At 46.7% G+C, this 144,179-nt stretch overlaps 1 protein-coding gene across 1 annotated transcript; it reads right to left on the bottom strand.

The window, feature by feature from the left end:
* Positions 1-75,892: 75,892 nt before the first annotated feature.
* Positions 75,893-143,670, bottom strand: LOC308676253 (importin subunit beta-1-like; the record flags this gene model as incomplete). The annotated part of the gene is made up of 13 exons (XM_081342067.1): positions 75,893-77,051; positions 77,450-77,611; positions 98,740-98,854; positions 105,743-105,848; positions 106,458-106,601; positions 107,543-107,650; positions 119,807-119,889; positions 121,974-122,118; positions 122,793-122,864; positions 123,682-123,829; positions 139,059-139,186; positions 140,283-140,474; positions 143,323-143,670. Coding segments are annotated over 13 exons (1,752 nt in total). The 3' UTR covers positions 75,893-77,050.
* Between the last annotated feature and the right edge of the window lie 509 nt (positions 143,671-144,179).

Raw genomic sequence — 144,179 nt, 5'->3', positions numbered from 1 at the left:
GTGCCTATCTGAAAAAAATGTAAATGTAAGATGGTCTCACGAGGTCGATGATTCGTTAAGGTGCTTCCAAGCAAAAGGCATCACGCAGGAATGCTTTATTTAACAATAAAGTAAATAGAAAGAGTTCCCTGGCATGGAGGCATCCATGCCTGGGTTGAGCTCATGGATTAGCAAGCAAGCAAGCAGAAGAAAGAACAAAGAGAACAGAGAGAGAGCAGCCCCTGAGCAGAGGTTTTTATGGGGGGTCTCAGCCCCTCCCTTACCATAAAACTCTCGCCAATGGGGCTGCAGGGGCCGGGGACCCCTGACCCACCAGTGGGAGCAAAGAAGCCTTTTTGCTCCCATCTGATGACCTTTTTGGGGAACTGCCATGGCTGGCACAAAACATCTAACAATTCCCCTTCTTGCCAGCCAATGACAGGGACCAGTGAATGTATGTGAGGGGGCGAGCAGGTGTCATAGACATGCATATACACGTTCAGAAGACCAAACACAAACGCTTACACAGAAGGTTGTGCTGGTCAATGGGAACAGGTTTGGTGAACAGATCAGCTATCTGGTCAGTTGTGTTACAATGCTCAACATGTATAAACCCCTCTTTGGTAAGCTGCCTGACATTTTTATAGCGTATGTCTATGTGGCGGGACCTAGAGCCCACTGCATATGCCCCTGAGATTGCAATTGCAGCCGTATTGTCCTCTTGAATTTGGATGGGCAGAGGGGGAGATGCCCAGATGCTCGTTATCAGAGCATCGAACCAAATCAAATCATTGGCCGTGTCCGACAGGCTGGCATATTCCGCCTCGGCCGTGGAGCAAGAAACAAATTTTTGCTGCCTAACATACCAATGGATAGGACAGCCATTTAGCAATATGAGGAAACCAGAGGTGCTCCGTCTACTCTTGGTGTCGCCAGCCCAGTCTGCGTCTGAGTAAGCGGAGAGCTGGGCCGTCTTCCCCTTCTCTGGTTCCAGCACAAGGAGAGCATCGGTCGTGCCCCTGAGGTACCTAAGTACCCTTTTAACGGCAGTCCAGTGGAATTCTTTTGGGTGTTCCACATGCCTGGACAGTAGATTCACGGCTAAAGCTATGTCAGGCCTGCTCCAATTGCTGATATATAGCAAGGAGCCGATCACAGATCTGTAAAGCGTATTATCTGTGAACTCAGGACCGTCCTTGTGAGTGTGATTGTAATAGTCACTTTGTATCGGGCTACGTGTTGGGTTAGATTCTGCCATTTTGCATTTGGCCAATAACTCCTCTATCTTTTCTTTCTGAGATAGGGCGAACCCCCCCCTTAGTGGCCAAGATGTGTACACCCAAGTACTTGTCAACCCGCCCCAAAGATTTCAGGGTAAACTTTTCCCCCAGGGCCTTGGCAAATTCGTCACACCCTTCCTTGTCAGGCCCTACATATAGGAGGTCGTCCACATAAACTAACACCCATTCTGTGGTACCCTTGGAGTTGCATGTGAAAACACATTCATCTGCATGGGATGCAGTGAAACCAACTCGTTCTAAACTTTTTCTAAGGCAGTCGTACCATAGTTTCCCCGACTGCTTAAGACCATATAACCCTTTGTGGAGCAACCATGTATATCCCCCTTCCTGCTGGTAGCCAGGAGGGGCCCTCACGTAGATCTGCCGGTCTAAGTTGGCGTGGAGGTAAGCCGTCTGGATGTCGAATTGGAAGACTTCCTCCAGCAGAGCAGCTGCAGTTACGAGGGCGGCCTTGATGCTCTCTGCCCGGACGGTTGGAGAGTAGGTCTCCCCGTAGTCCTCCATGTAGCGCTGAGCGAACCCCTGAGCTACCAAACGGGCCTTATACAGGTAGAGGCCATTGGCAAGTGGTTTGGCCTTGTAAACCCACCTTGTGCCAATGACTTTCCTCTCCTTTGGTGGCTGCTGGGGGGTGAAGACCTTGAGTTTCTTCAGGCTCTCCATTTCCTTCTCCATCGCGAGCTGCCATTTCTCCTGTTCTTCGATGGGCAGCTCCTGGATGTCAGAGAAGGATTTTGGTGTGACCACAACGCTGTTGACAGACGCGATGTGCCCAATGTCGATTCTCTTTGGCGGGATCCCTTTGTTGGACCGCTTTGATCTCCTGACCTTCTGCCACTCACCGCCCTTTTCTTCCGCGGGTCTCTGAGGCGTCGCTGGGGGTGAAGACGGTGTGTCTTCCCCCTTGGGACTGGACGGCTCATCCTCCCCATCTGATCCAGGTAGGATGACATCTTTGTCTTGTTCCTCACTTTCGTCGGTGGCAGGGTATGTGGTTGTCTCAGGTGATGTCGTGGTCGGTGTGTCCTTGCTGGGTCGGTTGACATATGGGCTCAGATCATTCGAGTGGATCTGGGTCCAATTGGAGTCCTCTTCGAAGGAGGCAGATTGGGAAGTCACAGTCCTGCCCCCTTCTCCCAGGAAACGGTAGGCCTTGGAGCCAGGAGCATAGCCCAAGAACCTCAGTCTCTGGGAGACAGATCTCCCCTTCTTCCGCAGCTGCTTGGGGATGTGCACCCAAGTGTAGGAGCCAAACACACGCAAGTGTCCCAGACTTGGTTTCCTACCGTGGACCAGGAAATATGGGGTCTGGTCCACAACACTGCTCCAGGTGCAGTTTAAGGTGTAATTGGCGTAGTGCACCGTCTCTACCCAGTATGATTCTGCGACCCCAGCGTCTGCAATCAGACTACGCATCATAGTTTGCAGGATTCCATTGTTCTGTACCACCCTGCTACCGGCCCTGCAGAAAAGGCAGGGACAACCCCTTTACAAACGGCAAGAGGCTGAAATTACGCCTGCCAAATTTATAGCTACAAAAACAAACAAGACACGAACCAAGAAACAGGAGCTTTAAGAAACACGAACTATCCAAGCGGTTGCCTTCAGCAAACCAGCCCTCCCCACACATTCCCCTTATATAGAGTTCAGGGCGTGGCTTCTCTCTGCCTCCTTCCGAGAAGCCCCATTGCCTTCCTCTGTTTACTCCTAATTGACTGCCTCCTGCATCGGGCGTCCTTGAACAGGGCCAGCTGTGGGTCATCTTCATCCACGCTGTAAGGTTCACACAGCTGGGTCTCCGTGGTGACCAAGTGGGAGGGGCCTGGCTGAGGGCTCTCATCAGCAAGATCTTCAACCCCCTGAGCAAGGTCTTCAACACCCCCCTCCTCCTCCTCTGAGTCGTCCGACCCAACTGCCGAACCCACAGGCTGACCCTAAATCACAACATCCATTTCTTTTCTCTGCCACGCCATTTTGAGAGGGAGTGAATGGCGCGGTAAGAAAATGGCAGATGCCCTTACGCCTTACCCAGTCCTGGAATTTTCGGGACATGAACTCAGCCCCGCGGTCGCTCTGCAGTTGTGCGATCTTGGTCTTATACTGGGTCTCTACAAAGTTGTACAGTGACTTTATGGCGTCAAAGGCTTCAGATTTTTCTGTGAGGGTATACACGTGGCCGTATCGTGAAAAATCGTCAACGGCAGTGAGAAAATACTGTCTTTTCCCTAGGGATGGTGTGAAAGGCCCAACCAAATCAACATGTACTAGTTGGTACGGGTATTGGGTCTTACGCAGTGACACCTTAGGGATGGGGGCAGCCTTCGTCTTTGTCCTCTTACAGATGGCACAGTCCAGGAACACCTCACAATCCTTGAGCTGGACTCCCTCAGCAAACTCTCCCATCTTTTTAACCACAGGGAAGCTCACATGACCTAATCTTCGGTGTAAGAGATGGGCACACTTATCGTGGAGCGGCTTCCCCACTGACACCCTCTTGGCTCTGGTTGCCTTGAGCGGTGCTGTAGGTGCCTGCTGAGATTCGGGTTTCTTGTCCACACTGCCCTTGGAAAGTTGTGGGGCTGGCTGAGGTGGCTTGGGTGCAACCACTTCGGCCTTGCGCTCCTTAGATAGCCTTGGGGCTGGCTGTGGGGGCTTTCTCTTTTTCCGTGTGCAGGCCCCTTCTGAGGTGGCACCCTGTGGACTGTCCTCTGTGGCTGAGTTCTCAGGGGAGAAGTATGGCAAACCATTTATGATGGCAATACTTCCAATGACCCTCTGGTTCCGGGTGACATGACCTCCCCCTTTGCGAAATAAAACTTCCACCCTGTCATCGTCACATAATTTGATAATGCTTAATAGGTTGTTGGCAATGGAGGGAGCATGCAATACCCCTTCAATTTTTCCTAGTCCGGGTACAGAGACAGTGCCCTCCCCAACAACCAAAGCCTTATCACCATTGGCCACCTTGACAGATGAGTTAATTTTCTTTAACCTTTTAAACCCTTGTTTCATATTGGTAATGTGAGATGAAGCTCCAGAGTCCAGTAACCATAAGTCAGTGGGGCTATCAGCCTTTGTGGTGGGGGTGAGAGGACAAGTATGCACAAAATTGCCCTTGGCACTACCTTTGCCCCCGCCACGCCCCCTACCTTGCCCCTTGCCCCTTCCTTGATTGGGACCACGCTTGGGGTCTTCTTGGTGATGGGGGCAGTCCTTCTTCAGATGCCCCTCAGAGCCACAGATGAAACACTTAAGTAGAGCATTAACCTGCTCTGAGTTGTGGTGCCTCCTGCTGGCTCGCTGGGTGGTGACTCTGGCGTATTCTCCTGCATCTCTTCGTCTCCTATCTTCCTCAATGAGCCTCCCTGTGAGGTAGGACAGAGTCATGGCTTCCTTCCTGGTCCCCTCCAGTGAAACAATGAAACTGCTCCAATTTTTGTCCAGGGAAGCCAGAATGACAGCGACCATGTTCGCCTCAGGTACAAGGTAGTCTCTGTACATCAGTTCTGCTCTGAGCGCCTTCAATTTTCCCAGGTGCTCGGCCATGTTAGCTCCAAATCTGAGTCTGGTGGTGTAAAACTCAGTTGTGAGTCTGGTGAGCGAACCGATGCTGTTGCTGTTGAATAAATTGTATAATAACCGCCAAACTTCACCAGCTGTGAGCCCATCTGGAATGCTGGAGTACAAGTTAGTATCCAGTGAACTCAGTAGAGTGGTATATGCTTTCCTATGATACCACTTTTCTTGGGGTCCCCAGGGAAGAGGTGGGGGATCCAGAACCATCTCTAGAGTCCCTTGCTCTAATAGATACATCTGCACTTCTTTACTCCATCTGCTGAAATTTCCCCCCCCCAAGTTGCAGTTTTTCAAATTTATTTAAGAATGCAGGAGCAGATGAAGAAGAATTCTTCTTGGCTCTATATGCATTTATATAGATCTGTGAATTTTCCATTGAGGTGAATGGAAGAGGGACCCCTCTGCTGGTAGATGGTGGTATTTTACTCTGATTTTTGGATGGCCCCGACTGGGCATGATCAGAGCTCATTTGGGCCTGGGAGGCGGAGAGAGTGGATGTCTGTCTCTCTGCCTCTGGACTAGGCCCAGTCCTGGGCCTGTAGGTCGGAATTTGGGCTTGAAGAGGGGCTGAAGGCCGCAGAAGCCACGAAGATTCCTCCTGAAACCCCCCCGGCACTGGAACACTCACCGGGGGGCGAAGGCCGCAGGATGGGGGCTGGATGGCACATGGATTGCCTGGATTGCTCGGATTGCCCGGAGGAGCCCATCGCTGGTCCTGAAGACCCTGGAGGCGGCTGAAGACGGCGCTGGAGGAGGGGGCCTCATCTGGAGCCCCCCCGAAGACCATCTGGCAAGCAGGGCGTCTGGGCGGCGGCACAAAGTAGGCTGGAGGGCCCGGGGGTTCACTGGGGGCCCTCTGGGGTTGCAAGACATAGTTGGGAGGCTCCAGGCCGGACGCCTCCTGGCAGTTAGGCCCCAGAGAGAGGGTTGGAGGCCTCTGGGGGTAGCAAGGGAGGCTGGCTACCCCCAATGTCAAGGCCGCGGTCCTTTTGGCTTCCAGGGCCGCAATCAGGGCCTGGATGGCTGCTTCAAGCCCTGCTGTAGCAGTCTCGGCTGGGCAGGCTTAGATGCTATCATAGGCCTTGAGGCTTTCCGGTGGGGAGGACCAGGGGGTTTCCATGCTGCTTTGGCTGGATGCCACCGATTGCTGGGCCTCGAGGCTTAGCTGAGGCCTATCAATATCAGGCCATGTGGGTGTCCTGGGGGCCGCCATCTTGCTTCCGGTTGGGGCCGGAAGTTGCAGATTAGAGTTTGGCGGGAGATTTCGCGCCAAAAGCTCCGGGGTCCCGGGGTCACTCAGGGTGGCCGGTGCCATGTTAGGGGGCCTCGTGGGCGCTGGGGAAGGACTTACCCAGTGTCCAGAGCCCCCCTGCGCTGGCATCCCCCGTGGAGAGGCTTGTGACGTCCTTTGTGCTGCAAGAAGCGTTAGGAGCAGCTCTTCGCGTTCCTGTTCAGTCATCTGGCCCACGCGGCGCTTGTCTTGGGCCCAGGCCGCTTCCGCTGTGTCTGGGCAGTCTTGGGTAGACTGTAAGCCTTCCATGCTTCCCTCTGTGGCTTGCAGCTGTAGGGAGGCATGCGAAGGGGTCCCTGGCGCTGAGCTTGCGTCAGGGGCTGGATGCAGGGCTGCCGTCCTGGATTGAAGACTCCTGGTCACAATCGGGGATCTCCTGCCATCCGTTTCAAATGGGTTCTTGCTGAAACCTCCAGGCATCTTGCAGTAGACGCTGGCTTGGAAGCATTGCCTTAAACCATCCTCTTGCTTCCAATTTGTAAGATGGTCTCACGAGGTCGATGATTCGTTAAGGTGCTTCCAAGCAAAAGGCATCACACAGGAATGCAATCATTCAAAGCTTTATTTAACGATAAAGTAAATAGAAAGAGTTCCCTGGCATGGAGGCATCCATGCCTGGGTTGAGCTCATGGATTAGCAAGCAAGCAAGCAGAAGAAAGAACAAAGAGAACAGAGAGAGAGCAGCCCCTGAGCAGAGGTTTTTATGGGGGGTCTCAGCCCCTCCCTTACCATAAAACTCTCGCCAATGGAGCTGCAGGGCCGGGGACCCCTGACCCACCAGTGGGAGCAAAGAAGCCTTTTTGCTCCCATCTGATGACCTTTTTGGGGAACTGCCATGGCTGGCACAAAACATCTAACAGTAAAATCCCTCTCTTCCATATTTCGCTCTCTCCAAATGTGTCTCAATTCCAGGTCATCCATAAGCTCAAAAAAAGATCTAGGCAGTTTCGCACGGTTTGATATTCCATTAGAAGACCTTTTTTTGTCTTTTCCTGTGTCCAGGACTCCATTCCAATCTCCCATTGGGTTATTCTGTCATGTAAAAGTTTATAAAATTTTTCTTGATGTTGATTTGGTGCGTATATTCCAACCAAAAGTATTATCTTTACTTCTAAGTTCAATTGCAATATATCGTCCTTGTGCATCTGCCTCAATTAATTTAGCAGTTAGATCTTTCTTTAAGTATATAACTACTCCATTCTTCTTATCCGGGGCAGATGCAACAAAATGTATTCCCAATCTGGAGTTTGTCAAATACTTTTGGTCTACTACTCTAATATGTGTCTCTTGCAAACAAATAACATCATTTTTATATTGTTTCAAATAATGAAATATTTTTTTCCTCTTTTGTGGTGAATTTAAGCCATTAACATTCCAAGTTAGAAACTTGGTCGCCATGTTTCGTGACTAGAAGCTTTTGGAACAATTCCTGCAGATTCATATGAACCTGTTGCTTTGGTCTTGCCCCTCCCACTGCTTCCGTTTTAGTAACTTCTTGAGTTTTAATTTGATCTTGCTGTTTCTGCTGTTCTTGCGCTTTTCGACTGGCTGCTGCTTGCGTCACTCTTTGACCTCTAGGTTCCTCTATTGATTTCAAAGGCTGGTCCATATCCACAACTAATTGTAGTTCTTCTTCAACCAACAAATTCGAACCTTCCGCATAAGTCTGCTTCTCTTCCATTTGAGCCTGTTTTTTCTCTCCTCCACTTCTTTTTTTTTCAGGAAATAGTGGCAAATCTGCTTTCAGTACATTAAAATAAAATTCTTTTGCTTTCCCTATTGTATTAAGACGATATCTAGTACCTAAGTAGTTAACCACTATTCCAGCCGGTATATCCCATCTGAACTGATGCTGCCTTTTTTTCAATTAATTTACCAGAAAAGCAAACTCTTTCCTTTTTCTTAAAATTTTTGGAGGAATTTCTTTCAATATCACAAGTTTGGGGGGGGGGGCATTAAAGCCTGTAAGTTTGATTGCTGTGCTGGCGAAGTCCCTGCACTCCTGGGGGCCCCAGGTTTTGACGATTTTAATGACATCTTAAATCAATTTTATTCTCTGTATTTAAAAAGATTAATCAAGCCAAAATGTTTGTAGTCTTGCTGTTCTCTTCTTAAAATTCTTTTAGGTTCTTATAATTTTCTTATAGTCTTTACAGTGTTCAATATCCAAACAGCCACTTTCACTTTCAAAACACTTTCGATTCTTTGTTACAAAGAATCATTCAGGCGCCATCTTCCCTTTCTTTTTAAAACGACAGAAAGAAAGTTGAGATTCCAGAGTTAAAGTCTTATACTCAGTGCTTTTTTGTAAAAGAAAAAGGTGCCGGAACTCACACATGTCATACAACCCACCTTGCCTACCCTACAAGGTTCCATCCAAAAAAGGTGCCAGAACTCCGTTCTGAGCGTTCCATGAGAAAAAAAGCCCTGCTTATACTTGCTGTTTATACTGCTCCCGCATCCGCTCTGCCTGCGTTAATTCCTCAAGATAACAATCAGATCAAGTCAAGTCCAGCAGGAGTGGATTCAGCATCTTGCTCTGCTTTAAAGCAGAGAAATCCTCCGCTCTGGAGTGTTTCCAGGTTTCGGGGGAGCTCTCACCCTCCAAGGCCCAGAATAAACACTCTGGGGCTCTAGGGGAGCTCTACCCCTACCTGGAATCTCCCCTTCCCCTCTTCGCCTGAGGGGAAGGGTTTTCAGCTGCGGAGCAGCTGATTGTCGGCTTCTCCGTGGCTTTTACGGAATCAGAGGGCTGGCGGTCGATTTCAACCATCCTCGCCACTCAAGCGCCACCCGGAAGATCTTCATGTGATCCAATGACCAGACGCAGGGGCTGAGTGGCAAATTTGATGGGTCCTGCCACCAGCTCCTGCCCATCGATGGTTTCCACCCTTAACAGGGGGTCTACTGGACACAAGGGGATGTTACACTGGGCCGCAAAGGCCTGGTCCATAATGTTTGTGGTGGCCCCTGAGTCCACCAGCGCATGCACCAGAATACCCCCTTGTCGGTTTGACATGAAAACCTGGGTAGCCAGGATCAAATGCCAAGGGGGGCCAGAGTCCACATCTGCCATGTCGGGTGGCAAACTGGTACGTGCCCGGCCTAGGGTTTCCCTTAGACTGGGCCTGCCCCATTTCCCGATTTGTTTATCCTAGTTCGGGGCTCGAGGCCAGGCTTTGATGCCCCACCTTTATTTTGTGGATAGGAGGCAGCGAAGTGTCCAGGTGTGCCACAATACAAGCACAACCCCCCCTGGCGTCTGCGAGTCTTTTCCTGGGCCGTCAAGCGAGGTCGAGCTGCTCCCAGCTCCATCGGTTCTTCTGCCATAGCTACAATGCTTGGGATGACTCAGGGTGCCACCAGTACAGGGCGAGAAGCAACATATACCCCATATGGTGCAGGCAGCAGCTCTGGGGCCATCCATCGACTTTTCTGACACTGCAGGCGTGTGTCAAGCCCCGCCGGTCCGCCGCCCGCTCGGGCCTCGACATTGCCACCGTCGGGCCCCGGAACCTGCCATAATGGGCGTGGCTTCCCCCAAGCACCGCGGAGCGCGCCGCAGCTCCGTCGATCAGCTGGCCGGCGCCCAGCTGATCGGCGCACCCCCTCCGGATCGTTGGGCCCCGGGCATTCGGTCGATGGGCGTGGCTTCATCTGCCGCCACAGCATGCCGCCGCAGCCCCGCTGAGCAGCCAGCCGCTCCCCAGCTGATCGGCGCGCCCGGCTCGCACCTTTCCGGACCCCAGCTGATCGGCGCGCCCGGGCAGCACCTTTCCCGGACCCCGGACGCTCATGTAGAGGGCGTGGCTTCGCCCGGACTTCGCGGAGCGCGCCGCCGCAATCCCGCCGAGCAGCTGGCCGGCGCTCAGCTGATCGGCGTGCCTGCTCCCAGACGGCCGGCGGGCGCGCGCTCGCCTCATCACCGGGGACAGCGCCGGGCGTCCACCGGTCTGGCGCTGACGTTTGTTTCCCGGTGGCTGGACTCTGGACTGCGGATGGCGCCCGGGCAGCAACGGGCTGAACCAAGCGGGCAGTTGGACACGCTCCAGCAAACTGTGGAGGGGGGGTGTGGCTGTGCCCATTTCGCCACCCTCTGTTACTGGACTCGGGGGGAGTTTAACGCCCGCAACACCAGCACGGACTGGGGCGCGCGAGGGAGCGAAAGGGCAAAACTCACCTGGGAGGGGCTTTGACGGGCTGCAGCAGTGCACACGATGGGTGGTGGCTATGCACGGTGATGGGTGGGGTGTTTATGGGGAGGCGGGCGGATGCCGGTTTGCTTTGAAGGGGTGGGGTTAGGGTGTGGTAACATGATAAAAGAGCGTTGATGCTAGGTGCCTCAACGCTGACTTTATCGCGGTTTGCTTTGTGGAAGAAATAAACCTGGTCACCCGTTCCTTTTGGAGTGCTTTTGTTTCCTGGCAGAGGACGTCGTGACAGTAAGTCAGCGTTGTTCCAGGATACCTACTGCTGTTACTCACGCTTTGGGCATGGCAGAGGATCCATCGGGGCTTGATTTGGCAGCCGAGGAGGAAGGGGCTGTTGGGGCTGCAGTTGCTACTCCACCTGATCCTGGCGTGACAGAGGGGCCAGCAGCGCGGCCGAAGACCAAGGGGGTTATGGCCTTGGCTGTGGCTGGTGATGGTTGGGAGGAAGGGTCTCTGGCTCAGAGTGGGGAGGGGTGGCAGAGCCCTCCCTTGGAGCGTCTGGACCAAGTTCGTGGAGAGGGCCGTTCACGGGCCTCAGTGTCGGCTTGGAGGGAGCGGCGGCTGACGGAGGAGGAGGGCGAGGAGTGGAGCTACTCTACGGCCCCAGGGGCCTATACAATGGATGTGTTGCGGGATCGTTTTGGGGAGTTTGGATATCAGGACGCTGCACCTTGGTCGCCTTCGGGACCGGCTCAGGAGACGCGGCGATGGTCGCTACAGAGGTTGACACCTGGCCAGTCGGGCCAGCCCGGTTTCCGCCTGGCAGGCCCAAGGTTTCGGGGCCCGTCATCACGGCTGACGGAGATGGGAGCTGCTCAGGCCGACCGACAACACCCCGGGGCGTCAGACCAGGCAGAGGCCACCAGGTGGGCAACAACGGCCGGGGCGTCCGCCAGGCCATGGAGCGGGCGGCACCAAGCACCAGGTATAAGGGAGCCCAGGGCCCAGGGGGGCCCCTGGGGCCCGGGATTTTTCTGGGGCCCTCCACCACTGCCAGTTACGTACGACGGCCACCCTGACCGGCTCGCCATGTTCCTAAGCCACACCATTCACCATCTGGATCAGTACGGTGCAGCCTATGCCTCCCAATGGGCCATGGTGGTGGCCATCACCGCAAGCTTGCAGGGAGAGGCTGCAGCCTGGGCAGCTGACCTGTACGGCGAGCATGCCCGGGAGTTGGCCGACGTCGGACTGTTCCTAGAGTCGCTGCGGACGCAGTTTGAGGACGTGGCCCGCACCCATAGGGCTGAGGCGGAGGTGGTGGGGCTTCGACAACAAGGCAGGCCCGCTGCGGAATACGTTGGTGAGTTCCGCAGGGTGGCTCGTAAGCTCCGCTCCTGGCCAGAACGCTTGCTGGTACACCATTTCCAGTCGGGGTTGGACGGTGCGCTACGCAGGGCATGCGTGGTGCGTGGAGTGCCTGAGCGACTACTGGAGTGGTACCGGGTCGCCGTAGAACTTGACGTTCGGCTGCGCGAGTGCAGGGGTAAGTCGGAGGGGGTGGTCGGGGCCCGCAGAACCCCTGAGAAGCCAAAGGAGGAGGAACGGAAGGCCGTGGCTCCAACGGCGAACCCACCTGTGACGCTTCCGCGATCAGCCATAAGATGTTTCCGGTGCGATCAGCCGGGGCACCGAGTGGCTACCTGCCCTTTGCCGGCACCCCGTGCCGCCGCAACAACTCCCGCTGGAAAGGGCCCCACAGCACGAAAGTCGGTGGAGCGTTCCAGAGCTGCTCACCAGTTGGCGACCCTGATGATGACACCAGCAATCGGCGCAGAAACATCCGAGGTCAACGACCCAGAGCCCTACGGGAGCCAGGAGGAGGAGGAGGATCCCATGGTGAGTGACCCAGTGGTACCCTTCACAGTTCCAGTCGTGCTCATCAACCTGCGAACGGGACGTAGGGAGGCCTGCCCAGCACTGATCGACACAGGCAGCACCCGGTGCCTTATCAGCCAAGCGGTGGTTGCCCGACTGGGATTGGAGGTGCGACGCCTGCCGACTCCTCTTCGTTTCCAGCAGGTGGATGGGTCCCTTTTGGGGGGGGCTCCGGTCACCCGGGTGACGAGACCTATTCGATTAGAAATGGGGACCCATTGGGAGACTTTGCGATTCCTTGTTGTTCCATCCATGACGGAGGCAGTGATTCTGGGGTTGACATGGCTCGACAAGTGGGGACCCACGATCTGGTGGGGGGAGGGCTGTCGGCACCTACGGTTGGGGACAGGGCCACAACCACCACCACACGCATATGTGGGACCTTCTGGACAGCTAGATGGCGAGCAAGCTCAAGGGGCTGAGGGGGTGGAGGAAGCCTGCTTTCCACAGGAGTACGCCGACCTGGCAGAGGTTTTCGACGAGAAAGAGTGTGATGCTCTACCTCCACACCGTGCGACGGACTGCGCCATCGAGCTCGAACCGGGAGTAAAGCTGCCGAAGCCACCGGGAGTAAAGCTGCCGATTGCGGACGCGGCAATCCGGGGAGAAGCCACGTCCAGGGTTGAAGCTGGCATGGACCACCACGTGTCAACAGGCGTTCGAGACCTTGAAAGCCTTGTTCGCTAGGGAGCCGGTGTTGGTACACCCCGATCCAAACCGTCCGTATGTGGTCCAGGTCGACGCCAGTGATGTCGCGGTAGGGGCTGTATTGCTGCAACGGAACACGAAGGGCGTGCTGCAACCGTGTGCCTACTCATCCAAAAAGCTGTCGCCGACAGAGCGCTCGTGGGCAATTTGGGAGAAGGAGGTGTTCGCCGTGCGTACAGCCTTGGAGACGTGGCGTCATCTACTGGAGGGGGCTGCCCATCCCTTCGAGGTCTGGACAGACCACAAAAACTTAGAGGTCCTGCAGTCCCCAAGGAAGCTGGCGCCCAAGCACGTCAGATGGGCTCTCTTTTTCCGGCGGTTTAACTTCGTCCTGAAGTACGTACCGGGGGGGCGGAACTTTCTTGCTGATGCACTCTCACGGCTGCCGCAATACAACACCAAACGAGAAGCAGTGGTGCAAGAGCTCATCCTGCCCGGCGTATCCCCGAGTGCGACCCAGGCAATTTGCAGTGTGGGGGACGATTTGTCCCGTGCCATGGGTTAAGCCTTAACTACAGACTCCTGGCTGAAGGAGCATCCTGGTCTTCTAACTATACGTGACGGCTTGGCCTGGCACGGGGATAGGCTGTATGTGCCCCAGGCGCTACGCCCCGCCATTCTGCACCGATGTCACGATGCCAAGCAGGCCGGTCACTTCGGCTTCCTGAAGACCTTACACTTAGTACGCCGCCAATTTTGGTGGCCGTGCATGAAGGCGGACGTAGAACAGCACGTCCGGGACTGCCACGTGTGTGCCACAGTAAAACCCCGCGTCGGGAAGCCATTAGGTCTGCTACAGACAGTTTCGGACCCCGTGCGGCCATGGCAAGACATTGCCATGGACTTCATCGTCGGGTTGCCGGAAAGCAGGGGTTACACGGTAATCTGGACAGTCATCGACCTTTTCTCCAGACAAGCACACTTCGTCCCCTGCAAGGGGTTGCTGTCCGCCAAACGGCTAGCACAACTGTTCCTGACTCACATCTATCGGCTGCACGGGGTCCCCCGACGGATTATTTCAGACCGTGGAGTCCAGTTTACAGCACAGTTTTGGCGGGAGTTCCTGCGGCACATTGGGTCTACCCAGGGACTCAGCTCCGGTTACCACCCGAGCACTAACGGGGCCGCAGAAAGGGCCAACGCCACGGTGGAAAGGCTCCTCAGGAGTTATGTGTCGTACCAGCAAATGGACTGGGTAGACCTCCTGGTATTTGCTGAAGTTGCTCACAACAACGCCGTGCATAGCAGCACGGGGTTGACACCGTTTCAGGTGGTGGCGGGGTATGATTTCGTCCCCGTCCCTGAGTGTGGACAGGGATCGACGATACCCACCGGGTTTGGGGAGTGGACACACCACTTAGGGGCCGCTTGGAAAACCGCTAGGGAGGCGATGGTGAAAGCCCAGGCACGGGTGAAGGAGCAGGCAGACAGAAAACGGGAACCCTTCGACACCCCCAAGGTCGGGGAGTGGGTGTACCTGTCGACCAAGTATTTGCAGTTACGGGTACCGAGCAGGAAGCTAGGACCCAAGTACCTTGGCCCGTTTCAAGTGGTCCAAGTAATCAACCCTGTGACTGTTCGTCTACGATTGCCAAAATTCCTGGGGAAGATCCACCCTGTCTTCCATAGTAGCCTACTAAAGCTCGCTAGAGGAGTTCCAGGGAAGGCGGGTGGGAATGCTCCGGGACCTGTTCACGGGGACCGGTACGAAATACAGGCAATCTTAGATTCTCGGGTACGGAGGGGGCAGATACAATACCTCGTGATGTGGAAGGGGTATCCACTGGCAGAGGCCTCATGGGTGGAGAAAGGGGATGTGCAGGCATCTCGCCTGATCACGGCTTTTCACCGTGCAGATCCGTCCAAACCGGGGGGTAGTGCTGGGGACTCAGCAGCCTGTCTTCGCAGAGGTCTATCCTGTTGTTCTTCTTTTGCAGGAGGGCAGGTGGTAGGGGAAGCCGACTGTCAAGCCCCGCCGGTCCGCCGCCCGCTCGGGCCTCGACATTGCCACCGTCGGGCCCCGGAACCTGCCATAATGGGCGTGGCTTCCCCCAAGCACCGCGGAACGCGCCGCAGCTCCGTCGATCAGCTGGCCGGCGCCCAGCTGATCGGCGCACCCCCTCCGGATCGTTGGGCCCCGGGCATTCGGTCGATGGGCGTGGCTTCGTCTGCCGCCACAGCATGCCGCCGCAGCCCCGCTGAGCAGCCAGCCGCTCCCCAGCTGATCGGCGCGCCCGGCTCGCACCTTTCCGGACCCCAGCTGATCGGCGCGCCCGGGCAGCACCTTTCCCGGACCCCGGACGCTCATGTAGAGGGCGTGGCTTCGCCCGGACTTCGCGGAGCGCGCCGCCGCAATCCCACCGAGCAGCTGGCCGGCGCTCAGCTAATCGGCGTGCCTGCTCCCAGACGGCCGGCGGGCGCGCGCTCGCCTCATCACCGGGGACGGCGCCGGGCGTCCACCGGTCTGGCGCTGACATTTGTTTCCCGGTGGCTGGACTCTGGACTGCGGATGGCGCCCGGGCAGCAACGGGCTGAACCAAGCGGGCAGTTGGACACGCTCCAGCAAACTGTGGAGGGGGGTGTGGCTGTGCCCATTTCGCCACCCTCTGTTACTGGACTCGGGGGGAGTTTAACGCCCGCAACACCAGCACGGACTGGGGCGCGCGAGGGAGCGGAAGGGCAAAACTCACCTGGGAGGGGCTTTGACGGGCTGCAGCAGTGCACACGATGGGTGGTGGCTATGCACGGTGATGGGTGGGGTGTTTATGGGGAGGCGGGCGGATGCCGGTTTGCTTTGAAGGGGTGGGGTTAGGGTGTGGTAACATGATAAAAGAGCGTTGAGGCTAGGTGCCTCAACGCTGACTTTATCGCGGTTTGCTTTGTGGAAGAAATAAACCTGGTCACCCGTTCCTTTTGGAGTGCTTTTGTTTCCTGGCAGAGGACGTCGTGACAGCGTGCATCAATCCAGAGACACTGAACCACCAAGGCATCGAAGGTTGGGGGGACCTCGACTCTGGCCAATTCATCCTGCAGTTCTTCCGACAGGCCATCTTGGAAGGCATCCATTAATGCCGCCGCATTCCAGGTGGAGTCTTGAGACAGCAGTCGGAATTCTGTGATGTAATCCTGCAGGGGGCGCCTCCCCTGTTTAATGTCCCTGAGGCGCCTCGCCATGGTCTGTGCCCTAATGGGGTCTTCGTACATTTGCTGCAGGTAGCGCAAGAACCCCTGGCAGTCTGGCAGAAGGGGACTATTCTGGGCTAAGAAGGGCATGGCCCATCGAGCAGCAGAGTCAGAAAGAAGACTGATGATGAACCCCACCCTAGTTCCATCATCTGGGAAGTCTTCTGCTCTTAGGGCCATATACAGTTGGCACTGCCCCATGAACGCTGAGAACATGTCCGGCTGCCCAGTGAACTTATCTGGCATGGCTACTGGACATTTCCGACGTGGCTGGTGAGGGGCAGGCACATTCAATTGAGCCACTTGACCAGCAAGCTGTGTGACTTGCTGGCGTAGCAGTTGGTTCTCAGCTAGCAACTGCTGTTGTTGTTGGGGGTCCATGTTGATTTAAAGGTGGCTTGTTATGGGGTGGTGGACAGGTTTGTTCTGTCCTCTCCCACTGAGTAGCCTCAAAGAGGCTCAAAAGTCCAACAGAAGCCAACCATAGGCTGAACAAATGAAAACTGGACGTCTAACGGTTAACTCTCTCCAAAGTTTATATCAGACAGCAATGTTGTAATTACCGGGCAATGTTCCCAGGTTCTTGGCAGAGGGCCAGCAGCTTCAGAGCCTAGATACGGACAAGCAGACACGCTACAAAACTCAAATGCCAACAAATTGTCCACCACGCCTCTCCTGCGCAGCCACACCCCTTTTATACTCTGTAGGGTGTGGCCCTACGTCTCCCGGCCACGCCTCTTGGGACGTTGCAATAATTGCTGCTGTTGTTGATGACGTATTCTACGTCTCTCCCTTGCATCCAAAAGGGGCTCTTCCTCGGTGCTGCCGGCCTCTGCCTGCTGTTCTGCCTCCCCCTCTGTTTGGCTGGGGTCCATAGGCACGTCAGCCACAGTCAGTTCTTGCTGACTCACCAGGGGAGTCAGCCCCTCTGGCATGCCGCTCGTGCCAGCTTCCTCCTCCTCCAACTCATCCTCCAAGTCGGAATGCCACGATAATGCACCCTCCGGGGCCGGGGTCACAACACCCACCAAGGGTCTTTCATCGAGGGGGATTTCAGCAACCTCAAGCCCAGTTGCCTGGTTTACTGCAGGCTCTCTGGGACCGACGACGTGCAGATCCACCCTGCCTCCTCAAGCCCACTTTTGATGGTGATCCCGAGAAGGTGACTATTTTCCTGAACCAGGTGTGGTCTCATGTGAATCGTTACGGCCATGCTTATTTAGATGATGCCGAAATGGTTGATTCTGTAGCCACAAATTTGGAAGGGGAAGCCATGGAGTGGATGGCTGCCCTACGTGAGGAGCAGGCACCAGAGCTATGGGATTTCGATCTATTCACGCGCAGGCTGAGAACCAGGTTTGAAGATGAATCCTAGGCTGTGCAAGCAAAAAGGACATCCACGATGTGAAGCAGAGGGGTCGGCCTGCAAGAGACTACGTAAGAGAATTTCAAAAGGTGGAGGGATGGATCAGGCAGTGGCCTGAACAATCATTGATCCACTACTTTAAAGCGGGGCTGGACCATGATCTGTTCCAGAAATGCTACAAATTTGGATATCGAACTGACCCGGTACCACAAGCCTGCAACTTCAGGAGCCTGACCAAGGCGAGATCCGGTGAGGCACCAACCGTCACAGCGTTCCCACCTGCCACAGCGACTGGATCCACTAGGGCTCCCACTGTATTCCAGATCAAGTGCTTCAGGTGTGGGCAACTTGGGCATCGAGCAGCGGACTGTCTGGTCCCTTTCCCTCCCCTGAAAAGTGCGACCACAGCTCCCACAAAGTCAAAGAAACAACCTCAACCAGCGCAAGAGAAGTCAAATTGAGTCAGCCAGGGGCAAGTTGTATAAGTCACCTCTCCTCCCCAGGAGAAGCAAGAGGATTCAGCTGAGCGACTGCCCGCACCTGATCCATACGACAGCGATGATGCAGGAGAAGACGACCCAATGGTGAGGCGGCCTATCCCACCTTTTGCCCTTTCTGCCAAATATTTGGTACCTAAGTCATGGGTTCAGATGGATCTGAATGTTTTAGTTGATTCAGGCTGCACCCGATGCTTGATCAACCTCCCCACAGTACTTGAACTACACATTAGGGCAAAACTGCTGTCTCTACCCATGAGATTTGAGCAGACCAATGGATCTCTCATAGGAAAAGCCCCAGCCACTCACTTGACTGAGCTAGTGTGCCTAGAGATAGGAGAGCATTGGGAGCTAATCCGTTTTGTGGCAGCAGCAGTAATTCTGGGGCTAGCTTGGCTTGACAAATGGCACCCAATGGTCTGGTGGGAGAATGGACTGAGGACTTTTAAGACTAGCAACTGGACCTTCACCTCCTACCCCAATCAGTAGCCCATGTGAGAGCCAAGGGCAACACCTGGAGACCTTGAAATCTGCTATGAGTTCCCCCGCCAGGAGAGCCACTCATCCCAAGTGAATATAGAGACCTAGCAGAAGCATTCAGCGAGACAGAATGCAATGTCCTGCCCCTCCACAGAACCACTGACTGCACTATTGAAATTTTACCAGGAGCCAAACTTAGCCAGAGGATTCATTCAGCCAGCAAAATCCCGAGTAGCCACCCCTGTGCTTTTCAAGGAATAAAAAGGATGGGTCAATGAGGCTGTGCATAGACTATAAAGGGTTAAATTGTGTCAGCATGGAGATTATATACCCCCTCCCCTTGATGAAAGACATGTTAGCCCATTTGGCAAAAGGAAAAGTTTTTACCAAATTAGATCTAAGAGAGGCATATTACCAAGTAAGGATCAAGGAAGGAGACAAGTGGAAAACGGCTTTTAACAGCCCCTTCGGGAGCTTCCAATTCAATGTTATGCCTTTTGGCCTGCAGGGGGCCCCTGCTGTGTTCATGCAACTGATAAATCAAGTGCTGCATAATCACCTGTATAAGGGGGTTTTAGTCTACCTTGACGACATCCTCATCTACACAGAGACCATGGTGGAGCATGTCAAATTAGTATGTGAAGTGCTCAGAAAACTGCTGAGCACTAAAGTTTACGCAACGCTCTCAAAATGTGAGTTCCATCAAACACGCCTGGATTACCTAGGATATAGCAGAGATCTCCAACCTTTTTGATTTGGCAGCCCAGAAAGGGAGGCAGGCACCGCTATGTGCACGCATGCATAAATGGGCTGCACGTGTGCACATGCAAAAATAAGCCCTGTGCATGCATGCACAAATGGGCCACGTATGAGCACATACACTCACACAAATGGCCGTGAGCACATGTGCACATGCAAATGGGCACACGTGAGCGCATACACACATGCAAACGGGGCTGCATGGGTGCAAGTGCTGCAAATGGGGTGGTGCTAGCATTGGCAGGACACTGGGCAGCACTAGTGCCAATGGGATACTCTGGAATGGGGTGGTGCTAGTGCTGGCAGGATGCTTGGGGCGGTGCTAGTGCCAATGGGACGCTTGGGGTGGGAGGTGGCGCTAGCACTGGCAGGATGCTCGGGGCAGCACTAGTGGGAGTGTGCGCATGCACTGTCCATCCCTTCACGCGGCCCAGTGGACAAGTGGCTGCGGCCTGGTAGTGGGCCACAGCCCACAGATTGGGGACCCCTGGAATATAGGATTTCCAGTGAAGGCATTGAGATGTATCCAGCTAAAGTGAAAGCTGTACTGGAATGGCAACCCCCATGGACCCATAAGCAACTCCAGAGTTTTTTGGGGTTCACGAACTTCTACTGGCAATTCATCCCCTCCTTTGCCGAGATTGCTTTGCCAATTACTGAACTGTTAAAAACAGGGAAAAACGGGGAGAAGCCGTGACCCTGCTAGCCAATGACTTGGTCCATAGAATCCGAATCCAAGCCAATGCCAGTGATGTGGCTGTGGGGGGCCATTCGTTTGCAAAGGAATGAGAAGGGGGATTTGCAGCCCTGTGCCTACACCTCCAAAAGGTTAACAGACACTGAACAAAGGTGGGCAATCTGGGAGAAAGAGGCTTTCATGGTGCAGTGGGCTCTGCTCACTTGGTGTCATTTCCTTGAAGGAGGCGACTTGCCTTTTGAAGTATGGACTGATCACAAAAATCTAGAGGCATTAAAAAAACCCCGTAAGTTACCTCCTAAACAAGTTCGACGGGTGCAGTATTTTAACCATTTCAATTTCACACTAAAATACATCCCGGGAGGAAAAAATTTCCTAGCTGACGCCCTATCCAGACTGCCCCAGTACAAAAGCCGTTGAGAGGAGATTGTGAACTCCATCATTCCGCAACCACAGTCAGTCTTTCAAGTAACTACAGGGGGGCAACCACGGGCAAAACCACATGAACCTGATAGCCTGTTGATGAAAAGACTAAAGGAGGAATTATTTATTTATTTTATTTATTTATTTATTGAATTTCTATACCGCCCTTCTCCCAAAGGACTCAGGGCGGTGTACAGAGCAATAAAATACATGTTCTGTACCAGCCTACTACCGGCCTTGCAGAAAGGCAACCCCTGTACAAACGGTAGAGACTGGAAAACAACTGAGGCTGGAAGGCGTCTGCCAAGTTTAATTCACAAGCAAAACAACAGAACAAGAAACAAAATACCGGAACTTTGATCCTCAAACGGAGCGGTTGCTTTCAGCAACCAGCCCTTCCCCAAACACTCCTTTTATTAGAGTTCAGGGCGTGGCCTCCCTGTGCCTCCTTCCGAGGAGTCCCACAGCCTTTCTCTGCTTGTTCCTGCTTGACTGCCTCCTGCGTCGGGCGTCCTTGAACAGGGCCAGCTGTGGGTCATCATCATCCGCACTGTCGGGCTCGCGCAGCTGAGAAGAGGGCCCTGGCTGGGGGCTCTGCGAAGCCTCCAAGCCATCATCAGCAAGTTCGTCTTCAACACCCTCCTCCTCCCCCTCGTCTGAGTCATCCGAGACATCCGAGCCGGCTGCCGGACCCACAGGCTGGCCCTGAATCACAACAATACAACATACACAAGTTAAAAGTAAAATTAAATTAATTTAGCCCTAACAATAAATAGTTAAAAATAAACCCAAACCCTTAGTCCAGGCTGGCCTGTTCAAACAACCAGGTCTTCAGATCACGGCGGAAAGAGCGAAGGTCGGGAGCCATCCGGAGCTCAACAGGCAATTGATTCCAAAGGGCTGGTGCGCCCACAGAGAATGCTCTCCCCCTGGGGTCTGCCAGCCGGCAGTCCCTGACTGACGGCACCCTGAGGAGGCCCTCTCTATGGGAGCGCACAGGACGAAGGGAAGTTGATGCCGGCCGCAGGTGCTCCCGTAAGTAATCTGGACCCGTGCCATTTAGGGCTTTATAGGTCATCACCAGCACCTTGAATCTCACCCAGAGGGCAACTGGAAGCCAATGCAGCTCACGGAGAAGAGGTGTTAAATGGGAGTATCGGGAAACCCCCATCACAACTCGCGCGGCCGCATTCTGCACCAGTTGAAGCCTCCGAGTGGTCCTCAAGGGCAGCCCCATGTAGAGAGCATAGCAGTAGTCTATCCGAGAGGTCACAAGCGCATGGGTGACTGTACGCAGGGCATCCTGGTCCAGATAGGGCCGCAACTGGTGCACCAGGCGAACCTGGGCAAAAGCCCCCCTGGCCACAGCTCCTACATGGTCTTCCAGACTGATCTGTGAGTCAAGGAGGATACCCAAGTTGCGAGCCCTATCTACGGGGGGGTAACACCTCACCCCCCATAATTAAAGATGGAATGAACTGAATTTCCCGAGATGCCGGTACGTACAACCACTCAGTCTTGTCGGGATTAAGCCGAAGCCTGTTCCTCCCCATCCAGACCCGAACCGCCTCCAAGCAATGGGACATCACATCGAGGGCATCACTGAGGTGGTTTGGGGTAGAGATGAAAAGCTGGGTATCATCAGCATACTGATGATACCCCACTCCAAAACCACGAATGATCTCGCCCAACGGCTTCATATAGATGTTGAACAAGAGAGGCGAGAGGACCGACCCCTGAGGGACTCCACAAACGAGAGGCCTCGAGGCCAACCTCTGCCCTCCTGCCAGCACCGACTGTGAACGACCCAGGAGGTAGGAGGAGAACCACTGCAAGACAGTGCCACCCACTCCCAACCCCCTGAGGCGCCGCAGTAAGATACCATGGTCGATGGTATCAAAAGCCGCTGAGAGGTCTAATAGGACTAGGACAGAGGAACAACCCCTGTCCCGAGCCCGCCAGAGATCATTCACCAGCGCGACCAATGTCGTCTCCGTGCTGTACCTGGACCTAAAGCCCGATTGGTACGGGTCTAGATAATCAGCTTCCTCCAGGAACAAAGGGAGCTGATGCGCCACCACGCTCTCAACAACCTTCGTAAGGTTGGAGACTGGACGATAATTGTTCAAAATAGCTGGGTCCAGGGCAGGCTTCTTGAGGAGGGGCCTCACCACCGCCTCCTTCAAGGCGGCGGGAAAGCTACCCTCACTCAAAGAAGCAGTTATCACTGCTTGGAGCCAGCCTCGTGTCCCCTCCTGAGCTGCATAAACCAGCCAGGAGGGTCACGGGTCCAATAAACACGTGGTGGAGCTCAGCCTTCCCATGATCCTGTTCACATCTTCTGGAGTCACAGGATCGAACTCTTCCCAGATAATATCACCAAGACCGCTCGTGTCACCTCTGTCAGACTCTGCCCAGTCGGAGTTAAGACCGGTCTGAATCCGAGCGATTTTGTCCACCAGATGTTGGCTAAACTCCTCGGCATGACCCTGCAAGGGCTCCTCCCTCACCTCCTGATTGAGGAGGGAGTGGGTCACCCTGAACAGGGTGGCCGGGCGATTATCTGCGGATGCTATGAGGGCAGCAAAGTGGTTGGACTTCGCCGTCCTCATCGCCGCAAGGTAAGACCTGGTAAAGGTTCTTAGTTGCAATCGGTCAGATTCAGACCGGCTGGATCTCCAACAGCTCTCTAGGCCCCATCTCTGACGCTTCATCTCCCAGAGCTCCGCGGAAAACCACGGAGCCCACTGGGATCTGTGCCAGGTCAGGGGCCGCATGGGCACAATGCGGTCAAGTGCCTCCGTGGCTGCCCTTTCCCAGGCTTCCACCAAGGCATCGGCCGGGCTGTGAGCGAAGGCAGCAGGCGGAGACCCAAGCGCCACCTGAAACCAGGGTCCATTAGGCGCCTAGGGCGGAACCATCTGGTCGGTTCCGTGGCCCAACGACGGGGGGTGGTGAAACGGAAGGCCAGCCACAGGAGATGGTGATCGGTCCATGACAGGGGCATAATAGTTGGAAATCCCCCACCCAGATCATCTAACCACCGTCCATATAAAAAAACAAAATCGAGCGTGTGACCCCCCCATGAGTCGGGCCCTGAATTACTTGCATCAGGTCCATGGCCGTCATGGAAGCCATGAACTCCCGAGCCAACTCTGATGATCCCCCCAGGGATGGCAGATTAAAGTCCCCCAAAATCATAAGTTTGGGGAACTCAATCACCAACCCCGAGAGGATGTCGAGAAGTTCAGGCAGGGCTGCTGCTACGCAACTAGGTGAAAGATACACCAGCAGCAAGCCGAACTGAGCCCAAGGCCAGATCTCAGGAGGAGTGACACACACCCGAATATCTGGACAACGGTGGCCTCCCGCGGACATAAGGCCTCCCTCACAATCACTGCCACACCCCCGCCCCTACCCTGAGCCCGAGGCCGGTGGAGCACCCAGAAAACTGGTGGGCAGAGTTCAGTCAGAGGGACACCGCCCTCTGGGCCCAACCAGGTCTCCGTAATGCAAGCCAGGTCCGCATGCTCCTCCTCAACGAAATCTCGGATGAGAGGAGCCTTATTAACTACAGACCTAGCGTTAAAATACAAAAGCCTAAGCTCAGGTGACTGCTCACCCTTCCTCCTGGAACCACGGGTCGAAACCGGAGAGTCGGAGCGCATCACCGCTTGGAGACAGCGGGAACGCGCTCCCGGATGTCGATACGGCCCTCCGTGGAATCGCCTGCTGCCATTCCCAAACGTTGTGGGGATCTGCAAATCCCACACCCCGCTCCGGAGCTCCGGAGGCGCCCGACTCAGGCCCCATCCCACTGTGATCTGTCCCAAACCTGGACTGAACAGCGGTTGGTGGACACCCCCCAAGTTCCAACCAAGACCGTGATCCCTTCCCCCTCCCTAACCCTTTAAAATATCTGGATAAAAAACAAACCAGAGGCCTCTTCCTAAATTTATACCGGAGGCTCCTATCCCTGCCCAACCATCTCTCAGGGTCCCAACAATTGGGCCTGTCATCAAAAGAAGAAGTAAAAAAGAAGGTGGGTCGCACCCAGGAAGGGGGGGGGTACCCCTGAGAGCGAATAAATCCGTGCTAGAGTAAAATAGGCGAGTCATAATTGTCCATGTAGTTCCAGCAAAGGCAGTCTCATGATCAATAAGGATGGTCCAAAATCAGAAGGTAGATAGACATCCAGTCCGCCAAACCAGCTCCACTCTCACTCGAGCTAGATAACCTCCGAAGCAGGTCGGCCACTGTCCTCTCACGACAGTAACAGGCCTGATCGGGGAAGCGGAACGGAATCAACGTCCAGGGGAAGGCATACCCCCCATAGATCTCTCACCTCCAGGGAGGGTAGTGATGGTACATCTGAGCCACCCTCTCACAGCGACTCAACTCCCGGGTCCTTCTGAATCCTTTGGGATCACGGAAGACAGAGGCACTAAGCAGCAATTGTCCAATGGCATAAAAGCCTTCTGATAACATAATAGAAAAGATGTCCCGGCTGCAGAAAAGTCCTTCTCCGTAGCAGGGAAGGGTCAGGCAACAAGCGGGTCCAACACCGGCCAATGGAATACAACAGGCCTGAGTCCAGCACACCCTGCCACACCAGAAGGAGCCATGGAAAACCACAGCTCCAAAACGCAGTTGGCAGGCCAATGTAAGCCTAAACAGGCCAGCACTCAGTCCGCCTGACCACGCATCCATGATTACCTTAGGGCAGGTGGGGGAAAAATTAAAATTAAAATCCCCACAAATCTTCCGCCAGGCCACAAACTTGGTCTGACTGGCTTCACAGAATGCGGGCGACACGAAGATGGCCTGTGCCGCCCAACAGCCAGCAACACAGACCATTAGCACTCCAACTCCGGGCCGTAGGTCCCCACGTCGGAACGGCCGCGGCACTCCGACTCACCTCCCTGCCAGCCGTTCCTGTCGTTCCTGCCATTCTTCCGTTCCTGCCGTTCTTCCACCATTCCAAGCTAAGCAATTTTAAGCCGCGGCTGTATCGGCTCCGAAAATCAGCTGGTCGGAGCCCTGCAAGCTGGGCTTTTCCGGCCTTGGCCTCGGCCCCTCAGACGGTTGTAGGAACTCACAGGAACTCACAGGACCCATTTCCTGGTTCGGAGGGCTATGCCGCCGCAAAAAAAAACGGCAACGTCAAGCCATCCGTCCATCCGTCCCAGCCCTAACACGGAGGGCAAAAGCACTGCTGTAGGGCTCCCAGGGCTGCAACAATAGCTGGAACTCCTCACGGAGCTCGGCCAAGCACGTCCGCCATCTTGGGATAGATAGAATTGAAAACTGATTCCTGGTTCCTGGAAAACAAAACCATACCGATTTGTCGGGACAGGTTGGCTTGGAAGGGGTCGAAACTGTATCTACCAGAGACCCTTAAGTTCAGGCCCTCCAACACAGCCATGATAGCAAACACGCAGGTCACTTTGGATACCTGAAAGCTTTGCATTTCATTCGACAGCAATTTTGGTGGCCAGAGCTAAAGAAAGATGATGAGAATTATGTGAAAAGCTATGCAACTTGTGCAACAATGAAAAAACATCCAGGTAAACCCCCTGGATTATTGCAGCAAGTTGCAGATCCTTCCCAACCCTGGGAGAAGATTGCTATGGACCTTATTGTGGACTTACCAGAAAGTAGGGGGAATACAGTAAAATGGACTGTGATTGACCTTTTTTCAAAGCAAGCTCACTTCATTGCCTGCTCCAGTCTTCCCTCTGCAAAGAAACTAGCAAGAATGTTTCTCAAACATATCTACCGACTCCATGGAGCTCCAAAGCGGATTATTTCAGATAAGAGAGTGCAATTCACTGCAAAGTTTTGGAGAGACTTTCTTAAACTTATTGGGTCCATGCAGGGACTGTCATCGGCTTTTCATCCGTCTACAAATGGGGCTTCTGAAAAAGCTAACGCTATAGTGGAGCAATACATTAGGTGTTATGTTGATTACCAGCAAACGACATGGGCTGACCTCCTCCCCTTTGCTGAGGTGGCTTATAATAACAGTGCATAGCAGTACTGGACTCACTCCTTTTAAAATAGCTACTGGTAGGGAATTCATTCCCATGCCTGAACTCCCTCAGGACCCTCCCATTTCTCAAACTTTAGATCAGTGGGTGATGTCATGTTTCTGACAAATGCAGCACTTCAAAGAACTTCAAGTCATTGTTTACCTTAAAGAATCTTTTAATATAGTTGCATAGCTTCAGCACGTACATATTGGAAGCCAAGATCTGAATTCTCCTCCCCTGAACACATCGTATCAAGCACAATTCCCTCCCTTAATTAAACGTTATACAGGTGAAACTCAAAAAATTAGAATATCGTGCAAAAGTTCATTTATTTCAGTAATGCAACTTAAAAGGGGAAACTAATATATGAGATAGACTCATTACATGCAAAGCAAGATAGTTCAAGCTGTGATTTGTCATAATTGTGATGATTATGGCGTACAGCTCATGAAAACCCCAAATCCACAATCTCAGAAAATTAGAATATTACATGCAGTCAATAAAACAAGTAGTGTACATAGAACAATATCAGACCTCTGAAAAGTATAAGCATGCATATGTACTCAGTACTTGGTTTGGGCCCCTTTTGCAGCAATTACTGTCTCAATGCGGCGTGGCATGGAAGCTATCAGCCTGTGGCACTGCTGAGGTGTTATGGAAGACCAGGATGCTTCAATAGCGGCCTTCAGCTCTTCTGCATTGTTCGGTGTCATGTCTCTCATTTTTCTCTTGGCAATGCCCCATGGATTCTCTATGGGGTTCAGGTCAGGCGAGTTTGCTAGCACGTATGCAGCGGGACAACGGTAGAGCGGAGCTGACGGAGAGTATATCCGAATATTTAATAGGAAGCGCTTGAGAAAGAGGTACTGGTCTGAAGTGGGTGCTGTTGTGATTCAGGGTCAGCCTGTGGGTTCGGCAGTTGGGTCGGATGACTCGGATGACTCAGACGAGGGGGAGGAGGGGGGTGTTGAAGAAGAACTTGCTGATGATGGCTTGGAGGCTCCGCAGAGCCCCCAGCCAGGCCCCTCTTACTTGGTGGAGACCCAGCTGTGCGAGCCCGACAGTGGATGAAGATGACCCACAGCTGGCCCTGTTCAAGGACGCCCGACGCAGGAGGCAGTCAAGTAGGAGCAAGCAGAGAAAGGCTGTGGGACTTCTCGGAAGGAGGCAAAGAGAGGCCACGCCCTGAACTCTTATAAAGGGAGTGTCTGGGGGAGGGCTGGTTTGCTGAAAGCAACCGCTCCGATAGAGGATCAAAGCTCCGGTATCTTGTTTCATGTTTTGCTTTGTTTGTGTAATAAATTTGGCAGACGTATTCCAGCCTCTGCCGTTTGTACAGGGGTTGCCTTTCTGCAAGGCCGGTAGCAGGCTGGTACAGAACAGGTGCCTCACGGAGAGGGAATAAGCGGCGATAGAAGTCTCGAGGGAGGCGTTTGGCAAAAACAGCAAGGAAAAGAAATTCGAAGACTATATGACTGCATTCTAGCTGGAGATAAATTACAACAGGTCAAAGTCTGATCTTGGAGCCTTGGAGACTGTACTCTGGATTGTCGGGCGTGGAAAGCGATCAGCTTGGTTTATCCTGGTCCATCCTGGTAAATTTTGAACTTTTGAACTTGTGAAACTTTTGAAATTTTACTCTACTTGTCACGGGCGGCCATTTGACATAGCAATTTAGTAATTGGAGGTTTGTTTAGTGGGACACCTACTGGTCTTTGACAGTAGAGGAAGACGGAAAAGGTGTCAACCTCTGCGCCGGAAACGGGGTAAAAAAAAAAAAAAGAATGTGACTTTGAATATATCCAGACATATATATTATAGAATTCTATTATATGCTTAGTTGGTAATAGGTATCTGGCTGTAACTGTTATATATACTTTTTGTCATAGAGTTAAAAGGTTTATATAAGATTCAGGGTATTACATATTGATAAAACGCGTGTTACAACCGGGAAAACATGACAAGTATTTCGGGAGCAACTAAGCCTAGCGCTGGCAAAAAGGCGGCAACACAGGGACAAGGGATGGCCTCAAGTCCCTCCAATCAGAAATCTATAGAGGATATGCTGCAAAGGGAAAGATCTAACTCAAATTCTTTTAAAGATTTACATGCCCTTTTGCAAAACTTACACGAGGTAATGGCCAAAAACCATGAGGAGATGAAGAGAGAAATAGGCCAAATAAGAAACGACACTGGTGAATTAAAGGGGAAAATCCAAGCGATAGATGATAAATTTGTAGGGATTCAACAACAATTAGTCAAAAATGAACAAAGACTTCAAGATATGGAAGCTAGAATGGAAAAAGAGGAAAAGAGAGTAGATGATTTAAATGAAACACTTCTTCAGGCTAATAAGGAGTTAGAGACAACAGTCATTTTTCTGGAAGCAGAAAAGGCTGCTCATTATCTACGCTTCCAAAATGTTCAAGAAAAAAGAGGGGAAGATTTGTTGGTCATGATGGCAGAACTGATGGCAAAGGCACTCGGTGTAGGGAAGGAGGAAATGCTGCCGGAAATTGATGAAACATACAGGGTTCAAACTAATTATGCAAGAAGGCACAACCTCCCAAAAGAAGTACATGTAAGGCTAGTTAAAAATCAATTCGGGATGAGCTCCTGCATAGATCTAGAGAGGAACCATTAGAATTTCGGGGCCAACCAATTACCATCCTTAAACAGATACCTAAAAGGATGAGGGATCTGAGACGTGGCTATCAATTCTTAACATCTAAATTAATTAGGGAAAATGTAAACTTTAGATGGCTAACCCCAGAGGGTATTCTAGTCACGTGGCAGGATAGAAGGCATAGACTGGACACGATAGAGAAGGCAGAAGATTTTTACAAACTCCACTTCCATAGCCAAGAGGAAGCAGATTTAGAAGATCAAGATGGAAGGGAGGTAAGAGAAAGAGATACAATACGAGTGGCAATGGATGGGAAGGTCTTAGCAACAGAGGATAGAAGGAACAAATCTGGAGAGTTAACAGAGAAACATGGAGCCAGAGACAAGGAAGAGAGAGAGCCCCGAATCACGAGATCCACAAAAACCAGAAATAAGTAAGATGAAGGGAGGTGAGTGTAGTATTATGTCTGTGAATATTAATGGACTGAATTCGCCAGTGAAAAGGCGGAAATTTTTTAGTAGGCTTATTCACCAACAATTGGATATTGTGGCAATACAAGAAGTCCATATAAAGGAACAACAAAAATATTTGTTAGTACAACCAAAAATAGGGAATCTATTCGTTTCCTTAGACCGACACAAGAAAAAGAGAGGAGTGGCATTATATGTAAACCCAAAATTGATAGCAAAACAAATCTATAACAATAAAGAGGGTAGAATACTGATAGTCGAGGTTGTAATAAATCACAGGAAGGTCATGATGGTAGAGATATATGCTCCAAACCATAACCAAGAACAATTTTTTAAAACACTTCACAATAAGATATGTAGCATTGATTATGAGGAGATCTGCTTAATAGGAGACTTTAATGCTATCCTAGATGTAAATTTGGATTATATGGGTAAGACGCTTAGGAAAAAGAAGAGAAGAACTCTACCGAGATCTTTTCTCAACTTGGCTAATGACCTAAATATCCAAGATGTCTGGAGGGAAAGAAATCGTAAGGTTAGACAATATACATATTATTCCAATCGACATAACTCATGGTCTAGAATAGACATGGTATGGATGACGAAAGAAATTAGTTCTGAAATAGACGAGGTGCATATAGCGACAGGTACTTGGGCTGATCACAATCCTATTAAACTTAGCTGGAAAGGCTCCAAAAAAATACCCAGATGGACGCTACAAAGAGCAATTTTAAAAGAAGACGAATTCAAATCTAAGATGGAGAGAGAACTAAGTTTTTTCTTTAAGGAAAATAAAGCTATAGACACCTCGGTACAAAACAATTGGGATACAGCCAAGGCAATGATGAGAGGGGTAGCGAGGGCATACATGGTATACAAAAACAAGGGGAAAAGACAACAACGGGAAAGATTAGAAGGGGAATATAAGAGTTTAGAAGTTATACTCCAACAAGATCCACAAAAAGAGAATATCAAACAATCTATGGACTTGATTAAACACAAGCTTAATATTTTAGACAAAGAGAAATTAGCACAACAACTGAGAAACACGAAACAAAATTTTTTTGAAAACGCAAATAAACCGGGCCGTTGGCTCGCATATAAATTGGGAAAACAAAAGGGAAAAAACTGGATTCGCGAACTACGAGATGAGGAAGGGAGAATATTCCACCAGGAAGAGGGAAAAAAATCATAGCCCAGGAATTTTATGAGCGTTTATACAAAGAAGATAGCCAGGCAAGTGTGGAGAAAATGGAGGAATATTTTCAAAAAGCCAAATTACCCAAGGTCACAGAAGATACCAGAAATATGCTAAACGAGGAAATTCGGCTATCTGAGGTGATAAAAGCTATCAATGCACAAAAGAACAATAAAGCATCGGGCCCTGACGGTCTCCCGTCAGAAATCTATAAAGAACTACAAAATATCTTAGCACAACCCCTAGTGGAGGTATTTAACGCAGTATTAGAAGGCGCAAGAACGCCTAAATCTTGGTCGGAGGCAAACATAACCCTTATCCCGAAAGATAATACGGACCACACATTAATCCAAAATTATAGACCCATATCACTTCTTAATTCGGACTACAAGATATTTACATCAATTATAGCGGAACGATTGAAACGATTTCTGAACGATTTCATACACGTAGACCAGAATGGTTTTCTCGCTAAGAGACACACTAAGCACAACATTAGAATAATATTAGATACGTTGGAGTACTATGAATTACATAGTGGACAACAGATGGCATTACTTTTTCTAGACGCCCAAAAGGCATTTGACAATGTTAAATGGTCTTTTTTGCACCAACAACTTAGCTTCATGAATATGGGTGAAAAATTTATAAATATAATTAGGGCAATTTATGACAACCAGGAAGCAAAAATAATTATTAATGGGGAAGCATCTGGGAAGTTTCAAATTCAAAAGGGAACACGGCAAGGCTGCCCCTTATCACCATTGCTGTTTATATTGACACTTGAAGTATTAACGAGAATTATAAGAAACGACCCAAAGATAAAAGGATTAACCATTAAAAAGGAAACCTTTAAACTTCAAGCTTTCGCGGACGATCTGGTTTTTATTATGGAGGATCCATGTCAGACGGGACCAAATGTATTGGAAGAACTATCTAAATTTGGTGAGGTTGCCGGACTGCGAATAAACAGAAATAAGACCAAGATGATTGTTAAAAATATGACTAATAAACAAAAAGAAAATCTGGCTGGAATCATGGATATAGAAATAGTCAAGAAAATAAAATATCTAGGGATTAATATTACGGCTAGATGTACCTCACTCAAAAAAGATAATTATGATAATGTAGTGAATCAAATAAAAGGTGATCTGGAAAGATGGGGAAATCTAAAACTCTCATTATTGGGAAGAATCGCTGTCATTAAGATGAATATTCTGCCTAAAATCCTGTTTCTGTTTCAGAATATCCCAATACAACTCGATTCTAAGTTTTTTCGAAATTTGAATAAATTATCATTAAATTTTGTTTGGCAGGGGAAAAAACCAAGAATTAAATTGAAATATTTACAGGGCACGAAGGAAAATGGGGGTTTTGGATTGCCAGACTGGGAATTATATTACCACGCCGCGGCTCTGAGTTGGATTAGAGAATGGGTAATTTTGAGAAATAGAAGACTATTAACTTTAGAGGGTCACGATTTGCAATATGGCTGGCATGCTTTCCTATGGACGGAGAAACAAGGTCTTTTCTCACATTTTCAAAAACATCGGATCAGGCAAGCGTTACTTAATACCTGGAAAAAAATTAGATCTCATAATTACACTAAAGTACCGGTCTGGCTATCCACCCTTGAAGTGATTGTTTACCCAAATCTATTTGATTTGGGTAACATAATTTCATACAAGGATATTCTGAATGAGGAGGGGGAATTGAAACTTAGGAATGAACTAGAATTACAAGGTATAAAACTCGATTGGTGGGCCTACTTACAAATCCAATCAAGATTTAGGAAGGATAAAAAAGAATGGGGGATATATACCTCTGAAACAGCATTGGACAAAATATTATTGGGACCAGACTCCAAACAAATAAAGAATTTATATAAATTGCTTTTGGGATATAAGCTGTTTGAAGAGCAAGTGAAGGATCCCATGTTGATCTGGGCCAACAATTTAGGACATAACATTGACTTAGGTACTTGGCAAACAATTTGGGACAGAAATAAAAGGATAACACTGGCCTCATCGTATAAAGAAAATTTATTTAAAATGTTTTATCGATGGCATCTTCCCCCAGCCCGTCTAGCAAAAATGTATACAACAGCATCTCCCAAATGTTGGAAGTGCTCTGAAGAGATAGGCACATACTTCCATACGTGGTGGTCTTGCAGTAAAACACAAAAATTTTGGAGAATGATTTGGATTTGGCTGAAAGAAATATTAAAACAAGATATTGAGTTTAGTCCAGAACTTTTCTTGTTGGGAATTACGAAAGAGAAATATCCTAAAGATGTGCTATATTTAACGATCCATATTATCACAGCAGCTAGAATGTCATTTGCGCAAAAATGGAAAAAGAATGAGATCCCAGGAGAAAAAGAGGTTATTAGGAAAATTTGGGATTGCGCAGAAATGGACAAACTAACTTTGGAACTAAAGAATAAAGATCAATCAGACTATTATAGAATTTGGAACAAATTGTATCTTTGGAGGGATAAAAAGAAAGGTCTTTAATAGGTTTTACAGACTAGCTCATTGTCTTAAATATTCTGTTATTTTACTGATTTGTAACTTAAGTGTATTTAAGTGTATCTTTGATGTACATATATACATATATATATATATATATTTGAACATTGTAGACAAAAAGGTTTGTCAGCCCGCTGGTACTGTGTCCAATGTTTTTAAACAATAAATTTAATAAAAAATTTAAAAAAAAATAAAAATAAAACAAGTAGTGTACATAGAACAATATCAGACCTCTGAAAAGTATAAGCATGCATATGTACTCAGTACTTGGTTTGGGCCCCTTTTGCAGCAATTACTGTCTCAATGCGGCGTGGCATGGAAGCTATCAGCCTGTGGCACTGCTGAGGTGTTATGGAAGACCAGGATGCTTCAATAGCGGCCTTCAGCTCTTCTGCATTGTTCGGTGTCATGTCTCTCATTTTTCTCTTGGCAATGCCCCATAGATTCTCTATGGGGTTCAGGTCAGGCGAGTTTGCTGGCCAATCAAGCACAGTAATCCCACGGTCATTGAACCAGGTTTTGCTGCTTTGGGCAGTGTGGGCAGGTGCCAGGTCCTGCTGGAAAATGAAGTCAGCATCCCCATAAAGCTCGTCTGCGGAAGGAAGCATGAAGTGCTCCAAAATCTCCTGGTAGACGGCTGCGTTGACCCTGGACTTAATGAAGCACAGTGGACCAACACCAGCAGATGACATGGCTCCCCAAATCAACACAGACTGTGGAAATTTCACACTGGACTTCAAGCATCTTGCAGTGTGTGCCTCTCCATTCTTCCTCCAGACTCTGGGTCCTTGGTTTCCAAATGAGATGCAAAAGTTGCTCTCATCAGAAAAGAGGACTTTGGACCACTGAACAACAGACCAGGTCTGTTTTTCTTTAGCCCAGGTAAGACGCTTCTGACGTTTGCTGTTCAGGAGCGGCTTGACAAGAGGAATACGACATTTGAAGCCCATGTCCAGGATCCGTCTGTGTGTGGTGGCTCTTGATGCACTGACTCCAGCCTCAGTCCACTCCTTGTGAAAGTCCCCAACCCTTTTGAATGGCCTTTTCCTGACAATCCTCTCCAGGCTGCGGTCATCCCTGCTGGAGTTTGGCCTTGGAGTACAAAATGAAGCAGGGCACAGGCTGATAGAATTTTGTCAAGAGAATATGATGGTCATACCAAACACTTTTTTCCAACAACCCAAGAGACGGCTCTACACATGGACATCACCAGACGGTCAACACAGAAATCAGATTGACTATGTGCTCTGCAGCCAAAATTGGAGAAGCTCTATACAGTCAGTAAAAACAAGACCAGGAGCTGACTGTGGCTCAGACCATGAGCTTCTCATTGCAAAGTTTAGGCTTAAACTGAAGAAAGTAGGGAAAAGCACTAGGCCACTCAGGTATGAATTAAATCATATACAGTAGAGGTGGTGAAAGGAAAGTCCGATGCTGTAAAGATTCTTTCTCCATAGGAACCTGGAATGTAAGATCCATGAATCAAGGAAAGCTGGACGTGGTCAAACAAGAGATGACAAGACTAAACATCGACATCTTAGGTATCAGCGAACTAAAATGGACAGGAATGGGTGAATTTAATTCAGATGACCATCAGGTATACTACTGCGGGCAAGAATCCCTCAGAAGAAATGGAGTAGCCTTCATAGTCAATAAAAAAGTAGGAAAAGCAATACTGGGATACAACCCTCAAAATGACAGAATGATCTCAGTTCGAATCCAAGGCAAACCATTCAATATCACAGTAGTCCAAGTCTATGCCCCAACCACCAGTGCTGAAGAGGATGAAATTGACCGGTTCTATGAAGCCCTACAGCACCTTATAGAACTAACAGCACCTTATTAACCACGGACCTGGCATTCAGGTACACCAGCCGGAGCTCAGGAGGCTGCACATCTTCGCTCCCGGCACCTCGGGGAAGAACCAGAGGGTCGGAGCGCCTCACCGCTTGTAAACAGCGGAGACGGCCCTCCCGGTAACGATACGGCCCTCTGTCCATACGCCTGCTGCCATACCCCAGTGTCGTGGGAATCGGTAATCCCACGACCCGCTCCCGAGCCCCAGATGTAACCACAACCCGCTCCCCCCGAACGCCGTCAGACCCAGGCCTGGCCTGCAACACGGTTGTATGGCCACCCCCCACAGCCAGACAACCATTACCCCCCACCCCCCTCCCCAACCCCCTAAAAAATTTGACTAAAAAATTAACCAGGGGCCTCTTATTAAATTTATATCGAGAGCCCCTGGCCTTACCCGGCCATCTCTCAGGGTCCCAATAATTGGGCCCTTCATCGAGACTGGGGATAGAAAAGAGGGCGGGACGCACCCAGGAGAGGGGGGCACCCCTGAGGGCGAGCAAGTCCGTATCGGAATATCGGTACATACAGTCCGAGCAAATCCAGAGAGGGCAGTCCAATAGTTAAAAAGTCCAACAGGAGGTTCGAAGGTAAGGAGTGGAACATTTGGGCCATCCACCAACCTACTGCCACTCGGTTGGATGCTCCCAGGGGCAGCCCACAACCCGTCCTCTCACAACGGGGCGCGAGCCTGCTCCCGGGGATGGTCCGAAATGCACACCCTGGGTGGGGCAGCACCCATAGAGCTCCCACCTCTATGGGGCTGCCGATGTCCGTGGTTAATAAGGCTCCCCTTGTGCGGGATCTGGTGGAGGGTGAGCATGCGGACCTGGCTTGTATCACCGAGACCTGGTTGGGTCCAGAGGGTGGGGTCCCTTTGGTTGACATTTGCCCACCAGGTTTCCGAACGTTACACCGGCCTCGGGCTCAAGGTAGGGGCGGGGGAGTGGCGGTTGTTATTAGGGAGACCTTATGTCCGCGGGAGACCACCGTTCTTCAGATAGTCGGGTGTGAGTCTCTCTTTTTGAGGTTTGGTTCGGGGGCGCAATTGGGCTTGCTGCTGGTGTACGTTTCGCCTAGTCACACAGCGGCAGCCCTGCCCGTACTACTCGATGTCCTCTCCGGTTTGGTGATTGAGTTCCCCAAACTTCTAGTTTTGGGTGACTTCAATCTGCCATCCCTGGGAGGGTCATCTGAGTTAGCCCGGGAGTTCATGGCTTCCATGACGGCCATGGACCTGACGCAGGTAATTTCTGAACCAACTCATGAGGGAGGCCACACCCTTGACTTGGCTTTTTTATCTGGACGGTGGTTGGATGATCTTGGTGGGGGCTCTCCATTTATTATGCCCCTGTCATGGACCGATCATCACCTCCTGCGGCTGGTCTTCCGTCTTGCCACCCCCCACCGTGGGGATGTGGAACCAACTAGATGGTACCGCCCCAGACGCTTAATGGACCCTCTCGGGTTCCAGGCAGCGCTGGGATCCCCACCTGCCTCCGTCGCTCACAGCTCGGCGGATGCCTTAGTGGAAGCCTGGGAAAGGGCAGCCACTGAGGCACTGGACCGAGTTGTACCCCTGCGGCCCCTGACCCGGTGCAGATCCCATCGAGCTCCATGGTTCACCGCGGAGCTCCGGGAGATGAAGCGTCGGAAACGGGGCCTAGAGAGCTGCTGGAGGTCCAGCCGATCCGAATCCGACCGGTTGCAGTTAAGAACCTATATTAGGTCTTATCTCGCAGCGATGAGGGCAGCGAGGTGTAATTACTTCTCTGCCCTCATCGCGTCCGCAGATAATCGCCCGGCCGCCCTGTTTAGGGTGACTCGCTCCCTCCTTAATCAGGAGGTGAGGGAGGATCCCTTGCAGGGTCGTGCCGAGGAGTTTGGTCAACATCTGTCGGATAAAATCGCTCGGATTCGGACCGGTTTGGACTCCAGCTGGGCAGAGTCTGACGATCAGGACACGGGCGGTCTTGTCAATGTTATCTGGGAAGAGTTTGATTCTGTGACCCCTGATGAAGTGGACAGGATTATGGGGAGGTTGAGCTCCACCACATGTTTATTGGATCCGTGCCCTTCCTGGCTGGTTTATGCAGCCAGGGAGAGGACACGAGGCTGGTTCCAGGCGGTGATATCTGCTTCCTTGAGTGAGGGTAATTTCCCCACCGTCTTGAAGGAGGCGGTGGTGAGACCTCTCCTCAAGAAGCCTGCCTTGGACCCAGCTGTCTTGAACAACTTTCGTCCAGTCTCCAACCTTCGCTTTCTTGCGAAGGTTGTTGAGAGTGTGGTGGCGCATCAGCTCCCTCTGGTCCTGGATGAAGCGGATTATCTAGACCCGTACCAATCGGGTTTCAGGCCCGGGTACAGCACGGAGACGGCATTGGTCGCTCTGGTGAATGATCTCTGGAGGGCCCGGGATAGGGGATATTCCTCTGTCCTGGTCCTATTAGACCTCTCGGCGGCTTTCGATACCATCGACCATGGTATCCTGCTGCGGCGTCTCAGGGGATTGGGAGTGGGAGGCACAGTTCTTCGGTGGTTCTCCTCCTATCTCCTGGGACGTTCGCAGTCGGTGTTGGCAGGGGGGCAGAGATCGGCCCCTAGGTCTCTCGTTTGTGGAGTTCCTCAGGGTTCGGTTCTCTCGCCTCTCCTGTTCAACATCTACATGAAACCGCTGGGTGAGATCATTCGTGGTTTTGGAGTTGGGTATCATCAATATGCTGATGATACCCAACTTTTCATTTCAACCCCAAACCACCCCAGTGATGCCCTCGCTGTGATGTCCCGTTGCCTGGAGGCGGTTCGGGTCTGGATGGGGAGGAACAGACTTCAACTCAACCCTGACAAGACTGAGTGGCTGTACATTCCGGCATCCCGGGACATTCAAAACGTTCCATCACTTTCTATGGGGGGTGAGTTTTTACCCCCCGTAGATAGGGCTCGCAACTTGGGAGTCCTCCTGGATGCACGGCTTACCTTAGAAGATCATGTAGTAGCCGTGACCAGGGGGGCTTTCGCACAGGTTCGCCTGGTGCGGCAGTTGCGGCCCTATCTAGACCGGGATGCCCTGTGTACGGTCACTCATGCGCTCGTGACCTCTCGTCTTGACTATTGCAATGCTCTCTACATGGGGCTTCCCTTGAAGACCACTCGGAGGCTCCAACTGGTACAGAATGCGGCCGCGAGAGTTGTCTTGGGAGTTTCCCGGTACTCCCATGTTACACCTTTGCTCCGCGAGCTGCATTGGTTACCAGTTGTCTTCCGGGTGAGGTTCAAGGTCTTAGTGATGGTTTTTAAGTCCTTACATGGCATGGGTCCGGAATACCTCGGGGACCACCTGCTGCCGGCGTCGACTCCCCTCCGCCCCGTGCGTTCCCACAGAGAGGGCCTCCTCAGGGTGCCTCCAGTCAGAGAATGTCGACTGGTGGCCCCCAGGGGGAGGGCCTTCTCTGTGGGCGCTCCGGCTTTGTGGAATCAGCTGCCGGTTGAGCTCCGGATGGCACCGGATCTCGGCTCCTTCCGGCGCGGGTTAAAGACCCATTTATTTGAACAAGCTGGCCTGGCCTGATGGGGAATTACTTAGGGTTTTAATATTTATATATATATTTTATTGTTTTTATTGTGGGCAATAATTTAATTCTTTTTTAACTTTTGTACTTTTGTAGTTTTAAGATATGCCCTGTTCACCGCCCTGAGTCCTTCGGGAGAAGGGCGGTATAAAAATTTAATTAAAATAAATAAATAAATAAATAAAAAATAACACCCAAAAATGATGTCCTTATCATCATGGGAGATTGGAATGCTAAAGTAGGAAGCCAAAAGATAACTGGAATAACAGGCAAGTTTGGCCTTGGAGTACAAAATGAAGCAGGGCACAGGCTGATAGAATTTTGTCAAGAGAATACGATGGTCATAGCAAACACTCTTTTCCAACAACCCAAGAGATGGCTTTACACATGGACATCACCAGACGGTCAACACAGAAATCAGATTGACTATATGCTCTGCAGCCAAAGATGGAGAAGCTCTAAACAGTCAGTAAAAACAAGACCAGGAGCTGACTGTGGCTCAGACCATGAGCTTCTTGTTGCAAAGTTTAGGCTTAAATTAAAGAAAGTAGGGAAAAGTGCTAGGCCAGTCAGGTATGAATTAAATCATATCCCTGTTCAATATACAGTAGAGGTGACAAATAGATTTAAGGAATTAGATCTGATAGACAGAGTGCCTGAAGAACTATGGACAGAGGTTCGCAACATTGTACAACAGGTAGCAACCAAAACCATCCCAAAGAAAAAGAAATGCAAGAAAGCAAAATGGCTGTCTGAGGAAGCTTTGCAAATAGCTGAGGAAAGGAGGGAAGTGAAAGGCAAGGGAGAAAAAGAAAGATATGCCCAATTAAATGCAGAATTCCAAAGAATAGCTAGAAGAGATAAGAATGCCTTCTTAAATGAACAATGCAAAGAAATAGAAGAAAACAATAGAATAGGGAGGACCAGAGATCTTTTCAAGAAAATTGGAGAAATGAAGGGAACGTTTCATGCAAAAATGGGCATGATAAAGGACCAAAATGGCAGGGACCTAACAGAGGCAGAAGAGATTAAGAAGAGGTGGCAAAATTACACAGAAGAACTATACAAGAATGAGCTTAATGTCCCTGATAATCACAATGAGGTGGTCACTGACCTCGAGCCAGACATCCTAGAATGTGAAGTGAAGTGGGCCTTAGAAAAGCTGAGCAACAACAAAGCTAGTGGAGGTGACAGTATTCCAGCTGAGCTATTCAAAATCTTAAAAGACGATGCAGTAAAAGTGCTACACTCAATTTGCCAGCAAATTTGGAAAACTCAACAGTGGCCACAGGATTGGAAAAGATCAGTTTACATTCCAATTCCAAAGAAAGGCAGTGCCAAAGAATGTTCAAACTATCTCACCATTGCACTCATTTCTCATGCTAGTAAAGTTATGCTTAAAATTCTACAAGCTAGATTCCACCAGTATGTGGATCGAGAACTACCAGAAGTACAGGCAGGATTTCGAAGAGGCAGAGGAACTAGAGATCAAATTGCTAACATACGCTGGATCATGGAGAAAGCTTGAGAGTTCCAGAAAAACATCTACTTCTGCTTCATTGACTATGCTAAAGCCTTTGATTGTGTGGATCATAACAAACTCTGGCAAGTCCTTAAAGAGATGGGCATACCAGACCATCTTATTTGTCTCTTGAGAAACCTATATGCAGGCCAAGAAGCAACAGTGAGAACTGGACACGGAACCACTGATTGGTTCAAAATTGGGAAAGGAGTCCGGCAAGGCTGTATACTGTCACCTTGCCTATTTAACTTATATGCAGAGCACATCATGAGAAAGGCAGGGCTAGATGAATCAAAAGTTGGAATTAAGATTGCCGGAAGAAACATCAACAACCTAAGATATGCAGATGATACCACTCTAATGGCAGAAAGTGAAGAGGAACTAAAGAGCCTCTTGTTGCGAGTGAAGAAGGAGAGTGCAAAACTTGGGTTGAAACTAAACATTAAGAAAACCAAGATCATGGCATCTGGCCCTCTCAATTCCTGGCAAATAGATGGGGAAGAAATGGAGGTAGTGACAGATTTTATTTTCCTGGGCTCCAAGATCACTGCAGATGGGGACTGTAGCCAAGAAATTAAAAGACACTTGCTCCTGGGGAGGAAAGCCATGGCAAATCTAGACAGCACACTAAAAAGCAGAGACATCACCCTGTCAACAAAAGTGCGTATAGTCAAGGCTATGGTCTTCCCAGTTGCAATGTATGGCAGTGAAAGCTGGACCATAAGAAAGGCTGAGCGCCAAAGAATTGAAGCCTTTGAACTATGGTGCTGGAGAAGACTCCTGCGAGTCCCTTGGACTGCAAGGCGATCAAACTGGTCAGTCCTAGAGGAGATCAACCCTGACTGCTCTTTAGAAGGCCAGATCCTGAAGCTAAAACTCAAATACTTTGGCCACCTAATGAGAAGGAAGGACTCACTGGAGAAGAGCCTAATGCTGGGAAAGATTGAGGGCAATAGAAGAAGGGGACGACAGAGAATGAGGTGGCTGGATGGAGTCACTGAAGCAGTAGGCGTGAGCTTAAATGGACTCCAGAAGATGGTAGAGGACAGGAAGGCCTGGAGGAACATTGTCCATAGGGTCGCGATGGGTCGGACACGACTTCGCAACTAACAACAACAACAGTAGAGGTGACAAATAGATTTAAGGAATTAGATCTGATAGACAGAGTACCTGAAGAACTATGGACAGAGGTTCACAAGATTGTACAACAGGTAGCAACCAAAACCATTCCAAAGAAAAAGAAATGCAAGAAAGCAAAATGGTTGTCTGAGGAAGCTTTGCAAATAGCTGAGGAAAGGAGGGAAGTGAAAGGCAAGGGAGAAAAAGAAAGATATGCCCAATTGAATGCAGAATTCCAGAGAATAGCTAGAAGAGTTAAGAATGCCTTCTTAAATGAACAGTGCAAAGAAATAGAAGAAAACAATAGAATAGGGAGGACCAGAGATCTTTTCAAGAAAATTGGAGAGATGAAGGGAACATTTAATGCAAAAATGGGCATGATAAAGGACCAAAATGGCAGGAACCTAACAGAGGCAGAAGAGATTAAGAAGAGGTGGCAAAATTACACAGAAGAACTATACAAGAATGAGCTTAATGTCCCTGATAACCACGATGAGGTGGTCACTGACCTCGAGCCAGACATCCTAGAATGTGAAGTGAAGTGGGCCTTAAGAAATCTGAGTAACAACAAAGCTAGTGGAGGTGACAGTATTCCAGCTGAGCTATTCAAAATCTTAAAAGACGATGCAGTAAAATTGCTACACTCAATTTGCCAGCAAATTTGGAAAACTCAACAGTGGCCACAGGATTGGAAAAGATCAGTTTACATTCCAATTCCAAAGAAAGGCAGTGCCAAAGAATGTTCAAACTATCGCACCATTGCACTCATTTCACATGCTACTAAAGTTATGCTTAAAATCCTACAAGCTAGACTCCAGCAGCATGTGGATTGAGAACTACCAGAAGTACAGGCAGGATTTCGAAGAGGCAGAGGAACTAGAGATCAAATTGCCAACATACGCTGGATCATGGAGAAAGCTAGGGAGTTCCAGAAAAACATTTACTTCTGCTTCATTGACTATGCTAAAGCCTTTGATTGTGTGGATCACAACAAACTGTGGTAAGTTCTTAAAGAGATGGGAGTACCAGGCCATCTTATTTGTCTCTTGAGAAACCTATATGCGGGTCAAGAAGCAACAGTGAGAACTGGACACAGAACCACTGATTGGTTCAAAATTGGGAAAGGAGTCTGGCAAGGCTGTATTCTGTCGCCCTGCCTATTTAACTTATATGCTGTTGTGACTCAGGGCCAGCCTGTGGGTCCGACAGCCGGCTCCGATGTATCGGATGACTCAGATGAGGGGGAGGAGGGAGACGAACCGGCTGATGATGGTTTGGAGGCTTTGCAGAGCCCTCAGCCGGGGACCTCTTCTCAGCTGCGTGAGCCCGATAGTGCGGAGGATGATGACCCACAGCTGGCCCTGTTCAAGGACGCCCGACGCAGGAGGCAGTCGAGCAGGAACAAACAAAGAAAGGCTGTGGGTCTCCTCGGGAGGAGGCACAGGGAGACCACGCCCTGAGCTCTCAATAAAAGGAGTGTTTGGGGAGGGGCTGGTTGCTGAAAGCAACTCTTCCGCTTGAGGAGACAAGCTCTAGTGTTTTTGTTAATTGAGTAATAAATCCTGGCAGACGCCTTTTAGCCTTGGACGCTCTCCAGTCTCTTCTTTCTGAATAGGGGTTTGCCTTACTACAAGGCCAGAAGAGGGCTGGTTCAGAACATATGCAGAGCACATCATGAGAAAGGCAGGGCTAGATGAATCAAAAGTTGGAATTAAGATTGCCGGAAGAAATATCAACAACCTAAGATATGCAGATGATACCACTCTAATGGTAGAAAGTGAAGAAGAACTAAATAGCCTCTTGTTGCGGGTGAAGAAAGAGAGTGCAAAACTTGGGTTGAAACTTAACATTAAGAAAACCAAGATAATGGCATCCGGCCCTCTCAATTCCTGGCAAATAGATGGGGAAGAAATGGAGGTAGTGACAGATTTTATTTTCCTGGGCTCCAAGATCACTGCAGATGGGGACAGTAGCCAAGAAATTAAAAGACGCTTGCTCCTGGGGAGGAAAGCCATGGCAAATCTAGACAGCACACTAAAAAGCAGAGACATCACCCGGTCAACAAAAGTGCGTATAGTCAAGGCAATGGTCTTCCCAGTTGCAATGTATGGCAGTGAAAGTTGGACCATAAGAAAGGCTGAGCGCCAAAGAATTGAGGCCTTTGAACTATGGTGCTGGAGAAGACTCCTGCGAGTCCCTTGGACTGCAAGGCGATCAAACTGGTCAGTCCTAGAGGAGATCAACTCTGACTGCTCTTTAGAAGGCCATATCCTGAAGTTGAAACTCAAATACTTTGGCCACCTAAAGATAAGGTTGGACTCACTAGAGAAGAGCCTAATGCTGGGAAAGATTGAGGGCAATAGAAGAAGGGGATGACAGAGAATGAGGTGGCTGGATGGAGTCATTGAAGCAGTAGGCATGAGCTTAAATGGACTCCAGAAGATGGTAGAGGACAGGAAGGCCTGGAGGAACGTTGTCCGTAGGGTCGCGATGGGTTGGACACGACTTCGCAGCTAACAACAACAGTTCCAGAAGAGGAGCAGCTTAAAAGTCCGCTCCCCCCACCAGCATTTAAGAAAGAAAGTTTTTTTTTCCTTTTACAGTCTCTTAATCATCTCACCCAGGCGATCCTCCAATTTTGCTTTCTGATTCTTCCAGGTGGTCCCCCTGGCTTGTTATGGCTTGCAATGGCCATCTGACAACTGCTGGTCTGGGAAGCTTCCGTCGGCTCTCCAGGAGGTTGCGATTCCTCCTTGTTAGGCATATGGTGTTAGCCTACAATGTTGGGTTGAAAATATATTAACCATGATGTTATGTCTTTAAGATGTTAATTGGCCAATGGGTGTGTAAGTGTTCTCATGGCCATAAGAGGGAGCTAGTAACGTAGCTTCTCTCTCTGAATCCACTGCTCTCTACTATTACTGCTTTTGCTCTGTTACCTGAACTTTGTATTGACCTCTGGACCGGTAAGAAGACTTTGTATTTTGGATTACTCCTTGGACCGTTGCTATTGTGTATGACCTGGACTGTTTATTTTTGACTGTGCATTTTTGTTTTTACACCACCTCAAAAGTAAACTACTTTTTGCTTTTACAACTCAGTGTACTCTTGTGTTTACTGTGTGACTCTTCCTGCTCTCAGTACCCTTCCTTGTCTGTGCAACTCTTTGTTAGTACAACGGGCAGTGGTGTGCGCGCACCTCTCCAAGCCGCCGCCGTCTCGTCCGGAGACCTGCCGCGTTCACGGCAGCTGTGCAAACGGGATGGCAGCGGTTTGGAGAGTGCGCGCGCACCTCTCCCAAGCCGCCGCCGTCCGGAGACCTGCCGAGGTTTGGGGAGGTGCGCGCGCACCTCCCCAAACCTCCCCAAACGTCGGCAGGTCTCCGTACTTCCGCGCGAACGGGCAGCGGCCCCGCTTGTTGCGAAAGCTGCCGCGGCCCGTCTGCAAAGCTGCCGAAAGCGGCAGCTTTGCAGACGGGCCGCGGCAGCTTTCGCAAGAAGCGGGGCCGCTACCCATTCTGAGAGGTGCGCGCGCACCTCCCCAAACCTGCCGATGTTTGGGGAGGTTTGGGGAGGTGCGCGCGCACCTCTCCAAACCTCCCCAAACGTCGGCAGGTCTCCGTACCTCCGCGCGAACGGGCAGCGGCCCCGCTTGTTGCGAAAGCTGTCGCGGCCCGTCTGCAAAGCTGCCGAAAGAGGCAGCTTTGTAGACGGGCCGTGGCAGCTTTCGCAACAAGCAGAGCTGCTACCCATTCCGAGAGGTGCGCGCGCACCTCCCCAAACCTTTGGAGAGGTGCGCGGGTACCTCCGCGCGAACGGGCAGCGGCGCCGCTCTTTGAGAAAGCTGCGTCTGCAAAGCTGCCGCCTCCGCTCCCTTCCTTCGCCCGGCCTGCTTTTCCAACCTCACTTCCCTCCCTGCCAAAGCTCCTCCTTTTCTACTCAAACCGATTTTCGGGGTTGCTCGGCTTACACCCAAACGTCCCTTTCTCGCCGCTCCTCCCTCCCTGCCCGCAGAGGCTCCAAACGTCCCTTTCTTGCCACTCCTCCCTCCCTGCCCGCAGAGGCTCCAAATGTCCCTTTCTCGCCGCTCCTCCCTCCCTTCCCGCAGAAGCTCTTGCCCTCCCCTGGCTCGTTCAATGGGGGGGAATAGGTCAGGTACCCCTTCCCCCCCCGAGAACAACACGTGTAAATCTCAAAACAACCCTGGCAAGCTTCACGCAAAGCCGCCAGGCAGACCCGCAAGCTGGGGCTCAGAGCCAGCAGCTGGAGGGGAAGAAAAAGACGGCGCCGTCTGAAGAGTCTCTTCTTCGGCTATCTTGCTCTGCCCGTCTCCCGCTTGAAAAAACCTCCTCAGCGGATCGGTGCGGTGAAGAGGCCGGGCTTCCTTCGGGGGGCCTTTCATTCCTGTACAAGGGGGAAGGGGAACTCTGTGCTTTTGTGTGTGCGTGCGTGTGTGTGTGTGTGTATGTAAAGCACGAGAGAGGGAGGAAGAGGGGGGGAAAGCGAGATGTCAAGCCCCGATGTCGTCGTCGCCATCTCCGCTGAGCAGCGCCGCTTGGAAGAGAAAAGGAGCAGGACAGGCACGCTCGCTCCTGCCCCACCCCTGCGCTCTTCCTCGGCCCACTGCGTCGGCGCTGGGTCATGTCAGCCGGCTGCGCGTTTCCACGGCTGTTTCCCGGCCTGCCGGAAGGCCCCGGTAGCTGCTGGGGCATCGAGAGAGGCCCCGGTGGCTGCTGGGTTGTCCCGGCGGCCGTGCTCTTCCCCGGCTCGGTGGAAGGCCGCAGTAACGTGGGGGCTGTATACAGACGCCGGCAGCTGGTCACGGGGCCCGGTGAGTCCCTCCGTGGCCTCACCGGGTGTCGGGCGTGTCGAGCCCGACACCGGGCAGTCTCCCTGGCGGCGTCGGTCGATCGGAGGATGCAGCTGGCGTGCGGAGGGCAGGCCCCCAACACAAGGTGGGCCTGCGCTAGTGGTGTGCGAGGATGGCGGGGGTGGCTCTCGTGGCGAGGAGGGCGTGTCCGTGGGGGGTGAGGGCCTCGCGCTGTGCTGCGAAGAGGGGCCCTGACGAATGTCGCGCCCATAGGCCGCAACAGCTGCCGCGGGCAGCCTGCAAACGTGCCGCAGCAGCTCCCCCAAAGAGGAGGAAAGCCGCCACGGCCCGTTTGCAGGCCGCCGCCCTCCTCTCTTTGGGAGAGCTGCCGCGGCACGTTTACAGGTTGCCGAAGGCGGCGGCGCCGCTGCCACTTGGAACCGGTTCCATCACACACACAGGAAGGTGGCAACCGCGGGCGTCTGCGCATGCACAAGAAAAAACCGTTTTGCGCATGCGCAAGACATTTTTTGCACATGCGCGTGCATGGACGCACGCATGCGGCTCCCACTTTTTTGTGTGTGTGATGGAACCGGTTCCCAGTGGCTCTTTTCCTTTTTCGGGTTGCCGACCCCTGGGCTAGAGGGCATATAGCCAAATTCTGTAGAAAGGGTAAAAAACAGAATGTAAATAGCAGTGGGAAGGCTAAGAAGAGCATTGCTTTGGCTGTTTCTGGTGAACCAACATCCAGAAATAATGAATTGTGGGTTGTTGATAGTGGGGCTTCACAATGCATTACTAAAGAGAAAAAGAGGTTTATTAATATGAAAAACAGCAACCAATATGTTTCACTGGCAAATGGTTGGAAGATGAAGGCCTCTGGTGAAGGTAATTCCTATTGTCCATGCATTAATGAACAGTTACCTATGTTATTTATACCTAAACTAAGATTCAACCTGTTATCTGTAAGGGAATTGGTTAAAGTTTGGTTTGTGGTAACATTCAGAGGGGAGCAATGCACTATTGAAAGGAATGGAACCTGTGTAACTGCTAATTTGAAAAATGTATTACAGATACTACTGTTATAGATATTAAGTTGATGTTGAATTTAATTACGGCAGTGAGACTTTTAGTAGCGCAATATTGGAAGAAGGAAAAACTGCCGACTATAGAAGAGTGGACTTTAAAAGTTTCTAACTTGGCGGAGATGGCAAAGATTTCAGCGTATTTGAAAGACCAATCGCAACAGAGATACATTGTGGAATGGAGGAGATGGATTGATTATATTCAGAATAAATATGGGACTAAAAAGTTTCATTTAGCATTTGAATAAGTAGTGGATCTATATGATGTATAATTAGTTAGTAGTTTTTATTAATATTTTGATGATGGCGAGTTAAAGTGCGATAGAATTTAATGTTTTATTGTTGTTAGCATATTTTAGATTATGTTTGTTTGTATTTTTATACCCTGTATTCAGCTCTGGGAAGTCGGGGAGGGGAGAGGGTAGGGTAGGGAGGGGATGGGGAGAGTGGAGGGGGAGAAGGTTTTTTTTTGTATTCAAAAATGTATTGTAAAACTTTTCAATAAAAAAAAGAAAAGAAAAATGGTTTATTCATTGAGCACGTTGGTTGGGATAGGTTAGAGCAAGAAAGTGTTAATACTGATCCTCTAGTTTTTGAGGACTCCTCTGATAACATAACTAGTAATGATAATACATCTCCTGTAAATATAAAAGATGAAGAGGAGATAGGGGAGATAAAAGATGAATCAGAGGAAGGAGAGGAGTCAGAAATTCAAAGCCCTGTAATTCCTTGGCGTTCAACGTGAATCAGACGTCCACCTGATCGCTATGAAGCCAGTGTAATATGTCAAGTTAGTTTAGAGCCTTCTAACTATGATGAGATCAGGATGTATCCTGAAAAGGAACAGGCATCATGGAAAGCTGCAATGAACAGGGAGTTGAAGTCTTTGCAGGATCTTAAGGTCTGTGAGAAAGCAAAACTGCCACCTGGTGAGCAAGCTATAGGTTGCAAATGGATATATAAAATAAAGAAGGGTGTAGATGGGACTGTAACCCATAAGGCACATTTGGTTGCACAAGGTTTTGCCCAAACTACTGAGGATTATGACGAGGTGTTTGCACCCAGTCTGAGGGCAACTACTTTGAGAGCAGCTTTAGTATGGGCGGCTAAAAACCAATATATGGTTAACCATGTAGATGTTGAAACTGCATATTTACATGCTCCATTGCAACATACTATTTATTTAAGAATACCACCAGGATTGACCAATGATAGAGACTATGATTGTTGGGAATTAAAGAAAAGCCTCTATGGATTGAAACAATCAGGCTATGAGTGGAATAAATGTATAGTTAATGAGTTGAGTGCATTAGGTTTTGTAGCCAGTAATGCTGATCCTTGTTTGTTTAGAAGAGAACACAATGGAGTGTTATCTTTTCTTTTATTATTCACAGATGATATTGCAATAATAACAAAAACTGATAGTTAGAAGCACGAACTATCATTTCAAGATTGCAAAATAAATTCACAATTAGGAATCTTGGAGAAATAAGCCACTATTCGGGGTTAGATATTGTGAAAACGAATAGGAGTTTTAAGGTGTCACAAGCCAGTAAAATTTCTCAGTTATTAAAGAGATACAATATGGAAATGTGTAAATCAGCAAAAACTCCGATGGCTATGGATTTTAAGGACACTAATGTTGAGAGTCCTGTATTTGATAAGACTATGTACCAATCTTTGATAGGAAGTCTTATGTATCTGAGTAATTGGACTAGACCTGATATTTCTTACTGTGTAAACCAATTAGCTAGGTACAACAATGAACCAACTGTTAGACACTGGCAATCAGCTAAACGAGTATTAAGGTATTTGAAGCAGACTATTCACTACTCGTTATATGTAGAGCCAAATCGTGAGTTAATCCTCACTGCATATGCAGATGCGAGTTTTGCCTCTGATACAAACACTCGTAAATCTACTTCAGGGTTGGCTATAATGTTGGGTGATTCTTTGATTGGATGGAAGTCCATTAGGCAAAAACACATAAGCTTATCTACAATGGAGGCTGAATTTTCATGTCTATCAGTGTTATGTACAGAACTGCTAGTGTACAAACAATTACTGTTGGATATGGGTTTAAATGTAACTGATCCATTCATTGTATATGAGGACAATCAAGCTGCGATACAGATGGCTAATAATGCTGCAGTAAGAACAAGATCCAAACATACTGATCTTCGTAATTTAAATGTCAGACAATGTGTCAAAGATAAATTAATACAGCTAGAGTATTGTTCATCTGATGTAAATATTGCAGACCATTTTACGAAGGTACAAAGTGCTGTGAAACACAATGCTAATTGTGAAAGAATGTGCATAAGATTGTAAGGGTTATATATTATTCTACCCAAAGGGGATAATGTTAGGCATATGGTGTTAGCCTACAATGTTGGGTTGAAAATATATTAACCATGATGTTATGTCTTTAAGATGTTAATTGGCTGATGGGTGTGTAAGTGTTCTCATGGACATAAGAGGGAGCTAGTAACGTAGCTTCTTTCTCTCTCTGAATTCACTGCTCTCTACTATTATTGTTTTTGCTCTGTTACCTGAACTGTGTATTGACCTCTGGACTGGTAAGAAGACTTTGTATTTTGGATTACTCCTTGGACCGTTGCTATTGTGTATGACCTGGACTGTTTATTTTTGACTGTGCATTTTTGTTTTTACACCACCTCAAAAGTAAACTACTTTTTGCTTTTACAACTCAGTGTACTCTTGTGGTTACTGTGTGACTCTTACTGCTCTCAGTACCCTTCCTTGTCTGTGCAACTCTTTGTTAGTACAAGGAGATCTCTGCAGAACAAATTCCTTAACACTCCTGTGCTGCCAAACTATGCTTCCCTGTTTCATTGTCCCTAGAGGACGGCTCTTGTCTATCTGGAACCCAGGCAGACCCCCCCAAACAGCTGAAAAGCGATGATCCTTCGGGAGCCCCCAAAGGATCCATCGTACCGCCGTGGCACTGGCCCCTTCCCTCCCCATCCAAACGTTCCCTGAAGTGATGGACTATGGACAGGCCACCTCTCTATCTGACCGGCTATCTTGCAAAACTCTCGTACATACTCCAGGGCAGGCCGGCCGGCTTCCTTTATCTTATGGATTTGTTCTTCTGCTTTGAGGGCAATGGATGGGTCCTCAAATCTTTCTCTCAGTCCTAGGAGGAAGAGGTGGGGGTCCTCCAATTCAGGGGCTTGCTCATTGTATAAATTATTCAGCCATTCAAATGCCTCTCCCTCTAGACTGCACGCAATCATGTCGACCATAGCGGTTGGGTCTGGGTAGAGGTAGGCACAGGGGTTCAAATGAGAGCGCACTTGGTTGAGAAAAAAAAATCAGCTTCTCTGGGTCCCCATTGAAGGTTGCTCTGAAAGGTGGATCAAAAACTGGTTGCTGGGCTGCCCACTCTGACAGTTGCATCCCCCAGTTGCTGCTGGTCCCATCCTGACTGCTGCTGCATGCCCAGGGTTTGCACATTCAGGGGCTGTGGCCACACCCCCTGCTGTGGTTGTAATATCTGCAGTTGCAACCTCCTGTGTTGCCAGGGGTCTCCCAAAGACATTTGCCTGGGTGGAGGCTGTTTTTGAACTTCCTGCTGCTGGTTAGCATAGAGTTGTGGTGCCCTCTGCTGCTGTAGATCCCTCAATGGTTGCTGAATGGGTGGGGATTGCTGCTGGATGTCAGGTTTCCGACGTATGGGCTTTTCAAGTGACTCTGAGGCATTGTTTACCTTAAAAGTCCTTTATTAGCCTAATACACCGGCAAATGCTTGCTCGAAGGAAGCTGGAATCTGAAATCTCTGCCCCTTGCACAATATATTAAAACACAATTCTCCACCTTTCTAATTTTGTCATTAATCATATTCTCCAATTAATTTAAAGAATCAGTTTCCCTTCCGTTAGAAAACCCACCAAGGTCTTATCTTCTTTAGTTACAGATGGCCTTGAAGGTGTAATCCTACTTGTCCCCCCTCCCAACCTTAAACTAAATCTCTTAAAGCAATACACAAGTTTAACATATGAAATGGCTACTTCTTCATCTCTTGTCAAGCAATAACATTCGGTGTTAGCAGCGTTGACACTGGATCTCCCTCATTTGTGGGCCCCTCAGCGGTTGCTGTATGTTCAGGGGCAGTGACCAATCTCCTTGCTGTGGTCGTCCTCCCACCAGCTGCTGATCTCCTGGCTTCTGCACCACCCCAAGCTGTTGCAAGGCCTCTATTAGCTGTGGCAAGCTCAGAGGCTGCTGACCATCTACCTGCGGGGGCTGCCAAACTCCCCATTTCTGCAGAGGCCTCAGACTAGGGTTCTCTCTCTCTGTAGGGCTGGAGGCCCTGGCAGGAGAAAACATGGTCTGGAAGGCTGTCTGATCTGCAATGAAGGGGCTGTAGGCTCCTTTCAGTAGGAGTTGATTTCTGCTTCTCATCTCTAGCTTTTCAAATCTTTCCAGTGACTCACCCGAACCTTCAGTGGCAGACGATTTGGTAGCTCTCCACTGGTCTGCTTTTGAAACCTTTGAGGGTGGCAAGGCAGTCTCGAAGTGTCTTGAGTCTCCACTAGGTTGGGCCTGCTCTGACGGCCAGTTCAGCTCTCCTAGCTGGGAGACCTGCCAAAGTTTTTCTTCTCCCGGCTTGTTATCTGTTGCTTCCCACCCCCCCCGGGATAACAGCCACTGCCGGGTTGCTGGCTTCAAGCAGTTTCTCTTTTCCCATGATGAAATCTTATCTTGAATCTCTGCCAGCTCCCCTCAAGTCTAGAGCGAGCGGTTGGGGTTCAAGACCCCTAAATAGTTTGAAAAGTTGCAGATCTTGGCTAATTTCATGGTTCTGACAAATGCAGTACTTCAAAGAACTTCAAGGCATTGTTTCTTATAGAACCTATTAATGAGTCTGTCAGCTTTTACATCACTAGATTTCACCCAGGTGGCCTCAGACAACGGATATCCCTTCCATTGCACTTAGTACTGCAATTTCCCTTTAAAAATTCTTGAATCAAGAATACGCTTTACTTCATAGTGAGTCTGTCCTGCCACTATGAGGGGTCTGGGTGCCTTCTTAGGGGGAGGTCTTAAGGTGGAACCCCGTAAAGGGTTCAACAGGCTACAATGGAAAACAGGGTAAACTTTTCCTAAGAGCCTAGGAAGTTTTAATTCCACTGTGACCGGGTTAATGACCTTTACAATGGGGAAGGGTCCTAAGTACTTCGGTCCTAACTTCTTACTAGGTAACTTCAGCCAGTGCTTTTCAACCTTTTCACCCATGGTACCACTTTTAGGATATGGCAACATCCGAGTACCACCAGTCGCCTAGCAAGGTGTCAAAAACTTGATGACCAAAAAAATAAAAAAGGAAAAAAGTGATAAAGTACAGGTAGTCCTCGACTTACAACAGTTCACTTAGTGACTGTTCAAAGTTACAATGGCACTGAAAAAAGTGCCCCCCAAGCCACAGCCAAGCAAGACACCTGCCTGCCCGTCTGGCGGCGCTCTTCCTCCTGTCCAAGGTTTTCATTGTTATGAGCATTTCTGTTGAGGATTGGCAGTGGGGATGACATGAGGGGGTGTTTGGTTTTTATTCCCCCCATCTGCTGGGTGGTTGCAGAAGGTTTTGGTCACTTCACATGACCCTGGGACACTGTGACCATCTTAAATATGAATCATTTGCCAAGCATCTGAATGTAAATCACAAGACCCTGGAGATGCTGCAACATTCCAGCTGATCGGCACTTCTTTTGGGCTCAGCAGAAGCACCAAGATCAGCACTAAGCTCCAGCTGGAGCCCGGCGCTGATCCTGGTGCTTCCGCTGAGCCCTGACAGCCACGAAGAAGTGCCGATCAGCTGAAAAGCGGCACTGATCCTGGCACTTCCGCTGAGCCCTGACAGCCCCGAAGAAGCACCGATCAGCTGAAAAGCGGCACTGATACTGGCACTGACAGCCCTGCAGCTCCAGCCATCTCTCGCTCAGGCTTGTGCGGTGCTGCCAATGGTTCATCTCATTCCCCTCCCCCGCTACCACTTTTCTAGGATGGTCGCGTACCACCTACCAGGTGTCAATGTACCACAGGTGGTACCCGTACCACTGGTTGAAAAGCCCTGACTTAAGCCATAAATATTTAGTTGACAGATAAACCTTTTCCCCAACTTGGAATTTTCTTTGAGAAGCCCTTTTTTTATCTGCCCGGTTTTTGTATGTCTCGGAAGCCTTTTTCAAAGCAGTTTTTGTGGTTTTCCAGACTTCCTCCCACTCCCTCACCCATTGATCAAGAGTCTGGGAAGCAGAGGGTGCTTGGGGTTATTCGGGTATTGGGCTGAACTCTTTTCCTGTGGCCACTTTAAAAGGCATGAAGCCGGTGCTGCTGTGAACAGAGTTATTGTAAGCCACCTCTGTGAAAGGGAGATCAGTCCAGTTCATTTGTTGATAATCCACATAGCATCGGAGATACTGCTCTACCATTGAGTTTGCAGATTCAGCCGCCCCATTGGTAGATGGGTGATAGGCCGATGATAGTCCTTGAGATGAGCCAATTAGTTTAAGAAAACTCCTCCAAAACGTAGCTGTGAACTGCACCCCCATCAGAGATTATTTGTTTAGGTGCGCCATGCAGTCTGTAGATGTGTTTCAGGAACATCTTGGTTAGTCGTTGGGTGCAGGCAATGAAGTGAGCCGGCTTTGAAAACAGATCTATCAGAGTCCAGATGACTGTATTTCCCCTACTTTCAGGTAGATCTACTATAAAATCCATAGCAATTTCTTCCCATGGTTGGGAAGGGTCCGCCACCGGTTGCAATAACCCAGGGGGTTTTCACGGAATTCTTTTCATGGTGGCACATACAGAACTCCGGACATAGTTTTCCACGTCCCATTTCAATCCCAGCTACCAGAATTGACGGTGGATGGGATGTAGTATTTTTAAATATCCAAAGTGCCCAGCCTGTTTTATGTCATGGCCATGTCAGAGCGCATTAAGGCGGAGGGTCTCTGGCAAATATAGCTTTCCTCCCTTATAAGCCAAACCATCCCTGCATGTTAGGGAGGTTTGATTGTCCTTGAACCATTGGCCGGTGAGGAGCTCTTGTTTTATTTTCTTTGCCCCAGGGTCATTGGGGATAGGGGCTCTTGAAGGTGGGACTCTGTGTGGCATGAGTTGAGAAGCAGTTTGTGGATTGGAGATAATTGCCTCATTAACCTCTTCACGCTGGCTTTTGTACTGGGGCAGTCTGGATAGAGCATCAGCTAAGAGGTTTTTTCCTCCCGGTATGTACTTTAGGGTGAAATTAAAACGGTTACAGTACTGCGCCCATCGTACTTGTTTCGGGGACAATTTGTGGGGAGTCTTTAGTGCTTCTAGGTTTTTGTGATCAGTCCATACCTCGAAAGGTACCTTGCTCCCTTCTAGATAGTGTCGCCAGTTTAATAGAGCCCAACGAATCGCAAAAGTTTCCTTCTCCCACACAGCCCACCTCCTCTCACAATCAGTGAATTTTTTTGTGGTGTAGGCGCAAGGTTGTAGGGTCCCACTCTGGTTCTTTTGCAGTAGCACAGCTCCGACGGCCACGTCACTGGCATCAGCTTGAATCACAAAGGGCTTCCCTGGTCAAGGATACTTTTAAGACCGGTTTAACCGCAAATAGACTTTTTAAATTCTCAAAAGCAGTTTGACAGTTCATAGTCCATGCTAGTGGTTGGCCTGGATGCGGCTTTCCTCCCTCTTTGCCTGTTTTTAGAAATTCCATAAGGGGTAGGGCAATTTCAGCAAAGGAGGGGATGAATTGACGGTAGAAGTTGGCGAATCCCAGAAAGCACTGGAGTTGTTTGTGAGTGTTTGGGGGCTGCCATTCAATTACGGCTTTCACTTTGGTCGGGTCCATTTCAATGCCCTCGCTGGAAATTCTGTAGCCAAGATAATCTAGTTGGGTCTGGTGAAACTCACACTTTGATAGTTTAACATAAAGTTTGGTGTTCAACAGTTTCTTTAGCACTTCTCTCACTAGTTTTACGCAGTCAGCCATATTTGTGCTGTATATCAGGATGTCATCAAGATATACCAAAACCCCTTTGTATAAATGGTTATATAGTACCTGATTAATTAGCTGCATGAAGACAGCTGGAGCCCCCTGTACTCCAAACAGCATGACTTTAAATTGGTAGCTCCCCATGGGACAGTTAAAAGCAGTCTTCCACTCATCTCCCTCCTTTATCCTCACCCGGTAATAAGTCTCTCTCAAGTCCAACTTAGTGAAGACTCTCCCCTTTGCCAGGTGGGTTAGTAAGTCCTTCAGGAGGGCGAGGGGGTATTTATTTTCCATGCTCACCACGTTCAGACCTTTATAATCCATGCAGAGATGAAGCGACCCATCTTTTTTTTCTTTAAATAACACTGGGGCGGCCATGGCAGACTTGGCCTGTTTGATAAATCCCCTCGCTAGGTTTTTGTTCACATGCTGCTGCATCTCCTCCATCTCAACGGGGGGACATAGCATACATTCTTGGTTGTGGGAGTTTGGCTCCAGGTAACAGTTCGATAGAGCAATCATTGGGTTGGTGGGGAGGCAGAGTGTCACATTCTTTCTCACTAAATGCCTCCGCTAGGTCCCGGTATTCACTGGGGATGAGTGGCTCACCTGGATGAGACAAGGTAGCCATGTGCACTAGCTCATTGGGTGGGCTAGGTTCTCCTGTAATGTCCATCGAGTTAACGGGGGGCTTGGGTCCTATAGGTAACCTCACAGTCCTCATTCCCTTCTCCCACCAGATAAAGAGTTTCCATTTGTCTAACCAGGCTAGTCCTAGGATCACAGCCTCAGTCATTTTCGGAGCCTCCATGAAACAAATGAACTCCCAGTGTTCACCTATTTCTAAGCATAGAGGTTCAGTCAATTGTGTGACTAAAGTTCCTCCCATTAGGGAGCCATCGGCTAGCTCAAACCTCATGGGTTTGGAGAGCAGCCTTGCTTGTATGCTCATTTTCAGGGCAAGTGATAAGCTAATAATGCACCGGGAGCATCCAGAGTCGACTAGTACTTTCAAATCTACCTGTGCCCCTGTCTTAGGGATTATGAGTTTGGCAGGTAGTGAAAAAGGTGGAACATGTCGACTCACCATCGGGTTGTTCTCTCCGTCGTTGCTGTAGTAGGAGGGTAGAGCGGCAGCAGGTCCAGCTTGGGTTTCGGCACTCTCCTGCATGGGGGATGTAACTTGGGCAACAGGTTCCTGCGCGATCTGCTTGCATTTCTCTTTCGCTGGCTGCTGGGCTGGTTTCTTTCTCGCTGGTGGTCCTGGTCTATTCTGCTGCTGAGGGTAAAGGACTGGGCAACTTGCTGCTCGATGTCCCTGTTGTCCACATCTGAAGCACTTGATTGGTGGGCCTGCAGGTAGCCTGGGATTGTCAGTAGCCATAGCGGTTGGAAGCTTTCAGGGTGGTGGTGGCTGTCGTTTGAGTTGATCTGGCCTCAGCTCAGTTTCTTGTGGGGGTGACTTCTTATAGTGGGCAAGCTGAACGTCCAGTCTTACTGCTGCCTGGTACCATTCTTGCAGCTGATTAGAAACTGCTTGATAGATACAAGCCTGGGAGAGGTGGTCATCTAGTCCCCCCTTGAAGTGATGGACTAGGGATTGCTGGACCACCTCTCTATTTGGCTGGCTATTTTGCGAAACTCTCGTACGTATTCCAGTGCAGGCCTGACGGCTTGCTTTATCTTGTGGACTTGCTCCTCCGCTTTGAGGGCAATGGATGGGTCCTCGAAACTTGCTCTCAGTCCTAGGAGGAAGAGATGGGGGTCCTCCAACTTGGGTGCTTGCTTGTTATATAGATTGTTCAGCCACTCGGATGCTTCCCCTTCCAGGTTGAAAGCAACCACATTGACCATAGCGGCTGGGTTCTGGTAGAAATAGGCACAGCAGTTCAAGTGAGAGCGCACCTGGTTGAGGAAAAAAATCAGCCTCTCTGGGTCCCCATCGAAGGTTGCTCTAAGAGGTGGTGCCATCAGTGGTTGCTGGCCTCCCCACTGTGGATGTGGCACCCCCACCGGTTGCTGACCCCATGGCGGCTGCTGCATCCCCAGTTGCTGCAAGCCTCCTAGCAGTTGTTGCATGTTTGGGGGCTGTTGCCACCCCCACGGCTGTTGCTGCATTGCCGGTGGCTGCGGCATCCCCAATTGCTGTACGACCCCCAACGGTATCAGTGGCTGCTGTGTTGGCACCCCCAGTTGCTGCGGGCCTCCCAGTGGTTGCTGCATGTGTGGGGGCTGCTGCCATCCCCACTGTTGCTGACCTACAGGCAGTTGTGGTATCCCCAGTTATAGGCTCCCCTGTGGCCTCTCAGGTGGTTGTTCCTGGATCCCCATCGGTTGTGGGGCCCTCAGCGGTTGCTGCATGTTTGGAGGAGGCAGCCAGCCCCACTGCTGTTGCTGTACTCCCAGCAGTTGCAGACTTCCTGGTGGCTGCATCACCCCCGGTTGTTGCAAGGCTCCCATCTGCTTCTGCACATTCGGGGGCTGTGTCCACCCCCAGTTCGGTTGCTGCACTGCCAGTGACTGCTGGCTTTCCATCTGGAGAGGCTGCAACATCCCCCATTGCTGTATGGTCCCCAGGCTGGGTGGCCGGTAAGCACGTCGATACAGGGTTTGGCTGTTCCAGTGACAGCTCAGGCTTTTATCTTGTCGGTGGCGATCAGGGCTTTTGGAGGGGCAATGACTGGAGCTGTCTCTCCCCATGGGGCTGGAGGCCATGGTTGGTGGCTTTGAGGACAGGGAAGCCGTCTGACCTCTACAGGTGGGACTGCGGCTTCCCTTTGGCATAAGTTGGTGGCTGCCTCGCCGATCGTGATCGTTCACATATGGGGAACGGGAGGGTCGTTCTCCACTTCTCATTTCTAGCTCCTCAAATCTTTCCACCAACTTCTCCACTGATTGACTACGGGCTGCAGACAGGTACTTCCACTCACACGAGTCCTCAGCGGTAGTCGATTTCGTGGTTCTCCACCAGTCCGACGTGCGGGAAGCCCCTCTTTGCAACTTGACCTCATCCGCCTTCGAAACACTTGATTGTGGCAAGGACATCTCGAGGTGTCTTGAGTCTCTACTGGGTAAGGTCCATTCCAACGACCAGATCAGCTGTCCTCACGGCTTGGGTCTCGCTCCCACCTGAGAGGCCTGAAAAAGTTCCTTCTCCACCGGCACGCTGGCTTGCCCTCCCCCCTCTGAGGTAGCAGCCACTGCCGGGGTGCTGGTTTCAGGCATTCCTTCCTTCTCCATGCTGAGATCTTCCCCGAATCTTTGTTGGTCTATCCCTCAATTCTACGGACAGCGACTGGGGCTCGGGACCCCAAGTTAGTTAGGTAAAAATTGGAGGTTTTGGCTTAATGTCATGGTTCCGACAGATGAATCTCTTCAAAAGAACTTCAAGGCATTGTTTTCCTTAAAGAATCTTTATTCAAGAAACAAAGTATCGGCACTACATAGTTGAAGCCAAAAACTGAATTCCCTTCCCCTGGCACAAAGTAGCAAAGTACAATTCTCTCCTCTAATTAACAGTCATAAATCACATTCCCCAATTAACTTAAAGCCTGGGCTTTCTCCCCATCTCGCCAAATCTCTATCAACTCTGGACCTAATAACCTTGGGTTCCCATGGCTGAGTTATTATTGTTATGATTAGCTGGACTCTCATCCTCATTCCCCCTCCCAGCATCAACAAACTCTAAAAGCGATAGAGAAAAATGGCTACATTTCCATCTGTTGTCAAATCAAGAACATCCGATGTTAGTTTAAGTTACCTAAGTTTTGGTGGGCTGAAGCTACCATTATAAAGCCCACCAAAGTAGTTAATTGGGGATTGTGATTGTTACTTTGTAATCTTGGGGCGGGGGCGGGGGAAACTTTCAGTCTTCATTTTACCTTTGTTCGTGCCAACACCATGTAGCCATTAAATGTGTTCTTTGAGGAAAGCAATTGCCTCGGAGTTCTTATTTCTACTGGTCTCATCTATCAGAACCATGACATTGACTTTTGTTTCAAGTACTGAGCTAAACCTTGTGCAGCCACATATTTGGAGGTGTCATAGACAGATTTAGCTCCACATCCAGTTTTCCCTATCTTTCAGTGGAAGACAGGAAGCTTGTACAGATAAGGACATGTCCATTTTTTCTGGGGTTTAAATCTAACAGACTTAGAAATTAAGGTTAAACTAGAAAATAACCTAGTTCCTTCAGCACAGCTGAGACCAAGATCACACAATGCATATTAAGCAGAAAGCATATTCTATTAGTTGTTGTTGTTAGTTGTGAAGTTGTGTCCGACCCATCGTGACCCCATTGACAACGTTCTTCGAGGCCTTCCTGTCCTCTACCATCTTCTGGAGTTCATTTAAGCTCACGCCTACTGCTTCAATATTCTGTTAGAGCTTAGCATAATATAGGAATCCAGTCTCACACCTTGTTCCTGTGACATAGGAAGAGAAGGGATTTTTGTCTGTGTTTTGGTCTCCTTTCCATGTTTAGTTAGATTCTGAAAGCAATTTTTGATACGGTAATATCATTAAGGATAGCGGTTCAAGGGGGGAAATGGGTATGTTTGTGCTGCAGAGACTTAGGGTGTTATTTAGCCACAGAGTGAACATGCTTGTCCCATGCAATTGGAGAAGCTGAGCACCCCCACCCCCTCCGCAATCAGAGAAGCTGTGCTGGCCCTGCCATTCGCCTGCTGCCCCAAAACATAGCCCCTGCAATCACCCATCGTGTGCTGTCGCCCTGCAGCACCATGGCTTCTCCCTGCCACCCGATTGCCTGGTGGCTATCTGTCCCATGCAGCCAAAGGCCTGGGACATAGGGTGCCTCGGCGAAAGGGCCAGGCTGAAGGGCAAGGAGCCCATTGGCCAGGGAGAATGGATGGGGGAGGGCCAGTCAAGGAGGAATGCTGGAGGTAAATGGGCAGAGGCACGGCCAAGGGTAGGAGCCTAAAGGTCCCATTCTGCCTCTTGATGCTGGATAGTCTGACACCTTTTGGCATCTTCTGGGTGGTGTCGCCTCTCCTGGAGTTTTGGGCACTTTCCTTTTCTCCCACTTATTTTCCTCTCGAGCATGGCAGAGCTGTCAGCTGCCATTGTATGAATGAATACCAACAGCTCATCAGCATTCTAAAAATCTGGGTATTGAGAAAGCTAGCTCTCTTTCTTTACAACACAGCTTGTGTTGATAGGTCTAATTGTCTTTCAAAACTCAAGTTTTAAATTACAAAAAAAGCTGCATCATTGAAAATTGGCTGTTTTACCCCCTGCATTTTGCTAGTTGACTTGGAGGTCCTCTGAAGGCTACAAAATAAAAGGAGGGGTGCTTATTACCTATCCCTTTCTGCTGTAGGCTGTTCTGTAGAGCTTTAAAAGGTCCCTCATATAATCATTACTATTAACTGGACATCATCTAGAAGTGTGGACTAACTTCCAGAATTATCACCAATGGCCATGTTGATTAGGGAACTCTGCGAATTTAAGATCTGAAGAGGATTCTGGTTGGAGAAGGCTGAATTTGAAATCAGTTGGTAGGACTAAGATGAAACTTAGTAGAACACCTTGTAGAATCTCAACTTGTTTGGCTTTTGGATGCAATACTGCTTCATTCTGTAAAAAAATACTGGTTAGTTGTCCATTTTTATGGGTAGTGTCCTGCTATCAATTCAAACTGAAATATTCTAACACAAAACAAACATGTAGAGAGCCAGTTTTATTTTTGTCAGTTCTCAAATTAGCAATGGAAGACTGATGAAGCTCTTTTAAGAATTTGAGCAATGCACTACTTTATTATTTTGACTAATCATTAATAAACAGTGGCTGGGTTCATGTATCACTCTAAACTACTTTGGCTGGGTATGTCATGTGAAACCAGCCCTCACTGTAAGTAACAATTTATGGTTTAATGTCATGAACAATTCAGCCTATAGCTTCAACAAAACTACCCATGCTTTAGCATGCTATGTGATGTTAGCCACATGGTGATGATTCATGTTGCATTCTGCTGGAAATTACCATAGCTCTAGTTAAAAATAATTTATTTATTATTTAAATTTATATACCGCCCTATTCCCGTAGGACTTGTTAGGCATATGGTGTTAGCCTACAATGTTGGGTTGAAAATATATTAACCACGATGCTATATCTTTAAGATGCTAATTGGCCAATGGGTGTGTAAGTGTTCTCATGGCCATAAGAGGGAGCTAGTAACGTAGCCTCTCTCTCTCTGAATTCACTGCTCTCTACTATTACTGTTTTTGCTCTGTTACTGTGAACTGTGTATTGACCTCTGGACCGGTAAGAAGACTTTGTATTTTGGATTGCTACTTGGACTGTTTATTTTTGACTGTGCATTTTTGTTCTTACACCACCTTAAAGTAAACTACTTTTTGCTTTTACAACTCAGTGTACTCTTGCTGCTCTCAGTACCCTTCCTTGTCTGTGCAACTCTTTGGTAGCACAAGGAGATCTCTGCACAACAATTTCCTTAACAGGACTCAGGGCGGTTTACAGGTTTACATAATGATGGATACTTTGCACTACAGTTTAAGACCCAAGAAAGATTAAATTCAAACATGGTCCACATTTAATCATAGCTTAAACACACTTCCTGAAAATATTTTCAGCAGCTTTATTCACAATCTTAAGTCTGAGTGATTAAATGAGTCACTTCACTCAAAAGGCCTTGGTGGAGCAGTGGGCTAATGCCTCCTTAAGTAACACCAGCTGCCTGCAATTATTGCAGGTTCGCATCCCACCAGGCTCAAGGTTGACTCAGCCTTCCATCCTTCTGAGGTAGGTAAAATGAGGACCCAGATTGTTGGGGGCAATAAGCTGACTTTGTAATAATGCCGCTTGGGGGGGCGGCGAAAGCCCTAATAAGCAGGCATATACATAGAATGAAGGCTATTGCTAAGCACATTGATTTGTGCTTCTTAGATTGTAGGCCACCCTGAGTCTTCGGAGAAGGGCGGGATATAAATGGGATTAAAATAAAATAAAAATTTAAAAAAGGAACAATGGAAATATTTTTTAAAAAAAATGTATTCATGGGATAAGCCTTAACAAATAAAAATTCTTTGTAATCTCAATGATGCAAGTTTCAAAGAAACTTGTAATTAAACATCTTGCCTCACTACCTTCTTACTCCATAGCAGGCTAAAGCAGGCCTACCCAGCCTGGTCATGCATATTCCCCATATACTTAAAATGCTCACATTAATTACTTGCTTTTATACTAATTCCTGCAGTCATATTGGTGCCAGGTCTGTGCAAAATCCTAAAGGGCTTTTGTTTTAACAAAAGGTTAAACAAGCCACTCTTTCAAAGCTGCTTCATAAAGCAACATGCCTCCCTCCCAGTGTTGTGATTCAGGGTCAGCCTGTGGGTTCGGCAGTTGGGTCGGATGACTCAGATGAGGGGGAGGAGGGGGGTGTTGAAGAACTTGCTGATGATGGCTTTGAGGCTCCGCAGAGCCCCCAGCCAGGCCCCTCCCACCTGGTGGAGACCCAGCTGTGTGAGCCTGATAGCGTGGATGAAGATGACCCACAGCTGGCCCTGTTCAAGGACGCCCGACGCAGGAGGCAGTCAAGTAGGAGTAAACAGAGGAAGGCAATGGGGCTTCTCGGAAGGAGGGAGAGAGAAGCCACGCCCTGAACTCTTTATAAAGGACTTGTGTGGGGAGGGCTGGTTTGCTGAAAGCAACCGCTCAGATAGTGTTTCAAAGCTCCGGTATCTTGGTTCGTGTCTTGTTTGTTTTTGTAATAAATTTGGCAGACGTATTCCAGCCTCTTGCCGTCTGTAAAGGGGTTGCCTTTTCTGCAAGGCCGGTAGCAGGCTGGTACAGAACACCCACTTCTAAAACCAAAGAAATCACGTTTTGATTTGCTTATTCCTGAGGCTTTCTCCAGCAGTTCCAAGAAGTGAAAGAAGCTTCTTCAGATGGTACTGAAAGCCAGAAAAAGTGATGCAAGGCAAATGAACCATTACTGTGTCTGGCACAAAAAACTTGTAATCAAAGCAAATTGTGGCAACCTCACCATAATCTCTCTATACACTGAAGGACACACAACATGGACTTTGTAGTGTTGTTGCACTTGCTAACTTACAGGTAAAACTCGAAAAATTAGAATATCGTGCAAAAGTTCATTTATTTCAGTAATGCAACTTAAAAGGGGAAACTAATATATGAGATAGACTCATTACATGCAAAGCAAGATAGTTCAAGCCGTGATTTGTCATAATTGTGATGATTATGGCGTACAGCTCATGAAAACCCCAAATCCACAATCTCAGTAAATTAGAATATTGTGAAAAGGTGCCATGTTCTAGGCTCAAAGTGTCCCACTCTAATCAGCTAATTAAGCCATAACACCTGCAAAGGGTTCCTGAGCCTTTAAATGGTCTCTCTGTCTGGTTCAGTAGGAATCACAATCATGGGGAAGATTGCTGACCTGACGGTTGTGCAGAAAACCATCACTGACACCCTCCATAAGGAGGGTGTCAAACCGTCCCAGATGAGAAATCAGTCGATGAGTCGTGGTATGGTCAACTACAATGGTTCCTTTATTCACGAACTCCAAAGTAAATGCAAAGTCAGCTTTATGCCGATACACGCCTTGGCCCCACTCTCCCCAAACCAAGCCAGCATCCGGCTGGCGCCTATTAAACCCGTCCTCTCTCCGTCCCCTCACGCGTCCTCGCGCCCGTGCTCCCGTGACCTGTCCGCAGATGAGGTGGCAACTGGATCCGAGCGTGTGGGGCCCGCAGAACAACTGGCTGACACCCAGCTGGTCATTGGGATGCCCCCCCCATGTCTGTGTGGGCGCAGAGCCGTGTGGGTGGGTGGATGTCCCTGAATGCCCCTCATAGTGTCGGGCCCATGGGGCTCAACAGGCGGCTCCCCTTACCAGGGCTCCACCTGGAAGGTAAGGAGACGTTACACACACTCCTATGTGAGCGACAGGTTCGGCACATTCCCCCCTGGGCTTCCCTGGATACTCGTGGTGAAACGCCCGAAGCAGCCGTGGTGCTTGGATGTTCCCCTCTGCTACCCATGACGCTTCGGATGCTGGATACCCCTTCCACAATAGGAGGTATTGCACCTTTCCCCTCCGTAACCTAGAGTCAAGGATCTCCTGTACCTCGTAATAACCATTGCGAACGGGTCCGGGAGTCCCCTTCTCTCCTACCCCTGTGGATGCAGGGGCCAGTTTCAACAGGCTACTGTGGAAAACCGGGTGAATTCTGCCAAGAAACCTGGGTAGCCGAAGCCGAACCGTCACCGGGTTAATGATCTGGGTGACCTGGAACGGTCCTATAAATTTGGGGCCTAACTTCCTACTTGGTATTTGTAGTCGCAAATACTTTGTGGAAAGATACACCCAATCCCCAACGTTAGGGGTGCGAAAAGGCTGTCGTTTCCTATCTGCCTGCTCTTTATTTGTACTAGCCGCCTTGTCCAATGCCTCCTTGGTCGCCTTCCATACCCCCTCCAACTGTTCCACCCATTCTCTGGGTTGGCAAGGGGGGCGTCCCTTGAGCATACTCTGGGATAGGAACAAAGTCATATCCCAATACCACCCTATATGGGGAGAAACCAGTACTACTATGGACCGTGTTGTTATGAGCCACCTCTGCGAACACCAATAGATCCACCCAGTCCGTTTGCTTGTAGGTCACATAGCTACGCAAGTATCGTTCTACCATTGCGTTGGCTCATTCGGCTGCCCCATTAGTACAGGGATGGTAACCAGAACTCAAACCCTGAGACGAACCAATGAATCGGATGAACTCCCCCAGAACATGGCCGTGAACTGCACCCCACGGTCCGAAATAATACATCTGGGCACTCCATGTAAATGGTAAACATGGGTTAGAAACATCCAGGCTAAACACCGGGCCGATGGCAGTCCCTTACATGGCACGAAATGGGCCTGTTTTGAAAACAGGTCCACAACCGTCCATATAATGGTGTAACCACGGCTTTCTGGCAGTTCCACGATAAAGTCCATGCCTATATCCTGCCATGGTCTGCAAGGGTCAGCTACTGGTTGCAGGAGCCCCAAAGGCTTTCCTGGCCAGGGTTTTGTAGTGGCACAGGCATGGCAGTTCCTTACATACTCTTCAATATCCTTTTTCATGCCTGGCCACCAAAACTGCCGTCGTGCCAGGTGTAATGTTTTTAAGAATCCAAAATGGCCGTCTTGCTTAGTGTCGTGGCATCTGTACAGAACGGTGGTTCTGAGTGGTTGTGGTATATACATCCTGTCCCTGTACCAAGCCAGCCCATCTCTTATGGTCAGAAGGTGCGGATGATGCCGTAACCAGTCATCGTACTTGAGTGTTTCCCGTAGATGATGAGGCAGGTCGTCCACAGCTGCACACTTTGTGGTTTTTATTGTTTCAGGTTCACAGGGGGGTATAATAGCCTGCACCACTTCCTCCCTCCGATTGTCATACTGTGGCAGACGCGAGTGCGTCCGCTAAGAAGTTCTTTCCCCCTGGTACATACTTTAACGTGAACTTAAAGCGCCTGAAATATAAAGCCCATCGGACGTGCTTAGGAGCCAATCTCCTAGGCGACTGCAAGGCCTCTAGGTTCTTGTGATCAGTCCACACCTCGAACGGTATTTTCGCTGGTGATGGCGCCATGTTTCCAACGCCTACCGAACAGCGAAGGCCTCCTTTTCCCAAATGGCCCAGGCCCGTTCGGTGACTGTCAACTTATTTGACGCATATGCACAAGGTTGTAACTTTCCGCTAACGTTCCGTTGGAGCAGAACGGCCCCCACCGCCACGTCACTGGCGTCCACTTGAACAATGAACAGTGCGTTGGGGTTGGGATGTAACAACACTGGTTCTCTGGCGAACAGCGTTTTTAATGACTCAAACGCCCATTGACAATCGGTAGACCATGCCACCCTCAGTCCTGGATGCGGCTTCACCGACAATTGCTTTGTCTGCAGCAGGTCCGTCAAAGGCAGAGCAATCACAGCAAACGACGGGATGAATTGACGGTAAAAATTGGCGAACCCCAGAAAACCCTGCAATTGGCGACGTGTCCTTGGTGCTTGCTATTGTTGTACCACCTCCACTTTTTTGGGGTCCATTTCAATCCCAGATGCCGATACTCTATAGCCCAAATAGTCCAATCGAGATGTATGAAATTCACATTTCGTGAGCCTTACATACAAACGTGCTTCCAAGAGCTTTCCCAATACCTGCCGAACCAGGGCAATGTGCTCTTCCATGGTCTCCGTATAAATCAAAATGTCATCTAGATAGACGAGGACCCCCCGGTACAGGTGTTCATGCAACACCTGGTTTATTAATTACATGAACACTGCGGGAGCTCCTTGGAGTCCGAACGGCATCACTCGGAACTGGAAACTGCCAAGTGGACAATTAAATGCCGTTTTCCACTCATCACCCTTCTTGATTCGTACTTGGTAATAAGCTTCCCGCAAGTCCAACCGAGTAAACACTCTCCCATTGGCCAGATTTGCCAACATGTCCTTCATAAGTGGCAGAGGGTACAAATGCTCGACACATACCACATTGACTCCATGGTAGTCCACACATAAACGGAGAGTGCTGTCTTTCCTCTCTCTGAATAGGATGGGCACTGCCATCCTCGAATGCGCTGGTTGAATGAACCCTCTCGCCAGGTTCTTATCTATATACCACCGCAACTGCTGCATTTCTCGTGGCGCCATGGCATACATTCGAGGCTTGGGCAGTTTAACCCCCGGCTCCAACTCGATTGTGCAGTCCGTTGGTCGATGGGGTGGTAAGATATCACACTCCCCCTACATGGCTTGGGTCCGGGGTATTTGAGGGAACACCTGCTGCCAGCATCAAGTTCCCTTCGTCCAGTGCGCTCCCACAGGGAGGGTCTTCTCAGGGTCCCACCGGTTTTATTTGTACAGGGATAAATTTAATCTTTTTTAAACTGGTTTTTAACTTTTGTATTTTTGGTTTTTAATTCCCTGTAAACCGCCCTGAGTCCTCCGAGAAAGGGCGGTATATAAATGTAATAAAATAAATAAATAAATAAATAAATAAATTGAAGACCTCCATTAAGTCAGAATATTCCGGCGGTACCTGGACCTCTGCCCCAGACCCGATTCCACAGGCTTCCTCCTTACTTGGCCTCGTTTCCCCTACACGATCGTGGTTCAGAGGCTGGGGCCCTACCCCTAGGCGAAGATGACAACCCCCCTCCCACCAAATAGTCGGGCCCCATTTATCCAGCCAAGTAAGACCCAGAATCACCTCCTCGGTCATGGAAGGCACCACAATAAACCACAGTATTTCCCAGTGCTCCCCCATTTCCAGACGTACGGGCTTTGTTACGTGCATAATAGGTGCACCCCCCAGGAGAGACCCATCCACCTGCTGGAAACATTTAGGGGAAACCAGTCGCACCACCCCGATACCGACCTTGGACACTACCTTTTGGTTGATCAGACAGCGGGTGCTACCCGAATCGATTAAAGCTTTGAACTCCAATTTACTGCCTGTATTGGGACTCACCAACCTTATTGGGATCGTAAAGGGGCTTATGGGAGCACACACCATTGGATCCTCCTCCTGCTCTTCAGCGCTATCGTAAATAGCTAGTTCCACATCCGTCGGCCTCTCCATCTCAGTTTGGGGATTCCTTCTGGGTATTGCATCCGGAGCCTGGCGTGCAGCCCGGGATCATTCCACAGGACGTCTAGGGGAGACACCCCGTGCCAGGGTTGTGCCCATCACCACCCGAGGCACCGGCACCGGGCATTCCGCAACACGATGACCCGGCTGGTCGCACCGGAAACAACGAGGTGAGGCTCGGGATGGCGGTGCTGAGGGTTTCATAGTCGAATTCACCGGCTTTTGTTCCTCCTGCTGTGCCTTGTCCAGGACTTGTCGAGACTCAGATGGGGTTTCCGCACGCCCTTTGCAGCCCTGCAAGCCGATGTCCAACTCGACCGACACCCGGAGCCAGTCCTGAAGTCTAGGGGGGATTCCGCGAACAATACAAGCCCTCTGAATAGCCCCGTCTAGTCCTGTCTGGAATTGGTGAATTAACATCCACTCTGGCCATGAACATAGCTTCCCAGCCACCTCCCTGAACTCACGGATGTACTCCATCGCTGGATGGCCGTTTTGTCGAAGCCCGACGACTTCAGCCTCAGCTCGTTGTATACGGGTGACATCCTTGAAGCGTACCCGTAACGCCTCTAGAAACAGACCAACATCCCCCAGCTCCCTGGCATAGTCACTGTATAAGTCAGCAGCCCACACTGCAGCCTCTCCTTGCAGCACCGTTGTGACCACCATCACCATTGCACATTGGGATGAATAAGCTGGGCCAAATTTATCCAAATGGTGTATCACATGGCTTAGAAAGACAGCCAGACGGTCGGGGTGTCCATCAAAAGCCATCGGTAACGGTGGTGGGCCCCATGCTACGCCTGCTCCCCAAGGACCCATTTGAGCTCCTGATCCTCGCGCCATGGGCCCCGGATATCGTGGGTAAGCCGCCTGCCAACCTGAAACCTCCACTGGTGGTACTGTTCGTTGTGAAGGACCCCCCCCCCCCGTTGCAGGCATATCCACGCCTCCCTGAACCGGAGCAGCAACTGGGGCTTGTGTAGGAGGAGCAGTTCTTTGTGGTGTCCCATGAACAGGCAGTCCCCAGAACCGTGGACTTGCCAGATGAAAACGAGTTTGGTCCTGACGCACAGGAACGGCTCTGTCATGTGACCAGCATCCATTAGCAGGTTCAGGTTCAGCAGGGGTCCATGGTCGGGGTTCTCCAAACCTATCCCTCAAGATGTCCAGAGTGTAGCTACCAGGTGCTGTAGAATAGCTCCACTCCTCACCCTCCTCATCAGTGCTACGTTGTTCCCTCCAGTCGAACAACGGGCCCCTCGGCCTAGTTGTTTGTTCTTGGCCGGCGTCCGTCTGATCCAGAACAGGGCTTAGCCACCATTCCCCACTACTCGTTTGCCCGCCTGTCTCCTGGGCTCCACTTCCAGTAATCACAGAGTGGGGGTCCCGGACCTTGGGCCGTACAACAGGCGGAGCCTCCGCTAACTCCCCCACATCAAGGGGTGCTGTGGCCCCGGCTGGCTCTCCTCCTTCAGCCGCCAGAACAGCCCCCTGGGTTCCTTCTGCCATATCAGTCAGCCGAAAAGCAAGATCAGAATACAGCAGTAGGGAAACAAAACAAAACCAAAGCAATGCTGACTTACTGTCAAACGGTCCCTGATGAGAAATCAGTCAATGAGTCATGGTACGGTCAACTATGATGGTTCCTTTATTCACGAACTCCAAAGTAAATGCAAAGTCAGCGTTGGGAACCACACGCCCCAACGCCTGCTTTATGCCGATACACGCCTCGGCCCCAGCCTCCCCAAACCAAGCCAGCATCCGGCTGGCGCCTATTAAACCCGTCCTCTTTCTGTCCCCTCGCGCGTCCTCGCACCCGTGCTCCCCTGTGACCCGTCCGCCGTGATGTATCTTGTGTTATCCCCCAGCCCCCTCCCAATCCTACCTTAAACGCCCAGTGTGTGACCATCCCTCCATACCCCACTACACCCCCCTCAGCCCCACCTAGCTCTGATATACCCTTCCACACGTCCCACAAGAAGTCTTTGCCAAGGCCCGGCTCCGGCCCGTCCGGTGTTCCCAATAACGGCCGATGGTCGCAAGGCCCCACCGGAGTACAGGCACCAGTGTAGACAGACCCGTCCCGCCAGGACCCCTCTCGTCCGGCCACACACCCTCCCGACAGAGGCCTATCTATGGTTGGGCCTTCGGCGGCCACCTCCGGTGGCAACTGCTGGGTTCCTTGTGCGATTGGGCAGTCTGTGGTGCCCTTTCGAGCGCCTGTGGGGCCTTCCTCAGGTCCCTCTGACGCAAGCGCGACGGAGAGTCCTGGAACAGCTGGTCGTCGGAGCGCCGGAACCCGGAAGTGTGAAGCAGCCGGCTGCCGGCCTCGGGAGGCGACGAACGGCTGGGACTCTTCCGGAGCTCGCAGACGAGGTGGCAACCGAGTCCGAGCGTGTGGGGCCCACGGAACAACTGGCTCACACCAAGCTGGTTGTTGGGACCGCCGCCCCCGTGTCTGTGTGGGTGCAGAGCCGTGTGGGTGGGTGGATATCCCTGAACGCCCCTCGTAGTGTCGGGCCCATGGGGCTCGACAGAGGGAAAGCCTGAAAAGGTAATTGCAAAGGAAGTTGGATGTTCCCAAAGTGCTGTATCAAGCACATTAATAGAAAGTTATGTGGAAGGGAAAAGTGTGGAAGAAGAAGGTGCACAAGCAGCAGGGATGACTGCAGCCTGGAGGGGATTGTCAGGAAAAGGCCATTCAAAAGTGTTGGGGAGTTTCACAAGGAGTGGACTGAGGCTGGAGTCAGTGCATCAAGAGCCACCACACACAGACGGATCCTGGACATGGGCTTCAAATGTCATATTCCTCTTGTCAAGCCGCTCCTGAACAACAAACAACGTCAGAAGCGTCTTACCTGGGCTAAAGAAAAACAGACCTGGTCTGTTGCTCAGTGGTCCAAAGTCCTCTTTTCTGATGAGAGCAACTTTTGCATCTCATTTGGAAACCAAGGACCCAGAGTCTGGAGGAAGAATGGAGAGGCACACACTGCAAGATGCTTGAAGTCCAGTGTGAAGTTTCCACAGTCTGTGTTGATTTGGGGAGCCATGTCATCTGCTCGTGTTGGTCCACTGTGCTTCATTAAGTCCAGGGTCAACGCAGCCGTCTACCAGGAGATTTTGGAGCACTTCATGCTTCCTTCTGCAGACGAGCTTTATGGGGATGCTGACTTCATTTTCCAGCAGGACCTGGCACCTGCCCACACTGCCAAAAGCACCAAAACCTGGTTCAATGACCGTGGGATTAATTGCAGTAATTGCAGCAAAAGGGGCCCAAACCAAGTACTGAGTACATATGCATGATTATACTTTTCAGAGGCCCGATATTGTTCTATGTATACTCCTTGTTTTATTGATTGCATGTAATATTCAAATTTTCTGAGATTGTGGATTTGGGGTTTTCATGAGCTGTACGCCATAATCATCACAATTATGACAAATCACAGCTTGAACTATCTTGCTTTGCATGTAAATAAATAAATAAACCTTTATTGTCAAAGTACATTTGTACATTGAGATTAGCTGAGCCTCCCCCCGTGCTCTCTCCCCCCAACACACAGTGACAACAAACCCTCCATCCTACCACACCATGTGAACCAACTACACCACACACCAGCCTCCCAAGTCAATTCTGCATAAGTTCACAGAGATTATATCCCATTTAAAAGCCTACCAGCCCACGGATAAAAGCTATTTTTCAGCCTGTTGGTGCGGCTGGCTATACTCCTATATCTCCTACCGGATGGTAGGAGAGTAAAGAGATACCGTCCAGGGTGTGAGTCATCCGCGAGAATCTTCCTCACTCTTCCAAGGCAACGAGCCCTGGCGCTGTCATCCAGTGGTGTCAGGGGACAGCCCACAGTGTCTTGTGCTGTGCTCACTACCCTCTGTAATACTTTTCTGTCCGCAGCTGTCAGACCAGCATACCAAACCACAATACCATACGAGAGGACGCTCTGTATAGTAGAACGGTAAAAGAGGGTCATTAGCCGTTGTTCTACCCTGTTCTTCCACAAGACCCTAAGAAAGTTAAGCCTCTGTTGGGCCTTTCTAGCCACCTGGGTTGTGTTAACTTTCCAGGTCAGATCTTCACAGAGGTAGACTCCCAGAAATTTAAAGGAGGAAACTCTCTCCACACAGTCCTCCCCAATGTAAAGTGGGGCAGGTTCCTCTTTTTTTCTCTGGAAGTCTAACACCATCTCTTTCGTCTTGCCAATGTTTAGGTGCAAGTTGTTGTTACTACACCATATGGATAGTTTTTGTACCTCCGCCCTATATACTGTCTCATCCCCACCTGTAATAAGACCCACCACAGTTGTATCATCTGCGAACTTGATTATCGCAGTGGATGGGTCAGATGATACACAATCATAAGTGTATAAAGAGTACAGGTAGGGGCTAAGCACACAGCCCTGTGGCGTGCCGGTGCAAAGCTTCAGGGGGGTGGACAAAGCAGACCCGACCCTCATTGTTTGTAACCGATCCTTAAGAAAGTCTTGAATCCAATCGGCGGGGGAGAATTTCAAGTCAGTCAGCTTCTCGATGAGAATGCTCGGCAAAATGGTGTTGAAAGCCGAGCTGTAGTCAACAAAAAGCATCCTGACATAACTTCCAGGTCTCTCGAGATGACTTGCTACAGAGTGTAAAGCAGTAGCTATGGCATCGTCTGTCGACCTATTTCCCCTGTAGGCAAATTGATGTTTATCAAAGTCCAGTGGGAGGCATGTCCTAAGATGTTGGAGAACCAATCTTTCGAAGCATTTCATGACTACAGATGTTAATGCAATAGGTCTGTAGTATAATGAGTCTATCTCATATATTAGTTTCCCCTTTTAAGTTGCATTACTGAAGTAAATGAACTTTTGCACGATATTCTAATTTTTCGAGTTTCACCTGTAGGTTCTTTTTCTTAGTTTGCTTTTTTTCCTCGTTTTTTTCCTATTGATGTTACACTGATTGGTCTGTAGTTTCCTGGGTCCGTTTTTTTCCCTTTCTTGAAGATGGGAACCACATCAGCCCTTTTCCAATCCTGAGGTATTTCCCCCATGCTCCAGGATTTTTGTAAGATATGGTGCAGTGGTTCTGAGAGTTGAAGTCCTATGATGGTACAACATATTGTATAATTTGGGAAACAAGATTTTTTTTTCTCTTAATGCTCCTTTATGGTTTGAGAATATATCAGTATAAACAAAGAAACCTTCCTAAATTTGTTTAAAATGCACAGAATTTTTGACATAAGTATACATTGTTCTTAGTTTTACTTAATTCGTTAATTTTGTTTATATTTACACTTTTATTGTATTGTAAACTGCCCAGAGTTGCTTTGGATAGTGAGATGGGCATCATATAAATTTAATAAATAAATAAGGAACAAATTAGTAATTGAATGGTCCTTTCCATAAATTCTATTTGTAAGCTGAAGTTGAGGTTGCAACTAGGTATTCTGGAGTACCTGTTGAGGGCTACTGTGGCACAGTAGTTTGTGTCAAGATCCTCAAGATTAGTATTGGGAGTAATCCAGAGATGCAACCATGTGCAGAAAGTTAACAAACCACTGAGGGTACTGCACAATTATTTGACAATTCAAAGGACTTAATTGTACTTTTGGAATATAAATCTGACACTAATAGTGCCTACTATGAAGATGGTTTAATTACAAGCCCCCCAGCGCAATTGAAAGAAGAGTTTCAAGTAAATCTACAATCCTCAAGAACAGGTTTGGGGTGTCCACTTCAAAATTGAAATTGGCAATGTGGACGTATTTGTTTTAAAATCATATTGGAGAATCTATTGAGAGTTTATATTTAATAGACATTCAGAAGAAAAAGATTTTATTTTATGAGGACAAGCTGGAGGGAGTGACTTAAATAAATGGAGTTGGACTGGATTTTCTATTGGTCTCACATATATAATTAAAAGACAGTTCCAATGCTTTGTTTTATGCTTATAAAGTGGGTTTAAGAATGGGTTGAATAAAAGGGAAAGAAAAAGAAATTTTAGATCTTTTTGCATATATAACACTTGAGTAATTCCTAAAGTTTGCATTATTATTGCGCCCATATAAATTTCAGCTGTTCTAGTAGGATTTTTCTGACATTTAATCAGTTGCCTCTTACAGCAAAAGGCCTGGTCTGCAAAGAGCTTACAAAGCCTCATAGGGATCTCATTGTTGGAAGGTATCAGTCAGGAGAAGGGTACAAAACAATTTCCAAGGCATTGGATATATCAGGGAACACAGTAGTCATCATCAAGGGGAGAAAATATGGCACTACAGTGACATTTCCAAGAACTGGATGTCCCTCTAACATTGATGAAAAAACAAGAACTGGCCTGGGAGGCTGCCAAGAGGCCTACAGCAACTTTCAAGAAGCTGCAAGAATTTCTGGCAAGTACTGGTTGTGTACTACATGTGACAAGAATCTCCCGTATTCTTCATATGTCTGGGCTAGGGTGGCACCCCACCCCACCTTGGGTACGGTGGCAAAACAGAAGCCTTTTCTTATAAACATGAGCCCAGCTACATTTTGCAAAAACCTACATCAAGTCTGACAAAAGTATGTGGGAACATGTGCTATGGTCTGATGAGACCAAAGTAGACGTTTTTTGGCCATCTGTGAGAGGGCAGGCTGCCTAAGATTAGCTAGCACCTGGGCTGATGGTGCCTGCCCCTTTAAGACCTCTCCCTAGGCAGACTGACAGCTCAGCAAAGAGCAGCTATAAAAAGCCTGCAGCAAACCAGACTTATATGTTGTGGGTGTGCTAGTTTTGGACAGCAGTGGGCACAGAAGGGCTCTGGGAGTAAGAAGAGTTGTGGGTTTTCTAATCCAAATAGGAAACTGGAAGCAACCTAAGATGTCAAGGTAATGATTTAGAAGCTAACCACTTGATGTAATGTATGATGTAACGTTGGAAATGACTAAGCAGGGTCTATGTCTCTTTAAGAGCAAACAGGGTCTGTATCTCTTTAAGAGCTTTGTATAAAAGGGAAGGCTCCGCAGATGTGTTCTTTCTCTTCTGTCTTCCTGCTGTGGTGTGTTGGATCCTGCTGTTTTAACACATGTATGTATATTGTTCCTGGTGTATGATATTCTAGATAGTGTAATATAAACCACCATTTAATATAGACCACTGTTTACTGTGTTTACTCCTGGGTTATCTCAGCGCAATAAGACTGTGCATGCTCTGACATAAAAGAAGAATTGGAGAAGCTCACTCCTGATAGTAAAACAGAGCAGCAGTAGACCTAGGAAGGGTGTGGAACTACTACCCAAGGATCTGGTGTCTGGCGGGCTAAAATAAGGCTGGAGTGAGCCTTCTAGAGTTTGGGCAGCCCACTGAATTGGGTAGAGAAAACCCAGTGACACCATTGTTCCAAAAAGTATTTTTGGCACACAAACACCATGCATCACCAAAAATACTCCATCTTTGAGACTCATGCTGGAACTACCTGCTTAGCCATCTGGTCTTGTCTTTAGTTTTTGTTTTGTATACTGGTTCAAGGAATTGGCACTTGGGGATACAATTCTGAACCTGGCACTGAAAGGCACACAACAGATACCTTGTATAAGAAACTGGCATGCTTGCTTTCCAGTGAGAATGGGTAACCAAAGAGAATCCCAAGATGAGCATGAGAAAATACAGAGAATAGGGAGGTGAGGGTTTGTTTTTAAATGTGTTTAATGCTTCTTGAAAGGATTAGGTCCCCTATTTTACAAGGCAAGCATAAAAAGCACCCATCTTTTGAAAGCCCCTAAGCATCAATAGCTGCATAGTTAGAAGCTGGTCTCACTCCCTCTGCTTTTAGGAATCCTTAATATTTAGAAAATAGTTGTCTCTGCCCACTTGCTATAATGCAACAAAATTTTTAAATATATGAAACTATAGATTTAATTTGGGGTGGAGGGGTTGGGAAAAGATTTTCTGTTTGCTGGAAAGAGTAATAGAAAAAGTACAGGGGGGGATGTTTGACACCATTTTATTAATCTTCAACTGCAGTGGAAAAATATAACCTTTTACAAATGCCATCCTGTGTAAGCTTCAGTATATAAAACTAACCCCATATCAGAACCAAATAAAGAGAATAGGCAAAGCAGTTTCCAAATTGTACTTTTATCTTTTTTTTGTTTGAACATTTAATTTCAACTTCATTTTTGCAATCCAATATTTCCTGAAAGGTTTTTTTATTTAGACTTTTAAAAAATTCTTTGGCACAATTGTGTATGGTTCAGGCTTTGTTCACAGCAAAAGGGGCTTTGTCCCGTTTTGCTTGTTTTTATTATCACCAATTCAAAGTTGTGTTTTGTTTCAAAGCCTCACATCCCATTTGGAAAAACTGGATCCTAATGTCTCCACTGACATGTCTTCTGGACACCCTACCCGCCTCTCACCCCATCCCGGGTTTCTACATTCACAGTTGAACAAAATTCAGGAAGGAAAGGAGCTTTTTATTGAAACAAGATTGTGAAAAAAGTCACAACGGGAGCTTTGAACATCCCACCTACAATCCCCTAAAGAAACCCTACATGGGGCAACTTCTATTTACCCCTCCCCAATTCAAATCTCATACTTTTCTGCCACTTCAAGTAGACTGAACTTGTTAATTTAGGAAATGCAACTGCTAATCTTTTCAGTGTTTCTTTTGGGAAACATCAACTGCAATTGAGAATGTAGATACTGCCTCATTCACACACACACACTCTTGAAAGAAAATCCTTCACCCTTCCCATTTGTCTTGAGCAATGACAGTGCTGTGTGTCCAAAAACTCCCCTCCCTCCTGAAAAAAGGTAACTGGTGGGCTGGGGACCCCATCTTCTCCTCTCTAGCAACAAAAGCCAGACCTTATTAAGTGAGTACTCAAATTGAACCTGAAGCTAGCTTTTCTCTGTCCTAGACTAAGTAAACTACCTCTTCACTGTCCAAAAGACAAGAGAATTAGTCCTTGTCAGAAGAGACTGTACTGAATCATTTTCTACTTCCTGGAGGCAAGCAGTGACAAGGTTTTGTTGCTATTCAAGTCAGTGATTAGCTCCATTAACAGTGGTTTTGCCATTTGCCGTGGCTGGATTTTCACCTTGGTGTGTTTAAGGCTCTCACTCACTCATCCTCTCATTCCCAAACACTCAGCATTCGTGCACACTCCTCACTTCGGGTTGGTTTTTTTTTTCCTCAATAGATTGGAGAATTCCAGTGGGGGTCTCAGGTGTCATCCCAACAGTAAAAGATCTGTAAGTGAAGAAAAATAAGAAGGCAATGCAGTGTAATATAAAAAGAGACACTTGCAATTTCTTTAGTAGCAATAAGATTGTTTCATTATTGTGGGTTTTTTAAACAAATATTCGCATTAGACAACTTTTTCACTTCAATTGTCACATCACGTTGCATAAGATTTCTTATATTTTTTAAAGCAGGTCTTGAAAGAAATAAGGAATTTTTGAATAGGACATTGAAGACAAAGGCCATGGGGATGATAATCCAAATACTACTTCCTACACCATTTTGAAGCTTACTCAGTGGGGAATTAACATATTCTGGGCCTTACATTAGTTCTCCGAACGTCTAATGCAAACTGTATAGGAACAACTCAGATGTTTTAAAGAACAAAAAAGTTGGAGCCTTCTTACCAAGCTTGATTTTTCAGTTTTCTCAACTCTTTAGTGGCCCAGGTAGCAAGGGTTTTTGTTTTGTTCGTCGTTGATCTTCTTCCTTCAGTTAGTAATTCATGTATCATGGGCCTAGCTTCCACCATCTTGAGGACATCTTTCCCAAATGCTGTGCACAAATCCCTGTGAAAAGCAAAGAATATAAAGAAAAACCTCCCAATACTTGGTTTCAATGATTACTGTGGCTCATGGGTGTCAAACTCGCCGTGTCACATGTTGCGACGTATCGTGACTTTTTTCGCATTGCTGGAGCTGGGGTGAGCGCAGCCTCCACATGATGCAACCGGCCTGTGGGCCAGCAGTTTGACACCCCTGTTGTCGGTAGTTGAGTTTCTTGACTCTTATGAGTTATGACTGCAGCACATCTCCCCCATGGTCATATGATCATACTTCAGGCACTTGGCAACCAGCTCACATTTACTACCAGACACAGCAACCCGTGGTTACGTGACCACAACTTGCAACAATTATTATTATTTTTTGCAGTTTTCTGGCAGAAAATGCCCATTGGATATGCTGGATTCACTTGACCACCATGTGGTTTGCTTAACAACTGCAGAGACCTGCTTTATATCTGTTGTAAAAACTTGTAAAATTGAATCTGGTCAAGGACTACCTGTAGTCACCCCCTAAGTGGATTACTGCAATGCACTATTTATGGGGCTGCTCTTGAAGACCATCTGGAAGTTGCAACTGGTCCAGAATGCAGCAGTGTATGCCCATTTTTCCTCTGTGCTCTGCCAGTGTAATGATATATGGGAATGACCTTGGGAGAATGGGCAAAGAGACACCACCAAGGGAAGCTGGATAGTAGGTGGGGCAAGAGGCTCAGAAGAGATTGTCCCTAGTTTCTCAGGCTGTAAAGGAGACTGGGGGGGGGAAGGGAATGTATTTTCAGACTTGCAAGATTATGTCAATGTAGCTTTACGTTGAAGTCACCCATCTGCATATGTTTCCTATCTGGTTTGCCCTGCAAAGCAACAGCCAACTATATTGGCTTCTGGGTGGAATTCAAGGTGCTGGTTATCATCTCATGGCATGAGGCTGGGTTATTTGAGGCACTGCCTCTTTTTGGTTGTCTATACCCATCCCACTAGGTTTGATAGGAAGGGCTCATTCCAGGTCCCCTCAATTAAATGATGTAATGGGACCTAGGAAGCAGGCCTTTTCTGTCATAACACCTGAACTCTGAACAACCCTGCTCCAACCTTGACAGCCTTTTGCAAAGCACTGAAAATCTAGATGTGTTCCTGAGCACGAGGGTGGGAAGTTAGCTGACTGGGGCATTGCTGCTGTTTTGCACTTATTCTCACCATCCATTTTAGATTCTATGTTTCACTAATATTATTTTTATTGTTTTAATAAGTTGTGAGCTACCAGAAATACATCTGTGATATAAGCAGCCATATAAATTGATTAAATAAATAAGTACAGGTGGTGCTCTATTAACAACCACTTGTTCAGCAACAGTTCCAACTTACAATGGTGCTGAATAAGTGGTATTTATGACTGGTCCTCCAGGTTTTGGCCTTCACAGCACCCCTGTGGTCATGTGATCATTACCTGGTTGCTCAACAGTGGCCCAGATTTCCAACCATCATAGCATCCCGCAGTAATGTAAATGTGAACCTTCCCTGCTGGCTTCTCACAAGCAAAGTCAATGGGGAAGCTGGCAGGAACTTGGAAATCATAGTCCCATTAGGTCCTTACTTAATAAGCTGTGGTGATTCGCTTAACAACTTGTGGTTTGCTTAACAACAGTAACTAGAGGTTGCCAGAACTGCTGTTGCTAAGTGGCACAGTTCTAGGAGACGAGCAGGCTGAGCCTGAGGGTGGTGTCAAATGTGTCATCAATTTGGAGTTGCTACACTCCCACAAGAAACCCAGGTCCACCCCCCACCATGAATTCCAATGACCCTTATCGAGTGCCAATTTGGTTTGACCATCAGTAGATCAGATTCTTGTGTATAGGTTGCATGTAATATACTTTTAGTGCTTTGAACTTAACTTCTGTTCCTGGTTACTTGCACCTGACATTAATCTGATCTACTCACCTAAACTTTCACAGACTACTATGAAAACCACAGCATGGCATCGGATCCACAAGCTGGAGCAGCAGCAGACAATTCAGAGATGAATATCCTCTACAGACAACAAGACGGTTTGGAAACCAAGGTGTGAAATACAGCAGCTAATATGCACCAGATACTCTTGCTCCACCATCAGCAACTGGTGCTCCACTGCAGAGGACCCCTGGATGTCTACCCCAGAGATTTGCAGGAGACTCAGACAAGATGAGAACATTTCTTACCCAATGTGAACTATTCATTGGCACCAGACCAGTGAAGTTTCTAATGGACAGATCATGAGTGTCCTTCATTCTCAGCCTCCTCACAGCTTCAGCCACTAGATGGGCGCTCCCCCATGATTGAGTGCAATGACCCAATCATGGATAACTATTAAAACTTCCTAGTACACTTCAGACAACACTTCAGAGATGCCACCCAAGAAGACACTGCCACATGCACAATTCAAGAGCTCCAACAAGGCAACTGGAGAGTATGGCTCTACACTGAATTCAAATGGTTGCAGCAGACTTGAACTGGAATGAGCCTTCCCTGTTGGTGCAATTCAGACATGGCCTCAATGACAGAATTGCAAATGAACTCATCAGGCAGGTAGTTCCCCAAACACTGGATGAAATCTACAGAACCTGCATTATAATTGACTCATGTTTAGAAGAGATCAGGGCTTGCTCCAACCATTGCAAGCTACCAGCTCAACTCCCATATCCAGTCCTCATCTCTCTTACACTGACTGAAGCTGATCAAGGGGGAGAGGAGCCTATGCAAATTGATGCAGCCAGACAATCCACAGCCACAGAAGAATGGCAGAGGCACTGAGATTTTAGTACTGTTTCTACTGTAGAGAATCCAGGCACTTGGTCAAGGACTGCACTTCCAAACCACCCAGGAGGAGACAGGCGTTGCAGCCACAGTTCCAGTGACAGACATCCCAAATGCAAACCATAGAAATGGGAAATGACAACAGCCTACCTGCAAGAGCTTAGAGGAGGGATTCTTCAAACACTGAACAGGGTTCACATTCAAACCCACCTAGGTATGTTGTTAAAGACTGATGTCACTTTAGGTCTCTCAGGCGGATGGGAAGAAATTGTTACTGCTTTACAGGATTCAGGAGCTACAGCTAATTTTATAAACTATGCAACAGTAAAAGGACTCAAGATTCCCACAGCCCAGGGGTAGGGAACTTTGGCTCTTTTGACTTGTGGACTTCAATACCCAGAAGTCCTGAACCAGCCATGCTGATTCAGGAATTCTGCGAGTTGAAGTCCACAAGTCATAAAAGAGCCAAGGTTCCCTACCCCAGCCATAGCCCATTTGAAGTTTCCCTTGCAAGTGAAACAACTGATAGTCAGCTTTTGAAAGTGAGTCCTATTACACTATTCCACAGTCCCTTTGCACTTAACCATAGCCAAGCACTCTGAACTGTTCTCTTTTTTTTTTTATTAAAAAGTTTTAACATACAATTTTTCCCTTAAAAAATCCCCCCTCCCCCCCTTCTCCCTCCCCCCCTTCCTCTCCCCCCTCCCCCCCTCCCCCCCCCCGACTTCCCAGAGCTAAGTACAAGGTATATATAAAAAAAAACAATCATAAACAACCATATACTAACAACCATAAACTCTAAAATCTATCACTCTCTAGCTTATATAGGATAAAACAAACCTTAGTAATATTAAATATATATAAAAAAAAACTAATATAGAAAAAAAAATAAAGAAAGAAGACTTATTCAAATATAAAACTTCTTAACCCTATACTTATTCTGAGTAAACTCAAGCCATTTTCTCCCTTCCATAATATAGCGTTCCTGCGAGTAATCTTTCAAATAGGCCGAAATCTTCACCATTTCGACCAGGTCGGAAACCTTTAAAATCCACTCTTCTATGGTCGGCAGTTCCTCTTTCCAGTACTATCCTATCAAAAATCTTGCTGCTGTAATTAAATTCAACATCAACTTAGTATATTCCATCAAATTTTTATCCAAAAAGCCTTAACCTTTTTGCAAGTCTACCATATATGAAAATATGAAAATATATTACGTCTTTATCACCGCACCTCTAACATTTAGGCTAATAATTCAGATACATGCTTAGCTTTTTAAAATCTAAATACCATCTATAAAACATTTTGTAAAAATTCTCTCTTAGATTTCAAACTTATATAAATTTTACATTCCTCACCCAAATCTTTTCCCACCTCCCACTACTTGGCTGTAAGTACGTTGTGAAAGTTCCATAGACTTCTGCTGATCTTGTTCTTTTATCTTTTTTGATCGTTTTAAAGCAGCACGCGTCACCCTCTGTTCTCTGGGATCATCCAAAAGTGTTATAACTTGATCTCCTGCAGCACCATTCTCCTCTATCTGTCCATCTTCAGCCTCTTGATATTCTCCTTCTCCAGATCCCTTTGCAGCTTCCAGAAGTGTTAATGGGGTTGCTTTTAAAACATTATTGTAAAAATCACGCGCTTGCATCACAGTAACCAAACGGTACCTTTTACCTTCATACATCACCATCAACCCAGCTGGAATCTCCCATCTGAACCTTATATCTCGTTGCTTGAGCTCTTGCACCAGAAATGTAAAATCCTTCCTTCTCCTTAAAATCTTTGGAGGAATTTCTTTTAGAACCAGAACTTCTTGATCAGCAATCACGACTTTAGTATCATAGGCAGCTTGTATAACTTCATCTCTAATTTCCCTTTTTGCAAAATAAACCACCACATCTCTAGGCAGCTTTCTCTGTCTAGCAATCCATGAGTTCACACGATACACTTTATCCATGCCTCCTTTTATTTCAGATGCTGGCTGATTCAATACCACTTCGAGAGCCTCAGAAACCAGCTGCTTTAGATCTTCCTTAATATTCTCCTTTAAACCTCTGATTCTAATGGCAAACTGCATCTGGAAATATTGAGCAAGACTCAATTCTCTATCCATTTTGTCTCTTAAATCTTCATTCTCCAATACTTTTGCTTCTAATATAGCATTCTTTTGAGTCGAATCTTTGACTTTTTCATCCAAATCTTCCACACATTCAGCCACTTTATACACTGAAGACAAAATGTCTACCTTCATCACGCTGAACTTCTGTTCCATCCTCTCTTCTATTCTCTTCTCCAATTTCTCCAATTTCTCCTCCATCTTTGCAAATTTATCACCCATTGATTGATTAATTGATTCCAAAAGTTTATCCAGAGCATCTCGTAAGTCCTTCGATGTCACTACATCAGGAGGATGTAATGCCTGCAATGATGATTGTTGCACCGGGGAAGTTCCAGCACTCCGAAGAGTTTTAGGGGGAGGTTTAGCCGCCATCTTTTACTTTCAATTGTGACGCACTTTCACTTAGAGTTTAAAAAGTCCATCAAGCTCGAGAGTAGAATAAAATAATCCTCTTCACCTTTTCCTCTTGTACCGCTCTGCCTGCTCTTTTTATTCCATAGTCCTTCCTTCAGGCAGGGGTGGTCGCAGACGCCTGGCTCTGCTCCATAAAGTCAGGAGCAGAGGCGCTGGCCAGCTGGGAGCGACCCAGGCTACGGGGGAGTTCGATCCTTCGGCCGCCCAAGCTGCAAGCTCAGGCGGCCCCGGAGAACTCTACCCCTACCTGGGGCCTCACCCCCTCCTCTTCTCCCGAGGAGGGGGCTTCAAATTCGCCCGAACAGCTGATCGGCGCTGTTTCGGGCGAAAATCACTCAGCTGAGCCGCGGGCAGCCCGGGAAGGCTGTCTCCGTCGCCGCGCAGCCACCGGAAGGGCCCGAACTGTTAACTCTTTACATGAGTAACCACCTGGACTTTCCAGTCGTTTTGGGGTGTGGACGATTACAATCCCACAACCCCACAATTTGTTGGAAGATGCGTCTTTTTTCATTTTATGACCTAGCCTGTCTCCATCATTGTGATCAGCAGTCCAAAACCCGCCACCAGCCAACCCTGAACCCAAGCAGGGAGATATCCAACCTCCCAAGCAAATACACAGAGTTTGCAGTTATTTGGGGAGGAAGAAGCCCCAGTCCTCCCCCCACACAGAGATTGTGACTGTGCCATAGACTTGGGATCCCAGGTGCTAAAATACCTGCCAAGAGACAGTATCCAATGCCAGCTAAGGAATTAGAAACCTTGAAGCAGTACTTAGACTCTAACTTACAAAGGGGCTTTATTAAACCTTCAAAATTAGCCTCAGCACCCACCTGCCAACAAAAGTGCGTATAGTCAAGGCTATGGTTTTCCCAGTTGCAATGTATGGCTGTGAAAGTTGGACCATAAGAAAGGCTGAGTGCCAAAGAATTGAGGCCTTTGAACTATGGTGCTGGAGAAGACTCCTGCGAGTCCCTTGAACTGCAAGGCGATCAAACCGGTCAGTCCTAGAGGAGATCAACCCTGACTGCTCTTTAGAAGGCCAGATCCTGAAGTTGAAACTCAAATACTTTGGCCACCTAATGAGAAGGAAGGACTCACTAGAGAAGAGCCTAATGCTGGGAAAGGTTGAGGGCAATAGAAGAAGGGGACGACAGAGAATGAGGTGGCTGGAGTCACTGAAGCAGTAGCCGTGAACTTAAATGGACTCCAGAAGATGGTAGAGGACAGGAAGGCCTGGAGGAACGTTGTCCATGGGGTCGCGATGGGTCGGACACGACTTTGCAACTAACAACAACAACCGACCTTTTTTATACTCAAGAAACAAGACCTGAATACACCAAACACAAATGGAGTGCCCCCCTCCATGTATGGTCCACAAATACCAAGCCCTCAACTCTGTGCCAGTCAAGAAACCACCATCCACTGCCCTTAATTTCAGATCTTTTGGACAGCCTGCAGAAGTCACAAATTTTTACCAGGTTAGATTGTCAACTCTACAAATAAGCATGGCTGCAGCCATTTTTCTTCTCATTCTAGGTTGCCACATAGAACGGAGGGGGGGTTGCCCAAGTGCTTCATTAATCAAAATAATCTTCTGTCCCGACTATACGTTGCATAAAAAGCCTGTCAAATGATCATATTGGGGAATGTAGTTGCTTACATAGTTTTATGGGTGGGACATTTAACTTTGCATTGGGAAATTGTTACTTGTGTATTCAGACTTGGTTTCACTTTTGAACGTGCTGATACTTTGCAACTAATAAACATGTTCTTTGAGGAATTCTCAAGCCTTGGAGTTCTGCTTTATTCGTCTCTCTCTGTCGGAACCATGACATAGATCTTTGCAATGCCTACAATCTCATTAGAACCAAGGAGGGCCAGAAATACTTAACCACTTTCAAAACCTGGTATAACAAGTCTGAATTCACTGTGATCACATTCAGGTTTGTCAATGCAGGGGCAATATTTTCCAGATTTATGAACCATTTTTTTCTGATCTCATTGATAAATTTGTAGTCCTTTATCTGAATGACATCCTGATCTACTCTGAGGATGAATCTCAGCAAAAAGAACATATGTGTACAGTTCCAAGTAGAGTGAGAGACAGCCACCTCTTTGCTAAACCAGAAAAATGTGCCTTTGATCTAGCACAGTTAGATTTCTTGGGCTATCATATCTCCACAAATGGTATCCAGATGGACCCCCAGAAAGTCAGGGCAGTGCTGGAATGGCAAGCTCCCTGCACAGCCAAAGTCATTCAAAATTTTCTGGGCCTTGCAAACTTCTATAGAAAATGTATCCCTGGCTTTGCCCATAAAGACAAACTGCTTACCCAACTAAAAAAGAAAGGAGTTAGATTTGCTTGAACTCACACGCAACAAACAGCTTTCAAAGAGTTAAAGCAGCTCTTTGCCCATCAGCCCCTACTTCAGCATCCAGACCTGTCAAAGAGATTTATTGTTCAGACAGATGCTTCAGACGTAGCAATCAGAGCTGTTCTTTTACAAAAGGGTGAGTTTATAAAGGCCCACAGTTCCAATTCAGATTTTGGAAGGCACTGTTTTAGCTCTTTTTTTTATTGAAAAGTTTTTCAATACATTTTATCTTTAACAAACCCTCCCCTCCCCCTCCCCTCCCCAACCCAACCCTCCCCCCTCCCCTTCCCGACTTCCCAGAGCTAAATACAAGGTATAAAAGTAAAAAACAATCATAAACTACCATATGCTAACAACAATAAACTATTAGGTCTATCGCACTTTAGCTCTTATAAAATGACTACAAGCAATATAAATATCCCATCAATACTGATTCAAATGCTAAATGAAACTTTTTAGTCCCATATTTATTCTGGATGTAATCAATCCATTTTTTCCACTCCACGATATATCGTTGTTGTGAATGGTCTTTCAAATACGCCAAAATCTTTGCCATTTCCGCCAGGTTAGAAACTTTTAAAGTCCATTCCTCTATAGTCGGCAGTTCTTCCTTCTTCCAGTATTGCCCTATTAAAAGTCTTGCTGCCGTCAAGAAAACATAAGTTACTCTTGGTTTCAATATACCCAATTGAAAGCTAGGTGGAAGTCAGATCAAAAGGTTGGCATCACAATTACAGATCAAAATTTAGTAAAGCAAATTAGAGATTCAAATTGTGCACATATAAAGAGGATATATAATGCTTTAATTGAATTGTATTCGGAAACGGAATTGGTTAAAGACTGCATGATAAAGTGGGCACAAAATATTCAGGAACCAATTTCGTTGGACACCTGGGAGATAATTTGGGTCAGAAATGTTAAATTTACCCAGGCTCAAAATTTAAGAGAAAATTTTTATAAAATGTTTTATAGATGGCATCTGGATCCCAAGAAGTTGTCCAACATGTATCCTAATTTACAGTCTAAATGTTGGAGGTGTGGTAGTTTAGAAGCTACTTATTTTCACATGTGGTGGACTTGTAGAAATATAAAAGCTTTCTGGATTAAAATTTGGTGGAACATTCAAAAGATTTTTAAGAGAAAGATAAAGTTTTCCCCGCAATTGTTTTTATTCGGTATTGTTGTAGATTGTGATGTTAAAGAAACTAACTTGATGTTGAACATGATAACGGCAGCACGGTTACTGGTGGGACATTATTGGAAGAAGGATAGTTTGCCCACTGTAGAAGAATGGGTGTTTAAAGTTTCGAATCTTGCAGAAATGTCTAAGATTTCTGCTTATTTGAAGGATCATTCACAGGAAAGATATATTTCAGTTTGGAGGAGATGGATAAATTATATTCAAAACAAATATGGGACTAAAAAGTTCCATTTAGCTTATGGGTAGATTTTAGTGGGATATTGTTATTGGTACTTTGTTTGTAGTTATGTTAAAGGGGAGTTAAAGCACATTATGAATTTGGTTAATTGTATATTATGCATAATTTTTATTTAGAATATCATTATTGTAACTATAATCCTGTATTTAGCTCTGGGAAGTGGGTGGGTTTGGGGTGGGAGGGATTTGGGGATATATTGTAAAATTTTGTTTTTGTAAAACTCTTTAATAAAAAAAAAGTCTTGCTGCCGTAATTAAGTTCAACATCAACTTAGTGTCCACAACAGTAGTATCAGTAATAATGCCCAATAAAAACAATTGTGGACAAAACTTTATCCTTTTCTTAAATATCTTCTGCATATTCCACCAGATTTTAATCCAAAATGCTTTAACCTTTTTACAGGTCCACCATATGTGAAAATACGTTGCGTCTTCGCCACCACACCTCCAACATTTAGGCTGGTAGTTCGGATACATACTTGCAAGCTTTTTGGGATCTAAATGCCACCTATAAAACATTTTATAAAAGTTCTCTCTTAAATTTTGAGCTTGCGTAAATTTTACGTTTCTCACCCAGATCTTTTCCCAAGTATCCATTTTAATAACTTCTTGAATATTCTGAGCCCACTTTATCATGCAATCTTTAACAAGTTCTGTTTCTGAGTCAATTTCTATCAATGCAAGATATATCCGTTAGATTTGTGCTGGACCCTGATTTCTAATTTGCTTTACCAGATTTTCATCAATCATTGAAAAACCAATTTTCTGATCTTCTTTCCACCTGGCCTGTAGTTGCCCAAACTGAAACCAAGTTTGAACAACCTTTTCTTCTCGTAAAAAGTTATACGGCTTCAAACACCATACATTCCTCTCCAAACTTAAGATTTCCTTATATGTAATCACATCATGTTTAAACCCAACATTTATGTTTTCTATTGCGTGTTTCGGTATTGCCCATAAAGGTATCTTATAATTTAACTTATGTCTATACTTTTTCCAAACTCGCAACAAAGCATGTCTTAAAATATGCACCTTAAACACATTATCTACCTTCTTATCATACAATACAGGTGAAACTCGAAAAATTAGAATATCGTGCAAAAGTTCATTTATTTCAGTAATGCAACTTAAAAGGGGAAACTAATATATGAGATAGACTCATTACACGCAAAGCAAGATAGTTCAAGCCGTGATTTGTCATAATTGTGATTATTATGGCTTACAGCTCATGAAAACCCAAATCCACAATCTCAGAAAATTAGAATATTGTGAAAAGGTGCAATATTCTAGGCTCAAAGTGTCCCACTCTAATCAGCTAATTAAGCCATAACACCTGCAAAGGGTTCCTGAGCCTTTAAATGGTCTCTCAGTCTGGTTCAGTAGGAATCACAATCATGGGGAAGACTGCTGACCTGATAGTTGTGCAGAAAACCATCATTGACACCCTCCATAAGGAGGGAAAGCCTCAAAAGGTAATTGCAAAAGAAGTTGGATGTTGCTGTATCAAAGCACATTAATAGAAAGTTATGTGGAAGGGAAAAGTGTGGAAGAAAAAGGTGCACAAGCAGCAGGGATGACCGCAGCCTGGAGAGGATTGTCAGGAAAAGGCCATTCAAAAGGGTTGGGGACTTTCACAAGGAGTGGACTGAGGCTGGAGTCAGTGCATCAAGAGCCACCACACACAGACGGATCCTGGACATGGGCTTCAAATGTCGTATTCCTCTTGTCAAGCCGCTCCTGAACAACAAACAACGTCAGAAGCGTCTTACCTGGGCTAAAGAAAAACAGACCTGGTCTGTTGCTCAGTGGTCCAAAGTCCTCTTTTCTGATGAGAGCAACTTTTGCATCTCATTTGGAAACCAAGGACCCAGAGTCTGGAGGAAGAATGGAGAGGCACACACTGCAAGATGCTTGAAGTCCAGTGTGAAGTTTCCACAGTCTGTGTTGATTTGGGGAGCCATGTCATCTGCTGGTGTTGGTCCACTGTGCTTCATTAAGTCCAGGGTCAATGCAGCCATCTACCAGGAGATTTTGGAGCACTTTATGCTTCCTTCCGCACACGAGCTTTATGGGGATGCTGACTTCATTTTCCAGCAGGACTTGGCACCTGCCCACACTGCCCAAAGCACCAAAACCTGGTTCAATGACCGTGGGATTACTGTGCTTGATTGGCCAGCAAACTCGCCTGACCTGAACCCCATAGAGAATCTATGGGGCATTGCCAAGAGAAAGATGAGAGACATGAGACCGAACAATGCAGAAGAGCTGAAGGCCGCTATTGAAGCATCCTGGTCTTCCATAACACCTCAGCAGTGCCACAGGCTGATAGCTTCCATGCCACGCCGCATTGAGGCAGTAATTGCTGCAAAAGGGGCCCAAACCAAGTACTGAGTACATATGCATGCTTATACTTTTCAGAGGTCCGATATTGTTCTATGTACACTCCTTGTTTTATTGATTGCATGTAATATTCTAATTTTCAGAGATTGTGGATTTGGGGTTTTCATGAGCTGTACGCCATAATCATCACAATTATGACAAATCACGGCTTGAACTATCTTGCTTTGCATGTAATGAGTCTATCTCATATATTAGTTTCCCCTTTTAAGTTGCATTACTGAAATAAATGAACTTTTGCATGATATTCTAATTTTTCGAGTTTCACCTGTAAATATGCATGCCAACCAAATAACAAATCATGACCTTCAAGATTTAATAATCTCCCTTGTGTTAAGTTAATCCAATCACTTATCGCTGACAACGCAGCAGCTTCATAGTATAGTTTAAGGTTGGGCATTTTAAGACCACCTCTTTGACGCGTATCCTGCATAATCTTAAATTTAACTCGTGGCCTTTTCCCTGCCCATACAAATTTATTGATACCCTTTTGCCATTCCTCCAAGTTTGAATCCTTTTTAAGAATGGGTATCATTTGAAATAAAAACAGAAATTTCGGCAAAACATTCATTTTCACTGCTGCGATTCTTCCCAGTAATGACAATTGTAACTTTTTCCAACTGTCCAGTTCTTTTTGAACTTTACCCCATAGCTTTTCATAATTATTTTTATATAACTTTGCATTTGAGGGTGACAAATATACCCCCAAATATTTAACCCTTTTGACAATTTCAAATCCAGTTAACCCTTCTAAAACAGCCTTTTGTAATACTGTCATGTTTTTAGCCAGTATCTTAGTTTTTTGTATGTTAACCTTGAATCCAGAAACTTTCCCATATTGCATTATTATCTCCATCAGGTCCACAACAGAATTTTCTGGCTGGGTCACCGTAACAACCAGATCGTCTGCAAACGCCCTCAATCTATAATCCTGATCTCTTATTTGAATTCCCTTAATTTTTTCCGAATTCCGTATTTTAATCAATAGTATCTCCAATGTTAAAACAAATAATAGAGGTGATAACGGACACCCTTGCCTTGTGCCCTTTTCAATATTGCATACTTCAGTCAGACTGTTATTTACTATTATACGGGCTGTTTGCTTTTGATATAATGCCCTAATTGGTTGTAAAAATTTATCCCCAAAATTCATTTTATCTAATACTTTCATCAAGAATTGCCAATCCAATTGATCAAAGGCTTTTTCAGCGTCCAGAAAAATCAGCGCTGCAGGGATCTGGTTGTTCCTTTCCAAAAATTCCAACAAGTCAACTACATGCCTCACATTATTTTTCATTTGTCTACCACTTATAAACCCAGTTTGATCACCATGAATTACCTGTTGCAGTACCCTCATCAATCTGTTAGCTAAAACCTTAGCAAATATCTTGTAATCCGTATTCAAAAACGATATTGGTCTATAGTTTCTTGCTTGAGTGACATCCTGATCTTCCTTCGGAATCAAAGATATGAAAGCAGTTTTCCAAGACGGAGGCACCCCTCCTCCCCTTTGAATTGTCTGAAACAATTCCCTTAATGGCTTTATCATCTCAGACTGTAAATTTTTATAGTACACAGCAGTCAAACCATCCGTGCCTGGCGCTTTACCCACTTTCAATTGTTTAATTGCTAAAAGAATTTCTTCCTCAGTTATCAGTTGATTCATATCTTCCTTTTGTTCTTGCGTAAGAACCGGAATACTAGCATTCCTCAAATATACATCAATATCTGCTTCATTAATCTTATCTCTAGCATATAATTTAGAATAAAAATCAACAAAGGTTTCCTTAATAAGATTCTGTTGATACACAACCTTGCCCTTATGTTCTATTTTGTCTATATTAGAAGCCCTTTGCTTCTTCCTTAGCATATAAGCTAACCATCTACCTGGTTTATTGGCATTACAAAAAGTATTATGTCTAGCAAACCGTAAATTAGTTGCCACCTGATCAGCCATCAACTTATCAAATTGTCCACTTAATAAATTAATAACCTCTTTAATCTTCACATCCGATGGATTCAAAATTAAGGCCTTTTCTTTTTCCCTAATCTCATTCTCTAATTCTTTCCTCCTAAATTCCAAATTACGTCTATATTTATTGTTCAAATATATTAACACACCTCTCATGTACGCCTTGCTAGCATCCCAAACCATTTCCATAGAAGTACCCTTATACATGTTAGTTTCAAAAGAACCCTTCATTTGTTTTTTACATTCTTCCACATTTTCCTGATTTCTAAACAGGTTCTCATTTAGACGCCAGGAGCACCTATCTCTATTGTCCTTATCAATCTCTAACCAGACTGGACTATGATCAGACATAGTTCTTGGACAAATCTTTATCTTCTTAATCCTAGAAAAAAAATCATTAGTGATTAATATAAAATCAATCCTAGAAAAAGATTGATGTCTATCAGAAAAAAAAGTATAATCCTTTTCTTGTAGATTTCTTTCTCTCCAGATATCTCGCAGCTCCAAATCATCCATCATCTCAAAAAAAGACTTAGGCAATTTAGCATGACTTGGAGTACTTCTAAAAAAGCCACTCTTGTCCATTTGTACATTCAAGACACCATTCCAGTCTCCCATAAAAATAAAAGATTTATAATCCAATTGAGTGATCTTGCTGTGTAATAAACTATAAAAGTCACCTTGTTGTTGATTAGGAGCATATAATCCAACCAAAAGCGTTTTTTTTGCCTTCTATTAACAAATCTACTATAACGTATCTTCCTTGCTGATCTGCTTCAATTAGCTCCGCTGTAATAGTATTCTTGACATAAATAACCACTCCATTTTTCTTATTCATTGCAGAAGCAATAAATTGTGTGCCCAATCTTGAGTTTAATAAATACTTTTGGTCCATAACTCTAATATGTGTTTCTTGTAAGCAAATAACATCAGTCTTAAATTGTTTTAAATATTGAAAGATTTTCTTTCTCTTCTGTGGTGAATTTAAACCATTGACGTTCCAAGTTAGAAACTTAGTCGTCATCCTTAGCGACCCGAAGCTTTTGGAGCGCGTCTTCCAGGATCCCCTTGACGTTCTTAGGCCGCGCCCCTCCCACAGCTTCGCTATAGGTACGCTTTGGAGGTTCCATAACTTTCTGCTGGTCTTGTTCTTGCTCGCGTCTCATTCGTCTCAAAGCAGCACGCGTCATCCTCTGGTCTCTTGCTTCTTCCGATGATACTGAAATTTGATCCACTCCTGTAGCTTTCTCATCTGTCTGTGTTGTTCCTTCAGCACCTTGAGGCTTTCCCTCGCCATTCTTCTTTGTAGATTCCAAAAGTGGTATGGGGGTTGCTTTTAAAACATTACTGTAAAAATCACGTGCTTGCATCACTGTAATAAGACGATGTCTCGTGCCTTCATGCATCACCACCATACCCACTGGTATCTCCCATCTAAACTTAATATCACGTCGCCTGAGCTCTTGTGCTAGAAAAGCAAACTCCTTTCTTCTCCTTACAATTTTTGGAGGGATCTCTTTTAAAACCAGAACTTCTTGCTCAGCAATTACAAGCTTAGTGTTGTGTCCTCAGGCAGGCCCCTCCCACTTGGTCACCATGGAGACCCAGCTGTGTGAGCCTGACAGTGTGGATGAAGATGACCCACAGCTGGCCCTGTTCAAGGACGCCCGACGCAGGAGGCAGTCAAGTAGGAGCAAGCAGAGAAAGGCTGTGGGGCTTCTCGGAAGGAGGCAAAGAGAGGCCACGCCCTGAACTCTTTATAAAGGGAATGTTTGGGGAGGGCTGGTTTGCTGAAAGCAACCGCTCCGATAGTGTTTCAAAGCTCCTGTATCTTGGTATGTGTTTTGTTTGTTTTTGTAATAAATTTGGCAGACGTATTCCAGCCTCTTGCCGTTTATAAAGGGGTTGCCTTTTCTGCAAGGCCGGTAGCAGGCTGGTACAGAACAGTTTGCTTTCAGCCACCCACCCCTTACTAATATTATGGAGCAGCTACGTGCTGAGAATGCCCAGCTCACCCAGCAACTCACTTTGCTGGCAGCTCAGGTGGCTCAACTGCAAGCTCAGGTTCATGCTGCACCCCCACCCAGGAGAAAATGCCAAGTTGCAATGCCGGATAAATTTACAGGCACTCCAGAACTGTTTCCTGCTTTCCTGGGACAATGCCAGCTCTTTATCAGCGTGAGAGCAGCTGATTTCCCCACTGACCGGGATAAGGTGGGGTTTGTGTTAAGCCTTCTTTCGGGTGATGCAGCTCGTTGGGGCACGCCTCTGCTGGCTCAACCTAGCCCATTGTTGGACAACTTTGTGGGGTTTTGTGATCATATGCGTCTGATGTATGAGGACCCTATTAAGACGCAGACTGCTACTCGACGTCTGAAAGCTCTGAGGCAGGGTCAACGCCCCCTACAGGGCTATATCAGCGATTTCCGGCTGCTTAGCCAGGATTCCGCCTGGAATGAGGCTGCGCTCGTGGATGCCTTCCAGGATGGATTGTCGGAGATGTTGGATGAGCTGGCCCGTGTGGATATTCCCTCAGACCTGAATGGGCTGATCCATCTCTGCCTGCGGATCGATGCTCGGTTGCAGCAGCGAAGGAGTCGCCGTGCCACCCCACAGACCCCTGCCGCCCCTGTTGTGCGTGAGCCCCCAGTTCAAAGGGAGGAGCCAATGGAGCTGGGTGCCGCCAGGTCTCGTCTATCGGTGACTGAAATGAACAGACGACGATCGGGGGGTTGTGTTTTTACTGTGGGGACCCTGGACATTTGGCTGCTTTTTGCCCAAAGAAGCGACAGCGGGCATCAGTGATCGAGTCTGCCCCAAGAAAGTCCCCTACTTTTCTGTCGGGAAACGCCCCGAGCCCGATCTAGACGGTGTGATAGATCGGGCGTCCCACTAAGGCTAAGATCTTCACGAAACTGGACCTGCGTGGAGCTTACAACCTCGTCAGGGTTCGGCCGGGTGATGAGTGGAAGACGGCGTTTGGTACTCGCTATGGACATTTTGAGTACACGGTGATGCCGTTTGGCCTGACCAACGCCCCCGCTGTGTTTCAGCATTTCATGAATGACATTTTCCGGGATTTGTTGGATCAGTTTGTCGTGATCTACTTGGACGACATCCTGATCTACTCCCCGTCGCGTGAGGTGCACCATCAGCATCTCCATCAGGTCCTGCAGCGACTCCGAGAACATCGGCTGTTTGCCAAGTTGGAGAAGTGCCAGTTCTACCGGGTGACCATCGATTTCCTGGGTCACCGCATTTCTCCTGAGGGCATCGCCATGGAGCCGAGTAAGGTTGAGTCTTTGCAGAGTTGGCAACCCCCGCGTCGCGTGAAGGATGTTCAGCGACTTCTTGGATTTGCCAACTATTACCGAACTTTCATCCCTGGGTTTGCTGCCTTGACAGCCCCCCTCACCCGGCTCCTGCAGAAGACGACTCGGTTCCAGTGGAATGCACCAGAACAACAGGCTTTCCAGACTTTGAAGGAAGCCTTCATGAAGGAGCCCATCTTGAAGCATCCTGACCCGCAACGGCCGTTTGTCGTGGAGGCGGACGCCTCCGACATTGCCATTGGGGCGGTGTTACTCCAGGCAACGACGCCCAGCGGTACCCTCTTCCCTTGCGCGTACCATTCACGAAAACTGAACCCTTCGGAGCGCAATTATACAATCTGGGAGAAGGAGCTGCTGGCCATCAAAGCGGCGTTCGAGGCCTGGAGGCATCATCTGGAGGGAGCGCGGCATCAAATCGAGGTCCGGACGGACCATAAGAATCTGGAAAGCCTGCAGACCGCTCGGAATTTGAACCAACGCCAGATCCGGTGGTCTCTTTTCTTTGCGAGGGTTGACTTCCGGGTTCGGTACATACCTAGCGGGCACAATCAAAGAGCGGATGCTCTGTCCAGGAAGCCCGAATATTCCCGAGTGGAAGACAAGCTTCTGCCCAGGACAGTGATCCCCGTCGAGTCTTTTGCGGTGCGGGAGCCGGTTGATATACGGGCTCGGATCCGGGAGGCACAGCAGCAGGAGGTGTGGGTGGCTCAGCGGAAGGAGGAGGTGGGGCCAGATTCTCCTTGGACGGTCACGGATGGACTCTTGTATTATCGTGACCGGCTCTACGTTCCGGGAGGGCCACTCAGGGGACTCATCCTCAGCCAGTGTCACGATAACCCGGCGGGGCATTTTGGCCTGTTCAAGACCCTGAACCTGGTCTCCCGTACCTTCTGGTGGCCCCGAGTCCGACACGACGTCCAGTCCTATGTCACCTCCTGCATCCCATGCAGGCAGGCCAAGTCAACGACAGGGGCCCCGCCTGGATTACTGCAGCCCTTGCCAACACCCAAAAGACCCTGGGGGGATGTGTCCATGGACTTTCTGACGGATTTACCCCCATCCTCTGGTTTTACGACAGTGTATGTGGTGGTGGACATGCTGACCAAGATGGCGCACTTCATCCCCTGTCGCGGCTTACCGTCAGCCCGCGCCACTAGTCGTATGTTCATTCAGCAGGTGTTTCGGCTGCACGGCCTCCCTGATAGAGTCGTCTCTGATAGGGGGACCCAGTTTACAGCCCGCTTCTGGCAGGAGTTGATGCATGCGTTGGATATCAAGATTTGCCTCTCGTCCGCGCATCATCCTCAAACTGACGGGGGAACCGAGAAGGTCATCGGTATCCTGGAACAATATCTGCGCTGCTACGTCAATCTGCAGCAAAACAATTGGGTGGACTATCTGGCCATAGCTGAGTTTGCATTTAACAATTCGCAGCACACCTCCACACAGATGACACCGTTCTTGGCCAATGTGGGTTATCACCCCCGGTTTTTCCCCCTTTCTCCCGTGGAGTCACCGGAGCCGGCAGCGAATGACTTCATGGCAGAGTTACAGGCGATCCATCGATTGGTGCGACGTCAGTTAGAGAAGGCCAAGGCCGATTACAAAAGGTTTGCTGATCGGTCAAGACGGGATACGCCTCCACTATCGGTGGGGGATCGGGTCTGGTTGTCCACCAGGAACCTACCGTCAACACGGCCGGTGAGAAAGTTAGATCACCGATATTTAGGACCGTTCCCAGTCGAGGCTGTCATCAATCCGGTTGCCTATCGCTTAACTCTGCCACGTTCCCTGCGCGTGCACCCAGTCTTTCATCGGTCTCTGTTGGTCCCCGAGCAACCGGCTTGTCCACTCCGCCGAGCGGAACCTCCCCCATCAGGACCTCGTGATGGAGGCAGCACCCCCGAGTACGAGGTCGCCAGCATCAGGGATTCCCGTTGGCTGAAAGGTCGTTTCCAGTACCTGATTGAATGGAAAGGTTACGGACCAGAGGACTTCACCTGGGAAGACGCGACCGCCGTTCATGCCCCTGCGTTGGTGACTGCTTTTCATGAACAATTCCCATCCCGACCGCATCCGGATCGGCAGCCCCGGGGGAAGGGCCCTGCGGTGCGGGATAGTGTTGTGATTCAGGGTCAGCCTGTGGGTTCGGCAGTTGGGTCGGACGACGACTCAGAGGAGGAGGGGGGTGTTGAAGATCTTGCTGATGATAGCCCTCAGGCAGGCCCCTCCAACTTGGTCACCATGGAGACCCAGCTGTGTGAGCCTGACAGTGTGGATGAAGATGACCCACAGCTGGCCCTGTTCAAGGACGCCCGACGCAGGAGGCAGTCAAGTAGGAGCAAGCAGAGAAAGGCTGTGGGGCTTCTCGGAAGGAGGCAAAGAGAGGCCACGCCCTGAACTCTTTATAAAGGGAATGTTTGGGGAGGGCTGGTTTGCTGAAAGCAACCGCTCCGATAGTGTTTCAAAGCTCCTGTATCTTGGTATGTGTTTTGTTTGTTTTTGTAATAAATTTGGCAGACGTATTCCAGCCTCTTGCCGTTTATAAAGGGGTTGCCTTTTCTGCAAGGCCGGTAGCAGGCTGGTACAGAACACTTAGTATTGTAAGAAGCTTGAATAACTTCATTCCTGATTGCTCTCTTTGTAAAATAAACAACCACATCTCTAGGTAATTTCCTTTGTCTTGCAATCCACGAATTGACACGAAAGATTTTGTCTATGTCTCCCACAATTCCATCTGCTGGCCGTCCCAGCACCCCTTCCAGAGCCTCAGAGACTATTTCCTTCAGATCTTCTTTAGGATTCTCTTTCAAGCCTCTGATTCTAACAGCAAACTCCATCTCGTGGTACTGCACCAAGGTCAAGTCACTGTCAATTTTATCCACCACATTCTCAGTCTCTAACATTTTTGCATCTAATTTAATATTATTTTGGCTGAGATCTTCCACTCTTTCATCCAAGCGTTCGATACATATTGCCATGCCTTGAAATGCAAGCAAGATGTCCGCCCTTATATCTGTTAACTTCTCATCCAGCTTTTCATCCATAACTTCAACTAGTTTTTCTGTTAACTTCTCATCCAGCTTTTCATCTATAATCTCAGCTATTTGCTGTGAATGCTTTTCCAAAGCATCTTGCAAAACTTTAACTGTCAGAGCAGGCGAAGGTGGAGGTGCCGGGGGCAATAAAGCTTGCAACGAAGACTGCTGCACCGGGGAGGCCCCCGCACTTCGAATAACTTTGGAAGATTTAGCCGCCATTTTCCCCCACTGTTACTTACTACGCACTTTCACTTTCAAAGTCTGCAAAGTCCATTGAGCCAAAGATCAAAAGTCCACTTTCACCTTAATCTCCTGTATCGCTCTGCCTGCATCCTCGTTCTCCAGAATCCTTTCCTGCTGGCAGGGATGGTTGCGAACGCCTTGTTCTGCTCCTAAAAGCACGGAGCAGAAACGCTGCGCAGCCCGGAGCAAACCCAGGTTTCGGGGGGGCTCGATCCTTCAGCCGCCAGAACTTTAAGCTCTGGCGGCCCCGGAGAGCTCAACCCCTACCTGGGTACTCACCCCCTCCTCTTCTCCCGAGGAGGGGGCTTCCGAGCCGCCGAAACAGCTGATCGGCGCTGTTTTCGGCAGCTCTACAAAGCCGCGGAGCGGACAGCCCGAAAATGGCTGTCTTCGGGGGCACCTTGCCACCCAGAAGTCTAGCTCTTGAATATTCAAGTCAGCCTATCTTCAGCCCACCACCCGGTCATGAATGGTGAGGCAAAGAAGACTAACCAGCTGCTCCAACAATATTTGAGGTGTTAATGCACCTACAGCCAAGACAACTGGCCATCATTATTGCTCCTGGCAGAATTTTCTTATAACTCTTTCCACATATCAATTTCAATGACACACTTTCAAGCTCTGTATGGAACACACCCAAGAGTATTACCAGACAACCCCACAGAAGACACATCTGTCCCAGGAGCTGTTGATTTCTTACAGGAGCAACTTGCTACCCAAGCCCTATTGAAGCAACAGCTCAACCAAGCAAAGCAATCTTCCTGATTTTTAGTTTGCCAATTTCACCAATGCTTCCTTGAGAAGTCACGACTGGCCAAGCTTCTAGATCCCCGCACTGCCCGAATAACCTGCTGATGGAGTTACCCAGCCTCTATGGATCGCTCTGGGGGTTTATGATGTAAAAAAAAAGCTCTTGGTAAAGTATCTCAGCTTTATATGAGGCAAGACTAAGATTCACTGTGGGACTTTTAAGCTACCCTTGTGCCCAAGCACAAAGTCTTCAGCATTTACCCTATCAGTCCTGCTGCACAGGCTACGACTCCATCACTATGATCTTCATCTGCAGCAATATGGTCAATGAAAGACAAGATGAATTCTACTCTAGGCTGCACCAGCATCACATCCGCTGAAAAGGAAGCATAATTTAGTGTTATAGGATTACATTATAGGTTTATTTCTTCCTATCAATATCAACAATTTTGGAAGGTTTATCTTAGCATCCTGTTCAGTGATGGGCCTCATTCGAATCAGAGGCAACCTACAAAGTTATTGTTTTTTTCTGGCATTGCCTCTACACCTTCCTTGTACATGCTAGCTTAAAACTATTTTTAATGCTCATACAAAAACAGATGCATATCTATACACAAGAAACATAGCAGTATTTGAGAGAGAAGGGAAATATAGCTACAGGTGAAACTCGAAAAATTAGAATATCGTGCAAAAGTTCATTTATTTCAGTAATGCAACTTAAAAGGGGAAACTAATACAGTGGGACAAAAAAGTATTTAGTCAGCCACCAATTGTGCAAGTTCTCCCACTTGAAAAGATGAGAGAGGCCTGTAATTTTCATCATAGGTATACCTCAACTATGAGAGACAAAATGGGGGGAAAGAATCCAGGAAATCACATTGTAGGATTTCTAATGAATTAATTCGTACATTCCTCGGTAAAATAAGTATTTGGTCACCTACAAACAAGCAAGATTTCTGGCTCTCACAGACCTGTAACTTCTTCTTTAAGAGGCTCCTCTGTCCTCCACTCGTTACCTGTATGAATGGCACCTGGTTGAACTTGTTATCAGTATAAAAGACACCAGTCCACAACCTCAAATAGTCACACTCCAAACTCCACTATGGCCAAGACCAAAGAGCTGTCGAAGGACACCAGAAACAAAATTGTAGACCTGCACCATGCTGGGAAGACTGAATTTGCAATAGGCAAGCAGCTTGGTGTGAAGAAATCAACCGTGGGAGCAATTATTAGAAAATGAAAGACATACAAGACCACTGATAATCTCCCTCGTTCTGGGGCTCCACACAAGATCTCACCCCGTGGGGTCAAAATGATCATAAGAACAGTGAGCAAAAATCCCAGAACCACACGGGGGGACCTAGTGAATGACCTGCAGAGAGCTGGGACCAAAGTAACAAAGGCTACCATCAGTAACACACTACGCTGCCAGGGACTCAAATCCTGCAGTCCCAGACATGTCCCCCTGCTTAAGCCAGTACATGTCCGGGCCCATCTGAAGTTTGCTAGAGAGCATTTGGATGATCCAGAACAGGATTGGGAGAATGTCATATGGTCAGATGAAACCAAAGTAGAACTTTTTGGTAAAAACTCAACTCGTCGTGTTTGGAGGAGAAAGAATGCTGAGTTGCATCCAAAGAACACCATACCTACTGTGAAGCATGGGGGTGGAAACATCATGCTTTGGGGCTGTTTTTCTGCAAAGGGACCAGGACGACTGATCCGTGTAAAGGAAAGAATGAATGGGGCCATGTATCGTGAGATTTTGAGTGAAAACCTCCTTCCATCAGCAAGGGCATTGAAGATAAAACATGGCTGGGTTTTTCAGCATGACAGTGATCCCAAACACACCGCCCGGGCAACGAAGGAGTGGCTTCGTAAGAAGCATTTCAAGGTCCTGGAGTGGCCTAGCCAGTCTCCAGATCTCAACCCCATAGAAAACCTATGGAGGGAGTTGAAAGTCTGTGTTGCCCAGCGACAGCCCTAAAATATCACTGCTCTAGAGGAGATCTGCATGGAGGAATGGGCCAAAATACCAGCAACAGTGTGTGCAAACCTTGTGAAGACTTACAGAAAATGTTTGACCTCTGTCATTGCAAACAAAGGGTATATAACAAAGTATTGAGATAAACTTTTGTTATTGACCAAATATTTATTTTCCACCATAATTTGCAAATAAATTCGTTAAAAATCCTACAATGTGATTTCCTGGATTCTTTCCCCCCATTTTGTCTCTCATAGTTGAGGTATACCTATGATGAAAATTACAGGCCTCTCTCATCTTTTTAAGTGGGAGAACTCACTGTATATAAGATAGACTCATTACATGCAAAGCAAGATAGTTCAAGCCGTGATTTGTCATAATTGTGATGATTATGGCTTACAGCTCATGAAAACCCCAAATCCACAATCTCAGAAAATTAGAATATTACATGCAATCAATAAAACAAGGAGTGTACATAGAACAATATCGGACCTCTGAAAAGTATAAGCATGCATATGTACTCACTACTTGGTTTGGGCCCCTTTTGCAGCAATTACTGAAAGCAGCTACCATTGTCCCGGTCCCCAAGAAAACTGAAGTTGAGTGCCTGAATGACTACAGACCTATTGCACTAACTTCTGTAGTCATGAAATGCTTCGAAAGATTGGTTCTCCAACATCTCAGGACATGCCTCCCACTGGATTTTGATAAACATCAATTTACCTATAGGGGAAATAGGTCAACAGACGATGCCATAGCTACTGTTTTACACTCTGTAGCAAGTCATCTTGAGAAACCTGGAAGTTATGTCAGGATGCTTTTTGTTGACTATAGCTCGGCTTTCAACACCATTTTGCCGAGCATTCTCATCGAGAAGCTGACTGACTTGAAATTCTCCCCCGCCATCTGCCATTGGATTCAAGACTTTCTTAGGGACCGGTTACAAACAGTGAGGGTTGGGTCTGCTTTGTCCACCCCCCTGAAGCTTTGCACCGGCTCGCCACAGGGCTGTGTGCTTAGCCCCTACCTGTACTCTTTATACACATACGACTGTGTATCATCTGACCCATCCACTGCGATAATTAAGTTTGCAGATGACACAACTGTGGTGGGTCTCATTACAGGTGGGGATGAGACAGCATACAGCGCGGAGGTACAAAAACTATCCATATGGTGTAGTAACAACAACTTGAACCTGAACATCAGCAAGATGAAAGAGATGGTGCTAGACTTCCGGAGGAAAAAGGAGGAACCTGCCCCACTTTACATTGGGGAGGGCTGTGTGGAGAGTTTCCTCCTTTAAATTTCTGGGAGTCTACCTCTGTGAAGATCTGACCTGGAAAGTTAATACAACCCAGGTGGCTAGAAAGGCCCAACAGAGGCTTCACTTTCTCAGGGTCTTGCGGAAGAACAGGGTAGAACGGCTAATGACCCTCTTTTACCGTTCTACTATAGAGAGCGTCCTCTCGTATGGTATTGTGGTCTGGTATGCTGGTCTGAAAGCCGCGAATAGGAAAGTATTACCGAGGCTGGTGAGTACAGCACAAGACATTGTGGGCTGTTCCCTGACACCACTGGATGACATCGTCAGGGCTCGTTGCCTTGGAAGAGTGAGGAAAATTCTCAGGGATGACTCACACCCTGGACGGTATCTCTTTACTCTCCTACCATCGGGTAGGAGATATATGAGTATAGCCAGCCGCACCAACAGGGTGAAAAACACCTTTTATCCGTGGGCTGTTAGGCTTTTGAATGAGAAATAACGTTTGTGAATTTTATGCAGAATTGACTTGGGAGGCTGGTGTGTGGTGTAGTTGGTTCACATGGTGTAGTAAGATGGAGGGTTTGTTGTCACTGTGTGTTGGGGGGGTGGGAGCACAAAGGGAGGCTCAGCTGATCTCTATGTATACATAGTTGTACTTTGACAATAAAAATTCATTTAAAAAAAAGGTAATCCCACGGTCATTGAACCAGGTTTTGGTGCTTTTGGCAGTGTGGGCAGGTGCCAAGTCCTACTGGAAAATGAAGTCAGCATCCCCATAAAGCTCGTCTGCAGAAGGAAGCATGAAGTGCTCCAAAATCTCCTGGTAGACGGCTGCATTGACCCTGGACTTAATGAAGCACAGTGGACCAACACCAGCAGATGACATGGCTCCCCAAATCAACACAGACTGTGGAAACTTCACACTGGACTTCAAGCATCTTGCAGTGTGTGCCTCTCCATTCTTCCTCCAGACTCTGGGTCCTTGGTTTCCAAATGAGATGCAAAAGTTGCTCTCATCAGAAAAGAGGACTTTGGACCACTGAGCAACAGACCAGGTCTGTTTTACATGCAAAGCAAGATAGTTCAAGCCGTGATTTGTCATAATTGTGATGATTATGGCTTACAGCTCATGAAAACCCCAAATCCACAATCTCAGTAAATTAGAATATTGTGAAAAGGTGCCATATTCTAGGCTCAAAGTGTCCCACTCTAATCAGCTAATTAAGCCATAACACCTGCAAAGGGTTCCTGAGCCTTTAAATGGTCTCTCAGTCTGGTTCAGTAGGAATCACAATCATGGGGAAGACTGCTGACCTGACAGTTGTGCAGAAAACCATCATTGACACCCTCCATAAGGAGGGAAAGCCTCAAAAGGTAATTGCAAAAGACGTTGGATGTTCCCAAAGTGCTGTATCAAAGCACATTAATAGAAAGTTATGTGGAAGGGAAAAGTGTGGAAGAAAAAGGTGCACAAGCAGCAGGGATGACCGCAGCCTGGAGAGGATTGTCAGGAAAAGGCCATTCAAAAGTTTTGGGGACTTTCACAAGGAGTGGACTGAGGCTGGAGTCAGTGCATCAAGAGCCACCACACACAGACGGATCCTGGACATGGGCTTCAAATGTCGTATTCCTCTTGTCAAGCCGCTCCTGAACAACAAACAAGGTCAGAAGCGTCTTACCTGGGCTAAAGAAAAACAGACCTGGTCTGTTGCTCAGTGGTCCAAAGTCCTCTTTTCTGATGAGAGCAACTTTTTTTTTATTAAAGAGTTTTACAAAAACAAAATTTTACAATATATCCCCAAATCCCTCCCACCCCAAACCCACCCACTTCCCCCCCCCCCACTTCCCAGAGCTAAATACAGGATTATAGTTACAATAATCATATTCTAAATAAAAATTATGCATAATATACAATTAACCAAATTCATAATGCGCTTTAACTCTCTTTTAACATAACTACAAACAATGTACCAATAACAATATCCCACTAAAATCTACTCATAAGCTAAATGGTACTTTTTGGTCCCATATTTGTTTTGAATATAATTTATCCATCTCCTCCAAACTGAAATATATCTTTCCTGTGAATGATCCTTCAGATAAGCAGAAATCTTAGACATTTCTGCAAGATTCAAAACTTTAAACACCCATTCTTCTACAGTGGGCAAACTATCCTTCTTCCAATATTGTCCCACCAGTAACCGTGCTGCCGTTATCATGTTCAACATCAAGTTAGTTTCTTTAACATCACAATCTACAACAATGCCCAATAAAAACAATTGCGGGGAGAACTTTATCTTTCTCTTAAAAATCTTTTGAATGTTCCACCAAATTTTGATCCAAAAAGCTTTTATATTTCTACAAGTCCACCACATGTGAAAATAGGTAGCTTCTAAACTACCACACCTCCAGCATTTAGACTGTACATTAGGATACATATTGGACAGCTTCTTGGGATCCAGATGCCATCTATAAAACATTTTATAAAAATTTTCTCTTAAATTTTGAGCCTGGGTAAATTTAACATTTCTGACCCAAATTATCTCCCAGGTGTCCAGCGAAATTGGTTCCTGAATATTTTGTGCCCACTTTATCATGCAGTCTTTAACCAGTTCCGTTTCCGAATCCAATTCAATTAAAGCATTATATATCCTCTTTATATGTGCACAATTTGAATCTCTAATTTGCTTTACTAAATTTTGATCTGGTCTGTTGCTCAGTGGTCCAAAGTCCTCTTTTCTGATGAGAGCAACTTTTGCATCTCATTTGGAAACCAGGAACCCAGAGTCTGGAGGAAGAATGGAGAGGCACACACTGCAAGATGCTTGAAGTCCAGTGTGAAGTTTCCACAGTCTGTGTTGATTTGGGGAGCCATGTCATCTGCTGGTGTTGGTCCACTGTGCTTCATTAAGTCCAGGGTCAATGCAGCCGTCTACCAGGAGATTTTGGAGCACTTCATGCTTCCTTCTGCAGACGAGCTTTATGGGGATGCTGACTTCATTTTCCAGCAGGACTTGGCACCTGCCCACACTGCCCAAAGCACCAAAACCTGGTTCAATTACCGTGGGATTACTGTGCTTGATTGGCCAGCAAACTCGCCTGACCTGAACCCCATAGAGAATCTATGGGGCATTGCCAAGCGAAAGATGAGAGACATGAGACCAAACAATGCAGAAGAGCTGAAGGCCGCTATTGAAGCATCCTGGTCTTCCATAACACCTCAGCAGTGCCACAGGCTGATAGCTTCCATGCCACGCCGCATTGAGGCAGTAATTGCTGCAAAAGGGGCCCAAACCAAGTACTGAGTACATATGCATGCTTATACTTTTCAGAGGTCCGATATTGTTCTATGTACACTCCTTGTTTTATTGATTGCATGTAATATTCTAATTTTCTGAGATTGTGGATTTGGGGTTTTCATGAGCTGTAAGCCATAATCATCACAATTATGACAAATCACGGCTTGAACTATCTTGCTTTGCATGTAATGAGTCTATCTCATATGTTAGTTTCCCCTTTTAAGTTGCATTACTGAAATAAATGAACTTTTGCACGATATTCTAATTTTTTGAGTTTCACCTGTATATTTAAACAGGAAACATTACAACTGCTCAGGATGAACTCAGGAAGAGGGGCTCTAAATGGAAACCTATACTGAAAGTAGCATTGGTGCATGTACCTGTTTCAAGTTGGGAAAGGGCTGTGGTTACTCTTTTTTGTAAAAGTATAGATGTAAACAAAGGGCATCTGATAACTTGGCCAAGACTGTAAAAATAGGCCATTTATGATAACTCCACCTCTAAAAACCAAAAATACCCTGAAAGTCCATACAAGGAGAATAAAGAATACAACCACGTTCTACAATGCAATAACTCCAATCTAAAAACAAAGCAAATTAAGAGGCTTGCACTGACAATTTCCCATTATTATTAACAGGAATAAACAATGGCAGAAACTGAATCTCATACACAGAGGTTAATATTTGTGGCACTTGGGAAAATGAAAAAGGGACTCACGATGTACATTCTCTTGATCTCCTTTCAGACCCTGAATGATGCCTGTGTATGCTTCCAGGCAGGTCTCTCGCAGTTCATTCAGGTAGTCTACCATGTCATAATCAGACTAAGGCCAAACATAAAAAAGAGTTAATTTGGGATTACTGTTCTAGCTACCATCCATCCATCCATCTATCCATCCATCCATCCATGTTTCCCTAAAAATAAGATTTTTTTTTGCCCCCAAAAGAGGCACTAGGTCTTATTTTCGGGGGATGTCTTACCCCGTCTCACCTCGCAGCGGTGCTGACAGCTCCACCGGCACACTTCTTCTGCGGCCACTTGTGCACGTCACCCCCCAGCCTGCTCTGATGGCGAAATGCAGTCCGGGAGGTGCTGTACGCATCAATCCGGAGTTCCATTCTCAGCTGCAGAGGCTTTTCCTGAAGACCTCTGATGGCAAAATGGAGGCCGGGGGTGACACAAGCATGAACAGCGGTGAGCAGCGGTGAGCAGCCACAGAAGAAGTGGGCCAGCAAGGCAGGTGTCAGGGCATGGGAGGCCTGGCTGCAATGGTAAGCAGGTGCGGGGCGCGTGGGGCAGCTCCACCCCCACCCTAGCTTGACTTTTAGGTGTGCGTCTTGCCCCAAACCTAGGGCTTATTTTTGGGGTAGGTCTTATTTTTGGGGAAACACGGTATCTCCTCAAACATATGAGAGCCCCAAAGATTCCTTACCTTATCAACCTGGGCTTGAGAAGCCTGCTGTAGAGTATTCAATACAACTTCTAAGTATTTTTTAAATTCTCCTCCAATTGCAAGAGCAATGTCTCCAAATACTGAGAGAATTTGTGGTTTAACAGACTGGTGCACATTTTCATTCTGTAAAGACAAACCGTCATTTTATTCACAAGAAGCATTTTAGCTTTTAGAAATTACATTGTTAAATTGGATACTTAAATTTTATCAGACACTGTCCCCAAGATGTTCAGGACTTTTCCCATTTTATATTAACAAAATTGAAAAGTATTTTAGCTCTCAGCATATTTCCCTCATTCAATAGGCCTCAATCTTCAAATACAGAAAGGACTATATATACCCCCAAGTCTCAGCAACCCAGTATTACCCATCATAATATTACTACCAGATTTGCTGGTCACTAAAGGTTAGCCAACTTAATCCATTTGGTGAGCTATAGATGAAAATACATTTTTAAAAAATAGGTGTCACGTTATTAACTGTCACTCACTAGGTAAGGTAAAGGTTCCCCCGCACATGTGTGCTAGTCGTTTCCAACTCTAGGGGCCGGTGCTCATATCCATTTCAAAGCCGAAGAGCCAGTGCTTGTCCGAGGACATCTCCGTGGTCATGTGGCCGGCATGACTAGATGCCAAAGGCGCACGGAACGCTGTTACCTTCCCACCGTAGTGGTCCCTATTTTTCTACTTGCATTTTTACGTGCTTTCAAACTGCTAGGTTGGCAGAAGCTGGGATGAGTAACAGGTGCTCACTCTGTTACGCGACACTCGGGATTTGACCCGCCAAACTGCCATCTGGTCGTCAAGCTCAGCGTCCTAACCCACTGAGCCACCGCGTCCCTATATCACTCACTAGAAGGTCTTAATAGAAATTATGACTAATAATTTTCATAATTTCATACATAAATTAGAAGTATATTTTTCTGTTTATACTGCTTGCTTCCTTTTCCTTTGTCAGAAACAAGCGATAATATCAATGTTTACACTTCTGCTAGGATTTTTTAGGTTTCTTTCAATGATAGATGTGGAATTTTCCTTTTGTTTTTAGACCATCAATTTACTCACCCCCAAATTTTCTAAAAGCAGCTGCATAACCTCATCACAAAATGGCAGAATGTTGGACTGCAGAGCCCGACATAAGTCACCCACTAGACCCACTGCAGCCAAGCAGACCTGCGAAAACAAATATACCCACCACTTTCACGAGTCACTTTATACCATACCTCAGGCACCAATCATTATTTCCTTGTCCTATTACAATACTAAACAAAGCCTTCAAGATAATTCCTCAATTGTGACAGCATACTTCAAAGACACATAGTGGGGTGTTATTTTTTGGTTGAGATCTTTATTTTTTGTTAGCTTGATAAATGTTATTTCTTTTAGAGTTGGGAAGGGTAGCACCTGGCCTCTCCAAAAGTTGCTGGATTACAGATTTCATCAGCCAAGGAATTATGGGCCACAGTCTGAAAGTGAGAATTAAAATTCAGCCCACATTGGAGAGTCCACAAATTCCTTATCCCTAAGTTAGAACAATGGTTTTCTTCTTTCATCTCTAATAACTTTTTTACTTAAGAATTTAACAATTGTTTAGAAAGTTATACTAGAATGAAGAACAAAGTACAGTGACAAAAAAATGCAGGTAGTCCTCAACTTATGACCATCCATTTCCTGACCAAAATTATGATGGCACTGAAAAAAGTGACATGTAACCAGTCCTCACATTTACAAATGTTGCAGCATCCCTGCAGTCATGTGATCAAAATTTGGGTGCTCAGCTACCAGCATGTACTAACAACGGTTACAGTATCCCAGAGTCATGTGATCACCATTTGTGGGCTTCCAACAAAGTCAATGGGGGAAGCTGGATTCACTTAACGACCATGGTGATTTGCTTAATGACTGCAGCAAAAAGGTAAAATCAGGCATGACTCACTTAATGACTGCATCACCTAGTAACAGATGTTTCAGTCCCAAATATGGTCATAAGTCAAGAACTACCTGTAAGCATGAGTAAAAGCACTATGGAAAAATCTTTTTAGTGATAACGTTCTCCCCTTCTCTTCCATTTGTTTCCCCAACCTAGTATTTGTACTTTACATGTAAGAAGATAACTAGCAATAACCTTCAAGGTTAAGTCCTTTCATCTGTTATTTTGGGTTGGTCTCATGCCTCTTTTCCTGGAAACAATATTCCAAATCTTTAAATTTCCCTTGCTATGTGATGTACATTATATAAGGGAGACATTATTTATACTAAATTTGGTTAGACGTCTATTATGGATATATACTTTGTCATTGCTGCATATTCTCCAATTCTGGTCTTCCAATCTTGTATGATTGGCTAAGTTTCTCTTTTCCAATTTTGTGTGCCAAATTTTATACCAATTTTCCATTAAATTCCAACTTGAAACAAATGTTATTGATTTTTCCCATATCTCTTCCCATTGTTGTACTGTAATTACTACTTTGAGGTTTTGCATTCACTTTAACATATTTTTTCATTTCTTCTATTTCCATGTCATATTTCAGTAACAATTCATATATACATCCTAATAGGCAATCGTCATTATGTTTCAGTGTTTTAAATTGTGTCATCCTTCTCAATTCAAATTTTTTATTAGTTTATCAGAATATAAAATACAAAGGAAAATGAAAATAGTGGGAAACTAGGGGAAGGAAAAAGATTGACTTCTGACTCTTTTTAGCACAGTAGAAGATAACATTACAGCCTCAGCTTTTTGCTTTTACACATTAACATACACTAGATGTGTTCTTTTCTTTACACAAAACAGTCAATTTAACCATCTCTACTTTTTTCTTGTGGAAAGTAATATATATTTCTGTTTGCACTTATTAATCTTTATATTATCTTCATTTATATTAACAAAATTCACTACACTTTTTCAAACTCTTTAACCTTAAAGGGAAAAAACTTTTTTTAACATCTTTTAACAACTTTTCTTTAAAAATATTTCTAAAGTCAATTAATTCTAGTACTGTAAATGTTTTTTGAAACTTCCTCTTAACACACAGTACATACTTTCAAATTCACTTTCAGTAATATTTTACAAACTTTAGTAATTACTCAAGCATTATAAAGAAAAGAAATCCATTTTCAAACCCACTTTATAAACACAAAAACATATATTAGAGCTTTCTTTTGATTACATATATCAGACTAGTAAAATGCACCTCAACTCCAATTGGCTCACTCCCTCCAGCTGCTCATCATAAAATAAAATGTTTTTCTTCTCTGGAATGTCTATCAAGTAATTATAAACTTCTCTTTTTCTCAAGGGATTCTCAACCTAGTTAGTATCCAAGAAGAAAAAGTCCCAAACGTATTCTTTTGAAAATTGTAGTTTTACTTGGAACTCTTCTTTCAATTGTGCTGAAAGGCTTGTATTTAAACCATAATCATAACAGAGATTGGTGTCAGATTTATATTCCAAAATTACAGTTAAGTCCTTTGAATTGGCAGGTACTTGTGGAATTGCCTCAGTGGTTTGGTAACTTTCTACACATTCTAGAACTCTCCCTAACAAAGGAGAGTAATATAAACTAAGGGAACATGGTTCCCTTGTTAGTAGTTGAAGTTTTGGTCCAGAGAAAACTCCCCCCAGACTGGTCAGTCGGGCATTTGCACTGGAAGCCCAAGTTATCCTTCTCAAGGTCCTTCTATTTCTTTCTCAAGATAACACTTTATTCTTCCAGCAATTTCTTAATATTCCAACTTTGGTAAGTTCCTACCTTCACTGATCAGTTCCGCTTGGCATTCTATAGTCCATTGTAAAGGCTGAAAATGTTGGGGCTTGCCCCCCCACCTTTTCCAGTTTTTAGTAGTTCAGTAATAGGCATGGCGATTTTCGCAAAGGAGGGGATGAATTCCCAATAGAAATCAGCGAACCCCAAAAACCTTTGAAGTTGCTTGTGGGTCCATGGAGGATGCCATTCCAGCACAGCTTTGACTTTGGCAAGGTCCATTTCCACTCCCTCACTAGAGATTTGGTAGCCCAAGTAGTCGAAGCACGTCTGATGAAAATCACATTTAGAAAGTTTGGCATAGAGACTAGCTTTCAACAGTTTCTTGAGCACCTCCCGAACTAACTTGACGTGTTCCTCCATGGTTCCAGTATAGATGAGGATATTGTCACGGTAAACCAAACCCCCCTTGTATAGGTGATCATGCAGCACTTGATTTATCAGTTGCATAAACACAGCAGGAGCTCCTTGGAGAGTCCGAAAGGCATCACTTTGAATTCGAAACTCCCTAAGGGGCAATTGAAAGCTGTCTTCCATTCATCCCCCTCCCTGAACACAACAGATGCACCAATGAATCTCCAATGTTCCTTTTATTCCGGAACGCCAGCAGTTTCACACAGTCGACTGTTAAAGTCTTTAGTTGCCTCTAAACAATGGAGCTCGCTCCCTTTTCCTCTGCAAGGGTCTCCTAAAACCCAGAGTTAATCTCAGTCTCTCACCACACTTGCAGCAAGAGTCCTTCAGGCAAGCTGGCTTTTTTCCAACATAAGACACACGGACATGCTCAGAAGGCACTCCGACTCCCAGCGCCACAGGATCCGAGGAAAACTCTGGCAAGTTTCCAAACAAGAGCCAGGAGTTCCAAATAGAAGTGGTTGACCAACAGGGAGACAACTAGTTGTCTGCCACACCTATTCGTCTCCGCCCCTGCCTTTTATCCACAGCTGAGAGTGGGGCTCTGTTAGCAGCGGTGACTCTTCTGCCCTGAAGATTGGCGCATAGCCTCTCACTGTTCTCCTCTTCTCAGCCTCCGCCGCACGTGCGCATCAATTACTGGCCCCATGTGATCCTCCTCTCCTGAATCAGTTGCCTCAAGGCATGGAGGTCTCAGCCTTTCCATCTGGGGGCTGGCGGATGGCCCAGGCTCCGCCTCTGTCCCTGCCTCAACAGCTCCATTCCTTTGTCCGCATCGGAGCTTTCAGCTGGCCCTGACACTGGGCCGGACGCCCACTCCTGTGCTTCTTCCTGAGTCGGCTGCAGAGTTCTCTGTTCTGTCCCAGCCCACGTGAGTCCTTGTTATGCTCACAAGGAGAAACCCCTCTTTCAATCAAGCAGGCAGGAACCGCAGGAAAAACCCAACCTTTTTTTATTCACAGACCTGAGTCAATGTCCAAGACAAACACAGTTCACAGAAACTTGATCCTGAACACGAACAGTTGCCTTTGGCAACCAGCACCTCCCACACCTTCCCTTTTATCATGCAGCCAAGTCATGGCTTTCCTAACGCCTGCTCCTTTGCCTTTGGAGCTGCCCCATTGTATTCCTTTGTCCTGCTCTCTTTTCTTGCCGGTGCTGTCGCGCATCCTGGATATTTCCCAGCTGCGCTTCGTCACTGTCGCACTCAGACTCCCAGCACAACTGTGTCTCAGCCTGAGCACCAGTAGAGGGGCCAGGTTCCTTGTCAGACTGTAAGCCTTGGAGCTCCTCAGAGCCTTCCTCTGATGTCACTCCAGGCCCCTCCTCCTCCTCTGAGTCCTCAGACTCAGCTGCCGGATCCACGGGCTGGCAAGGAATCAAAACATTCTCCGGCGGCTGACAAGCCACAACACTATCCCTCACCGCAGGGCCCTTCCCCCGGGGCTGATGATCTGGGTGCGGCTGTGAAGGAAACTGGGTGTGGAACTCTTGGACCAGTGCAGGAGCATGCACATGGGCCACATCCTTCCACATGAAGTCCTCCGGTCCGTAGCCCTTCCATTCAATGAGGTACTGGACACGGCCCTTAAGCCATCGGGAGTTGCCGATGCTGGTGACCTTGTATTCGGCGGTGCCGTCATCGCGCGCCTCCAGGGATGTTCTGGTTGATGGAGTGGGCAGTCTGGCCGCTCCAGGATGTTGGATCCCTGGTAATTGTTCCACGGCAGCCTTTAATGTCTCATAGGCTCCCCCTGAACTCCGATGGCAGCAGCCCCCTTTATCTCACTGAGGTCGGTTGGTGGGAGAGTTCCCGTGGCTAGTCTCAGAGTTCGCATGCCGTTCTCCCACCAAATATTGGGATGCCACTCAAGCCAAGCCAAGCCTAGAATCACAGTCTCTTTCATCTTAGGGACTACCACGAAGCAAATGATCTCCCAGTGCTGTCACATTTCCAGATGCAACAGCTCTGTTAGGTGCATTGCTGGGGAACCTCCGATAAGCGACCCATCTTCCTGTTCAAACTTCATGGCTAGGGGCAACAGTTTGGCACGAATCCCCAACTTAAGAACTGTGGGCAAGTTAGTTAAGCATCTGGTCCAGTGTTCTGTACCAGCCTGCTACCGGCCCTGCAGAAAAGGCAGGGACAACCCCTTTTACAAGAAGGCAAGAGGCTGGAATTACGCCTGCCAAATTTATTGCTACAAAAACAAACGGAACAAGACAAACCAAGAAACAGGAGCTTTAAGAAACAGGAACTATCCAAGCGGTTGCCTTCAGCAAACCAGCCCTCCCACACATTCCCCTTATATAGAGTTCAGGGCGTGGCTTCTCTCTGCCTCCTTCCGAGGAGCCCCATTGCCTTCCTCTGTTTACTCCTAATTGACTGCCTCCTGCGTCGGGCGTCCTTGAACAGGGCCAGCTGTGGGTCATCTTCATCCACGCTGTCAGGCTCACACAGCTGGGTCTCCGTGGTGACCAAGTGGGAGGGGCCTGGCTGAGGGCTCTCATCAGCAAGATCTTCAACCCCCTCAGCAAGGTCTTCAACACCCCCCCTCCTCCTCTGAGTCATCCGACCCAACTGCCGAACCCACAGGCTGACCCTGAATCACAACATCCAGCCTGAGTCTATTAAAACATCTAAATCGGTTTGGGCCCCCGTCTTTGGCACTATAATCTTGGCGGGAAAAGCGAAAGGTGTGATTGGTCGACTTACCATCAGGTCGTCTTCATCATCCTCATCGCTAGCATAAGGTGCTGGTAGGGGCAGGTGTTCAGGTGGGGGTCCTGCTTTCTCCCTGGGGCGGGGAGGAGATTTAGACTGCTTGCTCCTGTTTGCCCCAATTGGACTTCTCTCCCGTCCTCCTTGTGGTGGTGGTTTTCTTGGCTTAGCAGTTGAAACTGGTGCAGCTTTTGCTTGGGGAGCAGAGGCTAAACACTCAGCAGCACAATGGCCCTGCTGCCCACATCGGAAGCATTTGATGGGAGCCCTGGTGGCCACTCGAGCATCCGTAGTTTAAGTGGCTTGGGGTCACCATCCAAACAGGTGCTTCTCCGGACCTTGTCTCAGCTTTGGCTCGGTGGCAGTTGGTCTCTTGACACGATCCAATTTGACGTCCAAGGTTACTGTCATGTTATACCACTCTCGCAGCTGGTTTGGAGTCCCTTGGTAGATGCATGCTTGGAGCAGGTCGTAGTCCAGCCCTTGTTTGAAATAGTGGATCAGGGACCGTTCTGGCCACTGTCCCAGGTGACCAGCAACTCTCTGGTACTCTTGGACATATTCTTTCGCCAGGCGACCTCTCTGCCTCAAGTGATGGATCTCCTTTTCTGCTTGCAGGGCTTGGGATTCATCCTCAAACCTGATTCTCAGCTGTTCCGTGAATAAATTCACATCCAACAACTCCGGAGCCCCTTTATCATGAAGTCTGGTCACCCACTCCACAGCTTCCCCTTCCATGTTGGTCGTCACTGCATTCACCATTGTGGCATCGTCAGGATAGGTGTGGGCATAATGATCCATATGAGAGCCCACACTTGGTTTAGGAAGAACGGCAAGTTCTCGGGGTCTCTATCGAAAGTGGGCTTGATCAGTGGTGGCTCCAGGTGTTGCAGTGGCAGGTATACTGGTTGCTGAACAGCTTGCTGATCTTGGGGCTGAGGCCGCATCAGCCTCTGGAATCCCCTCTACTGGGCACCTGGGCTCACAGAGTGAGGCTGCTGCAAAGGGCTTTGCTGGGATCGAGAGCTCAACCCTGCGGCTAATGGAGGAGTGGGTAAAGCGGCACGGGCGCCAGCAACAGGACTGGGACTTTGGCGAGGGGGTGGAAGTGATGGATAAGTCTTTGCCTTAAACTTTTCACTCATATTGGGCTGTAGGAACCCCTTCTTTGACTCCCAGCTGGTCAAATTTCTCCTTTAGGTGCTCGACTGAAGGAATGTGAACTATAGTCTGGTACTTCCAGTCAGCGGAATTGTCCCATCCAGTCGATCCCTTCCCTTTCTTCTGTGCTGCAGAAGATGGACCTTGGAGTGGAATTAACAACAGCTCCTCTTCAGCAGGCTTAGGGGTACTTCTACACTGAGGGATCTGTTCCAATTAATAGAGGTCCGCCAGGATGGTGGTCTCCTCTTGAGGCATCAACTTCCCTGGCTGGATTATCCTGCTTTTTGGCCAGGCACTCGTCATCAGACCCTCTTCAGTGACCGGAGCATCTGCTTGCGCTCTGATGGCTGAATCTCTGCTGCAATTTGCAGTGGATTCCTCTTTTTTCTCCATAGCAAGATCTTCACTGAGTCTTCGCTGTCCTCCCAAAGTGGTGGGTAGGCAGCCAGGGCTCAGCACCCCAAGAAAGAGAGCATTTTGAATGAGATTTGGTTTAATGTCAAGGTTCCGATAGGCAAGACCAAACAAATCAGAACTCTGAGGCTTGAAATTTCCTCAAAGAACATGTTTATTGGTTACATAGTATCAGCATGGTCAAAAGTGAAACCAGCATGTGAAATGACTGCCTTTCTTTGGAAATTGGAATGTAAACTGATCTTTTCCAATCCTAAGATTTTGAATAGCTCAGCTGGAATACTGTCACCTCCACTAGCTTTGTTGTTGCTCAGCTTTTCTAAGGCCCACTTCACTTCACATTCTAGGATGTCTGGCTCGAGGTCAGTGACCACCTCATCGTGGTTATCAGGGACGTTAAGCTCATTCTTGTATAGTTCTTCTGTGTAATTTTTCTACCTCTTCTTAATCTCTTCTGCCTCTGTTAGGTCCCTGCCATTTTGGTCCTTTATCATGCCCATTTTTGCATGAAACGTTCCCTTCATCTCTCCAATTTTCTTGAAGAGATCTCTGGTCCTCCCTATTCTATTGTTTTCTTCTATTTCTTTGCACTGTTCATTTAAGGTGGCATTCTTATCTCTTTTAGCTATTCTCTGGAATTCTGCATTCAATTGGGCGTATCTTTCTTTTTCTCCCTTGCCTTTCGCTTCCCTCCTTTCCTCAGCTATTTACAAAGCTTCCTCAGACAGCCATTTTGCTTTCTTGCATTTCTTTTTCTTTGGGATGGTTTTAGTTTCTACCTGTTGTACAATGTTGCGAATCTCTGTCCATAGTTCTTCAGGCACTCTATCAGATCTAATTCCTTAAATCTATTTGTCACCTCTACTGTATATTTGTTGTGATTCAGGGTCAGCCTGTGGGTTAGGCAGTTGGGTCGGATGACTCAGAGGAGGAGGAGGAGGGGGGTGTTGAAGAGCTTGCTGAGGGGGTTGGACAGCTTGATGAGAGCCCTCAGCCAGGCCCCTCTCATCTGGTCATGACGCAGACCCAGCTGTGTGAGCCTGACAGCGTGGATGAAGATGACCCACAGCTGGCCCTGTTCAAGGACGCCCGACGCAGGAGGCAGTCAATCAGGAGTAAACAGAGGAAGGCAATGGGGCTCCTCGGAAGGAGGCAGAGAAGCCACGCCCTGAACTGTATTTAAGGGGGAATGCGTGGGAGGGCTGGTTTGCTGAAGGCAACCGCTTGAAAAGCTCCTGTTTCTTGGTTCGTGTCTTGTTCTATTTGTTTTTGTAGCAATAAATTTGGCAGGCGTAATTCCAGCCTCTTGCCTTCTTGTAAAAGGGGTTGTCCCTGCCTTTTCTGCAGGGCCGGTAGCAGGCTGGTACAGAACAATATTCAACAGGGATATGATTTAATTCATACCTGAGTGGCCTAGTGCTTTTCCCTACTTTCTTCAGTTTAAGCCTAAACTTTGCAACGAGAAGCTCATGGTCTGAGCCACAGTCAGCTCCTGGTCTTGTTTTTACTGACTGTATAGAGCTTCTCCATCTTTGGCTGCAGAGCACATAGTCAATCTGATTTCTGTGTTGACCATCTGGTGATGTCCATGTGTAGAGCCGTCTCTTGGGTTGTTGGAAAAGAGTGTTTGCTATGACCATCATATTCTCTTGACAAAATTCTATCAGCCTGTGCCCTGCTTCATTTTGTACTCCAAGGCCAAACTTGCCTGTTATTCCGGTTATCTTTTGGCTTCCAACTTTAGCATTCCAATCCCCCATGATGATAAGGACATCATTTTTTGGTGTTAGTTCTATAAGGTGCTGTAGGGCTTCATAGAACCGGTCAATTTCACCCTCTTTAGCACCGGTGGTTGGGGTATAGACTTTGAATACTGTGATATTGAATGGTTTGCCTTGGATTCGAACTGAGATCATTCTGTCACTTTGGGGATTGTATCCCAGTATTGCTTTTCCTACTCTTTTATTGACTATGAAGGCTACTCCATTTCTTCTGAGGGATTCTTGCCCGCAGTAGTATACCTGATGGTCATCTGAATTCAATTCACCCATTCCTGTCCATTTTAGTTCGCTGATTCCTAAGATGTCGATGTTCAGTCTTGTCATCTCTTTTTTTACCACGTCCAGCTTGCCTTGATTCATGGATCTTACATTCCAGGTTCCTATGGAGAAAAAATCTTTACAGCATCGGACTTTCCTTTCACCACCAGATACATCCACAGCTGAGCGTCCTTTCGGCTTTGGCCCAGTCGCTTCATTCTTTCTGGCACTACTAGTACTAGCCCTCTGCTCTTCCCCAGTAGCATATTGGACGCCTTCCGACCTGAGGGGCTCATCTTCCAGTGTCATATTGTTTTGCCTTTTGGTACTGTCCATAGGGTTTTCATGGCAAAGATACTGCAGTGGGTTGCCATTTTCTTCACCAGTGGATTACGTTTTGTCAGAACTCTCTGCTATGACCTGACCATCTTGGGTGACCCTGCACGGCATAGCTCATAGCTTCATTGAATTACGCAAGCCCCTTCGCCACGACAAGGCAGTAATCCATGAAGGGGTCAAATGTACTACCTCCTCTCTTTTAAAAGCACAGCTTCAGATTCCTGCAGATTTCTAGGATTTGATATTCCATCCCCACATCCATTCAAGTATTTGCAGAAAGGGCCTGCTCCCTTCCATGCACAATACTGCATTTTAATTCAGTTTTGTACCACTGCTGCAAAGCTTTTAATTTGTCATCCAGGCCTAGCCATTATCTGCTTCTACACCAAATGGGATGTTTTTGGATAGGAAGTAACAGATGACTGCAGGGACTGTGTTTGCTGGGTAACTTGAGTAGGTATCAGGCTTAGCATGGTGGGAATCTTTATGCTTGCTGCTGCTCCTGGGACTGTAAGCAACTTTACTGCTTATGTGTAAATTGTTTTCAAAATTTGAGGAAAAACAATGCTGAATATAAAAAATGTTTCTAAAATATTTTTATCAGAACCACAATTAAACCTTTGTCCTCCTTAATCCACCACCAAGAACTCTGTATCTTTCTAACCTGGGCTTATCATTTTTTAAACAACTGATATACGTACTACCGAATTTTGTTATAATCTAGGCCTCCAGAATGTTGCCAAACTGCATATGATGGACAAAATAATTCTAAAGCAGTTAGAATAAATGAGAATACCTAGACAAGAAAAGAGAAAAAGAGATAAAAACATTTCAGCTGCTTACAGCCACAGGATTCAGATGTGATTATAGGTTAAAAGAATACTTTTTGTTCTCATTAGTCCTCGAATTACAACCATTCATTTAGTGACCTTTTGAAGTTATAATGTCACTGAAAAGGGGACTGACGACTATTTTTCGCACGAACACTGCAGCATCACCATGGTCACGTGATCAAAATTCAGACACTGATTCATATTTATGACAGCTGCAGTGTCCCAGGGTCATGTGATCACCTTTTGCAACCTTCTGACAGGCAAGGTTAATTGGGCAACCAGTTTCACTTAACCGTGTTACTAACTTTACAACTACAGTGATTCACTTAACAACTGTGGCAAGAAAGGTTGTAAAATGGGGGAAAATTCATTTAACAAACGTCTCACTTAGCAACAGAAATGTTGGACTCAATTGTGGTTGGAAGTTGAGGACTACCTGTATATGTTTTGACAACTACCTATCTTCACTGATTCGGAAATAGAATTACTGCTAAGTCTTAAAAACACTAAGAATAAAAGAATGATACCATAATTCTCTCCAATCCCAGCAATACAGGTAATCCTCGACTTACGACAGTAATGGAGTCTGCCCATTTTGGTCATAAGGCGAGAGGACGTTAATTGAAACTCAAGTGACAGAGCCCTCATCCTGGATCACCCCAATGCATATGTTAAATGAATGTAGGGGGTGAATGCAGGGGTCGTTAAATTTGCATGGGGTGCCTCAAGGATGCCTGCCTTGGGCATGCCAGGGCCTCACCCACCCCAAGATACTCCCGTGCTCTGCTTCCTTTCCTTGGAGTCCCCACAGCCATCTGCAGAACTCAGTATTGTGGGCCGTTCTTACTGTTTTAAAAGGAAGGGGGAGAAACAGCATGTTGCTGTGAGATGGAGAACAGACAATGAAGGGTTAAGTGTTAAGGGCAATGCAGAGGGAGGGGAAAGAGCAGCTTTGCCTTCCAGGTCAGGTTTCAAACAAGGCAAAGCAGCTGCCTCTTCATCACCCTCTCACTGTAACACACTGCTGTTTCTCCTTTTGAAATTCTTTTCAGGAGGAAATATTGAAACTGCAAGGCACAAACTGTGGCCCATTATCCTGTTTTGAGTTAAAGAGGCCACGCAGAAAGGCAGAAGGTGGGGAAAATGCTGCTTTGCCAAGGTCAGTTTGCAAACGGCTACTCCACGTGGCCCAGTAAGAACGGCCCACTATACTGAGTTCTGCAGATCTTCAGAAGGTAAGCAAGGAATTGTGAGGGGTGGAACGGGGGGGGGGGGGGGGGGGGAAAGCGGACCCAGTTCCTTTGGGTACCTGGCAGGGCAAGGATGGGGGCGGGCAGAGATAGGTGGGCAGCATTTCTGCAAAGTTATGAAGACACCCAGTTATTTGTAAGTGCAAATGACTGGAAAACTTTTGTAAAATTCTTATCTTCGAATCATGATCATATATGGCTTTTAGGAGGTATGTTGTAACTTTGAACGGTCACTAAATGATCTGTCATACCTCGAAGATTACCTGTATTAGAAAAACTACCACCTAATCCCAAATGTCAAGGCATGGAGTTCATATCATAATATTGAATATTGAATACAGACACAAACTAATCCCAACTGCTCTCTTGAGACAATGAGGAGGACCTTACCTGATATTCAGCATAATTTTTTAAACCAATACTCAGGAAAGGTTTGAAGGCATCCATGTACTTGAGAAACTCCCCTCCTAACACTGAGCAAAATGAAAGGTTAAAAACAGTTATGAGAGATCTAAAATGAAGTTGATATCTATAGCCTAGATGGGCTTGTAGCTCTGAAAACTCTAGGGATGCAAATTCCCCCATCCATTTTTTCTTTTAGTAACCGTAGGACCACCGATTATGCTACAAATATTCAATAAATAGTAGTTAACATAGTTACTGCCATTCCACAACAGGAAAAAATAGGAAAATATATAAATTTATTAACATCTCTTTAATTTCTCTGCATCATAACTCTAGCAATAATCACCGCCCTCAACAATGTGCACGTGCAGCCCCGCGCGTGCATGTGCAAGCAGGTTGTGTGCACCCACAGCGCGCGTGCTAGTGCCCATGTGCCAGCGGGCCACTGGCACCCCACGCATGTGCAAACGAGCTGCTAGCGTCCGTGTGACGCTGCTGCTAGCATTCCCGAGCATGCACAAATGGGGCCGCTAGCGTCTGCATGATGGTGGAGTTAGCATCCCTGCGCATGCGCAAATGGGGCCACTAGCATCCACGTGATGGTGGAGCTAGCATCCCCACACATGTGCAAATGGGGCTGCTAGTGCCTGTGCAGCAGTGCTACCATGACTTGGGGCTTGCCAGCTATTCCCGGGGCCAAGTGGCCAATAGGCCACGGCTAGGTACCGGGCCACGGACCATAGGTTGGAGACCCCTGTTCTAGGACACATATTTACCAATGAAAAACCAAAATCATGAATCAAGAATAGAAAGTGACCTCCCATTGTTTTTTTAAAGAAATCAAATACACTTTCTTATTCTAAACATTGTAAGGAAATTGGGAGCAGGGAAATGTTCTTTGTTTCTGTATGTCAACAATTCTGCCTTTCCATATTGGACCAGACTATTCCCAGTCAATGGGATTTGATCAGATGACAAGATTAAAAAGCTTAGATACAAAACAGATATTTTTTCACACCCAGTTTCATCTCCATCCATTTATTTGGAAAGAAGTTTTCTTGTGTTTGGTGGCATCTTTCACAAGAGAACAAGAACTGCTGCAGCCAAGTACCATCTTGGAGGAAAAAAAATTCAAACTAATAAGGACCCGAATTCTCAGCGAGAAATTTAAAAGTGTCTTCTCTTTCTCTATAAACCTCTTGTTCAAATCTGTTATATCACTTCCTGTCTCCCTGTACTGTACTATTCTCAGAAACAAAATTCACAAATGTGTTTTTATGTCTTCTGTTTCTATGTTGTACTATTACATAATAAAAAACATAAATTCCTTTATATCTTTTACTATGCACAATAATCTAAGGACAGAAAAGGAATTTTTGGCAAAGATTTCTGACAGCTATTATGTATGAAACACTTTACATGGTACAGGTAGTCCTCAACCTATGACCACAATTGAGCCCAAAATTTCTGTTGCTAAATAAGACATTTGTTTTGCCCCCATTTTACAACCCTTCTTGCCACAGTTAAGTGAATCACTGTAGTTAAGTTAGCAACATGGTTAAGTGAATCTGGTTTCCCCATTCACTTTGTTTGTCAGAAGGGTATAAAGGGGATCACATGACCCCAGGACATTGCAATTGTCATAAATGTGAGTCAGTTGCCAAGCATCTGAATTTTGATCACGTGATCACAGGGATGTTGTAATGATTGTTAAGTGTGAAAAACTGTTGTAAGTCACTTTTTTTAGTGCCATTGTAACTTCAAACGGTCACTAAATGAACTCTTGTAAGTTGAGGACTACCTGTATTATGAACATGTGTAAGTATTATGTGTTCATAATCAAGACAGAATTCCTTTGAGCTTGTTCCATAACAGCATATCAATATCTTTTTTATTATCTGTACTGGAATCCTTACCAATTAAAATGCCCTTATAATTTTCTGATATCAACTGATCTGCCCCACCTAGGTCTTAGCCCACAAGTCTGTTCTACATTTATATTCTTATGTCCAGAACCAATATAGAAGTCTCCAAATATATACAATATCCCAACTGTAGCATAACACTAGAATTTGGACAGCCTAAGGTTTAGTAATATATTCATAGAGACTTCAATGTTAAAAAAATCCCTTCCTGTAGGCAAAGCATTTACCTTCTACCAGAGTGCTAACAGCCATGAGGGCATCCTCTTGGACACCTCCTGATCCTGCTGTACTTTGGAACATCCTCAAAAGAGATGCCATCACCACATCTGAAATCTGCAAAGCATCCTGGTGCTGGACTTTACGAAGGACATTCTGTTTGATGAAAGGTAAGATGAAAATTTAGCTGGAAGCTTTCTTGTAATGCTGCTCCCGACCCCCACCCCCACATTTCACTTCTAGTCAGCCTATATTTTTCTCTTATCTTGTGAATAAACAGGAATTATGCAACTGGAAAAATCTACAAGCAAATCTTTAATGACAACTATCACCTATTCCATGGTAGATGATACTCTGAATTCTTTTTAGCTTAGAAATAAGTCCTAATTTCTTTGGTATCTAGCAAAATACAATGGAAGAATGAGAGTTATTTGCTAGCTTTGGCTGAGCATCAGCTTGAATAGAGTGACTTTATCTGTGCAAAAGCTCTTAAATCTCTTTGCTAAAGCAGTGAGAGATGGAACCTCTTTCTCTGACATACCAGTTCTGGGATCAGTTGAAGAGAGGTATATATGCAAGGTATTTGTCTTAAACAATAATAAATAAATAAATAAATAAAAATAAATAAAAATAAAAATAAACAATAAACCATTTGTATTCCTTCATTTTTCTATGTATCACTGTTTTTCACAAATTCAAGCTTGAACCAAGGGGGCATTCGATTTGTAAAAAGTCCAATATAAATCGGTTTCCTCCTGATAACTGCTTGTTCTTATAATATGTGCTTTTGGAACATCTTTACAATCAAGTAATAAATGCTAAGTTTTTACCTGCAATGTAGCACATAGCAAAGACTGAAGATCATTGAACTGGATTCTGTCACTTGTGCTCTGAATATGAGACTGGAGAGAAAATACTGTTTAGCATTTGAAATGTTCTTTAAAGCTTTTTATATCTATTGAAGAACTCATATGTATCCAAAATTAACTTGATTAGGAACATGAACATCTACAGTCAGAACAAATTCTGATCTTAAGTGTTCATTTGAATGGGGCTATCCATGTCCATCTTTCTAACAGATTGTGAGGTTTAACAACTTGTGCTATGTTTAATTAAAACAGGGGTGTCAAACTCAATTTCATTGAGGGCCACATCAGCATTGCAGTTGCCCTCAGGGGGTCGGGTGGGTGTGGCCTGGGTCGGCGTGGCTAAAGTGCGTATGGCCTACTGGGTGGGCATGGCCAGCTCTACATCGTTCGCATCAAGGGTGCCTATGGGGGCCTGGGCAGGAGTGGGACAGATCTGAGGGTCTCTGGCAGGAGGAGGGTCTCTGGACCAGGGCCAAGGCAGTGGGGGCCATTCCCTCACTGTTTCTAGGATGGCTTCGCGGGCCGCATGAAACCACTTCACGGGCCGGATCTGGACCCCGGGCCTTGTGTTTGACATGTCTGAATTAGAACATAACAGTGGTGACCAGACTACAGGCATATGCATATATTGGAAAATCCCAATATAGGCAATATTTTCCTCCAGCAATAGATATTTTAATTTCAATGTTAGCCAAAGAAATGTTATAGGAATCTCAGAAAGCATGCAAAACACGCACAAAACAAAACATAAAATACACAACTCTCCAAGTTGAGCTTTCCTGTTCTAAAGATCATCCATTTTGGGGGATACTATCACCAACATGCACATGTTTCAGCCATCCAAGCTAACCTCCATTTGAAGCACTTGTTGCAGCCGTTCCATGATAACTAAAGTTGTCTTCTGGACAGCAGGGTAACAGTCCTTGGCACTATTTTTCACAATTTCCATCAGAGCTTCATATGCAGCACTCCTCAAGTTGTTCTGATGACCATCAGGCCTGAAACAAAATATAAACATAAGTTGCAAGAGTACATTAAAACAGACACAATTAAATGCCAACCAACTCCAGAAGACTATCTACCGAAGTGGTACATCAACGGAAGGCAGGGTAAAATGTTCTGTTTGTGTTTTTTGGGGGGTGGGGTGTTAAAAATGGTGGCAAAGTAGAAAAAAGAGAGAGAATTTTGTTACCTGCTACTAGGAATGAATAAGGGCTAGACCTTTCCATCACTCTTAGCTTATTAGCAGTGGCTAAACACCATTCCTAATATGTGACTATTTTATTGGGGCACACTCATTAAATCACTTGGATTAGATGGTATGTTGGTTCTGAGGTCACATGATAGCATATTATAGGTAATTCAAGATGGCCAACTACAGAAAGATGAGGAAAGTCCTCTTCTCTGTGACATACTCTGCTACTTTAAAATTCTTTGGTATGAGAAAATTAATGGATCGAGTGTGGTGGTTCAGTGGCTTAATGACGCTGGAGATGGACTATGCTCCAGCAGTTCGAGTCCTAGCACTGTGTGGCAGGGTGAGCTCCCTGTCACTCGCCTCAGCTTCTTTCCCTCTAACAATTCAGAAGCATGTTCTATGCAAATAGATAAACACGTACCACTTTGGTGGAGAGATGAGCTGGTGCTCCGTGCAGGCAGTCAATGCCTGCCAGCTCTGAACCTTCCCATTTGCAACACCCTTTTATGAGGCAGCTCTGGGGAAGGGAGGGGGCCTAGGATGACGCTGCAGGAAGAGCCGCTCATCTTTCTTTCTGGTGCGAAGCCAGCTCGCTCTCCTGTGGTGCACCTTGGGAAGCATGCATGTCCTACAACAGAGCTGGTAAATTGGCAACCAAACCACTACTTGGCAATTGCAATGTGGTCTCCTGGCTAATGTAACAATGCCAATAATAATAATAATAATAATAATAATAATAATAATAATAATAATAATAATAATAATAATAACAACAACAACAACAACAACAACAACACAGTTGTAGAGAACCTAAGCGTACAGCTGATTGATATAGCTGTACCAGGAGATGCCAGACTCGAAGAAAAAGAACTGGAAAAATTATGAAATACCGCGACCTGGCCATCGAAAGTGCGCGATTATGGATGAAACGTGTAACAGTGATACCCATTGTCATCGGGGCACTGGGAACTATGTCCAAAAACTTTACAAAACACATCAAGAAATTGTAACTTCCTGCAATAACTCCAGCAAAGCTACAAAAAACTGCGCTACTTGGAACATCTTACATTTTAAGGAAATACCTGGTTGATACCTAGGATGCTGGCAGCAACCCTTGTCAACCATTAGTGCCAGTCAATTTGAGTGTTCAGTTGACTGAGTTTCATGTTTTATGAATAAGTTTTATTATAATAATAATAATAATAATAATAATAATAATAATAATAATAATAATAATAACAACAACAACAACAATAATAATAATAATAATCCCCAAGTGAGGCACTACCTTGACATGTTTGTGGGGCTTGTGTACTCTGAGGAAGATGAGAGCTATGCCAGAGGTTCAACCAAACTGGACAGGTCTCATCAGAGGAGTCAGACAAAGCGTCTCTCCCATAAAAAATATGATGAGATGTAAATTTCAGAAAGGTATACTGGCTCGGATGTCGCCCAGGTTAAGGTCCGCGCTAGATGTTGGAGTTCCTGATATCTGGTGAAAAATGGGCTATAGGACTCAGGACCGTTGGCTGAGCAACCAGGGCCAGCAGCTACAGAACTACTGGAAGAAAAGGTGTTTACCCATCGCAAATACAGAGTGATTGAAAACAAAGAAATAATGATCTGTTATTACAGATCAAGTCCAACAAGAAGAGAATATCTAAAATGAATGCACCAGTTCTGGAAAGAACAACAGCCAGAATCAGAAATAACAGAATAGAGACTAGCAGATCAATGTCGATTTATAACACAAAATAAAGTATTCACAGAAACAGAATTGAACGAACTGCAAAGGTTTACCCAGGGCAAAGAAATCAAAGCCTTGCCAGAAGTAACTCAGAATGTAGAGGCAAACCAGGGGAAGTTGGCACTAGAGGAAACCAGGCACCTCTTCCTCAGGAAGAACAAAGCCCTCTAACTAAAGAAATAAAAGAATTGAAATTGAAATTGAAACGACCAAAGTACTGCACCCAACAGACCAGTTTGGGAGACAACTTTTGAGGGGTTCTTAGTGCCTCTAGGTTTTTATGATCAGTCCATAACTCAAAAGGCACTTTACTTCCCTGAAGTAAATGGCGCCACATTAGTAGGGCCCACCTCACAGCGAAAGACTCCATTTCCCATACAGCCCATTGCCTTTCAGTGTCAGTTAGTTTCCTGGAGGTGTAGGCGCAGGGTTGTAGGTCTCCCTTTGGATTTCTCTGCAGAAGGACTGCTCCCACTGTGACATCACTTGCATCAGCTTGGATTATGAATTGCTCGTCAGGATCAGGGTGTTTGAGAACAGGTTCAGCAACAGATAGACTTTTTAGGCTTTTGAATGCCGCTTGGCATTCCACAGACCATGGCAGGGGCTGACAGGGTCGAGGCTCCCCTACCCCTTTTTCCAGTTTTCAGCAGTTCAATAAAGCTGTCTTAGCAAAAGAAGGAATGAATTGCTGGTAAAAGTTTGCGAACCCTAGAAACCTTTGAAGCTGCTTGCGGGTTCGTGGGGGCTGCCATTCTAGCAAAGCTTTGACCTTGGCAGGGTCCATCTCTATCCCTTCACTGGAAATCCTGTACCCAAGGTAGTCAAGGCGTTTTTGATGAAATTCACATTTAGAGAGTTTAGCATAAAGTTTCGTTTTCAGTATTTTTTTGAGTACCTCACGCACTAATCTTACATGCTCCACCATGGTTTTGGACTAAATAAGGATGTCATCAAGATAGACTAGGACCCCTTTATACAGGTGATCATGCAGCACTTGATTAATTGCATGAATACAGCAGGGGGCCCCTGGAGGCCAAAAGGCACAACCTTGAACTGAAAGCTTCACAGAGGGCTGTTGAAAGCTGTTTTCCATTCACCTCCCTCTTTAATTTGCACCCGGTAATAAGCCTCTCTTAAGTTCAATTTTGTGAAAAACTTCCCTTTTGCCAGATGGGCCAACATGTCCTTCATCAAGGGGAGCGGGTACATATTTTCTTTTTTTTTTTATTAAAGAGTTTTACAAAAACAAAATTTTACAATATATCCCCAAATTCCTCCCGCCCCAAACCCACCCACTTCCCCCCCACTTCCCCGAGCTAAATACAGGATTATAGTTACAATAATCATATTCTAAATAAAAATTATGCATAATATACAATTAACCAAATTCATAATGTGCTTTAACTCCCCTTTAACATAACTACAAACAAAGTACCAATAACAATATCCCACTAAAATCTACTCATAAGCTAAATGGAACTTTTTAGTCCCATATTTGTTCTGAATATAATTTATCCATCTCCTCCAAACTGAAATATATCTTTCCTGTGAATGATCTTTCAAATAAGCAGAAATCTTAGACATTTCTGCAAGATTCGAAACTTTAAACACCCATTCTTCTATAGTGGGCAAACTATCCTTCTTCCAATATTGTCCCACCAGTAACCGTGCTGCTGTTATCATGTTCAACATCAAGTGTTTCTTTAACATCACAATCTACAACAATACCCAATAAAAACAATTGCGGAGAAAACTTTATCTTTCTCTTAAAAATCTTTTGAATGTTCCACCAAATTTTGATCCAAAAAGCTTTTATATTTCTACAAGTCCACCACATGTGAAAATAGGTAGCTTCTAAACTACCACATCTCCAACATTTAGACTGTAAATTAGGATACATGTTGGACAACTTCTTGGGATCCAGATGCCATCTATAAAACATTTTATAAAAATTTTCTCTTAAATTTTGAGCCTGAATAAATTTAACATTTCTGACCCAAATTATCTCCCAGGTGTCCAACGAAATTGGTTCCTGAATATTTTGTGACCACTTTATCATACAGTCTTTAACCAGTTCCGTTTCCGAATCCAATTCAATTAAAGCATTATATATCCTCTTTATATGTGCACAATTTAAATCTCTAATTTGTTTTACTAAATTTTGATCTGTAATTGTGATGCCAACCTTTTGATCTGACTTCCACCTAGCTTTCAATTGGGTATATTGAAACCAAGAGTAACTTATGTTTTCTTGTCTTAACTCCTCTAATGATTTAAGTTGCCAATCAGTCCCTTGCAATCTAAGTAGTTCCTTATAAGAAACCATATCCATACTCACTCCCATAGATACGCCCTCTATCACGTGTCCAGGAATTCCCCAAATCGGTATTTTATAATTTAACTTATAATAATACTTTTTCCAGACACACAATAAAGCACTTCTAAGAATATGGGATTTAAAAGCCCTGTCCACCTTCTTATCGTAAAGCAAATATGCATGCCATCCATATACCAAATCCCATCCCTCAAGATAAAGTATTCTCTTGTTAGTTAAATTAAGCCAATCACTAACCCACGTCAAGGCAACCGCATCATAATACAATTTCAAATTCGGCGCCTTGAGTCCCCCTCTTTCCCTAGCATCTTGTAAAATCTTAAATTTAACTCTTGGTTTTTCCCCGCCCAAATAAATTTATTAATACCCTTCTGCCATTGATCCTTTTTCAATATAGGTATCATTTGAAACAAAAAGAGAAACTTTGGTAGAACTTTCATTTTAACAACTGCAATTCTTCCCAGTAATGATAATTGTAATTTTTTCCAATTATTTAAGTCCCTTTGTACCTTCAACCATAGTGTTTCATAATTATTCTTATACAATTTTACATTTGAGGCTGCAATATATACTCCTAAAGATTTAACCTTCTTCACTATTTCAAAACCTGTTAATTTAGATAACATATCCCTTTCACTCATAGATAAGTTCTTAGATAATATCTTAGTCTTATTACTATTCACCTTAAACCCAGAAACCTTACCATACTGAGTTATAATTTCCATCAAATCTATAACCGACTGTAACGGTTGGGATACTGTCACAACCAAGTCATCAGCAAAAGCTCTCAATCTATAATCATTCTGTTTTATTTTAATTCCCTTTATCATAGAGGACTCTCGAATTTTGATTAATAAAATCTCTAATGTTAAAACAAACAATAATGGTGATAGGGGGCAACCCTGTCTTGTACCTTTTTCAATTTTAAAGGTCTCTGTTAATCCCCCGTTAATTATAATTTGTGCAGTTTGTTGTTGATATATAACTTTAATAGCATGTAGAAAACCTTCTCCAAAATTCATCTCCTCAACAACTCTTAATAAAAATTGCCAATTCAATTGGTCAAAGGCTTTCTCTGCATCCAAAAATATCAATGCTGCAGGGACTTGGTTGTTCTTATCCAAGTATTTAAGCAGGTTAACAATTTGTCTTACATTATATTTCATATACCTCCCAGATATAAATCCCGATTGATCACTATGAATCATTTGTTTCAAAACTTGCATTAATCTATTGGCCAGTACTTTAGCAAAAATCTTATAATCTGTATTTAAAAGCGATATAGGTCTATAATTTTTAGGTTGAGTAAGGTCTTGATCCTCCTTTGGAATCAACGATACAAAAGCTGTCCTCCATGATGGAGGAACTACACCTCCAGTCTGAATTTCATTAAACAAAATCTTTAAGGGTTCAATCATTTCAGGCAACAACTTATTATAGTAAATTGCTGTTAATCCATCCGTTCCCGGAGCCTTGCCCAATTTCAACTGTTTAATAACTAAAGAAATTTCTTCTGATGTAATTGGGCAGTTCATCTCAAGTTGTTGTTCTTGTGAAAGTCTTGGAAAATGAGCTCCCTGTAAATACTTGTCTATATCTAAAGCTTGTATATTTTCTTTAGAATATAATTTCGAGTAAAAATCTAAAAAACTCCTCTTAATCAAATTTTGTTGGTAGACCTCTTTGCCTTTATATTCTATTTTATCTATAGTACGTGATTTCTGTTTTTTCCTTAATTGATAAGCCAACCATCTACCAGGCTTATTGGCGTTGCAAAAAGTATTGTGTTTGGCATAGCGCAAATTAGTTGCTACTTGATCAGCCAGTAGCATATTAAATTGTTCTTTCAATAAATGAATTGAGATCCTTAAATTATTATCCAATGGATTCAAAATGAGCTTTTTCTCCTTAGTTTTAATCTCTTCCTCAATATCTAAACGTTTTTGCATTTGCTTACGCCTATAAGCATTATTCATATAAATCAAAACCCCTCTCATATAGGCTTTACTAGCATCCCAAACCATTTCCATCGAGGTACCTTTATGCATATTTGTGACAAAAAATTCTTTCATATGTTCTCTACATTTCTGCAAAAACAAGTCATTTGTAAATAAATTCTCATTCAGCCTCCAGGATCTCCTACTAGCGTCTTCAGCGAAGAACTCCAACCAAACAGGACTATGGTCAGACATTGTCCTAGGAAAAATCTTAACGTTCTTAACCGAAGAAGAAAGATCAGTAGTAATCAAAATAAAGTCAATCCTGGAGAAAGATTTATGTCTATCCGAAAAAAAAGTAAAATCTCTGTCTCTCATATTCCTTTCCCGCCATACATCTCTTAATTCCAGATCTTCCTTCAAATCAAAAAAAGCTTTAGGCAATTTTGAATTAAAAAAGTTTTTAGAAGATCCCTTCTTGTCTTCAGATGGCACCAAAACCCCATTCCAGTCCCCCATCATAATAACAGATTTGTAATCCAGTTCAATTAGTCTCTGATGTAAAAATTTAAATTTTTTTTGCTGTTGTTGATTTGGAGCATATAATCCAATAAGAAGAACTTTCTTTCCTTGTAGTATTAATTCAATACTAACATATCTCCCTTGTTTATCCGATTCAATCAATCTTGCCGAGAAGTCTTTTCTTAAGTAAATAACCACTCCAGCCTTCTTGTCCGGAGCAAAAGATGCAAAATGTGTTCCCAATCGGGAATTAATCAGATATTTTTGATCTTTTAATGCAATATGTGTCTCTTGTAAGCAAACAATGTCATTTTTATGTTGTTTCAGATAAAAAAATACTTACTTTCTTTTCTGTGGTGAATTTAACCCATTAACATTCCATGTCAGGAACTTCACCATCTCTGGTGACCATGAGCCTTTGGAACAAGGCCTGAAGATCAGCTGTTGCTCTCTTAGGACGTGCTCCTCCCACAGGCTCTGAAACAGCCGCATCTTGCGTAGCTGGACCAGTTACAGGCTTTTGTTTTTGCTCTTTTTCCATACGCTTATATGCAGCTCTTGTCATCCTCTGTTCTTTTGGATCTTCCTTTAATGCCAAACTCTGCTCCATGGCCTCCGCCTTCTGCATCTCCTCGAGAGGCAATGACATTGCCCCTTCACTCAATTGTTTATCATCTTGTCTTACTTCTGTTCTTTTAATTCGGGGAGACGGTGGTAAACCTGCTTTCAGGACCTTGGTGTAGAAATCTTTTGCTTTTAAAATTGTATCCAATCTGTATCTGGTCCCTGCATAATTTACCACAATTCCAATAGGTATTTCCCATCTGAACTGGATTTGTCACTTCTTAAGCTCATCAGACAAAAAGGCAAAGTCTTTCCTCTTTCTAAGAATTTTTGAAGGTATCTCCTTTAAAATCATAATATCTTGGCCTGCAATCTGAAATTTTTCCCGATAAAAAGCCTGGATAATAGAATTTCTGGTTGATCTCCTGGAAAAATAAATCACTACGTCTCTAGGTAGACCTTTTTGCCTAGCAATCCAGGAGTTAACCCTAAATGTCTTATCCATTTCCTTAAATAGTTCTTCAGGTTCACATTTCAAAACAGGAGCCACTGCTCGTGCTATTTCCCATTCCAAATCTTCTTTAGGATTCTCTTTGAGGCCTCTGATACGCAAAGCAAACTCCATGTTCTTATATTCTGATATAGTAACCTTGTCTTCTGTTCTGTCAATCTTGGCCTCTGCTCTATCAATCTTCTGTTCAGCATCAATAATTTTATTTTCCAAATTCTCCACATACTCCATAACTGAGTCCACACGAACATCCAGGCGTTCTATATGTGCAGCCAAACCCTGGAGTGCGAGCACTATATCTTCCCTGATCTGGTTGTTTTGATTAACGAATTCTTCCCTTGTTTTCTGTATTTCTTGCTGCAAAACTTGTGTAGACTGCATCACAACTTGCTGAATGTCTGTCAGTGTAAATGCAGGAGGTGGGGGAGAGGGTGGTTGTACTGTAGGTTTCATCGAAGTCTGCCCTGCAGCTTGTGGTATAGGTGAGGAAATAACATTCTTAGAAAGTGGAGGCCCTCCCCCACGTCTCGCAGCCATCTCTTAGGTTTCGATTTCTTCTTTCACCCAGCAGAATCAAAGTTCAGAAAAAAAGGGAAGAAAAAATAACAATTCTCTCAAAGTTCTTAACCTTCAATAAGAAGAAAAGGGAACAGGCTTTCAAATAAGCAAAATCCGATACTGGATAAAGTCAGTTGCAAATTGTGTCTCTTGCTTTGTAGCAAAATATAACAATTTTCAAACACAGTCACTTCACACAGGAGAGAAACATTCCAGCGCCATTTTTACTCCATTTCAAACTTGAAACTTGAAGAAGATAATAAAACTGAGTTAAAGTTAAAATCCAATTTGAAAATTCAGATCTTCCTGCTTTGCTCTGCCTGCTTTTCAAAGGAACAAAATACTCACAATCCCCTCTAAGCAGCAGGTGCAGTTGTCGCGTCTTGTTCCACTCCTTTTGGAGCGAAGACGTCCTGAGAGCGGAGAAAGCCTGGGCTCTGAGGGGGCTCACCCTGTTATCCCCCAAACTACTTGGGAGAATCGCAGGGGAGCTCTACCTCTACCCAGGCAAGCTTGCCTCTCCCTCTTCTCCCGAGGGAGAAGCTCCAGCGCCGCGGAACAGCTGATTTTCGCTGCCTCCGGGCGTTTTGACGCTTCCCAGGATCGGGCGGCTTCAGAACGCTGCCATTCGGCGCGGCAGTGCTACCGGAAGTCAGCGGGTACATATTTTCTACACTGACCGCATTTAACCCTTTAAAATCAACGCTCCACCTCAGTGATCCATCTTTTTTCTCCTTAAAAAGAATGGGGGCAGCCACACGTGATTTTGTGGGTTGGATGAAACTTCTGGCTAGATTTTTGTCAATGTATCCCCTCAGTTCTTTTAACTCTCTGGGCATCATTGAATACATTTTTGGCTTAGGGAGTTTGGCTCCCAGTAGGATTTCAATCCCACAGTTGCCGGGAGGGGGGAGGGGGGGAGAGGTTGTCACATTCCTTTTCACTGAAAGGTTCCACTAAATCTCAGTATTCACTTGGTATAAGTTGGATCCCTGGAATGGGTTCTATGGCCGCTCTTAATAGTTCAAGGAACTGTCCTTGGTCTTCAATAGCGACAGCTCCCTGCACTTCGCTGGGTGTGGTAGAAGGGAGGGGTCCTGTCCCTAACCTTAATGTCCTCGCTCCATCCTCCCACCAAATCAAGGGACACCATTTATTGAGCCAAGCTAGTCCGAGAATGACGGCCTCAGTCATTTTTGGGACCACTATGAAGCAGATGATTTCCCAGTGCTCCCCCATTTCTAAACACACTGGCTCAGTTAGGTGTGTAGCAGGAGCTCACCCAATAAGAGACCCGTCTGCCTGTTCGAATCTCATGGCTAGGGGCAGTAGCTTAGCGCAAATTCCTACGGAGGTTGATTATGCAACGGGTGCAAGCCGAGTCAATTAAGACGTTTAAGTCCATTTGGGCTCCTGTTTGGGGTACTATGATTTTCCCGGAAATGGTAAAAGGCGGGATGGGTTGACTCACCATTGGGTCTACCTCTTCGTCATCACTGTAATCAAGAGTCACTCTGGCAGTTTTCTGGCACAGAATGAGGCTTTCTCTTTGGCTTTGCTGTGGCGGCAGGTGCACTCTTGGCTTGGGGAAATGGGACCGGACACTCAGCTGCTCAGTGCCCTAGTTGGCCACACCTGAAACACTTGATCGGTGACCCGGCTGGCGCTCGAAAGGAACCGGTGGTTGCAGTAGCTGGGGGGCATCGGGCCACTTGTCGTCTCTCTTGGACCCGTCTTGGTCTGAACTCAGAGGTGGTAGTCTTCAGGTGGTGATCCAGTTCAATGTCCAAGGTTATAGTCATGCGGCACCATTCACGGAGCTGATTGGGAACTCCTCAGTAGGTGCATGCCTGGAACAAATCTCGATCTAGCCCCGCTCTGAAGTGGTGGATTAGTGAGCGCTACGGCCACGCTCTGAGCCTGCCAGCCACCTTCCAAAACTCAGACATAATCTTTAGCTGGTCTTCCTCTCTGCTTCAGGTCATGGAGATCTTTCTTGGCTTGCAGGGCATGAGACTCATCCTCAAACCTGGCTCTCAGCTCACCAATGAACAGATTGATGTCTCACAACTCTGGTGCCTGTTCATCATGTAGGGTGGTCACCCACTCGGCTGCTTCCCCCTCGAGGTTCGCTGCTACAGCATCACCCATCCTAGCCCCATCAGGGTAAGTACAAGCGTGGTGGTTCAGGTGGGCCCACACATGGTTCAGGAAGAAAGACAGCTTCTCAGGGTCTCAATTAAATGTGGGTTTGATAGGAGGTGGATATATAATAATAATAATAATAATAATAATAATAATAATAATAATAATAATAATAATAATAATAATAATAATAATAATAATAATAATAATAATAATAATAATAATAATAATAATAATTTAATTTCTATACCGCCCTTCTCCCAAAGGACTCAGGGCGGTGTACAGGGCAATAGATACAATAAAATACAGTGTACAAAAGTTAAGATAGAATTAAATATTAAGCCCAATTACAGTAAAATTAATTAAAATTAATATTAAAATTCCCAAACCCATCAGACCAGGCCAGCTAATTCAAATAAATAAGTTTTTAGGTCACGGCGGAAGGAGCGAAGGTCAGGAGCCATCCGGAGCTCAACCGGTAAACGGTTCCAAAGGTCTGGCACGCCCACAGAGAACGCCCTCCCCCTGGGGGTCGCCAGTCGACACTCTCTGACCGACGGCACCCTGAGGAGGCCCTCTCTGTGGGAGCGCACTGGACGAAGGGAAGTTGATGCCGGCAGCAGGTGCTCCGGTAAGTAAACCGGACCCATGCCATTTAGGGCTTTATAGGTCATCACCAGCACCTTGAATCTCACCCGGAGGGCAACCGGAAGCCAATGCAGCTCGCGGAGTAGAGGTGTTACATGGGAGTATCGGGAGACCCCCAACACCACTCGCGCGGCTGCATTCTGCACCAGCTGAAGCCTCCGCATGGTCCTCAAGGGCAGCCCCATGTAGAGAGCATTGCAGTAGTCTAAACGAGAGGTCACGAGCGCATGAGTGACTGTATGCAAGGCATCCCGGTCCGGATAGGGCCGCAACTGGCGCACCAGGCGAACCTGGGCAAAGGCCCCCCTAGTCACAGCTCCTATATGATCTTCCAAGGAGAGCTGTGAATCTAGGAGGACACCCAAGTTGCGAGCCCTATCTACAGGGGGTAATAGCTCACCCCCCATAGTTAGAGGTGGAATAATCTGAATTTCCCAAGATGCCGACACGCACAACCACTCAGTCTTGTCGGGATTGATCCGAAGCCTGTTCTTCCCCATCCAGACCCGAACCGCCTCCAGGCAACGGGACATCACATCGAGCGCATCACTGGGGTGGTTTGGGGTGGAGATGAAGAGCTGGGTATCATCAGCATACTGATGATACCCAACCCCAAAACCACGAATGATCTCACCCAGTGGCTTCATATAGATGTTGAACAGGAGAGGCGAGAGGACCGACCCCTGAAAAACTCCACAAATGAGAGGCCTCGTGGCTGACCTCTGCCCTCCTGCCAACACCAATTGCAAACGTCCCAGGAGGTAGGAGGAGAACCACTGCAACACAGTGCCTCCCACTCCCAACCCCCTGAGACGCCGAAGTAAGATACCATGGTCGATGGTATCAAAAGCCGCTGAGAGGTCTAACAGGACTAGGACAGAGGAGCAACCCCTGTCCCAAGCCCGCCAGAGATCATTCACCAGCGCGACCAATGCTGTCTCTGTGCTGTACCCGGGCCTGAAGCCCGATTGGTACGGGTCCAGATAATCAGCTTCCTCCAGGAACAAAGGGAGCTGATGCGCCACCACGCTCTCAACAACCTTCGCAAGAAAGCGAAGGTTGGAGACCGGACAATAGTTGTTTAAAACAGCTGGCTCCAGGGAAGGCTTCTTGAGGAGGGGTCTCACCACTTCAAGGCGGTGGGAAAACTACCCTCACTCAAAGAAGCAGTTATCACTGCCTGGAGCCAGCCTCGTGTCCCCTCCCGAGCCGCATAGACCAGCCAGGAGGGGCACGGGTGCAATAAACATGTGGTGGAACTCAGCTTCCCCATGATCCTGTCCACATCTTCCAGAGTCACAGGATCGAACTCCTCCCAGATAACATCACCAAGAACGCCCATGTCCTCACCGTCAGACTCTGCCCAGTCGGAGTTCAAACCGGTCTGGATCCGAGCGATTTTGTACGACAGATGTTGGCTAAACTCCTCGGCACGACCCTGCAAGGGCTCCTCCCTCACCTCCTGATTAAGGAGGGAGTGGGTCACCCTAAACAGGGCGGCCGGGCAATTATCTGCGGATGCGATGAAGGTAGCAAAGTAATTAGACCTTCCCATCCTCATCGTCGCGAGATAAGACCTCATAGAGGATCTTAGTCGCAATCGGTCGGATTCAGACCGGCTGGATCTCCAACAGCTCTCTAGGCCCCGTCTCCGACGCTTCATCTCCCGGAGTTCCACGGAGAACCATGGAGCCTACTGGGATCTGCACCGGGTCAGGGGCCGCATGGGTACAACTCGGTCGAGTGCCTCCGTGGCTGCCTTTTGCCAGGCTTCCACTAGGGCCTCGGCCGAGCTGTGAGCGAGGGCGGCAGGTGGGGACCCAAGCGCCGCCTGGAACCGCTCACGGTCCATTAAGTGCCTAGGGCGGAACCATCTTGTTGATTCAACGACCCCACGACGGGGAGTGGCAAAACGGAAGATCAGCCGCAGGAGATGATGATCAGTCCATGACAGGGGCATAACAATTGGGGAACCCCCACCCAGATCATCTAACCACCGTCCAGATAGGAAAACCAAATTGAGTGTGTGACCCCCCCATGAGTCAGGCCCTGAATTACTTGCATCAGGTCCATGGCCGTCATGGAAGCCATGAACTCCCGAGCTAACTCAGATGATCCCCCCAGGGATGGTAGATTGAAGTCACCCAAAATCATAAATTTGGGGAACTCAATCACCAAACCCAAGAGGATGTCGAGAAGCTCAGGCAGGGCTGCTGCTACGCGACTAGGCGAAAGGTACACCAGCAGCAAGCCCAACTGAGCCCTAGGGCCACATCTCAGGAGGAGAGACTCACACCCGGATATTTGGACAACGGTGGCCTCCCGCGGACATATAGGCTGTGGTCCCCAGTATGCTTGTTGTATGCCCGGTCGCAGGTGTTGGAGTCATGGGGGAGCCACATCGTGAAGCCCTCTTGGCTGGGCTCCCAGGCTTGCAGGGCACCAATCTCTTTCAGGACTACACCAGTGCACAGGGCTTGACACTAAGACTAGCCGGGATAGTGGTGAAGCAGCACGAGCCATCGCAATCAGGCTTGGGCTTCGCTGGAGAGGAGGGAGCGTTGGAGAGCTTCTGCGTTCTCATCTGCTGGATATCAGATGGCAAGCAACCAGTTCTACTTCTCCCATCTCAAGTCGGTGGAACTTCTCTCTTAATTTCTCAACTGAGTGGCTGTGGATGGCAGTCAGGTACTTCCACTCCGAGTCATCCCAGCCAGCTTCACCTTTCTCAGCACAGGTGATCGAAGGCTGTAGGACGAAATCAGTGGGAACTCTGCCTCTGCAGCTTTAGGGGTGCTCCACTGCTGAGAGGTAATCGGCCAATCAAGTTCCCCTAGGGTCAAGGTTCCGCCCAGTTGCCCCTGGCCCTCCGACAAGAGTAGGAGGCCCACTCTCTACCTGAGCGGTAGCCTGCGCTCCAGCAGCCGATGGCACACTAAGGCTAGAGGACGCCTTTCCTCTCTTCTCTATCTCAGATTCTTCCCTAAGTCTTCATCGTCCTCCTACAGGTGTTAGGTAGGCAACTGGGGCTAAGGACCCGAATTATTAAAATTTTAGGTGTCTTGGTTTAATGTCATGGTTCCGATACATGAGACCAATTAAAGAAAAACTCCGAGGCTTGAGTTTTCCTCTAAGAACATGTTTATTGGTTACAAAGTATCGGCACAGACAAAAGTGAAAACAAGACTAAAGTGCTCTCCAAAAAGTAACAGTATTACGAAGTTAAACTTCCCACCCCATAGCCTATGCAATCAACTATGTTTCCCAATAGAATAGTTTGGCGGGCTTTCTAACATTAGGTTCAACCCCCCCAGCCAAAGGAACAGAAATGACCTTGGTTCCCATGGGACAGAGAATTGTTTACACTAGTATAAAACTTCCCAATCCTCCCCCCAATCTTGTGGCAACCAAAAACGAGCAAGATGGCTTCAGCCAGTTTTGTTGCAGAGTTGACACATGCTTCATTCTGCTACAAAATTTACTCAAAAGTCAGCTAGCCTTTCTCCATATCAGGTAAAAGATTGAGCATTTGAAATCAGAGAACAAGAGCAGAATTTTAAAAGTGCTTATATCTTATTGCTCTGTATGCCTGAACCTGAAAAAAAAACCCAAAATCCTGTCCAAGTTCCATATTCTATGGAAAGAGGATCATAATCCTGAAACCTAAGTAAATTATGCATGTTAAATAAATTTGCATGATTTTTTTCCATTGTCTCCTATATAATTTATGCTTTTTCTCTTGCTAATTCTTAGAACTTCTAAGTAAATTCCAGAACACTTTTTCTCCCATTCTGTTTTAGTAGACATTATTCATACTCAATTGACAATATCTTTGCAACAATGTGGCTTATGCCAAAATCCAGTAAGCCATGTCTGTAGCTTTTGTGCAATTCTATGGAATTATAGTACATGTAAGAGATCTCAAATCACTACAGAACTAACCTAGTGATATTACACATTAGCCCTCAGAAATTCTGGAGATTTTATAAAATGAAACTCTTAAGGATATCCTGAAGCTGATTGGTCAGCAGTCAAATAGATAAAGAATGACTAAGTTACCTGTCTGTGGTCTCTAAAAGTTTCTGAACAATTAATTCAAAGGATGAGGATAAGCAGTAGGTTGCAGGCTCTTGGTCATCAGCCACATCAGCAGCTTCATAAGCAGCTTCTGCCAAACTAGAAAAAGCCTGAAAAATATTAAGTGTCAATAATTTAGAAGTTGACAATTTCAGGAAGCTTCCTATTTAGGTAAGCTACTGTTTTCAACCTAAGTAATTAATTTCCCAATGTTGACACCAACCTTTGCATCCTTGTTTAATATTTGCAGTAGTGGCAAATATCTATAGCTTGGGTATAGGATGAGGGTGAAGGTTCATTCTCCAAGCTTGTGGGTTGGTTTCCAAACATTTCATTACCAGGCTAGGTAACATCTTCAGCAGCATTTCAGGAATGTCTGTGTCAGTGCTATTCTGTTTATAAGGGCTTGAGGTGTGGGTGTGTCAAGTGAGGGTCTTGTGATGGGTCAGGTGTGAGTCATCAGAGAGAGGCTTGTGATAGGTCTTGTGATGGGGAGGTTACTTCAGGTCAGGGTCGTTGGAGGGTGTGAATTATCTGGGTCAGGTGTGAGTCATCAGTGAGAGGCTGGTGATGGGTCTTGGGATGGGAAGATTACATCAATTACCCTGACCTGATGTAACCTCCCCATCCTCTCTGGTGACTCACATCTCCCAATTCCACTATTTGATGAATTAATAAGAAATCAAACAATAGGTCTATCACCAAACATTTTTGTCTTAGTGCCAATGTTTTACCTGTAACTTTATACAGGTAGTCCTCAACTTACGTATGACCATTTGTGTAATGACCTTCTAAAGTTATGAAGGTGCTGAAAAAATTGACTTATGACTGTTGCAGTGTCCTTTGTGGTCATGTGATCAAAATTTGGGTGCTTGGCAACTGTCATGCATTTACGATAGTTGCAGCGTCCTGGGATTACCTGATCACCATTTACGATCCTCCCAGGGGACTTCTGACAAACAAATTCAATAGGGGAATCTGGATTCACTTAATGATTGCAGTGATTTGCTTAACCACCATGGCAAAAAAGCTCATAAAAACATGTGCAACTTAACTACATTACTTAGTGACAGAAATTCTGGTCCCAATTGTCATAAGTCGAGGACTACCTGTACATTTGGAACAAGTGCAGATTCTAAACCATAAGCCTTTTTTCTAATTTATCCAACACTCAAACGTCTATTCAGAATAAGGATTCTGACTTACCCAGCAGACATTGGAGGCCACTCTTGGCTCTGCACTCAAGCCTTCAATTAGACACTGCAGCAATGGAGTGAGGTAAATATCATTTATGGCTGCTTCAGGTAGCAGCTCGCAAATCCGACCTACAGTCCACGCAGTTGTATCTCTGACTACTACGCTGGGATCCTTCATTAACTCTATAAGAGTAGGCATAGCCTAGGAGATAAATGGCTTATTAAGTCAATCCGTTCAAGACATCTTATGTCTTAGATAATGTTCAAGACACATTTCAAAACCCTTATGTTTTCATGTCCCTTCAACCAAAAGGACTCAATTAGATCCCAAGCCAGGCAAGGTGTAAGGTATGTTATGTTCTGGGTTCAGACCCATGTATATTTGAAATGGAATCAATATGCTATTCTAGTACGAGTTACCCTAAAATACTGAATAATACAATATTGTGACTAAAATATATCACTTAAAGATAGATATTCAAGTTCACTGGTTTGCCATGAAATATTCAACAAGCGAACTTGAACCAATTTAACAATGTAGTTGTCAGAATCCATTTATATTTCATTTCTAACTATCTCCCCCCTTCATGGATTACTGCCTTGTCGTGGCGAAGGGGCTTGCGTAATTCAATGAAGCTATGAGCTATGCCGTGCAGGGCCACCCAAGACGAAAAGGTCATAGCAGAGAGTTCTGACAAAACGTGATCCACTGGAGAAGGAAATGGCAACCCACTCCAGTATCTTTGCCATGAAAACCCTATGGACAGTACCAAAAGGCAAAACGATATGACGCTGTAAGATGAGCCCCTCAGGTTGGAAGGCATCCAATATGGTACTGGGAAAGAGCACAGGGCTAGTACTAGTAGCGCCAGAAAGAATGAAGCGACTGGGCCAAAGCCGAAAGGACGCTCAGCTGTGGATGTATCTGGTGGTGAAAGAAAAGTCCGATGCTGTAAAGATTTTTTCTCCATAGGAACCTGGAATGTAAGATCCATGAATCAAGGAAAGCTGGACGTGGTCAAACAAGAGATGACAAGACTGAACATCGACATCTTAGGAATCAGCGAACTAAAATGGACAGGAATGGGTGAATTGAATTCAGATGACCATCAGGTATACTACTGCGGGCAAGAATCCCTCAGAAGAAATGGAGTAGCCTTCATAGTCAATAAAAGAGTATGAAAAGCAATACTGGGATACAATCCCCAAAGTGACAGAATGATCTCAGTTTGAATCCAAGGCAAACCATTGAATATCACAGTAGTCCAAGTCTATGCCCCAACCACCGGTGCTGAAGAGGATGAAATTGACTGGTTCTATGAAGCCCTACAGCGCCTTATAGAACTAACACCAAAAAATGATATCCTTATCATCATGGGGGATTGGAATGCTAAAGTAGGAAGCCAAAAGATAACCGGAATAACAGGCAAGTTTGGCCTTGGAGTACAAAATGAAGCAGGGCACAGGCTGATAGAATTTTGTCAAGAGAATACAATGGTCATAGCAAACACTCTTTTCCAACAACCCAAGAGACGGCTCTACACATGGACATCACCAAACGGTCAACACAGAAATCAGATTGACTATGTGCTCTGCAGCCAAAGATGGAGAAGCTCTATACAGTCAGTAAAAACAAGACCAGGAGCTGACTGTGGCTCAGACCATGTGCTTCTCATTGCAAAGTTTAGGCTTAAACTGAAGAAAGTAGGGAAAAGCACTAGGCCACTCAGGTATGAATTAAATCATATCCCTGTTGAATATACAGTAGAGGTGACAAATAGATTTAAGGAATTAGATCTGATAGACAGAGTGCCTGAAGAACTACGGACAGAGGTTCGCAACATTGTACAACAGGTAGCAACCAAAACCATCCCAAAGACAAAGAAATGCAAGAAAGCAAAATGGTTGTCTGAGGAAGCTTTGCAAATAGCTGAGGAAAGAAGGGAAGTGAAAGGCAAGGGAGAAAAAGAAAGATACGCCCAATTGAATGCAGAATTCCAGAGAATAGCTAGAAGAGATAAAAATGCCTTCTTAAATGAACAGTGCAAAGAAATAGAAGAAAACAATAGAATAGGGAGGACCAGAGATCTCTTCAAGAAAATTGGAGAGACGAAGGGAACCTTTAATGCAAAAATGGGCATGATAAAGGACCAAAATGAGAGGGACCTAACAGAGGCAGAAGAGATTAAGAAGAGGTGGCAAAATTACACAGAAGAACTATACAAGAATGAACTTAACGTCCCTGATAATCATGATCAGGTGGTCAATGACCTCAAGCCAGACATCCTAGAATGTGAAGTGAAGTGGGCCTTAGAAAAGCTGAGCAACAACAAAGCTAGTGGAGGTGACAGTATTCCAGCTGAGCTATTCAAAATCTTAAAAGACGATGCAGTAAAAGTGCTACACTCAATTTGCCAGCAAATTTGGAAAACTCAACAGTGGCCACAGGATTGGAAAAGATCAGTGTCAATATCCCGTCCTGTAGATGACGAAGTAGCAATACTCACACCAGGAACGAGAGACGACCCACAAAGGAAATGTGCTTTATTCAAAATACAGCAAACCGAGGCAGGAAAAAAGTCAGCGTTGGCTGCTCACTGCACCCAACGCTGTTTATATAGCTAACGGACACCACGCCCAACAAGCTAGCATCCGCCCACCCCCCTATATGTACACCACTCCTCCCCTTTCTTTCCCTTTTTGATCTGCTGTTCGTCGATGCACAACATGCCCTGTTCCTCCAGGTACGTACTCCCTATCAACCCCACCCCGAAAGTCACCCCGCCCCACCACCCTACACCACGCTAGCTGTTCCCAACCTAAGGCTGTTCCCCTCACGGCTCCAGGTCCTGGTCTCCCCCACAGCCCATTATTGTCCCCTTAACCCCCAGCCAAAAGGCCCCAGCGGCAACCCATGTGTAGGCAGGGAGTGGGTGTGAATCCCCCCCCTATGTCCAAAGCGTTAATCCGTTGGTGGGAGGAGGAGGCCCGGAACGACAACCGTGCGCCAGTCTCCTTGCCGGTAACCCCCTCTGCGGGCATAACGATACCGGCTGACCCGGTCTCCTCGCCTGCAGGGCCATTCTGCGCAGGCGTGACTTCTGTGGACAGCCGAAAGTCCTTGCAGCAGCCGGCAACCCAGTCGGCCGGGTCCTTTTGCGCAGGCGCAGTCTCCGAGGCCACACGGGAGAGCCGAGTAACAGGCAGACCGGCCTCCCAGCCTGCCAGTCCTCTCCGCGTCGGCGCGGTCTCTGGATGTGCCCAAAGACGCCGGCAACCGTCCGGTGCAGGCGCAGTCCCTGGAGGTGCTCGAGGACTCCGGCAACCGTCTGGAGCAGCTTGGGAGCGCATGGGTTGTCCGGGAGGGGCAGCGGCTGCCGGGCCGCTCCCTTGGCCATTGGAGCCGCTTGTCCGATGGCTGGGAGGGGTGTGTGTGCTGAAGGGGACCCACAGGCGTGGCACACCACCCCTCGCTGAACGTCGGGCCCGCGTGGATCGACAATCAGTTTACATTCCAATTCCAAAGAAAGGCAGTGCCAAAGAATGTTCAAACTATCGCACCATTGCACTCATTTCACATGCTACTAGTTATTCTCAGCCCCGTCGGGAGAGTAGGGGAAAAAATACAACCGGAACGAGTGCCAAGTCCACAGGGAAAAGTTTATTGTCCACAGACAGCAATTCCAGGGAAAACAAAGTCAGCGTTGGCCGCTACCTGCGGCCAACGCCGCTAAATACCCACCGAAAGCAAACGCCCACACTCCACCCAACCGCACCCACATCCGCCAATCTCCTACTTAAGGCCCGCCCATCCCAGGAAAGGACCTTTCGGCTCTCACCCTGACACCCAGCACCCCCACCGTCCCGGTAAGCCCCCACCCGTGACCACGACCCACCACCATCATGT

This window comes from Vipera berus (genome assembly GCF_964194415.1).
Source record: "Vipera berus genome assembly, chromosome: W".
In the NCBI taxonomy this organism is placed as follows: domain Eukaryota; kingdom Metazoa; phylum Chordata; class Lepidosauria; order Squamata; family Viperidae; genus Vipera; species Vipera berus.
Note: the sequence above shows the minus strand (reverse complement) of the source record. Positions and strands in the feature narration are given on the sequence as shown.